General features: G+C 41.8%; 4 protein-coding genes across 4 annotated transcripts; 1 reads left to right on the forward strand and 3 right to left on the reverse strand.

The window, feature by feature from the left end:
* Nucleotides 1-17,244: 17,244 nt before the first annotated feature.
* On the reverse strand, nucleotides 17,245-18,177 carry LOC135999903 (olfactory receptor 14J1-like). The gene has a single exon (XM_065653478.1). It carries the CDS (start codon nucleotides 18,175-18,177, stop codon nucleotides 17,245-17,247), a length of 933 nt encoding a protein of 310 aa, XP_065509550.1.
* Nucleotides 18,178-28,025: 9,848 nt separating this feature from the next.
* On the forward strand, nucleotides 28,026-30,946 carry LOC135999877 (olfactory receptor 14A16-like). The gene is made up of 2 exons (XM_065653450.1): nucleotides 28,026-28,072; nucleotides 29,992-30,946. The coding sequence occupies exons 1-2, from the start codon at nucleotides 28,026-28,028 to the stop codon at nucleotides 30,944-30,946; spliced, it is 1,002 nt and encodes a 333-aa protein (XP_065509522.1).
* Nucleotides 30,947-41,698: 10,752 nt separating this feature from the next.
* On the reverse strand, nucleotides 41,699-42,682 carry LOC135999895 (olfactory receptor 6E1-like). Its single transcript, XM_065653469.1, has one exon. It carries the CDS (start codon nucleotides 42,680-42,682, stop codon nucleotides 41,699-41,701), a length of 984 nt encoding a protein of 327 aa, XP_065509541.1.
* A 10,179-nt stretch (nucleotides 42,683-52,861) lies between these two features.
* Nucleotides 52,862-95,733, reverse strand: LOC135999803 (maltase-glucoamylase-like). Its single transcript, XM_065653379.1, has 47 exons — nucleotides 95,610-95,733; nucleotides 94,534-94,607; nucleotides 92,887-93,007; nucleotides 92,646-92,755; nucleotides 91,860-92,011; nucleotides 90,443-90,614; nucleotides 89,248-89,347; nucleotides 88,821-88,933; nucleotides 88,495-88,620; nucleotides 87,783-87,914; nucleotides 86,908-87,027; nucleotides 86,222-86,335; nucleotides 85,355-85,439; nucleotides 84,773-84,890; nucleotides 83,721-83,892; nucleotides 82,411-82,527; nucleotides 81,550-81,704; nucleotides 80,908-80,992; nucleotides 79,398-79,454; nucleotides 78,055-78,179; nucleotides 76,787-76,875; nucleotides 74,810-74,859; nucleotides 74,046-74,216; nucleotides 73,235-73,384; nucleotides 72,011-72,223; nucleotides 70,286-70,440; nucleotides 69,435-69,603; nucleotides 68,431-68,527; nucleotides 68,214-68,326; nucleotides 67,895-68,020; nucleotides 67,080-67,208; nucleotides 66,734-66,841; nucleotides 66,426-66,488; nucleotides 65,929-66,063; nucleotides 64,840-64,924; nucleotides 63,886-64,024; nucleotides 61,807-61,940; nucleotides 61,320-61,354; nucleotides 61,114-61,230; nucleotides 60,166-60,314; nucleotides 58,483-58,567; nucleotides 58,290-58,346; nucleotides 57,668-57,792; nucleotides 57,187-57,275; nucleotides 56,476-56,525; nucleotides 53,440-53,610; nucleotides 52,862-52,924 (listed from the first exon to the last, which is right to left on the reverse strand). The coding sequence occupies exons 1-47, from the start codon at nucleotides 95,731-95,733 to the stop codon at nucleotides 52,862-52,864; spliced, it is 5,439 nt and encodes a 1,812-aa protein (XP_065509451.1).
* Between the last annotated feature and the right edge of the window lie 48,446 nt (nucleotides 95,734-144,179).

Below are 144,179 nucleotides of genomic sequence, written 5' to 3' on the forward strand. Positions count from 1 at the left end.
CACAAAGCCTTTTCCATGTGCCTCCCTCACCTGGCCGTGGTCTCCCTGTTTGTCAGCACTGTCATATTTGCCCACCTGAAGCCCCCCTCCATCTCCTCCCCATCACTGGATCTGGTGGTGTCTGTTCTGTACTCTTTGGTGCCTCCAGCAGTGAACCCCCTCATCTACAGCATGAGGAACCAGGAGCTCAAGGGTGCTGTGTGGAAACTGATGACTGGATTATTTTCTGAAGCAGTAAACTGCCCATCATCTTCTGCATAACAGTTACAGTGTAAATTGTTGCAGGCCCAGCCCGTTTTCTGTATTTTATGTTGCCGCTTGTGTTTTTTCACTTGGTAATATTGTTATCCCCTTTCCAATTCACTGTCTTCTTTGTTTACTGAGGGGCTGTGTAAATGAGCAGCTTTGCTGTATCTGTGTTTAAACAAATTAAAAGGCCTCACAGCCTCTATTTTTTACTGAGATCCTTTCACCAAGTTGTGTTTGGAGCTCCAGGGACAGTTCCCGTGCATGGGTGGAGGGGAAAAGGGTCCAGCATGGCAGCCCTGCCAGGGAGCACCAGCGCTTGGCCTTCCAGAGCTGTTCTCGTTCCACTCCCACACTCTCCTTCTCATCCCTTGTGTTGGTGCAAGGCCTGAGTGCTCTGGCAGCCTGGTCACCGTCCTGCTGTGTGTGAGTCCTGTGAACGCAGGCAGGGACAGGCAATGGGCACTGCTGTGACCGAGCTGGCCTCAGAACACCCTTTCCACGAGAAAGGTGAAAGGCCTAGGTCTTCATTCAAACTTTTTCTCAAGGAAATTCTGAGAAAGTGGCCTGAAGATCAAAACACCAGGGCACAGCTGAACAGTCTGTGTGTGCAGGGCTGGGCACACAGCAGTGTCCTCTCACAGCCAGGCCTCCTGCCAGAGACCTGCAGGACCAGCAGAGCAGGGTCTGGGCTGTGCCCCTGTGCACTGGACCCCCAATGCAATCTGCCCCAATCATCATGGACCAATCCCTCACAACCTCCATCTCCAGCACTGGCCTCTCACCCCAGCTCAGAGAGGTTCTTTCTCCCTCCATGGAAAGACACTGAATGAGTAGGTCTGAAGTCCATGTTTGCATTGTACAAATGAGATGTGAGAATGGATGTCATGTACATGAGGCGAGATGAACCCAAGTAAGCACAAATGCTGTCCGATATTCCGGGGGTACCATTTTGCACCTGGGACACGGCAACCCTGGCTCTAAAGACAGACTGGGGGATGAGATGCTGGAGAGCAGCTCTGCGGAGAGGGATCTGGGGGTTCTGGTCAATGGCAAGTTGAACATGAGCCACCAGTGTCCCTGGAGCCAAGAGGGACCCGTGTCCTGGTGCATCCAGCACAGCACGGCCAGCCGGGCAGGGAGGGGATTGTCCCGCTCTGCTCTGCGCTGGGGCGGCCTCACCTGGAGCATTCACTGTGTGCAGGGCTGGGGACACAGGATCAAAAGGAGATAAAGCTACTGGAGAGTGTCCAGAAGAGGCTACGAAGTCAGGGAAGGGTTTGGAGGGGACGGCATATGAGGAGCAGCTGAAGTCCCTGGGTTTGTTCAGCCTGGAGGAGACTGAGATCTCTTGGCAGTCTACGTCTTCCTCACAAGAGGAGCTGGAGGGGCAGGAACTGAACTCTTCTCCTTAGTGACCAGTGACAGAACCCGAGGGAATGTCAGGAGGATGTGCCAGGGGAGGGTCAGTTGGACATGAGGAAAAGGTTCTTCACCCAGAGGTGCTGGACACTGGAACAGGCTCCCCAGGGAGGTGTCACGGCCCCAACCTGACAGTGTTCAAGAAGAGACTGGACAACGTCCTCAGACACACAGTGTGAACTGTGGGGTGTCCTGGGCAGGGACAGGAGTTGGAACCGGTGATCCTTGTGTGTCTCTCCCAACTCAGGACATTCTATGATTCTATGATGCCTTCTCTTTGGTATTTTCTTTTTCATTATCATAGGTATAATTTTTATTACTGCATATTTTAATTTCAATTTTTTAAATGTCATTTTTAAATCTTTGGTCTATTCTTTTTAATTCCAATTATTAAACTGTTTTTAACTCAACCCACAAGTGTTCTCACTGTTACCCTTCCGGTTCTCTCCCCCGTCCCGCTGCGGGGAGGGAGCGAGCGGCTGCGTGGGCTCAGTTACCGGCTGGGGTTCAACACGACGGTCCTTTCTCCAGCCCTTGTTCCACCCCATGGGCGTCAGGCTCAGGTCCCACACGATCCAATACGTCCTCACCAACCACCGCTCCCCTGCCCACCCTTTGATGTCACACACACACAGTTGCCCTCAGCCCACGGGCCGCCCTGTGAAACGTCCATAAAATGTCACAACTCCCCGTTGAGCTCATGGAGTCCGTGGCTTTGGGCTCCGTCTGTTCCGTGGCCACTCCGGACAGCACAGGTGTCTGTTCCGTGGGGTCACGGGCACCAAACCCAGCTCGGGTGGGAACCAAGAGGGTCCCCTCGTGTTCAGGGCCCAAAGCGCCACCTGCAGCATCTGCCCGTCCTTTTGAGTGCCCAGAGCCTCCTTCTTGGGGCCCAAATCCTCATGTTCGGGGTCCCAACGTGTCTTTTATCACCCACGGCCTCTGATCAGGGCCCAGTTTCATGTTTGGGTGGAGCTCGTTGCCTGGCAACAACCAGCCGGAAGTCTCTGGGGAGTCAGGGGACCCAGGACAGCCAATGGCATTTGAGGAGGCGGGGCAAGTCATGTGATTGATATGTAACCAGCCAATCAGGCTTTGAGGCCTGCAGGAAAGGTGGCAGGCGTTGACCAATCTGGGCAGCGTTCAGGGGCGGGCCGTGCTGGCTGCACCAATCACGGCTGGTGGGAGTGCAGCACATAGATGATTGACAAGTGGTCTGACCCATCACTTGGTAAGGGGGGAAACGAGAAATCCCAGCCGACCAATCACAGGAAACATTAGCTCAGGGCAGGGCGGGCACTGTGTGGGGAGTGACCCCTAAGGCAGCCAATCAGATCCAGGATCACCTCAGGGGAGGAGACTGACAGCCCTCCCGCCCAATGGCGGCGCAGCCCAGGCTGAGGAGGCGGCGGCTCTGCGGGCGGCCAGGCTGAGCTTTGCCGTGGCGCCCGTGGAGCTGCCCCAAGGCTGAGCAGCCCCCGGCCCAGCCCTGGGGCCCTTTTTCCTGCAACTGGGGCCCTGGGGATGTTGTTGCTGCATCTGGCTCAGGTGTGCGTGGGCTGCTCTGGCCTTGTTCTCCTGGGCGGGGGGAAATGGTACCGAAAAGTCGGCAAAAAGGTTCTTTAACACGGTTTGGAAAGTGGTAAAAGCAGCACTTTTGTTACAGCGCCGGACACTCGCAAGATTGCTCCTCTGATCGAGCGTGTGTGTGATTCGCACTTCTTGGTGTTTCTTACATACACCTCTTGCATATTCATTTGTTTCTCCTGCTTAGTTAGTGCATCAAACATAAATTATTTCCATAACCCCGCCATAACTTTGCTGAAATCCATCCTTGGTACTCGAGAGTCTTCATCAGGGTCTCTGGTGTCCCCGGTTTCTCCCCAGCTGCTGCCCCCCCGGTGTCGGCTTCTTGACCTGATTGCTTGATTGTGCATTTTTTCCCTCTTGCTGTCTTTTTGTCCTTTTTTTTCTTTCCTTTCTGTTCTGTTCCCGGTCCCATCTTTTCTCACCGTATCCCCCTGTCCAGCTGCTGCCCCTTCTTTCCTCTCTCTCTTGCTCTGTTTTTCCTCTCTCCATCTCTCTGTCCCACTGCCCACCACAGTTGTTTATTCCTTCAGTGCTGTCCCGCCCCCTGTTCCTTTGCCCTTTCTCTGTCACTCCATCCCAGTCCCGGTGTATTTTTAATTTGTTTTTTCATCTCAGTCCTGAACCATTACTACATTTTTCTTCTTCCACCCCTTTGTCCTGCTCCCTGCCCCTGTCTTTGTCTCTCCTTCCCTTTGTTCTGCTGCCCATCTCATTTTCCCTTCCTGCTCCAGCTCTCTGTCCTGCTCCCTGCCCCTCTCATTCCCTCTCTGTTTCTCTGCCCTTCTCCCTGTCTGTCCCCCGCTCTGTTTTGCTGTCCTGCTCCCTCTGTAGTTTTTCCACTCTCTCTGTCACTCTCTCCTGCTCCCTGTCACTTTCATTTCTCACTCCATCTCTGTCCTGCAGCCCAAAGCTGCTTTTTGGTCTCCATCTCTGCCCTGCTGCCCAGCCCAGGCCTTTTTACCTCTATCTGTGCCCTGCTGCCTGTCTCTGCTCTTTGTCTTTCCCTTTGTGCTGCGTCCCTGACCCTTTTTCCTCTGTCTGTGTTGCCCTGTCCTGCTCCCTGTCCTTGTGTTTCTCTGACAATCCTTGTCCTTCTCCCTTTCCTTCTCTGTTTGTCTCCCTGTCCCATGTCCCTCTTCATCTCTTTTTTTCTCTTCTATCTTTCTCTCTGTTCCTGCTGATTGTTTCTCCATGTATATCCTGTTCCCTGCCCCTTTTATCCTCTCACTGTCCCTCTGTCCTGCTGCCTGTCCCCATCTTTTCTGTCTTTATTCTTGCCCCGCTGCCTGTCCCATTGCTTCTGGCAATCGACCCCTGTCCAGCTGGCTCTGCCTTTTATTTTTTGTCTCTTCCTCTTTGCTGCTTCTCAGCCCTCCTTTCCTCTTCCTCCAGCTCACTGTGGGTTTTCTCCCTTTGTCAGTCTCTTCATCCCCATCTGACCTTTGCTTTCTTTCTCAGTCCCTATGTTCTGCTCTCTCTCCTTCCTTTTCTCCATCTGTACATCCCCCTCCCTGTCCCTGTCTTTCTCTACCCAACTTTCCTTCTTCTCCTTCCCATCCCCTTGTCCCTCTGTCCTGCTCCTCCACCCTCCTCTTTCTTCCTCCCTGTCTCATTGTGGCTCCTCGTCCCTATTTCTCTTGATCTCTCCATCTCTCCAGCCTTTTCCCTGTGTGTTTCTTTCTCTCTGGGCTCCTCTATCTTCTCTCTTGTCTGATTTGTCTCTTTCTAGTCCCCTGTCCTTCTCCCCGGCAGCTTCAACTGAATGACCAGGTGTCGCTGTGCTCTGGTATTTGCTGAGCACTGCCCTGGGGAAGATCTGTGTCTGTAGGGCTGGGGATCATTTAGGAGCTGGTCTCCTCCTGCAGACGGCAGAGCCGGGTGTAGTTGTGGCAGAGGTTGTTCTCAGCTGCTGCTCTGTGCAGCTTGGGGAAAGAGCCGGCTGGGGACCTTCTTTTGAAGGAAGGTTTCTTGTTCTGCGCTCACTGCTCCTCGGGACCCTGCACAGGAGCCGTGTCGGGGTCTGCAGGGACTGGTGGGACCTGCTGTGATTCCTTGTGAATGTGAACTGAACTTGTCCTGATGTCCTCCAATGAAACCAGACTGACTGTGGATGTTTTTCTTACCAGCTCCAGTGTCAACCTGTGTGCTCGGCGCTAAACAACAAGAGACCTTGTGCTGTTTTCCAGATGTCAGTGGCTGCAAATCAGCTGAGAACATCATTGCCTTAGGTAACGGGGCAGGTGGTCTGTGATCAGGGCTGTGGACTTGCATGGCGCTGCTTTCATGAATGTTTTCTGGTCTTGCCACTTCAAAGCCCTTCCATTTCCTGGAAATTTTAAGATGACATTTCTTATTCTGAGGTTCAGACTGGAGTTGGACTTAATGTTGAGTGGCTGATATAATGGGCTCCATCAAATAAGAACAAGAATCTTGCTTTTTTGTGTTTTGTTTTTTTTTTTCTCACACCATCTGAACTTCAGTAAGCAAGAGGAAGAGTGGTTGACAGAGTCTGTTTTCTGAGAGTAACATGTTCCTGTACCTTTCCAATCTTTCTATGGTGCAGGATTTCTGCCCTTGCAGAGAGGACTGCAAAACCCGCTCCTGTCAGGTTGGACTTTGCCTCCCAACGCGGCGCAGCCTCTTCCATTGTGACATCACCCACTGCCGTTGATGTCACAAAGCAGCATCAGCGCTGAGGTCGGCACAGCAGGGTATAAAAGCAGGGGTCTCCCTGCGCCTTTGTCACTCTCGATCTTGAAGGAACAGAGATCGCAGAGTTTTTGGCTCACTCGTGAGCGAGGAAGATGTTTATTACCTGCACCTCAGCAGGTACCACGAGACAGACCGAAAAGGTTGAAGGTCTGAACGGGTATGTTTGAAAAATCCTCCTCCCCTTTGCCCAGGTGTGTTTTCCACCTCATCAGCTGGGGTGGGTGGAGGGTGGACAGGAGAGGAACATGAGGGCAGCCTGAGAGCTCGCTCTGGAGCTGGTGGAAAGCAGCAGCCGCCTTTCAGTCTCTTCATGACCACAGGGGCAAGGACCAGAAATCCTTTGATCTCTGCAGAATGAGGGACAGGTCTATTTTGGATTGCATGGAGGGAGTCCCAAGCAGTGGCCCCGATACAGCCTGCCGTAGGGGCACAGGCTGAACCTTCTCTTGAGAGGGTGGAGAACAGGATCAGCACAAGTGCCGATTGGATGGTGGGCAGCAGAAACAGCGTTCATCATGTGCCTTCCATTTCCAAAGAATACCTGTCCAGCCCCACAGACGGGAAGTGTGGCCACAGCTCTTGTTGAAACTCCTGCTCTTAGTCCAGAGTCAATCTTGAGCCCTTTGTCCCTAACGAAACAATCGCTGCCATGACAAATCCCTCACTGGTTCAGCTGGTGACAACCCCAGCAGTGACTCGAGCTGGTGCAGGACCAAGCCAACGCACACGCCAGGAATGCCAGGCTCAAGGGCTGCAGTCCCTGCTGCTGCTCTCCAGTCTGCTGCTGATCTGCACGGGAACCGCCAGCTTCACCAGCCTTTTCCTCCTTGTTGCTCTGCAGGAAGATGAAGGCAGCGAAGGCAACAATCCTGGTGCTGCTTCTTGGCCTGTTCTCTCTCGGTGAGTCTCTGCAGAGATCCAACCTCAGGACGGTGCTTTAGGATGAACTCAGGGCTCCATCCTGCCCTGGTCCGCTTCGCCCGCTGTGACCAGAGGAGCTCAGCTGAGAGCAGAAAGTCCCCGACAGAGCTGTGCCAGTCCCTGCTCCAGCGGGACGAGTGTGGGGGTGAGGAAGGGGTGACTTGCCTTCCCCAGGAGGGCTAAGCCAGTTCTCTTCAGCCGAGGGAGAGGCCGTGGCTGAGCTCTCCTGCCCCAGGGGGATGAAAATCTTCTGCAGGACAAGGAGCACAGTCTAGGGCAGGGAACATCCATCTCTTGCGGAGCCCGTACGCCATGATGGCCACTGTCAAAGACAATAAGAGGAGAGACAACAATGGCACTTGGGAGAGACACAGAAAGGGGAGAGGGCAGCCCGAGGCACAACCCAGCCTTAGACCAAGTTCTAAGCTCTGGTGTGCGTCTGACAGGTGTTTTCTATGTGGGACGACTCGGCGCCTTATCGCTCTGGAGCACTGCAGCGGAATTAGGAGACCTGATCGAAACCCAACCCCTGCCAGACCAGCTCCGTAAGCTCCAGGAACAGCTTTATAGTCTGCGCTGGAGCGCAAAGGATGTGGCTGAGCGGGCTCTCCATGAAGGCGTGAAGCAGGGAAGGCTCCCAGGCTTTACCGGACGGGTAAGGGCACAAGGCAGAAGGATCTACTCAGGGGTTTTATCCTCCCTCCGGCACGTATCCTACTCCATTCCCTGTCACAGCCAACAGGCTGGTGCGGCTGGAACAAGTGCTGTCATGGCCACGCTTCCTTGTCTGTCCATGCTGCCTGGCCTGGGGCCTCTCCACGGGAAAAGCCCCTTCCCGCAGCTCCAGCATTCAGAGCACTGGAGTGAGCAGCCCCCCCTTTCTGATCCCGTCAAGCACAGCAGAGCAAACCTGGGAGGCTTCCAGGCAATTTGGCTGTTCCTTCCATCTGATATGGGCCTTGTCTCCATGCACCTTGGCTGGCCTTGCAGGGGAGCTGCTTGCCCCCTTCCTTTTCCTTCCAACAGGCGCTCTCCTTTGTGTTCCTTCCCAGGCGGTTCAGGAGATCATCAATGAAGCCCTGGAGAAGCTGGAGGAAATGCAGGTCCCGATGCCTGATTACGCCCTAAAATCAGCAGGTACCATGACACTGTACAAACAAACCAGTTCCAAAGCGCTTCCTGTCCAGATTGACAAGATGGGCATTGGAACATGTCCAGGGGTAGGAGAGAAGGGGCGAGAAGTCAAGGGTCACCTTGTGCCCTAACACGTGCCCCCACTGACAGAGCCTGTAATGGGCCAGACCCCATGGGAAGCACAGAAAGCCTGGTTCACATTCTTGTCTTTTTGCACAGCCCCAGGACTCTCTGCTGTGTGTTCTAGAGGGGTCATTCCAGTTAGAAAGAGAGGAACCCACTGTAGGACATGGATGACAACTGAGAAGCTTTTTCAAGTCAACAGTGCAATATTCCTCCCAACACTGCCTGATGATTCTGCTCATGTTTTAATTTCCAGGGGCCGCTGTCATTCATTCAAGGACTTCTCCATCCCTCCGGAATGACAAAGCCAAAGTCTTCCTGTACTCCATGCCGGTGATGGATTACATGAGGTCCCCTGAGCTTGTTCTTGAGGTAGGAGCACCAAGAAGCAGTAAAACAGAGGTCAGGAGGATGAACCACACATGCTGCTCTAGAGTTGCCTTTCCCCCCGTCTTTGCTCCTCGAAGCTTCTTCTCCTGCCTCCTTCTCGCATGGACCTGCTCTCCTCCTGTGTCTCCCTGCTGAGTATTTCCTGTCCCAGAGTGCCCCAGGTTCTCGGTGCGAGCTTCTCCCAGGCCAGGCTGCTCCTGCAATCTGTGTCTGCCCAGTCGCTGTGCAAACTGTCAGCACGGCACAGAAGGAGAAGGCAGAGGTGCCTGCAGAGCTCTGGGAGAGGGCCAGGGCAACCTTCTCCATGTCAATGTAGTTTCTTCTTCTTTGTTCAGCCAGAAAATCATCCTGGAAGCTGCTGGCCCTTCCCAGGAAGTCAAGGACAGGTCTTCATCAAGCTGTCTGAGCCAGTGATTCCCAGAGCAGTCAGCATGGACCATGTGTCGGGGACAGCGTTCCATGGAGAAAGTGTCTCTGGAGCTCCAAAGGACTTTGCTGTCTACGTAAGTGATTTCTCTGGAGTGGGGGGCAGGGGGTTGCACAGCATTTCTACGCAGGGGGTGAAGATGGGTCTAAGAGTGGAGTGGCCTGAAGGTTCCTCCTGGCTCTCATAAGAAACAGGCTCGTTGGAGTCGCTCCCTTCCCATCGTTGTCCTCTTTTATTCAATGGACCACTCGAAAGGAAGCTTCTGGGGCAAGATGCTACTCCAGGAGCCATAGGGAAAAGGAGCTGGACAGTGCATGGTCCTAGACCTTCTTGGCTTCCAATGCCAGTGGCATTTGTGATCCTCAGGTTACCTCCCTCTCACTGGGAGCGTCTGCTCCTTTTCTGACCGGCAGCTTGGACTCGTTGAGTAGGCAAGTGTGCCGTGCTGCCCACCTGCAGCTTCTCATCTTTTCCTTGTGCTCATGGTCCTTGGACTACGTAGCTGAAATAAGCCTGTGCCTCATTGACTGAAGTTCACTTTTGTCATGGTGCACCAGACGCTCTTGTTTTCTCCACCCCTGTCTTTCTGTAGGGCTTCAAGGATGAAAATGAGGAGCATGGAATGTTCCTGGGACAGTTCACCTTCCTGGCAGCGCTGAATCCCAGTCAGACCTTCCAGCTGAAGGTATGGGGACAAAGAAGGGAGAGAACTTTAGGAGAGGAGGCGAAATGCGGCTGGATGGGGAGAGGCTTCCCTGCCAAAGGGCTACAGGCAGCCCTGTCCTTGAACGTGTGCCACGCTGGCCTTTCTTCTGATTTAACTTCCTGGTGGCACATGGCTGGACTGCCGCTCTTCTTCTCTTTCATTTTGGGTTTAAACTTCAGCACTTAGAAGCGCCACAGTTGAAACTAGAATCAGCTTGACTGTCTGGACCCCAAGTGCACACAAGAGGCCACATCCCGTAGGATGCACGACTGCTGGCCTGCCAGTTAAAGACCAGAAATACTGGGCTTCCTGAGGATTCTGTTGGTGCTGGCAGTGAGCAGTGACAGGGAGGCCATTCTGTTTCCTTGGCTTCCTAGAGAAGGCAATGAGCTGTTTTCCTGACACCACCACTGGGTCTTCTGACTGTGGAAGCCTGCGCCCCAAAGCAGGCGAGAACTTTCCAGCGTATTTGCTGAGGCATCTGGGTGCTGCTTCTTCCTTTGCTAGTTCTCATGGCCCAATGAGGTAGAGCAGGACAAGAACATCTTGCCCACAACAGGTCCAAAGCCCTCGCGGGGCAGCTGGAAGGAAGCTGTTGAACGAGGCCGTCGCTGCGGCACTTCTGTCAGTGGTCACGTACCAGAGAGGAAAAGGCGACTCATTTCTTCTTGTCGTTTCAGAACGAGCTCCCTGGGGTCGTGAATTACATCCAGCTGCAAGTGCTGAGCAACTGGGGCCACCCGGACCACACCTGCCTGTATCGGTTCAGGGTGCATGGTGATCCGCCCAAAGACGGGGGAGAGGTGCCAGTTTCATCTACCAATAAATTCCATTAATGTTCACCAAGTCGAGTTTGAGTCTGCTTTGCCTGTGATGCTGACTGGTCCTCCCTGAGCTAACTGCAGCTCCCCGTCCTTCTCTGAACCCATCAGCTTATGGGAGACTTCAGGAGTCCACAGCAAGATTTTCCTTATTAGGGAAAACAGGAAAACTCAGTCACAAATCTGCAGAAAGGCTGACATCCACGTGCTTGCTGACTCCACAGGAACATCAGCAAGGCCCTGCCTGTACACCAAAGATTAATGGACAGTTTTCCCGTGCACGAAGCAACTAAGGATCGCATGATTGGAACCATCTGTTGTTACCTGTTTTCACAAGAGGCCGATGCTGCTTTGGCGTCCATCTTTCAGTGTGTTGCCAATGTGAAAATGGGAGTGTGTTTTTTTCTAAGAAGGAAACCTTAACTGGAAAGTTGGATCATGGCTCATTTGCCTCTCTGTGCCTATAATCGAATTAATAGCTCAGGAAACGTTACAGAGTGATTAGCAAAGCAAACTCAGGACAGTTCAGAGATCCCATAACCACTCAAGTCTGTCTTTCCTTTTGACCCCGAGTTCCCCAAGCCCCAAGGCAGGAACCGGCAGGGCAGTCGTGCGCTTGGGTGGCACCAGGGAGGAGAGAGCAGCAACAGCGCTTGGCACCCAGGGCCGGCAACAGCAATTTGTGCTCTGAGCTGGGGCTTAGTCCATGTGCAAGCCCAGCACTGATCCAGATATCAAAGTGAGGGTGTCACTTCATCCCCAGTGCCACACACACGCTGCACCTTCTTCCATCTTCTCCTCCTAATGAGCTGTTTTCCAGCCCCTTCCACCTCTAACTCAGCTCTAGCACTAACCCATGTCCCTAATGACCTCCAGTCTAAACCTCCCCTGGCACAACTTGAGGCCATTTCCTCTTGTCCTCTCACTTGCTCCTTGGGAGAAGAGACCAACACCCTCCATGCTCCAACCTCCTTTCAGGCAGTTGTAGACAGCGATCAGGTCTCCCCTCAGCCTCCTGTTCTCCAGGCTGAACCCACCACTTCCCTCAGCTGCTCCTCATCACACTTGTGCTCCGGCCCCTCAGCAGCTTTGTCGCCTCCTCTGCACTCTCTCTAGTGCCTCAATGTCCTTCTTCTGATGAGGGGCCCAAAACTGAACACAGGATTCAAGCTGCGGCCTCACCAGCGCCGAGCACAGTGGCAACAATAAAGTGTGGCTGATGTTCTCTCTTGACCACACTCCCTTCCCCACTAAGGAAAGGGAAAAGGAGGAAAAGGGAGAAAGACTTACAATTTGGATAGATTTATAAAACAAAACAAGACAAAAATTAAAACTTTCCTCGTAATACTAATAATGAGACAAATAAGGCAAAATATACAAAACCTATATTGTATTGCCCAGAGTAGCCAAAATGCTGCCACAGGGGCTGGTGTCACAGCAGAGGCTGCAGCGAAGACGTCAGGAAGTCCTGGACTGGACTCGGCAGTGCACAGGAACTGGATTCAGGGATGCAAGGACTGGAACCAGGATCAGGGTTGCAGACAGGACAACGGGCAGGCTCCTCTTGAGATGCTGGCCATGGACCAAGAGCCTGAGACCCTTGTGATCTCTCAGCTTTAAGCTGTGCATGACGTGGATGGCATGGAACAACTCAGTTTTCAATTGGCGTCACTTGTTCTGTCCACCCCTCCCTGCAAGTACAACCCCCTCACTTAAGGGACATAAGAGATTCACCAATGATGTTGGCTGCTATAGCAATAAGATCTAGTCCTAGGCCTCTTCTGCATACCAGCCCTACTGTTAGCTCAGTAAAACTGTCAATATTGGCCGTTGTCAGCTCTGGAGCAGGCTGTGTTTGAAAAACATGCATCCAACTGCAGAAATATGCAGTTACTTAGAAGAGCTTAAGCTGAAAGGAAAATTCACTAAAAGACAATTAGTCTTGATTTAACCAAAATCAAGACAGCCCTCATCACAGTCTGCACCTTCCTCAGAGAGGCAGCAGAGGTGAGGGGCCAATGTCCTGTCTCGGGTGACCAGTGAGAACAGGACAGGTGGAAATGGAATGAGGCTGCGTCAGGGGGTGTTCAGACTGGACATTAGGAGGAAGTTCTTCACTGGAGGGTGGTCGGTCACTGGAACAGGCTCCCCAGGGAAGTGGTCACGGCTCCCAGCCCGTCAGAGGTCAAGGAGTGACTGGACGATGCTCTTTGTCTCGTGGTTTAGTGTTATGTGGTCATGCGAGCAGCGGGGAGCTGGACTCATTGATCCTAATGGGGATCTTCTAAGTCGAGATATTCTATGACTCTGTGATGTTCGAGCTCAAGAATAGTCCATCCCAGACCCATTTGTGTGTGTGTGTGTTTGTCTCTTTCTGGGCTAACTGGGGAGATGAGGAGATCTCTGGGAGGGATCTAAACCTTATGTGTGTCATATGGATGAATGATTTCCACTAACACAGTCAAGTGTACAGAGAGACATGGCGGGGTTGGGGAGGTGAGGAGCAGGTTCTCCATACAGTGATGGACCTCAGGCAGACTGCTGCTCCTTCCTGTCCACACCTCCTCAGGGGACACTCTGCATCAGTATCAATGGGAGAATTCTCCTGTCACTTCTTCTAAGTGCTCCTTCTGTACCTTCCTCCTTCACTCCACGCTTGAAACTTATCTAATTAAGCGTACAAGTGTTGAAGACCAGATGTACGTGATGGAAGCGACAGGGCTCTATCAGCCCTGTCTGCTAACTGCCAGTCCCAGGCAGATACCTCAGGTACACTGGGGCCTCTGGAGGTTTGCACTGGGGGCTTATGGTCAGACCATGGAGCTCTGCCTGAAAACATGACAACTGCTCTCAGTTCTTCAAAAAACAAACAAAAAATATAAAACCACAACTTACTCATCAGCTGACATGATTCAATGTTCAAAATAAAATGTCCATGATTTTCTATCCTGCCAAAATATGGATTTTTACAATATGCATGAATTGCAGGAGAAGAAATATTGTAGTTACCCTGTGCTTGTATTTCCAGAACTCTGCCTATGATACTGTGTATTTAATCCCCCTGAACATCCAGGTGTTTCTACCTGTCCTTATTCAACCCACGTCTGCAGTCAAGTCTTCAGAAGCCTGTCTGGACATTTGCACTTTACACTGTTCTCCAGAGTTTCTTCTCCTCTCACTCTTCGCTCTTTCAGATCCCTCTCACCTCTCTCCCTGCTTTGAGCTTCAGGCAGGTAAAGCTGAATTGTCTTTCAGCCATTGCTCTCATACTCCCTGTAGGCAACTCTTCAGTTGTGGTGATGGACCTCACTGGAAGTTGCTTAAACTAACGACAGAGTATATTTTATTCTTCGTTATGTTGTGTTGTGTTTTCTTTCTCATTATCTTTTTTGCTTTTGCCAATTAAAAAAGCTTCTTTGTGCCTATTTAAATCCAGATCTCTAAGGAAAGCATGAAGTAATTCATGGAGAGAAGCTGTAACAATCAGGTGCAAACTTGAGTGGAGAATCTGATGTAAAGAAAAGTGATGTAACTCCCAGGGGGCCAATGAGCCAAACACGGAAGTTGGAGAGGTGAGGAGCAAGGGTGTCCATCCCGTGTCTGGCCTCAAGGGACTGCTTTTCCCACCTGTCCAACCTCCTCAGGAGACACTCTGCACCAGTATCCATGGGATCCCATTCTTCTCTCACTTCTCCCTAGTGCTCATTCAAAATGTCCTCTTTACCTACCCCCCTGAAACCTCTCTAATGAGCTCTATAATTCTTCAATACTTGAAGAAAATGATGGAAGAGACACGGCTTGTGAGGGCTTGGAGAATTTTAGTGAGCCCATGGAGTACATGAGGCTCATGAACATCAGTTAATCAGAAGAGACTCAACAAAGCTCTCAAGGAGCCAAAGGCAAAAGCAAACCCCAAAGTTCCTTGAAGCATTAATGGGCCCCACTGAGGGCTGTTCCTGACAAAGCCTCCCCAGAGACTCGTTAGAGCAGATAATTGGAGGCTGTGATGACAGGGAGGCCAAGGCCCTGTGCAGGTGGCTCTGATGCTGAGAAACCCCTTGGTTTGCTTTCTGAAGCAGAAAGGAGAAGCCCTGACCTCCAGGCAATGGGGTGCGGGATCCTGTCGTTCACACATGGCTCAGGGCTCTTGCTGGGACCGTGGGATGTGGGTGTGCAAGGCCGAGGGAAGGACAACACTGGTACAACAACCTCCAGCTTCCCCATGCGCCTGCAAGGAGACAACGAGGCCCCAGCACCATTGGGACAACATGTCTTCTCCTAGGCCTCAGTGGCAGAGACAACTGCCATGGCCAAGGGGACAGAGACCTCCGTTGTGTTGGTGCCTTCCAGCCTTGCCAGCACCCTTTGCCATCTCAACCACAGGCTGTTCTACATGGTCCTACACCTGCCCCTCTTTCCCTGCAGGCTGTAGACACCCATCTCTCTTCCCCACCTGCTCTCACCCCAGCATTTCTGTACCTTCACTGATGTGTCTGCACCTTCACTGGCTGTTCTTTGGAACACAAACCATGGGCTGATCCAGCTCCCTCTGGGTGACCTCTTGCACCACGGCACTGCCCTTCTAGGGACATTTCTTCCTCCTGCTGTCCAGTCTCTACCTTCCAAGTTGCACTTTGTGACTTTTTTCTCTCTCCTGCTCTTTCCCATTACCAAGGAAACCTCAATCATTCCAGAACTTACCCTTCAAGCAGGGAGTCCTGCCTGTTAGTCTTCTTGTGGTCTTTCAGCTGCCCAGGAGAAGGAACCTCACCATGAGCTCCTAAATCCCAAGACTGATGCTGGCGTTTCAGCTTCTCTGATAGACACAACCATGTTCCTGCTGCTGTCCCATCATGTACTTGGGTGGGATGGACATGACAACCCTTCTCCAAGGCCTCTTCCTGGGTAGAGCCTGTGGGCACTTTGGAAGAGATACCTTCCCAGGTGACACTAGTAACTGGCTGCACAGAGGACTTTGTACCACTGATGATATTTGGGCTTCATGGTTCACCCAGCTTCCCACTCAGCATCCACTTCTTCAGCCCAGTCAGCACCACTCTGGCCAGAAGGAGACCATGTCTGACGTCTTGCAAACTCCCTGTACACAACATGCCTTTCTTTCCCTTGCACATTTTGGTTCAGCAATCCCTTCCTTGTCCTTCACATTCCTAGAAATGGCTGCAGGAGGACGTGTCCCATCCCCTTCCCAGGGATAGAGGTAGGCTGGCCAGCCTGTAATTCTCCCAGTTCTTGTTACTGCTCTTCACGAAGATGGGTTTGAGGTTTGCCTCTTCCAAGGATCCCAGAACTTCTGATTTTACTGTTCTCATGAGAGCACAATCCCGCATCATGGTCAAAGGTGACGTAGCAGACAGCAGCACTTGCAATTTGCCTGTCCAAGGCAGCTGAGATGAGTCACACTGGGCCAGTGGGGTTTGTTCCTGGAGTCACACGCACAAATGTCAGGGTTCTGTCAGGTGCCCATCTCTCAGCTGGCCTCATGGACTCCTTATGCACCCAGGGATGCTCATAGACAGAGTCTGTCCCTTTCACACACAGAGGCAGGAGTCACAGTGTCTCTCTGGCCTCCTGTTGCCACTCCCAAGGGACAGGAGACACCTCAGCCCTGTGGTGTGTCCCCCTGCTCTGCACTCATCTGAGATGTCCCACGTCATGAGGAATGGACATGGGGACCTCAGTTCAAGGAAGCACATCCCAGTGCTGCATTCAGGTGGTTTCCCATGGGCTGTTATTCCCAACATGATGTGACCTTGAGAGACTGTCTGTCTCAGAGGCCTTCAAGGCACTCCAAAGAATAGCTGATGGCATTTCTGCTCACGTACATGATGTGCATGCTCTCTTCTCCTCTGTACAATGCAAACATGGACTGCTGACCTGCTCATTCAGGAACAAATTCTCCAAGCTGGTGTGACAGCCCAGGGCTGGAAATGGTGGCTGTGAGGGCCAGTCCATGACAATTGCCCTGGGGCAGCTTCCACGGGGTGTCCAGTGCACAGGGGCAGAGCCCAGACCCTGCTCTGCTGGTCCTGCAGGTCTCTGGCAGGAGGCCTGGCTGTGAGAGGACACTGCTGAATGCCCCAAACCTGCAGGCCTACAGTTTTTCACTTTTTCAATCTGTCAGTCACTGTAATGGGAATGTTCTTGAGAGAAACTTTGTAGGAAGAGATAAACCTTCAGGCCCTGTCCATAGGAGATCACCTTGCCAGCTGGAAAGGCTGTTCTGAGGCCAGCTCTGTCACTCAAGTGCCCATTGCCTGTCCCTGCCTGCGCTCACAGGACTCACACAGAGCAGGACGGTGACCAGGCTGCCAGAGCACTCGGGCCTTGCACCAACACAAGGGATGAGAAGGAGAGTGTGGGAGTGGAACGAGAACAGCTCTGGAAGGCCAAGCGCTGGTGCTCCCTGGCAGTGCTGCCAGGCTGGACTCTTTTCCCCTCCTCCCATGCACACAGGAATTTTCCCTGAACCTCCAAAAAGGCCTTAGAGGAAGGATATAGTGAAAAACAAGTTACTACAGGAATGTTTATTTTGTTTAGGAGACAAGACGAGCACGGCTCCTCATTTACACAGGCAGTGGCTATAAAAGAAAAGCAGAGAGAGAATTAGAATGGGCATGACAACATTATCACAATAAAAAACCAAAAAACCAACCAATAACAGAAAATGCAGATGACAGGCTGGGCCTGCAATTAGCTACATTAAAAGTCTTATGTAGAAGCAGATGGGCAGTTTATTGCTTCAGAAAACAATAAGATATGAGTTTCCACAGGGCATCCTTGAGCTCCTGGTTCCTCATGCTGTAGATGAGGGGGTTCACTGCTGGAGGCACCACTGTGTACAGGACAGACACCACCAGATCCAGGGATGGGGAAGAGATGGAGGGGGGCTTCAGGTAGACAAACATGGTGGTGATGACAAACAGGGAGACCACGGCCAGGTGAGGGAGGCACGTGGAAAAGGCTTTGTGCCGTCCCTGCTCAGAGGGGATCCTCAGCACGGCCCTGAAGATCTGCACATAGGACACCACAATGAAAACAAAACAGCCAAAAGTTAAACAGACACTAACTACAAGAAGCCAAACTTCCCTGATGTAGGCATCTGAGCAGGAGAGCTTGAGGATCTGGGGGATTTCACAGAAGAACTGGTCCAGGGCATTGCCCTTGCAGAGCGGCAATGAAAATGTACTGACCGCATGCAGCAGAGCAGTGAGAAACCCAGTGGCCCAGGCAGCTGCTGCCATGTGGACACAAGCTCTGCTGCCCAGGAGGGTCCCATAGTGCAGGGGTTTGCAGATGGCAACGTAGCGGTCGTAGGACATGATGGTAAGCATAGAATACTCTGCTGTGAACAAGAAGATAGAGAAAAAGATCTGTGCAGCACATCCTGCGTAGGAGATGGCCCTGGTGTCCCAGAGGGAGTTTGCCGTAGATTTGGGGAGAATGGTGGAGATGGAGCCCAGGTCGAGGAGGGCGAGGTTGAGCAGGAAGAAGTACATGGGGGTGTGCAGGTGCTGGTCACAGGCTGCGGTGGTGATGATGAGGCCGTTGCCCAGGAGGGCAGCCAGGTAGATGCCCAGGAAGAGCCAGAAGTGCAAGAGCTGCAGCTCCCGTGTGTCTGTGAATGCCAGGAGGAGGAACTGGGTGATGGAGCTGCTGTTGGACATTTGCTGCCTCTGGGCATGGACACTGTCAGAGGAGGTAATGAAAATAACACGTTAGGGGAGACTTCTCTGAGCAAAATCAAAGCCATTTCTCACACACCCTCCCCTGCTCCACACCCCTTGTCCTTTCCCAGACCTTCCTTCAGCTCCGTGGCTGAGCCCTGGGTGGTGCTGGCTGGAGGTGCCGTGAGGAGCAGGGCCTGTGCCCGCTGGCTGCCCAGGAGTCAGCCCTGCTCTGCAGCAGGGGTCATGGAATGGGGGGCAGGGGCCAGTCCTGGGGTTCAAAGTTGTCACCTGAAACTGCTGATGCTGAAGAAGAGCCTGTCAGCATCTGCACTATCACCAAGAATGAAACAGGACGGTAAAATGAAATTTGAAATGTTTGGGTTTTTTAAAGCTTCACAGAATCACAGAATGTTAGGCAGTGGAACGGACCTTGAAAGATCATCTAGTCCAATCCTGAAATTCCCCTGGAGAGTGTTCTTGGGTGTCATAAACCCTCAGCATTTCTCCTGCATTCAGGGAGAACAGAGCAAGTCCTGCAAGGCAAGAGAATGCCTGTGGGTCAGTGCAGAGTGAGGGCAGCTGCTCTGTACCTCTGTCTTGCTCCAGCTGCCCTGGGCTGGCACCTTGCTGAGATGGAGGCTGATCACACTGCCATGTTTCCATGAAAAGCCACCAGGCACTGCTGAGACCAGAGGTTTGCAGGTTGGAAAAAAGGACAGGTCAGACTAAAGCTGATGGGTTCAGCAGATGTGGTGCTGCTGCTGTCCATGGGCAGAGGAGTGGGTGAAGGGATGTTCTGAGGCTTCTGGCAGATATGCTGATTAATCAGAGTTGCAGTTCAGGAGTCTCAGTGACTTGTTAAAACTTGAGAGCTCATTTTGCATTTTTTATCCTTTCCTACACCTGCCTTTCCACTAGCCTTGGAATAGGAAACTGAAAGGACAGACATGGGAAAGCTTCTTATCTTAAGAGTAATATCTGTAACCAAGCAGCAGAAGGACCCTCCCCTGCCAGGGGTCGCTCCTTCCCCCCACAGCTTCTCCCCTCAGTGTTGCTGGGATCTCCCCGGGCAGGCTGAGCGCTGACCCTGGCAGGCGGCAGAGTCCCTGCCCCGGCACAGCCCTGGGGTGCAGGGACTCTGCTCTGCAGGACAGCCCTGGGCACCCCTGCCTGCACATTTGCATTTACACCCCACAGCCATCCTTGGGAGAATGCAGCATTCATGTCTTGTCACTCTGACAGTGCAGAAGGCAATCACTGCTCTGCAGCACATCCTCCTCCTCTGATCAGAGAATCTCTGAGAGTTGTACTTACATCTCTTGCAGGCTCTGCAATGTGACAGCTTTCTGAGATCCTACCAAGATTTGCAGATGCATGCCCTGCAGCCACAGGCTTAATATCTGTGAAGATTTTTCTCCAATGAGCTCTCATCTGTCCTCCCACTCCAGACTGTGTTTCCCCTCTCTGTGCCTGGCTCCTGTCCCCTCGGTGCTGCAGGCAGAGCCCTCAGCCCTGCTGCGCTTTGCAGAGGAGCTGCTCCTGGGCAGAGCTGTCTCTCTGCAGCACTGCCGCTTGCCATGAGCTCCCTCTGTCCCAGGAGCCCAGCCCAGCTCAGCAGCACAGGAGCAGCCCATGATGTCCCTTCCTCTGGCCCCTCTGGGCTCCCTCCAGTAGTCCCTGGGGCTCCAGGGGCACGTTCTTTGAGACAACCTCAAGTAATCACTGATCTTGATCCTCTCTCGTCTGCAGAGACACTTCTTTCCAGCATTGTGTTCTTTGTATTAAAAAATAAATTGGTATGAGAATCATCTTTTCTTGTCCCAGGCAGAGCTGACTCAAGCGGGGACGCAGGCCCTGTTAAGTTCAGCCCTGCTGGAAGATCACTGGGCCTGCTGAGCTTCCCTGTATTTCAAGGCTTCAGGCAGGCGCAGCCTCCTGCTCTTTCTCACAACAAAGCAGGAATCTCAGACATAGTGATAAGGTTCCTAGAGTTTCTCACAGGCCTATGTTATCTAACACAGACGTTCTACTCATCAAGCACACGAGGTCAGTAAAACAATTAGCGTGATGTATGTGCTTTTCCTACAGACAGGTGCAAGTCACTTGAGCGTATTTACATTTAACTAACCTCCTCGCCAAATCTTCCGCTACATTCCCATACACATGGGCTCTTGGACACTTGGTACCAGGTTTCCTTGGGGCAGGTCAGAGCTGGGCTGGTGCCACAGCTGGCGTGGTTCAGCCCAGATGGGAGGCAATGTCCTCAGCCAGGAGCTGAGACAGCAGGACCATGTCACAGTGAGGCCACTCTCCCCCATCTTGGAAAGCTCATGGAGACTGGGGGGACTCCCTGACCACTGGCAGTTCTCACACATTGTGTGCACTTTTAAAAAATGGCCAATGGGTGAGCAGGGGAACTAAGGGCTGTGCCCCAGAACATGGCCACTGGGACCCCATTTCTGGGTGTCTGGAAGAGAAGGTGACGGGGTTTACCCAGGGTAGGTTGTGTCTGTCCATCCTCTTTGCTTTCTGTGAGGAAAGGACAGGGTTGCACGATGTGGGGAGAGCAGTGGTGGTCTGTTACCTGGCAGTCAGCAAGGCATTCAGCACCATCCCCCACAATATTCTTGTGTCCAAGGAAGGATAATAGGATCTGCATTGGTGTGTAAGTAGATGGGTAAAAACAATCTGGATAGTTGGGCTTGGAAAGGTGCTATAGAAAGGGAGAAACTTCCCAGTCATGAGGACAGTCAAGCACTGGAAGCTGTTTCCCAGGAGTGCGCATTCACTCTACCCAAGTGTCCAAGATGTTTTTGGATAAAGCCCTGAGTAATCTGGTCTGACCCTGCTTTGAGCAGGAGGTTGGTCAAGACACCTCCCGAGGTCTCATACAGCCTGAATAATGCTGTCCTTCCTTCCCTTTCATGTTTTCAATTGAGGTAGAGCTCTCAGGATCTCTCTGACCACAGAAGTAATTCACATGAGGTCCAGGGCTGTTTTACAAGTGCCCCCAAACAGTCCTGACCACATCTTGTGCATCCCTTTTCATTTGCCCCAACCCAGCGTCATCTTTTTTTGCTGTCGTCATGCCCACCTTGTTGATCCTTTCAGAGCAGGTTGCTCAACAGGTGTCAGCATCCGTGTACAGAGTCTGCACATCAGCCAGGCAGCAAAGCCATTGTTACAGAAATGGAGACGAGGCTCTTGACCAGCTCCTTGTCTGGCTTGTCTCCTGACCCATGTGGTGCTTCGGGCTGTGAAGAGAATCAAAACCAACTATTTGACTGGGGTAGTTTCATCTGACGTGTCACGCAGGGCAGATGAAGGGAGCTCAGAACTCCAGTCTCCGCTGCACAGTTGGGACTTCAGAGACTGGAAATGCAGGTGTAAGTGTGTGTCAGTGGACACCACATAAAGATTCTGGATTCCTTTGTGCCTTTGCAGTGAGCTGGCATCTGCTCCTTGGCCTTCTTTGGCTAAAAATGAAACTATTCTCCTATGCCACCTCCACCTCACAACAGGAAAAAAAAAAAAAAAAAAGGAGAAAAGTTATGAAAGAAGGATGATTTTGGGGTAATTCTGTCCAAGATGTGTACTCATTAAATGATTAAAAACAAAAAAAAAAGTGAGAGAAAAAGCATTGTTCTAAGAACATCTTTCAAGACACAACTACTAAGGTGTAGCAACTGTTTTGAAAAGCAAGAATGACTGCTAGGAATGAAATTAAAGATCTTTAGTTCATCATCATCACCAGTGAGAATAAGGAGTTCCCTGTTACTGCTATTAGTTGGTAGTACCACTCTTCTAAAACATCCTTGAGAGCATCTCTGTTGTCCCTCGGCTACAAAGCTCGGACTGCTCAGAATTTGAAAGGATTGTTTCAAACCTCTGTGACCCAAATCTCTACAGCCATCTCTCCTCAACAGTCTTTTACCCCAGGAAGAGGAAAAATTCCAATGCAGGCACCAAACCCGTGTCCAATCTGCCGGGAGAGCCAGGACAGTTGTGCCACACAACAGCAGCCTCTGAGGGAAGCTGGAGGTGATGGGAATTGAAATGGTTTCCACCCAAATCACAGAATAATGGCATCATAGAATCATTTAGGCTGGAAAAGACCCTTAAGAACATGGAGTCCAACCGTAAATCAAACAGTGCCAAGTCCACCACTGAACCATATCCCTAAGCGCCACATCTCCACATCTTTTAAATGCCTCCAGGAATGGAAGCTCCAATCCTGAGCTGGCAGGACACCATTGGCTGCAGTTAGACATAAGATACTTGTCATGACTGTGAATTCAGACCTCACTGGCAGGATGTCTCACAGCCCTCACTGAGGAGGGCAGGGTGTTGGGGAGATGGGAGCACGTTCCAGTTTCCCAGATCCCAGGACAGAGCCCAAACCATCCTTCCCTTGAACTCTGGCATCCAGTTTCCTGAGACGCAAAGCTGGTGGGCCTTCTGTGGATAATCATGTTAAAAGGCATGAAAAGTCCTTCAAATGTTTTTGTAATTTATCAAGGAATGCCAGTTTTTAAAGAAAAAAAAAAAAGTTTAACATGCTTATATTTACATATCTGTAAAATAGTACTCTGCATCTGTGGTAGCCCCTAAGTGGTTCAGATGACGGGTGGCCTGGCAAAAGTCACCCTGTTCCTCCCCAGGTGCCATGGACACTGCTCATTTGCCTCTCCAGAGAGTGGCAGAGGCTGCATTGCATTCTCGGGACAGATTCCTTCCAGGAGAGACACAGACACAGGGGTAACTCATCAGGTCTTCATGGCATTTCACTCGGCATCTGTTTTTGTGTAATTGGTGATTTCCTGTGACTGCCCTTTCTGCACAAATGATCATAAAAACACAATCATTTCGTAACACATGGTCATAAAGGGGCTGTTATGGACAAGAAAGCTCAGCATGGGCTCTGGAGAGAGCGAGGAAGTTTATAATAAGCACCAGGAAGAACCAAGAAGCTCAAGGCCTCTTCTGAGGAGCAGGAGACCCTGAGCGGCCGTGACTGGCCATGTGTAGGTGTGGGAGAGGGTCAGGGCATGTCAGGGAGAAACAATGAGATGGCCGATGGCTTTAGTGAACCCTTACAGCCATGTCTGAGCCCCGAAATGGAAAGCAGTTGACGTGTGCAGGTGGAGGAGGAATAGGAGGAAGATTTTCCTGGGAATATGGAAGGAAGAAAGGCCTCTCTTGGGCTAATCGTGTATGGTAGTGACATTTCCATCTTGTGGGCATGGCTGTGCCTGGGAGATGGGGAGTGGCCGCTGCTGGGGGTGGCTGTGCTCAGTCATGGCCCATGAGCTGACCTTGCTCTGCTCCTCTCTTACACTGCCCACACTTGGATGGTCCTCAGGAACCATCCATGAACCTGGTAGATGCTTGAACATCCTGGAGTGATGGGGTACAGCTACAAATAGAGGGTTCAAGCAAGTTTGGGACTGGGACATTGAGGTGACTGGTGACCATTGCCAGGTCTATGAAAGAAGCTGGATGAGTTGTGAGGAACTCACAGGCATTTCCAACTCCACAGAAAACCAGAGCCTTGCAGTTAAAGCAACAGCACCTGACATAAAACCCACCCCCAAAACACAAAACACTGTCCACAGGCAAAGCCTTGAAAAACATTTGAGAAAAATTTGCAAGGTCCCAGGGGTCAGGTCTCAGCCATTCTGGGTATAAACAAGCATCAAGGGCTGACATGGCACCAGAGCCACCTCCACATTGCCCTCACCACCTGTAACCAGTGTCTCCTAGTCTTTCCTTCACCAGCCTCCAGGGACAGGGACCTCGACTGGTTGTTTCCTTCACAGCTGTGTCAGTGATGGCCCTTCGTGGGGTCCCAAACACCCTCAGAACCTTGGGGTTTGCTTCTGCCTTTCACTTCCTTAGAGCTTTGTTCATTCTTTCAGTAGCTGCAGTTCAGGATCACGGCACCAGAGGGCTCACTAATATCTAAAATGCCCTTTCATGGCAATCCTCTCTGCATCATTTTCCAAAAGGCTTCAAGTCTGGTGTGGGTGATTAGGGAGATTTCAGGAACAGCCAAACAGAGAGCATTTCCATAATAAACAGCAATAAACCAGTATTTCTTCTGTTTCCTTCCCTGCTCACCCTTCCCTCCCTTTCCAGAACAGGTGGTCTCAGCAGTCTCCTGTTCATATTGATCTGGAGCGTCTCCTGATGAAGATTGAAGATGTCAGAAAAGTGGGTGCCTGAATCACCTCGTGAGTGAGGAGACAGGCCAAGACAGCTCAAGAGGAGTCACACTCCTCTGGACCAAGAGGTGGGTGTTCCTGGGAATCTCAGGTGCCACAGCACAGCGATACTTGTGTTCAGGGAGCTGGTGAAATGACCCATTTCCTTTTCTGTAATGGTGTCTGAGTTTGCTCAAGTAACCCCTGACTTGAGCCCCATCCACTCCTGGGTGTTCTCCAGACTCCTGCCTTCAGGAACAAAGCCCCAGGAGACCTTGCTGGTGAAGATGGAGGCAAAGAAGCTGTGAAGTACCTCAGTCCTGTCTGCTTCTACTCTTACAAAGTTCAGCAGCAGGTCCATGTTACCCTGGTCGGTTATTTTACTGTAGGGAAGCAGTGTCAGCTCATCTGGCTGCCCTCAGCCTCCCCTGCAGGTTTCAAGTCCAGGGCAGCTGTGGCATCATCGCCACATCAATGGAAAACGTTTCTAAATTCCTCCTTTACAGCTCGACACACTCTCACATTCTGTGTGTTGCCTTTTTCCCCTGGAGCTCCATCAGTTCAGACAAGCAGCCTCACAAGATAAATGCTACTTCTCGTAGGTACTCAGAGAGATCATTCCCATTCTTAGAGCAGGCTGTCCTGTAAGGCCTGTCAGATTTCCTGAGCTCCTTCAGCCTTCAGAGCTGCTTCCCTGGCACCACCTCTATCAGCGCCCCCAGTCATGTCAAAGTCTTCTCCTCTGGAGGCCACCAGCCTGTGCTCTGCTGCTGGCCTTCCTCCCTCCCCTCTGGTGCCTGGGACCCCACTGTTTCCTGCTCACACCAGCCAAGGTGGACACTGATGTTCACATCCTCGACCAGCTCTGCCTTGTTTGCCAGTTCCAGATCCAGGTGAGCATCACCCTTGTTGGCCCACCAGGCAGACATGTTAAGAACTTGGCCCAAGATCCTCTGGACTGTTGGCACCTGCCGCTTTGCCTGGCCAGTGAATGCCAGGGCAATTACAGTTCCCCATAGGAACCTGCTCATTGACTGGAGACTTCCTCTGGTTGCTGATAGAACATCTTTCCCATTTCTTCTTCATGGTCAAGGAGTTTGTAAAATCCAACACGTTGTCACCCTGTATTGGATTTGCATGGTCAAGTCTTGGAACCAGGCTGAGTGTGGCTGTGCTACACTTGTCACCTCTCGGAGAAAACAACAGGAGTTTGACCGATGTCAGACAGAGCTGATTTCAGCTGGCACCAAGATGGACCCACTCCTTGACAAATCTGAGACACTCAGTGATGCTGACAGCACCTCTGTGATATTGTATTTGAGAATGGGTAAAAAACACTGCACAACAGCTGGTGGGAGAGAGGAGGGAAAAAATGTGAGAGACAAAACACTATAGACACCAAGGTCATATCCCATGGGACCCAAGTAGGCTCCTCTCCTGAAATCGTGCTCTTTGTCTTGCTATCTTCTTCCAGGAGCCTCAGCTCTACTTTCTCATCCCTGACCAACTCTTTCTGGTTTGTAGGTGGGAAGTCCCACAGGGCACCTCACCTCACTGAGTCTTCAGTCACCCGTATCAAGAAGATGTTTTCAATGAGGTCCAAACACCTTCTGCATGGCTGGTACCTTGCAGATATTGAGATATCGTAAGTCTGCTGTGAGGAAACGGCCCTCCAAACATGAGGCTTCTTTCACTTGTCTGAAGGAGGCCTCATCTAATTCCTCTTCCTCATCAATGAGTCTGTAGCTGATGTCCACCCACCACAACATTGCCCATGTTGTTCTGCCCTCTCATGCTGACTCCTCAGCTCTGAGCTGATATTCTCTGTCCCCAGGCAGAACTCCACACATTCCTGCTGCTCCCTCACATAAAGGGCAACTTCCCCTCGGAGTCCAGATCTCTGGCATGATGAGAACCAGACCCCCAAGACCCCCCAGTTTCTCCAGGAGGGGCTGTTTGTAGTGCCCTGAAACTCCTCATGCTGTTATCTTTGGAGAGACACTCTCATCAGGATAAGCCATCTGCATGCAAACATCAAGAGCTGACCACAAATGGAGCTTCACTCCAAGGAGGGTCCAGACCTTGAGAAAATCTGGGATTCCGCCATCACAAAGCTCTGAAAAAGCTTTATCGGGGCAGGAGAAGAACCCCATCCATCAGGACAGAGCAGGACCTGACACGCTGAGCAGTGACCCTGAGGAGAAGGGCCTGGGCACTACAAGGGCCACCACACAAGCCCGTGCTGCACGCTCACCGTGAACAAGGCAGCTACACACGGGGCTGCATGAGGAGGAGCGTGGGGACCCAGACACCTGGAGTTCTCATCCCATTCAGTTCAGCACTGGTGTGACCCCACACACGGGTGTGTGCCAGTGTGCGGCTTCCCAGTTTGGAGAGCTAGGGAGGAACTGGAGAGTGTAGGGCTCTGCCAAGGCAGGGTTCAGGACCTTGTGCACATGGTGTGGGATGCTGAGGGACCTGGGCTGCTTTGGTCCAGCAGCACTGGGGAGGCTGCAGCAGTGTAGGAGGAGCCTGAGAGTGCTTGAAGGGTGGTTTCAGAGATGGTGGAGGTTTTCTTCATAGTGGGAAAGAGCTTGAGAAAGAAATAGCACCACAAAGTGCAACTGGGGAGGTTCTGGCTGGACATGTGGAGGAAGGAATGTGACTGGAAGGGCAGTGCTGTGGTGGAGCAGGTCACCCAGAGGGAGTCTGCATCAGCCCAAGGCTTTGTGCTTCAAGGAACAGCTGGGGAGGACAGAGAGAGATCAGCAAAGGAAGGAAGATGTTCAGACAAGAGCAAGGTGGGGGAGCAGGGGGGATGTCTCCAGCCTGCAGGGAAAGAGGTGCAGGTGATGCCACAGCATAGCACAGGCTGTTGTGGAGATGATCAAGGGATGTAAAGAGGCTGAAAGCCCCCAACAGACATGAGCTCCTTCTCCCCTCAGCTATGGCTGTTGTCTCCACCTCTGATGCCTGTGAGGAGACACCTTGTCCTTACAGTACAGGGGCCTCATGGCCTCCTTGTCCCCAGCCAGGAACCTGGGAGGTGTTGGACCATAGTCCTGCCCTTGGCCTTGCACAGCCCCACATCACACTGTCTCAGGAAGAGCCCTTTGCAACATGGGAGGGACAGGATCTGCCTTCCCAGGGTTGGGGGTCAGGGCTTGGCCCTTTGGTTAATGAAACACAACCAGGTTTCCTGATCATCAGAGAGACCTTCACCTTGTTTTTCCTGACCTGTCATCTTTGCCTCCAGTTTTCTTCTCTAACCAGACACTGGGGTCAGTTCCTCAGTAGTGTTCCTCAGTGGGACCCATTAACATTATAAGAAACTTTGGAGTTTGAATCTGACTTTGACTTCTTGAGAGGTTTCTTCAACTTCCTCTCTGTGTCTGAGGTTCATGGACTCAACGCCAAAGCCACCAGAGGGGTCGTTAAAGCGCCTTGGGCTGTTCCTGTGCTGCTGAGCTGGGCTGGGCTCCTGGGACAGAGGGAGCTCATGGCAAGCGGCAGCGCTGCAGAGAGACAGCTCTGCCCAGGAGCAGCTCCTCTGCAAAGCGCAGCAGGGCTGAGGGCTCTGCCTGGGGATCTCAGGGAGATGAGCGAGGCAGAGAGACCTTGAAGGTGGTCAGGACTGGGAGGATGACTGAGAGCTCACTGGAGGAGAAATCTTTGCAGCCCTTGCCATGGTAAGTCTCTGGGTGCAGGGCAATGCAGCTGTACGTCCTGGAGGCATCTCCTAAAGTTAGCACAGGCACAGTTTGTGGGATCTGTAAGGAGGGGCCTCTTGTTCAAGAAATATTGAACAGCTGTGAAGCCGGGTGAGCATGCAGGTGTTTCCAGGGCTGTCCTGCAGATCAGAGTCCCTTCACCCCATGGCTGTGCCGGGACAGGGACTCTGCCGCCTGCCAGGGTCAGTGCTCAGCCTGCCCAGGGAGATCCCCATGGCACTGAGGGGAGAAGCTGTGGGAGGAAGGAGCGACCCCTATGAGGGCAGGAAGGGATCTTGTGCTGTGGAGAGGGAGCTGTGTGGGTCAGGGCTGCTCACAGCTCCAGATCACCCCCAGGACTTTTTCCAAGTAGATGCCTCAAGAAGATCAATGCAAGGATTACCAGACAGGTAAGATGCTTTCCTGAGCCTTTCTTTTCATTTTCCTGTCCCAAAGGTTGGGAGGTGCACAAAATGATAAAAAGAAAATGAGCCCTCATGCTTAAAGAAGTCAATGAGACTCCTGAACTGCAACTTTGAGCGATGAGTACATCTGCCAGAAGGCACCCAACATCCCTTCACCACTCCTCTGGCTGTGGCCAGCACCTGCATCACCTTTGCTGGACCCCTGAGCTTTAGTCTGATTTGTCTTGTTTTCCAAGCTGCAAACAGGAAGATGCCCCCAGGCAGTGCCCTGCAACAGGCAGGGGATCTGTAGAGCCAGGGTGAGGGCACAGAGGGTGGGATGGAGTATGTGAGCACTGACAGGGAAAAGACATGACACATGGCAAGACCTCCCAGGGGGAGAATCTCCAGGCAGCAGGGAAATGATCAGAAATTAGAGGAAACTAAACCCGGAATTGTTATAGGAGGCAAAACACAGAAAACTCCCTGTGATCCCCCACAGTGCCGATCCCTCCTCTGAGCAGCCCTCTCACCTCCTCTCCCACCCAGAAAAGCCTCTGCCCTCAGGGCCGGGGGCTCCAAGGCATGAAGCAGCTCCTGTGCAGCCAGAGCTCCAGTTCCCTCTGCAGAGCACAGGGGCTGAGAGCAGCTGCCCGGCAATGCTGGTATGTGGGAGGTGGCTGCACAGCTGGGGAAGGGTGACGCTGTCTGAGTGCCCGGCTGCCTCTGCCCTGGCCTCTCTCACACCCACCCTCACCGCATTTTCCTTCTTGCTCCACTGCTCTGGGTCACTGTTGTTGTGATCTGGTTCTTGCTGTCAGGCTCTCTGGGGATGGGAGTTTCAGCTGCAGTCACAGCCTGATCTTGTGGGTCCTTTGCTGCAGGTGTGTCCATGGGAACACATGTCCCAGCTTTCCTCTGCCCTGTGGGGCTGTGGGCAATGCAGTCTGTGGGGCTGCAGAATGAGCTGAATCTCCCTGAATCAAATGCCGTCATTACAACACTTGGACATATCCTTCAGGTGTCCTTCCAAGCTGGGAGCTTTGCTCCAGGATGCAAACCTGTCCTACAGCATCTTTGTGTTTTCTGAAAGGTACACAGAGAAACGCAGAGTTGCTACAGCAGAGAAAATGCTGTCGGGTTTGTGCAATGTGCCATGTGTGTCTTGGGCTAAACGTGAGATGCTGAGACCTTAGGTAAGGGTGAGACATCTTGTGGTTCCATCTGACAAAGCTGAACCCCAGGACTGGCCCCTGCCCCCATTGCCATGACCCCCTGCTGCAGAGCAGGGCTGACTCCTGGGCAGCCAGCGGGCACAGGCCCTGCTCCTCACGGCACCTCCAGCCAGCACCACCCAGGGCTCAGCCACGGAGCTGAAGGAAGGTCTGGAAAAGGACAAGGGGTGTGGAGCAGGGGAGGGTGTGTGAGAAATGGCTTTGATTTTGCTCAGAGAAGTTTCCGCTAATGTGTCGCTTTCATTCCCTCCTCTGACAGTGTCCATGCCCATCGGCAGCAAGTGTCCAACAGCAGCTCCATCACCCAGTTCCTCCTCCTGGCATTCACAGACACACGGGAGCTGCAGCTCTTGCACTTCTGGCTCTTCCTGGGCATCTACCTGGCTGCCCTCCTGGGCAACGGCCTCATCATCACCACCATAGCCTGTGACCAGCACCTGCACACCCCCATGTACTTCTTTCTTTTCAACCTCTTCTTCCTCGACTTGGGCTGCATCTCCACCACTGTCCCCAAATCCATGGCCAATTCCCTCTGGGACACCAGGGACATCTCTTACACAGGATGTGTTTCTCAGGTCTTTTTCCTTTTATTTGCAATATCAGCAGAGTGTGCCCTTCTCACTGTCATGTCCTATGACCGTTACGTTGCCGTCTGCAAACCCCTGCACTACGGGACCCTCCTGGGCAGCAGAGCTTGTGTCCACATGGCAGCAGCTGCCTGGGCCAGTGGGTTTGTCTATGCTGGGATGCACAAAACTAATACATTTTCACTGCCACTGTGCAAGGGCAATGCCCTGGACCAGTTCTTCTGTGAAATCCCCCAGATCCTCAAGCTCTCCTGCTCACACTCCTACCTCAGGGAATTTGGGCTTCTTGCTTTCAGTGGTTTTCTGGTTTTGGGAAGTTTTATTTTCATCCTGCTGTCCTATGTGCAGATCTTCAGGGCTGTGCTGAGAAACCCCTCTGAGCAGGGACAGCACAAAGCCCTTTCCACGTGCCTCCCTCACCTGGCTGTGATCTCCCTGTTTATCAGCACTGGTGCATTTGCCTACCTAAAACACCACTCCATCTCCTCCCCATCCCTGGATCTGGTGGTGTCTATTCTGTACTCAGTGGTACCTCCGACACTGAACCCCCTCATCTACAGCTTGAGGAACCAGGAGCTCAAGGATGCTCTTAGGAAGCTGATGACTGGATGTTTTCAGCAGCCATAGGCTGCTTAATTCTCTCTGAAAATTGCTCCCAGTGTATGTCATGACAGGCTGAGTTTGTCTTTCCTTTGCTATATTTTTTTTCCTTTTCCTCATATGATGATGTCTTCAAAGTAATGTCACTAGACATCCCATTAAGTATCCTCACATCTTGTGTGACTGAGACAGTTTGTGTAAATGAGGAGTTTCTCATTGTATTTGAGTGAAATAAATGAACCTACAACAGCTTTTTTTTTTTTTTTTCAGTCTGAGGTCCATCCTCAGCATAGCTAGAATGAACAGGAAATGAAAACACCTTCCTGGATGCACCAGCGTGTGCCTGGAGCAGTAAGAGGTCTTGAGGACCTTAAGGGCCAGGGCTTTTCTGCTGGCCTGGAGAGAGGGGATGGCCTGGAGGGGCTGCAGACCTCTCAGGATCTGCTGGAGAGGAGAGCAAAGGACACAGGTGCCTCCTTTTCCTTTTGTCGTGCATGTTCACCCACCTCTGGGGTGGCTCCTCTCGGAGCCCCAGGAGCTGCTGTGCCCTTCAGAGGGGCAGAGGCTGTGGGGTGACTGCCCAGAGCACCTGCAATGGGCACTGGTGAGGGACCAGCCCCGACTGGGCTTTGCTGGGGAGAGGGTGTTAATGGTGGAGAGAGGGCAGGGGAGGTGGGAGAGACTCGAGGGAGTTGGGATGGGCTGGAAAGGACCTGGGAGAGAAAAACATCAGCATGTATCTCATGCTGCATGACCACGCAGGGTGAAGACTCACACCAGGGGTTGTGGTGCAGAGCCAAGGATTGTGAGAGGGATCAAGACATGCAGGTGCAGGAGAGAGGAGCCTGTTCTGTGCCCTTGGTGACACGGACAGACCAGGAAGGTGGCCCAGGGCCTTTGTCACCCCCCAGCCACTGGGCATCTCTCCTGGGCCATTTCCAGCACTGGCTGCTCACCCCAGGTTTATGGGTGAGGTTCCCTGTGAGGCCATTTAATAACAGCAGAGAGTGATGCTGGGGCTGAGGGACTCAATGCCTTCTGTGCCTGGGTCTTTACTGGAACACCCTCCCAGGCCTCTGTGCTCAGTGAAGGGGTTCAAGGAGGAGAGCACGTCTTGGCAGGAACCTCAGGAAACCCCAGCAGGACAAACACCAGCGTCTGCCCCTGCAGGGGACTCACCCTGGCAATGGCACAGGCTGGGGCTGCCTGGCTGCGAGCAGCTCTGTGGGAAAGGTCTGGGTGGGCAGCGAGCTGGGCAGGAGGCAGCGTGTGCCCTGGTGCGCGGGAGGCCAGGAGCACCCTGGGCTGTGCCACCAGGAGCACGGCCAGGAGATGGAGGGAAGGGATTCTCTGGAATACTCCATCCAGATCTCAGATCCCAATTCAGGAAAGATATTGGCCAGATGGAGTGGGTTGAGCAGAGGGCCCTGGGGACAGCCAAGGACTGGAGCACTTTGCCTGTGGGGAGAGGCTGAGGGAGCTGGGCTTGTGCAGCCCAGAGAAGGGAAGGCTGGCAGGGACCTCATCACAGCCCGTCAGTACCAACGAGGAGGTGATGGAGAACACACAGCCAGGCTCTTCACCATGGTGTGTGGTAGAAGAACAAAAGAGAATGGGTGGAAGGTGAAAGAGGACAGGTTCAGCCAGGACATAAGGAAATTTTTTTTTTCCCCAGGAGCTCAGCCAAGTGCCATCTCAGGTCACCCAGAGAGTCTCTGCAGCCTCTGTCCTTGTGGGTTTTCAATCTCTGATTGAAGGCTTGAACACCTTGGTCTGACCCAGTTTCTGACAGGTTGGACTGCAGACTCCTGAGGTCCCTTCAGCCTCAGTTCTCTTATGATCCCATTGTGATGTTGGGCTCTGTTTCTAACTGGAGCAGAGCAGACGATTATGGGCCATGAATCCACCTGTGCTGTAGGTGACCATCTAAACTAACATCTCAACCAGTGAACCAGTCAGCACCTCAGTGTGACTCGCTCTGGGCAAAGCGTGAGGAGTCCTGGGCAGGGAAGGTTTAGAGGGCATGGGGTGCTATGAAGACAAAAAATGATCTTGCCTTAATTCCTGCAGGCCCATCAGATGTCAGTTAATGTCAATGAAAATTAATAAGAACTGAAGACAAAGTTTCAAAGCAAAGAAAGGTGTCAACATACTTTTTTTTTTTTAAGTCTTTGGGGGTTTTCTTTTCTTCAAAAGTAAAGTGTTTTCCAGAACTAAAAATGGATAGAGGTCACACATGTCTTCAGCTACACAGATAAGCTTTAAAAAGCTTTTAGCTTAAAAGCTTTTTCCATATTACTTTTTTACATGTTACACATTAGTTTTGTACATATTAAAATTTTTTCTTTTCCTTTTTTTTTTTTTTTTTCCCCCTAAGTCTTTGCGGGGGGTTCTTTTCTTTGAAAAGGAAAGAGTTTTCCAGAACTGGGAATGGATTTAGGACACAAATGTCTTCAGCTACAGGGACACAAACACCTGATGCCAGTGTAGATGCCCCAGGCCCAGGAACCCCTGCCCAGGCTCCACCTGCATTGCAAGGTGCTCTGGTCTCCCCCAGGTCCTCTGTGACAGATGCCAATCCCAGGCCAGCACCTCAGGTACACTGGGTCTTCCAAAATGGCACTGGCTCTTTATGGTGAGACAACTGATGACTGATGTCTGCCTGGAAAGGCGTACTTTTTATTTTTGTTTTTTGATTTTTGGGGGTTTGTTTGTTTGTTTATGTGGTTTTGGTTGTGGTTTGGGTTTTTTTAACATATTAACTAAAAAAAATAAAAGGCAAAAAAGTGAATTACTGGGAAGTATACTAAGGGTAGGAAAAGAAATATTGGTCTTCTCCTGTACTTCTATTACCAACACTCTATTATTTCATCTCCCTCGTCACTCAGGAAGTTTCCACCTCTCCTGATTAAATGTCCATGTCAAAGGACAACTTTGCAGCAGACTGTCTGGACATTCCCCGTTCCCAGTGCTGTCAGGTTTCGTCCTCCACTTGCTGTTTGGTCATTCAGTTGCCTCTCAACTCTCTGGTTTCTGCTTTGAGCTTCAGGGAGTTACAAACTTGCCCCATTCTTCAGAGATCCAATTAACCTGTTAGTCAGCATGTTAATTGTGTTTCTATCTATCCTTTCCTATCTTTCTGTCTAAACCAGTTCTTGTGTGGATGTCAGTTGTGGATGGTGGATCTCGTTAGATCCAGCTTACACACACAGTTGAGGGAAGTGTTTTAGCGTTTATTGCGTAGTGTTTACACAGGAGAGCGGGTGGATGCTGGTGTACAGGAGCTGCAGCATCCACCTGCAGAGCTCAGTGGAGAAGTCTGATGTGAGGAAAAGTGATGCAAGTGTCTGGTGGCCAATGAGGGAACTGGCAGATGGGGGTGGGGGGTGAGCAGCAAGGGTGTCCATACAGTGTCCAGCCTCAAGGGAGTGTTCTCCTGCCTGTCCAGATGTCTTCAGGAGACCCTCTGGATCAATGTCCATTGTAGAATGCTGTTGTAACTTCTTCTATATGCTGAAAAATGATAGAAAATACCCTTGAAAGAAAAAACCCTCCTTTATGAAATCTTCTTTGAAATCTTCATCAGTAAGTGTCCCATTGAAACTTCTCCAATTAGTTCTACAAGTCTTGAATATTTGCAGAAAATTACAGAAAGAAACATTGCTCGTTAGGGCTTTCTGTGTTTTAATGAGCCCCATGGCGTATTTGGTGCTGAGTCCACGAACCTCAGATACCAAGGACAGACTGAAGAATCTCCTCAAGAAGTCCAAGTCAGAAGCAAACTCCAAAGTACCTTGAAGCATTAATGGGCCCCACTGAGGGCTGTTACTGACAAAGCTTCCCCAGGGGCTCGTTAGAGCAGATAATTGGAGGCTGTGGTTCCATCAGGCAAAGGCAAAGTGCATCAGCACAAACCCTTGGTTTGTTTGATGAAGGAGAATGGCCAAGCCTTGAGCCCCTGCCTCTAGGAAGGGAGATCCTGTCCCTCACGTGTGTCTCAGGGCTCTTCCTGGGGATGTGGAGAGTGCAATGCCCAGTGAAGGACAATGGTGTGACACTTCCTGGCCTCCCTGGGGGGTGCAAGGAGGCGATGGGGTGCCATGGGCATGACAACGATGTGTCTCCTCTTAGGCCTCGGTGGCAGGGACATCAGCCATAGCCGAGGGGACAAAGACCTTGGGTCTTTCAGGGACATCCAGCATCATCCTGGGCCATCTCCACCACAGTCCATCCTACACTGTCCCAGGCCTGTGGCTGTTTCCCCACAGGCTGCAGACACCCCATGCACTTCTCCACCTTGTTCTCATCCCAGTGTGTCCCCATCTGTGCTGCTGTCTCTCCATCCCCCCCAAGCTGTTCCTTGAAACACAAAGCCATGGCTGATCCAGGGTTCCTCTGAATGAGCACAGCCCAGTGCTCAGAATGACATTTCTTTACCCTGAGGTCCACTCTGGACCTCCAGAGCTGCAGTTCCTGATGGTTTTCCTTTCTCATGCTCTTTCCCACTCAAAAAAAAAAAAAAGATAAAAAAATAGTGCCATCATCTTGGGAAGTGATTTTCAAGAGTTCTTGAGCTACTACTCTTCTTCCCTGTCATAGTTTTACCCCAGTCAGCAACTAAGACCACAACAGCTGCTCATGTACTCCCCCAACTGACCAAGTGGGATAAAGAAGATAACCAAAGGGAAGGGCGAAACCCGTGGGTTCAGAAAAAGCATTTTAGTAAGACAATAAAAATCGTATAATATAATATACTACTACTACTACTAATATACTACTACTACGTATATAATGAAATAAAAAAATAAAATAAAATAAAATAAAATTAAATTAAATTAAAAAATTGAGAGGAAATATAAAAAAATCAAATTAAATTAAATTAAGAAAATATACTCAGTGCAATCCCTCATGTAAGTCCAGTCACAGAGAACAGCCAGTCCTGGAGAAGGGAGGACCTTAGTCCCAAACAGCCCATCCCAGCAAGACAGAGCAAAAAGGCCCAAGGGCCAACTGCAAAATGGCAGAACAACAAAAGGCTGAACTCACTCAAAACTCCCAACAGAACGAAACTTCCAAACAAAACTAACCAAAGTAGCTGCAAATCCTGAACTAACGGAAGTAACTAGCCAGAAAAGTCAGCTCCAGCTTTATACTGAGCACAACACTAATTGTAGGTGTGGGAATATAACGGAAGATTGGCAAAGAGGAGATTTGTAAATACACTTAAGTGACTGTACCTGGGGTATAGAAAAACACAAATGACACTAAACTTTGTTTAGCCTTGTGTGCTTTGCAAGTTGAACCTCTGCCTTTATATAACAAAGAACCGTGAAAGTCTTAAAGGCACATCCTCAAACAACCTTGAAATTCCTGCTCTATTGCAGGTCAATATCAAAGCAGTGTGGTAAACCGCGCCTGCATGAATCCCTGATATACAGGTGAAACAAGCAGGTCCAGGGATCCAGCCAGGACTGAGCTCTGCAGCACCTGCACTCTTGCGAGTGTCACCTCTGTCCAGGTGCTTTTTTGGGGATCCCCCAGTTAGTGAGGTAAAGAAAACAAAATACACTTTGCATTTCATCTGCGGTTTTTGGTTGTTCCTGTGACCTGCCTGTGTTGGCTCACACATTTGGCACTGTCAGCACCACCAGAAACAGCCATGCCATGGTTTGCAAAAAGGTCGAGGACTGGGGCAGCTGTGCTGGTGACTCCCTGTGTTCAGGGATGGCCCAGCACCGAGCGCTGGGCCCCCGTGGCCACTTTCCTGGATCAATTGGCTCTGCCACAGGCACGGCCTGAGATTGATGACAGGGCAGTGGTTACCCCGCAGGCAACTGAAACGGCTCTGCATGTGTTGCCATGGAAAGCAGCATTGGATTCTTCTCACGAGTTAGCCAGCAGATGGGTATGGTAATTATTTACCCATCCTAGAGCTCCTGACCCTGAAGTTCTCGCATTACAAGGTATCAATGGTTGTGTGCAGGAGTTTTACCACCGTATGCTGAACCTGTCAAATCAGTGTCATCCCTCAGAACCTGGTGTGCAATGCAAAAATGTATTAATTGGACGTGGCAGATGGGGATGGCTCATGCATTGCTTTTACGATCCAATCTGGACAGTGTAGCAGTAATAAGCGTCAAAATGCAGTTTTTGAGAGGAGCGCCTGCCTCACTAAAACCCTTGACTACAGCAGCAGTGACAAATGCTACGGGTAATGTAGGAGCTCTAGTAAATTCCTTGGGGGACATTTGGGCTCTAATTTTGGGACCCTCTGTTTGGGTGGTAAATAAAGGCAAGGCAGCAAAACCAAAAGGAATTACAGCATGGGTTATGAGGACACAAATGTAGAATGATCTTGTACAAGCTGGTATCCCATGGTCAGAAATAGATGGGATCAGAACATCAGAAATGTTTTGCCGGCAGCAAAATTAATGCTTACGCAAAAAAGCCGAGCGCCCCTCGCCCCATCACCAGCACTGTGCCCACTCCCACCTGCCAGATCAATACAAGACCAGTTTGCCTTTACCTGGCAACAAAAGCAATATACTTTCCAAGTATTGCCTCAGGGATACACAGAATCATAGAATGTCCTGATTTGGAAAGGACCCACAGGATCATCGAGACCAACTCCTGTCCCTGCCCAGGACACCCCACAGTTCACACCATGTGTCTGAGGACGTTGTCCAGTCTCTTCTTGAACACTGTCAGGTTGGGGCCGTGACACCTCCCTGGGGAGCCTGTTCCAGTGTCCAGCACCTCTGGGTGAAGAACCTTTTCCTCATGTCCAACTGACCCTCCCCTGGCACATCCTCCTGACATTCCCTTGGGTTCTGTCATGACATCTCCAGCTCTTCAAGCAATCTTGGATGAATCCCATCAGGCCTCATTGACCTGTAGGGATCCAGCTGGAGTAGCAGATCCAGTACAATTTCCGGATCGTTTGGGAGTTTATCATTCTCGCAGGCATGGTTTTCCAGCCCAGGTTTATGGGGGCCCACAAGTCCATCATCAGTGTTGAAGACCAAGGTGAAGAAAGCATTAAACATCTCAGCTTTGTCTATGTCCCTGTTAATAAGGTGACCATGCTCATCAAGTAATGGGCCCAAGTTATTTGTAGTTTGATTTTTGCCATTAATATATTTTAAAAAGCTTTTTTAATTGCCCTTCTCACTATTGAACAGCTTCAATTCTAATTGAGCTTTGGCAGCATGAATTTCCTCCCTACAATAGCGAGCAGCATCTCTGTAGTCCCCCCACATTGCCTGACAAACACAGCCCCTCCATTTGCCACCAAATGATAGTAGCTAGTGTCACACTCTGGTCAGGTACCATTTCTGTTTGCCGTTATATTGCTGATCATGGCAGTGTCACAATAAGAAACTGAAGCAGCTGTCAAATCACTGAAATTTCATTTACAGGACCAAGGCTGGGCAACTAAGCCAATGAAAACACAGGGCCCTAGTGCTACTGTACTATTTTTAGGAATAGTTTGGCATGGACAGCTCAGAGAAATACCAAACAGTCCAGCAGTTTTCTGTACCAGCCACAGTAAAACAATCGCATGCCTTTGGGGGATTTTTAGGGCGTTGCAAAACTTTTATCCCCACATCTTCTGTGGAGGTGGATTCCACTTGTGAAGGGTTAATAGAAAAGCACAACAAAGTTGATACATTTAAGTCACAAAACACTAGGGAAGTAAATAATATGTCCTCTGCCGAGCTGCATGCTGAAGATGTAAATGTGCATATAGCTTGTGGACATCAATCAGCTTATACTGCACGTGCAGGGAACATGGCTCACAATCAAACCCCTTTGCTATTATAGACTTGTAAAACATGCGTACATCTTTGTGCTACTTGTACTCAGGTACATTTAAGGGCATTATGTAGGCCATGGGGAAGGATAAAACGGGGTCAGTGGGCCTTGTATACCTGTCAGGTTGATTATATTGGCCTCCTACCCCCATCTAGGGGATGGCAATATGTACACACTGCTGTGGGTACAGTGTCAGGACTAACTACAGGGGAAATGGAATTATTCACACCAATGGAACCAGTGGGACTGCAGCCTATTGATGCAGATGTAAAAAATCATATAACTCCAGAGAATGCTGTGCAGTTCTGTACCCTGATTTCTCCTCTTATGTTACATCCTTTGCTAATATCACATTCTCAAGTTCTCGTATTTCAGTTATCTTCAGTGAACACCTGTGTTTTATCTAGAGGTGACAGCATTGGAACAATGTTATTGGTGTCACAGACCCAATGTCTAACCGAAGTCCAATGTGAAACAGTGCAGGCCATGAGTTTCCAATCTGTGTGGGCAACTACCCCACACCAGGTTGTTAAACCCAGAGTGATACCAGCTGAAGGAGCAGGAGCAACAGCGTATGTATTACTGGAAGGTGACAACACTCCTGTTGATTAACTGAGATTTGTCCTGGTAAACTTAGATTTGTTCAGCCTCTACAGTATCACTTGCCTTTAATGTTTAGGAGAAATCATTTGCCTTTAATGTTTAGGAGAAATTAACAGCCGCAGATCTCTTAACAATGTGTTTCATTGGCATGACAACCCTGGTAGCTGTATTACAGAATTCTGCTCTGCTAAGGGATTTTGACATTAATTTTCTTATTGTTGCTTTCTCTGAGTAGGTAGTGGCTGCAAATGCTGCTTTGATTTTGAAGGCATATGTTGCTTCAACATAGATGATGAACTAGCCAGCGTGGAAGGCGACATTTCACATCTTCGGGACTAATGCATTAAGTAGCGAGATCTGAACAGGCTGGAGAGTTGGGCAGGGAAAAATTTAATGAAATGTAACAAGGGCAAGTGTAGAGTCTGGGCAGGAACAACCCCAGGTTCCAGTATAAGTTGGGGAATGACCTGTTGGAGAGCAGTGTAGGGGAAAGGGACCTGGGGGTCCTGGTGGAAAGCAGGATGACCACGAGCCAGCACTGTGCCCTTGCGGATGGGAAGGCCAATGGTACCTGGGGTGGATTAGAAGGGGGGTGGTCAGTAGGTCCAGAGAGGTTCTCCTGCCCCTCTACTCTGCCCTGATGAGGCCGCATCTGGAATATTGTGTCCAGTTCTGGGCCCCTCAGTTCCAGAAGGACAGAGAACTGCTAGAGAGAGTCCAGCGCAGAGCCACGAAGATGATTAAGGGAGTGGAGCATCTCCTGTGTGAGGAAAGGCTGAGGGAGCTGGGTCTTTTTAGCTTGGAGAAGAGGAGACTCAGGGGTGACCTCATAAATGATTATCAATATGTAGAGGGTGAGTGTCAGGAGGATGGAGCCAGGCTCTTCTCGGTGACAATCAATGATAGGACAAGAGGCAATGGGTACAAACTGGAACACAGGAGGTTCCACTTAAATATGAGAAGAAACTTCTCAGTGAGAGCCTGGAACAGGCTGCCCAGGGAGGTTGTGGAGTCTCCTCCTCTGCAGACATTCAAACCCGCCTGGTTCCTGTGTAACCTCATCTGGGTGTTCCTGCTCCGACAAGGGGGATTGGACTGGATGAGCTTTTGAGGTCCCTTCCAATCCATGACTTTCTGTGATTCTGTGAAGTGAAGCTATCTACTGATAATGCCTGGCTGAATTACTCATTTAATTCCTTGGCAAGATGAATGGGACACCTGAATCAAAGCAGTATCGTAGAGATATGTTTTTCGCTTTTTCTGTATGTGTTTATTGTGTCTCCCTGTAAATTGCTCTGTGCTGCACCTCACAAGCCCAAATGAACAACTCTGGCTTTGCTGTCCCCAGCAGGAGCTGTCTCTTGAGTGAGGGCGTGGAATGTGCGGCAATAACGCAAGAATGGGAAGGACGAGAATTGTATAATACGCTCAAGCGACTGCAGCTGTGTTGTGGAAAAACACATAAATCACAAGTAGAACCTCTGTGTTTAGACAACAGGCCTGTGAAAAGAGTCATAAAGGCACCTTATCGTACATGCTTGAGATTCCTGCAGGCAAAGATCAAAGCAGTGTGGTAAACTGCGCCTGCGTGAATCCCTATATGAAATTAGCAAGCTGGTTGATCTTCTACCAGGGCTGAATCCTGCAATGCCCGCATCTCCGGTTGTGTGACCTTTGCCCAGGAGCTTAAGTCCTGTTTCAGGGATCTCCTGGTAGCGAGGTAACAAAAATAAATTTGCTCTTTGCAATTGCATGTGTGGCCTCTGGTTGTTCTTGTGACCCGCCTGCGTTGGCTCACACAGACAGGACAGACGGCAATGGTTGGGGTCCTTCCCCAAACTTCTCATGATAAGTCCTGTGCAATCCAAAAACGTTCTTCCCCTGCATCGAATAATGTGTCCTACACCCCTGGGCAACAATTCTCCTAGTCCAAGTGATGATCCAGAGAGCTGCTCTCAGTGACTCTTCTTGATGGGTTTCACACCTGGACGACGAGGCTGATGGCTCTCCCAGGGTGGCCCTGGGACAAGATGTTCATTCCTCAGAGCCTGTAATCTGGGTTCCCACTTCCCACTGAGCCTCTGTGCTCTTCTTGGTTTTGGAGATGGGCTCTTGATGAGCTGGTGGCTCTCCAGTGATGGGGCTGAGAGCAGCTGGGGCAGGGTATTAACTGAGTTACTTCTCCTGCCATTGTTAGTGCCTTCTTTGTGTGTGCAGATGAGCTTCTAACCATTTAACACAATCCAACAAGAACACGTATTTCCTGAGGCATCTGTGTCTGGAGGTTACCTACATATGCATTGGTATTATCTAACATACGATAGCAGATCACTGGTATTGCTGTCCAGAAATGCCGCGTGATTAGGGGAAAAGCTGTGTTGTTATACGGGCAATGGCTTCATTCAGGGCCAGTATCACAGTCTTGTTTCTGAGACTGTAGATGAATGGATTTAAGAATGGGTACAGGACGGTGTTCAGCAACGCTACAATGCTGTTAGTCTCCAAGGAAACATATTCTGAAGGACATGCATAGAGAACAACACAGCTCCCATATACAATGGCCAAAGTGGTGAGATGGGAAGAACATGTGGTAAAAGCTTTTTTCCTCCCAGAGGCTGCTGGAAGATGTAGAATACAGAAAAGGATGCACATGTAAAATGCCAGAGTTAAACATAAGGAACCCAGAATGACAAATGATATGAAAACAGAGTCTATTTTCCAGAGCAGGCTGGTGTGAGAGCAGGACAGTTTGAATAAGGGGGAGTTGTCACAGAAAAAGTGGTGGATCTTATTTGAGCCACAGAAAGTCAGCTGGGAGAGGATGACCAGGCGGTAACTGAAGAGTGTGAAGCTTGTGACCCAAGCAGCAACAACCAGGTGGATGCAGAGCTGAGGCTTCATGATGGCAGCATAACGCAAAGGTTGGCAGATGGCAACATAGCGGTCAAAGGACATGACAACAAGTAGAACAAACTCTGTACAGCCCAGGGCAAAATAGAAATAGGATTGGGCAAAGCAGCTGCTTAGTGAGATTGTTCTCCTACCAGAACCCAGGATCACAACCAATTTGATGCTTGTGGAGGATGTAAACCAGATTTCCAGGAAAGCCAGATTGCCAATGAAAAAGTACATAGGGGTTTGTAGGTGGCGATCCGTGTACACAAGGAAAATGATGGTGATGTTCCCCATCACTGTTGTCAGGTATATGAGCAGAAAGAACAGAGAGAGTAAGAGCTGTAGTCTTTGATCAAGCCCTGAGAAACCCTCTAGGATGAACTCAGTAACTGCAGTTCCATTTTCTGGTCCCATGTTGAATTTCGGTTCGTCATGCCGAGACAGGAACATGTCAAAAACCAAGTGTGATAATTCCAGTCTGGGTGAAAGGCTCTCCAAAACCTTCTCTGCTTCCTTCCTTTCTTCCAGTCTTCCTACAGCAGACAGAGTACTTCAAGCATTTCTCATACTCTGATTTTTCTATATCAAATGTCAGTCGGAGTTCTCAGAGAATTTGTTGTCTTCTTTCAACCTTTTTCAAACACTCATAAAGAATTCTTTCTTCATAACAGGGGATTTTAAAGTCTCTTAGCTATTTATCCCATTCCTGGCAAATTCCAAATTCACGCAGACCTGTTCCAAACATCTGTCACACCTATGTGGCAAAGTCATCTCTTCTATTGCACAAACGCTAAACTATCAAATCAAATCAAATCAAATCAAGTCAAATCAAATGCAGGTTGAAATTTTTTCTTTCTACTTTTCAGTACTTGCCTTTTTTGACTAGGAATCCCTAAGTAACTACTGATTTCAGAATAAGCAGTATCAAGCGTCTCTTTCGTAGTCCCCTGCTTTCTTCCACAGCTTCGTGCTCTCTGTTTCTTCAGGAAAGGGGAGGGGAGGCTGGAATAGGGACCAAGTATAACGCATCTTCTTTAGTACTCTAAATAATTACTGAAATTTGTTATGGTTCCACACAGTCTCGTCTGACATCCATCTGCACTGAAATGTAGTTGCTTCCAAACAGTTGCTCATTTCTATTACTATCAAATGTCCTGAACCTTTTTATTTCTCTTTTTTTTTTGTTTCCTCTAATTAAAAAAGTCCCCCTGTGCCTGTTTACATCCAGATCTCTAAGGAAAGCACAAAGTAATTCCTGCAAAGAAGCTGTAACAATCAGGTGCAAACCCCAGTGTAGAATCAGATGTAAAGAAATGTGATGTAACTCCCTGGGGGCCAATGAGCAGAACAGGGCATTTGGGGAGCTGATTATAGATTTCCTGCTAACAATTTGAGTAGAGAAACATTATTCACTGGAACTGCTCTGTTTATGTTGGCACCTTTCATGTTTCCTCATCTGCCTTTTTTATTTTCTTCTTCTTTTCTTCCCTCCCTCCACCAATTCTGTCTTCCAAAACCTCTCCAAGGAAAAGAATGATAGAGTAAGTCAGGTTTGAAGTGAGCCCTGAGCACCACCTTCTCTCATTCTCCTGCTCAGGGCAGGGTGAACCAGATGAGGTTGTTCAAGGCCTCTGCCCAGCTTTGCACCATCCACAAAGGAGCTGAAGTTTCACTCCATCACATCATACAGGAGGAGAATAAAGACATTCAACGGTGTTGGCCCAAGTGCTGGTCACTGAGGGATTCCGCTGGTAACTGGTTCTATGGGGCACTTTGTACCACTGGGGACATTTGGGCTTCATCATCCAGCCACCTTCCCACCCAGCATCCACTTCTTTAGCCCAGAGAGCACCAATCGCATTATAAGGACATCACGGGACACCATGTCTGAGGCTTTGCAAAATTCCATGTCCACAACATGCCTTTCTTTCCCTGCCCATTTGGGTTCAGCAATCCCTTCCTTGTTTTCCAAGTGCCTGGACAAGGCTGCAGGAGGATTTGTCCCATCCCCTTCCCAGGGACGGAGGTAAGCTGCCCTTCTTGAAGACAGATTTGACAACTGCCTTTTCCAAGGACCTCAGAACCTCCCTGATTACTCTGGCACGTTTGAGACCACAATCCAGAATCACAGGTAAGTATGACATAGCAGGCAGACATGAAATTAATCTGTGTGGGACAGTGGTTTTTTTCTGGAGTCACACAGAAATGTCAGGGTTTTGTCAGGCGTCCACATCTGAGCTGGACTTGTGGACTCCTTATGCACCCAGAGATGTTCGGAAACAGAGTCTGTCCCTTTTACACACAGAGGCAGGAGTCACAGTGTCTCTCTGGCCTCCTGTTGCCACTCCCAAGGGACGGGAGACACCTCAGCCCTGTGGTGTGTCCCCCTGCTCTGCACTCATCTGAGATGTCCCACGTCATGAGGAATGGACACGGGGACATTGGTTAAAGGAAGCACATCCCAGTAATGCATTTAGACAGTTTCCATGGGATGTGACTCCCAATGTGAAGTGACCTCAAGACCCTGCCTGTCCCACAGAATCATTGAATGTCCTGAGTTGGAATGACCCACAGGATCAATCAGTCCAACTCCTGTCCCTGCACAGGACACCCCACAGTTCACACCGTGTGTCTGAGGACGTTGTCCAGTCTCTTCTTGAACACTGTCAGGTTGGGGCCGTGACACCTCCCTGGGGAGCCTGTTCCAGTGTCCAGCACCCTCTGGGTGCAGAACCTTTTCCTCATGTCCAACTGACCCTCCCCTGGCACATCTTCCTGCCATTCCCTTGGGTTCTGTCACTGGTCACAGAGAGAAGAGCTCAGCCCTGCCCCTCCTGCTTCCCTGCTGAAGCTGCAGCTGCCATGAGCTCTGCCCTCAGTCTCCTCTTCTCCAGGCTGAACAAACCCAGGGACTACACCCGCTCCTCATATGGCTTCTCCTCCAAACCCTTCCCCAACTTCGTAGCCTCTTCTGGACAGTCTCCAGTAGCTTTATCTCCTTTTGATCCTGTGTCCCCAGCCCTGCACACAGTGAATGCTCCAGGTGAGGCCGCCCCAGCGCAGAGCAGAGCGGGACAATCCCCTCCCTGCCCGGCTGGCTGTGCTGTGCTGGATGCACCAGGACACGGGTCCCTCTTGGCTGCCAGGGACACTGGTGGCTCATGTTCAACTTGCCGTTGACCAGAACCCCCAGATCCCTCTCCAAAGAGCTGCTCTCCAGCATCTCATCCCCCAGTCTGTCTTTAGAGCCAGGGTTGCTGTGTCCTGGGTGCAGAATCCGGCACTTACTCTTATTGAACTTCATGTAGTTGGTGATTGCCCAGTTCTCCAATTTGTCCAGATTCCTCTGCAGGGCCTCTCTGCCCTCAACTGCCAACAGCTCCTCCCTATTTCATGTCATCAGCAAACTTGCTAAGCAATCCCTCAAGTTCTGTGTCCAAGTCATTTATAAAGACATTGAAGAGTGCTGGCCCTAAGATGGGCCTCTCTGGAACCTGCTAGTGACTGGTCGCCAGCCTGACATGACCCCATTTACTAGAACCCCTTGAGCCCAGCCCGTCAGCCAATTGCTCACCCACTGCACTGTGTGTTTACCCAGCTGCGTGCTGGACATCTTGTCCAGGAGGATCCTGGGAGAGACACTATCAAAGGCTTTACTGACATCCAAAAAGATCATATCGACAGGCATCCCTTGGTCAGCTACGTGGGCAACTTTAACCCAGAATGAAATTAAGTCTGTCAGGCAAGACTTTCCCCTCATGAACCCACGCTGGCTGGGACCAATGACTCCGTTGTTGTTCAGATGTTTTTCATCTGAATGAGTTACCCGGAGTTACCCCCGTGTCTGTGTCTTTCTGGCCAGGAGTCTGTCCTGAGAAGGGGACCCAGCCTCTGCCACTCTCTGGAGAGACAAACCCTGTGTCCATGGCACCGAGAACACAAAGGGTGACTTGTGCAAGACCACCCTTCATCTGAACCACTTAGGTATGTACTTGTGGATGGGGTATCAAGCCTTATAGCGTAAACGCCCATGTAATTGGCACTGCCCAGAATGGCTACTGCAGACGCAGACTGCTGTGCTGCAGAGCTTTATATTGAGGCAAATTAGGTGAGGAGCACTGAGGCCAATTCTGTTTCATGTCTTTATCAATGATCTGGACAAAGGGATCGAGTGCATCCTCAGTAAGTTTGCAGAGAACACCAAGTTGGCTGGGAGTGTTGATCTGCTGAAGCGTGGGAAGGCCATACAGAGGGATCTGAACTGGCTGGATCGTTGGGCTGAGGCCAGTTGTATGAGGTTTTACCAGGCCGAGTGCCAGGTCCTGCACTTGGGTCACAACAACCCCACGAACGCTCCAGGCTCTGGGAAGAGCGGCTGGAAAGCTGCCCCATGGAAAAGGACCTGGATCTGTTGGTCAACAGTAGCTGAAAATGAGCCAGCGCATGCCCAGGTGGCCAAAAAGGCCAATGGTATCCTGGCTTGTATCAGGAATGCTTGGCAGCTGGACTGTGAGAAAGCTGCCAGAACACTCAGGCCTTACACCAACACAAAGCATCAGAGACAGTGGAAGTCGAAAGAGGGCACGGCTGGAAGACTAAGCACTGCTTATCCCTGAATGTTCTGCTGTCTCTCTGTTCCCTTCCACCCACCCACACATACAGGAACTGTCCATGCAGCTCCAAAATGGCATTGGAGGAAGGACCCAAGGAAAAAAATATAATTGCTCCAGGTACATTTCCTTTGTTGAAACACACAGGAAGCACAGCTCCTCATTTACACAGTCATAAAAGAAGACAGTGAAATCGAAAGGGGATGGCAATATTATTAATAAATAAAAAGCAACCACCAATAAGAGAAAAAAAAAAAAAAAAAAAGAAAGTCTGAGCCTGCAATGATATAACTGTTAAGCAGAAGATGATGGGCAGTTCATTGCTTCAGGAAACATCCAATCATCAATGTCCACAGGGCATTCTTGAGCTCCTGGTTCCTCATGCTTTAGATGAGAGGATTCACAACTTGAGGAACTACTGAGTACAGAACAGACACTATCACACCCAGGGATGGGGAGGAGATGGAGGGGGGCTTCAGGTAGGCAAACATGGCGGTGATGATAACAGGGAGACCAGGGCCAGGTGAGGGAGACAGGTGGAAAAGGCTTTGTGGTGTCCCTGCTCAAAGGGGATCCTCAGCACGGCCCTGAAGATCTGCACATAGGACAACACAATGAACACAAAACACACAAAGAATAAAAAGGCACTAAAAAAAATAATTCCATCTTCCCTGAGGTAGGAGTGTGAGCAGGAGAGCTTGAGGATCTGGGGGACTTCACAGAAGAACTGGTCCACGACATTGCCCTTGCACAGTGGCAGTGAAAATGTATTGGCCGTGTGCAGCAGAGCAGTGAGAAACCCAGTGGCCCAGGCAGCTGCTGCCATGTGGACACAAGCTCTGCTGCCCAGGAGGGTCCCGTAGTGCAGGGGTTTGCAGATGGCAACGTAGCGGTCAAAGGACATGACGGTGAGAAGAGAATATTCTGCTGTACCACAGAAAAAGAAAAAAAAGACCTGTGCAGCACATCCTGTGTAGGAGATGTTCCTGGTGTCCCAAAGAGAACTGGCCATGGATTTAGGCAGAGTTGTGGAGATGAAGCCCAGGTCAAGGAGGGCGAGGTTGAGGAGGAAAAAGTACATGGGGGTGTGGAGGTGCTGGTCACAGGCTATGGTGGTGATGATGAGGCCGTTGCCCAGGAGGGCAGCCAGGTAGATGCCCAGGAAGAGCCAGAAGTGCAAGAGTTGCAGCTCCCGTGTGTCTGAGAATGCCAGGAGGAGGAACTGCATGATGGAGCTGCTGTTGGACATCTCCTGTTTCTTGGCATGGAGGCACTGTTCAAAAAAATGAAATGACAATTTAAAATGAGGGAAGAATCCTCTGAGAAGGCCAATGCATCTTTTCATAGAAATCACCCCAATTGAAATGCATTTCCTTTCTCTGGTCTGTGATGGCTGAGTGTGCTGTGAGCAGCAGGACCTCTGTACGTGTGCTGCCAAGCAGCCAGCTTTGCTCTGCTGCAGTGGGGACAGGGGAGCTGGTTTGTGACAGATCCAGCATTCATAGTGAATGTCAGATGTCATCCACCGTTAATGGAAACGTTCAGTATCTGTGCTCATGACTCTCAAGAGCATGGGCTGCAGAGGGGAGCCTTAGCATGTCTTTATAATAATACTGTCCATGGTTTTTATTTACCACCATCACATATGGTGAAGGGAACAAGTCTTCATTTTCATGACTGAAAATGCGAAGAGTCATGTGGCAGGACAGGCAATAGGGCTCAGCTTCCTATGGCTTAGAGCAGAGTCAGGAGGTAGCAGTGTCTTTCAGTTTTTTTACCCATCTCTTGAGAGATTTTTCTTGTGCTGCTTTGAAGATGATTTCACACACAAATAACTCTGAAAAAACCCAAACAACTGGAGTCATATAGAAGTGGGGGAGCAGTGTTTGAAAGGGCAGATCTGCAAACTCTTCTCAGTCCCAGCCCAGAGGTGGAGATCTGATGGAGAGAGCAGGACACGACCCCTCACTGAGAGAAGAAAGGACTCTGGCAGGACAGTGCGGACCCCAAGGAAAGGCTCAGCACTCCTGGGATCCTACAGCAGAGCTGGGCCTTTCTGGGGGCAGCTGGTGAGCCCAGCAGGACAGGCAGAGCAGAGTCAGGGCTCCTGAAGATGGGATGTGCTAAAGAGACAGTCAGATCATTGCCCAGCAGACAACACCCAGCAGCCACCTGCAGAGAAGGAGCAGAAGAGCTCCTGAACACCCCCTGCTCTGCTGCCTGGAGCTGTCCCTGCCTGCAGCTGTGTCTCTGTGCCCAGGTCTCCTCCTGTCAGTGTCACAGACCCCATCCCAGCCGCTGTGTGCTCAGCTCTGCCCCGCAGACCCCTCCCAGCAGCCGGGCACTGCCCAGGGGCAGCTCTGTGTGGGCCGGTTCTGATGGGAACATCAGAGCAGCCCTGATGAGGCTGGAAAAGTCATCCTGATGCTGTCTGTAAGCCACAGTGTATTGATTTCTGATACTCCAAGGTTTATTTACCTCTAAGAGAAGCAGATTTGGGATTTCAGTGCGTCCTCCTGAACTGAGACATGAGTTTCTATGTTGCATTGCCTCTATGTCTATTTTGTTCCAAAGTAGGACATTGAAAGAACAGGATCCTCCCCTTTCAAGTAGCATTTGCCATGCCATGCTTCTTAAAAAGTCTCCTGAGTAATTTCCTGGGGTCATCTTCTGCTGTGAGCAGCCCTGACCCACACAGCACCTTCTTGGCAACAGGACTCTGCCCTGCCAGATGTTGTTCCTTCCCCCCACAGCTTCTCCCCTCAGTGTTGTTGGGATCTCCGTGGGCAGGCTGAGTGCTGACCCTGGCAGGCGGCAGAGTCCCTGCCCCGGCACAGCCCTGGGGTGCAGGGACCCTGCTCTGCAGGACAGCCCTGGGCAGTGCAGCTGCAAAATTGGCTGCTTTGATTTTCAAAACTGCTGAACAAGAGTCCCCTCCATAGAGATGCCACCAGCTGTGACTGTGTCAGTTTTAGGAGATGCCTCCAGGAGATACAACTACATTGCCCTGCACCCAGAGACTTACTATGTCAAGGACTGTGAAGATTTCTCCTCCAGTGAGCTCTCAGTCATCCTCCCAGTCCTGACCACCTTCAAGGTCTCTCTGCCTCGCTCATCCCCCTGAGTTCCCCAGGCAGAGCCCTCAGCCCTGCTGCACTTTGCAGAGGAGCTGCTCCTGGGCAGAGCTGTCTCTCTGCAGTGCTGCCGCTTGCCATGAGCTCCCTCTGTCCCAGGAGCCCAGCCCAGCTCAACAGCACAGGAGCAGCACAAGATATTTTAATGACCCCTCTGGTGGATTTGATGCTGAGTCCATGAACCTCAGACCCTGGAGGAAGTTGAAGAAACCTCTCAAGAAGTCAAAGTCAGATTCAAACTCCAAAGTTTCTTGTAATGTTAATGGGTCCCACTGAGGAACACTACTGAGGAATCATCCCCAGGGTCTGGTTAGAGAAGAAAACTGGAGGCAGAGATGACAGGTCAGGAAAAGCAAGGTGAAGGTCTCTCTGATGATTAGTAAAACTAGTTGTGTTTCATCAATCAAGGGGCCAAGCCCTGACCCCCAACCCTGGGAAGGCAGATCCTGTCCCTCCCATGTTGCAAAGGGCTCTTCCTGAGACAGTGTGATGTGGGGCTGTGCAAGGCCAAGGGCAGGACTATGGTCCAACACCTCCCAGGTTCCTGGCTGGGGACAAGGAGGCCATGAGGCCCCTGTACTGTAAGGACAAGGTGTCTCCTCACAGGCATCAGAGGTGGAGACAACAGCCATAGCTGAGGGGAGAAGGAGCTCATGTCTGTTGGGGGCTTTCAGCCTCTTTACATCCCTTGATCATCTCCACGACAGCCTGTGCTATGCTGTGGCATCACCTGCACCTCTTTCCCTGCAGGCTGGAGACATCCCCCCTGCTCCCCCACCTTGCTCTTGTCTGAGCATCTTCCTTCCTTTGCTGATCTCTCTCCATCCTCTCCAGCTGCTCCTTGAAGCACAAAGCCTTGGGCTGATGCAGACTCCCTCTGGGTGACCTGCTCCACCACAGCACTGCCCTTCCAGTCACATTCTTTCCTCCACATGTCCAGCCGGAACCTACCCAGTTGCACTTTGTGGCATTATTTCTTTCTCAAGCTCTTTCCCACTATGACGAAAATCTCCACCATCTCTGAAACCACCCTTCAAGCACTCTCAGGCTCCTCCTACACTGCTGCAGCCCCCCCAGCGCTGCTGGGCCAAAGCAGCCCAGGTCCCTCAGCATCCCACACCATGAGCACAAGATCCTGAACCCTGCCTTGGCAGAGCCCTACACTCTCCAGTTCCTCCCTAGCTCTCCAAACTGGGAAGCCGCACACTGGCACACACCCGTGTGTGTGGGGTCACACCAGTGCCGAACCGAATGGGATGAGAACTCCAGGTGTCTGGGTCCCCACGCTCCTCCTCATGCAGCCCCGCGTGAGGCTGCCTTGTTCATGGTGAGCGTGCAGCACGGGCTTGTGTGGCGGCCCTTGTAGTGCCCAGGCCCTTCTCCTCAGGGTCACTGCTCAGCGTGTCAGGTCCTGCTCTGTCCTGATGGCTGGGGTTATTCTCCTACTCTGATACAGAATTGGCCACTTGTCCTTGTAAATCCTCTGAGGTTTCCGGTGGCTGAAAGTGAACTGAACTGAAGCTGAACTCCTCCCTGAACTGAAGCTCCATTTGCTCAGCTGTTAGTGTTTACACGTAGCCAGCTTATCCTGATAAAGGTGTTTCTCCCAACATAACAGTATGAGGAGTTACAGGACACTACAAATACCACATCCTGGAGAAACTGTGGGGTCTTGGGGGTCTAATACTCATAATTCCAGAGGTCTGGAGTCAGAGGGGAAGTTTCCCTTCATGTGGGACAGCAGCAGGGATGCGTGGAGCTCTGTCTGGGGACAGACGATGTCACCTGAAGGTTGAGGAATCAGCATGAGAGGGCAGAACAACATGGGCAATGTTGTGGTGGGTGGACATCAGCAACAGACTCATTGATGAGGAAGAGGAATTAGATGAGGCCTCCTTCAGACAGATGAAAGAAGCCTCATGTTTGCAGGGCCATTTCCTCACAGCAGACCTAAGATATATCAATATCTGCAAGGTACCAGCCATGCAGGAGGGTTTTGCAGCTCATTGAGAACATCTTCCTGACACAGGTGACTGAGGAGTCAGTGAGGTGAGCTGCCCTGTGGGACTTCCCACCTACAAACCAGAAAGAGTTGGCCAGGAATGTAACAGTCAGGGATGAGAAAGGAGACTTGAGGCTCCTGGAAGATGATAACAAGGCAAAGAGCAGGATTTCAGGAGAGCAGGCTTTGGCCTACTTGGGTCCTATGGGATATGACCGTGGTGTCTGTAGCATTTTTTCTCTCACATTTTCTGCCTCCTCTCTCTCACCTGCTGTTGTGTGAAACACTAATCCCAATAAATTTACAACAGCATTCCCTTCTATGAAACAAAAATCCCAATAAAACTTCAAAATTTTTTTGTTTTTAGTTAACATTCAAACATCATGTTTAATTTTACACAACTTCGGATCAAAATGTTGGAGTACTCAAGTGCCTGGCTAAGGCCGGGCAAAATCTTCCAAGGATTTCTTGCAAGTGCCTTAATATTTCATAGATCAACAACTGCAGAATCTTTTAAATTTAAATCAATTCACGTGATTGCCGTTAAACAATTCTCTGTAATCTCAACTCATAAACAAGTGGGGAAGCAAAATGTAGGCAGATTTATTGCCCCACATGACTTCAGTTCGTGCCAATATTTTTATAAAATAAACTTTGACTTAGGGGAATCACCTCATTTCACATTCATGTCTTCATTTTGAAAGACTGAGTTTGTCAAATTCCTTTAAAAATTCCACATTACGAGGCCAGCACGAAACCATGACTTTGTTCTGCACAAAATAACTTAAAACAACTCCCCTGTACATGTTTATACCACAAAATATCTGAAGAACTCAAAAAGAATTTGTGAACACGAGGAAGTTCCGCGGGATTTGCAGGCGTTTTAACTCCACTGCAACGTGTAGCCTTGGCCTAATTGAAGTTCCAGGCCAGTAATTTCCAGGACCTTGTAAAAACAAATTTTTAAAAAGCCATATTATAAAAAATTGATAGTTCTTATTTCAGATTGCTTCTCATCACCTTCTTAATTCATCTTTTTTGATATTATATTATATCCTATCCTATTATATCATGTTATCTTACAACCTATTATATTCTATCCTATTATACTATATTGTATTAATTATATTAATTATATAATATATTATATTACATTATAGCATATTATATAGTACTATATTATATTATGTTACGCTGCTGTTGATTTTACATATTATATTTCTATTATCAATATCCCTTTCCTATAAAAATTCTAAATTTTAATATATTAACACATTGTCTTTTAGCTGAAAGGCAGATGGAAACACGACTCAACAGAACACTGAGTCATAAATTCATAACTAAATAACAATCAATTAAATTAAACATCAATGGATTTTAGCTCCAGGGGTCTCACTGAACAGCACGACCATGATTTGTGACCAGAATCATTAATTCTGGAGGAAAACTAAATGGATTTACCTGTTTTTCACTGTTGTAGGACACGACGTGAGGAGATGGTATTTCTTGCCCATCCTGTGACACCATCACTCTCCGGACAGTTGAGCTCAGCCCCAAAATTTTAATTTGAGTGAACTTCAGATTATTTGGATCAGTGTAACCTTGGTGCAAAACCTTTATCTCTAAAACATCCTGAAAGAAAAGTAAAAAAAAAAAAAAAAAAATTTTTTTTCCTTGGGCAGTTATTTGTCAGAAAACACTTTTTCACTTGAGGCTCACAATTTTTTTCTTCTTCAATTAGAAAAAGTGCTGTTATTTATTTTCTGAATGTTGGCAGTTTTGATTTTCCCCATTCACAGAATCACAGAATCACAGAATGTTAGGGATTGGAAGGGACCTCGAAAGATCATCTAGTCCAATCCCCCTGCCAGAGCAGGAACCCCTAGGTGAGGTTACACAGGAAGGCGTCCAGGCGGGTTTTGAATGTCTCCAGAGAAGGAGAATCCACAACCCCCCTGGGCAGCCTGTTCCAGTGTTCTGTCACCCTCACTGAGAAGAAGTTTCTTCTCACATTTAAGTGGAACCTCTTGTGTTCCAGCTTGAACCCATTACCCCTTGTCTTACTGTTGGTTGTCACCGAGAAGAGCCTGGCTCCAGCCTCGTGACACCCACCCTTTATATATTTATAAACATTAATGAGGTCACCCCTCAGTCTCCTCTTCTCCAAGCTAAAGAGACCCAGCTCCCTCAGCCTTTCCTCATAAGGGAGACGCTCCACTCCCTTAATCATCTTTGTGGCCCTGCGCTGGACTCTCTCCAGCAGTTCCCTGTCCTTCTTGAACTGAGGGGCCCAGAACTGGACACAATATTCCAGATGAGGTCTCACCAGGGCGGAGTAGAGGGGAAGGAGAACCTCTCTGGACCTACTAACCACCCCCCTTCTAATACACCCCAGGATGCCATTGGCCTTCTTGGCCACAAGGGCACAGTGCTGGCTCATGGTCATCCTGCTGTCCACCAGGACCCCCAGGTCCCTTTCCCCTACACTGCTCTCTAATAGGTCATTCCCCAACCTGTACTGTCCTTCACCTCTCCTGCTCCTGAATATTAAACAGATTTGTCCTGATGTGAATTTCAAAGCACAGGAAAGGATGAAAACAATTCGTTTTCATAATTCAAACCTTTTTTTTTTTTTTCCCTGATTTTCCAGTATTTCTCTGGAGTTTCCCAAACTACTGAATTCAGTGGAAAGATTTTTGTGCAACCATCGATTATTGCTGAAGTCCTGCGGGCATTTTGCTGATTTATTTTTAATTTGCCTTTTACAAATGCAAAAAAAATGCTTAAAATAGATTGTGAAGCTCTTAATTGCCGAACTTAATTAATAATAATACAGTTATTTTATTGCATTCTTCATTACTGGTCGATTTACAAGTGTTTTAATTAAGCTTTTCTTTACCAGCTTTCTGTAAAAGCAGGAAAAGGTGCATTTATTATGTTATTTTACAACTGAAAACAGCAAAAAAACCCACCCTTTCTCCCTTAGCAGTTAATGTCCAATCACTTGACAAAGTCAAAATGAATGAGAAATATGAGCATGATAGATAAAATACTAAAATTAAAATGCAGATTAGAATTAAAATTACTGTTAAGAATAACAAATTTCGGCCAACTGGAAAGTGAAACAACACAATTCTTACAAATTCTTACAATATACAAAGCATTTATTTTAAATCAATAGTCTGTATAATTCCCGTCTAATTTAATTCCAGCTATCCAACCACTTAAAACAGAAATTTAAAGCTGATACGCAGGAAATTGCAATAATTGTAATAAGCAGCACCAATCACTGACTTTCTTACACAGTATTTGCTCTGTGGTCTATTTTCCATGCTGAAGAATAATGATAAAAATTGTGAATAGCAATAAAAATTAAGAATAGTGATATAAATTTAGAATAATAAAAATTAAGAATAAAACCTCGTTACAAATGGAGTCAGTGACTCCACACCAGCCTCTGTTCAAAGGTCCTGCTGGGAACCCAACTGGCTCTTTTCCATCAGGACATTGGATGGTGGGAGCAGAAAATCTTGTCCTTTATTGCAGCAGTGAAAAAAAAAACAAAAAACAAAAAACCCAAAACACAACAAACCTGGGGTGTGAGAAGCAAATATTTCTGTACTATTAATAAATAAAATTTAAAATATTTTGCTAATATCATCTATTGTATCTTTATCTTACTTTTTTAATTTCTGGGTTTGTGTATGGTTTCTAATTTGCATAATAATACAATATCCAGAATTTATAAATAAATATGTGTTTGTTGATGGAAGTTCTAGTCTGTCCAAGTAAATTTGTGTCTATATAGATTTATGCTAAATTGAGGCTATAAAATATGCACAAGCTGATTGGCTGAAATGTCTTAATTTACATAAGTGGTTGAAAACTGACGTGCAGGTGACGCAGCCGAAACATACTCTGGCTTGGAGGTCTCAGGCTGGGCCAGCTACTTCATAAATATAAATACAAATATGTGGAATAGCCTCACTGACATAAATTAAGTTTCCCCAATTTTTTGCAAAATTAGTTTATCAATGTAAAATATGCTATTGCATATATTGTCTCTTTGAAAAAATAAATAAAATATAAAATAAAACAAAAATAAAATTACAAAAAGAAAATAAAATTTAAAAACCAAAATAAAATGGAAAATAAAGCATATCAAAGTAAAATAAAACAAAAAATAAAGCTAAAGAAAGTAAAATAAAATTTAAAAGAGAAAACAACCCCAAACCAAACAAAAGAAAATAAACCAAAAGGAAATAAAGTAAAATAAAATAAAACAAATTAAACAAAACAAACCAAACTAAACAAAACAATAAAACTGAAATATCTGCAACAGTTTCCAGGACACTGGTAACAGCTTGTCCATCACACAGGATCAGCAGCACATTGGGATATTGACACATTTTTTAAATGTCAAATTAAAATACTTCAATTAAACACACCAGGGTAATCACCCTGGTTATTCCAAAGCCGTTCGTTACCATGACATACCTGATGAGCAGTAAATGAGGTCAGCAGGTACTGCCCCGCTTCATACGCCTCTGGTAAAAACACACAGCAAAACAAAATGGATTTGCTGGTCACCTTTATATTTTCAGTTAAATAGAATTTTTAATTAAAGAAAATATATATATATGCACATATGTGTTGTGCAGAGCCTGCAACATTTTTTATGTTAAAAAAATCACAATTCTGTGTATTACTTGTGTTAATCTCAGGGAATAATTTATAGTTATTACGAGACTACTAGATAGGTGTTATCTGAAGATAATTTGAATTTATTAATAGAAAGGAAATTAGTTAAATTCATCTATAGATACATTCCCCACAGGTTTGAAAATAAATTCTTATTATAAACATTTTTGTCCAGGGCGCAATTCAATTTATGCAAAATATATGTTCTATAAATAACAACACTGCTATTATTTTACCATCACTGCATTCATTTTACATTTTATCTTTTTTATTTTACATTTTACTGTAAATTTAGAATAATTACAATTATTACAACTGAATTTAATTTTTTTTAGTTTCATTAACTAAGGTAAATCATTGTACTATAATATTTTTTTCTGATTTGTGCTCATGCTTCCTACGCCCAAAACAAAAGTTAACTGCTCGTGTTGGCAAAAAGGCAAAATTTATATATTGTTGATGCTGAATTAGTTAATTTATCGTGTGAAAACTAAATGTTGTACTTACCGATGCTCACCCCGTCATCCCAATAAAGCTGCCCTTCTGCAACTGAACTGTCATTCAACGCAACGGTAAGTGACAACGGGTTTTTTCGGCTACGAAATAAAATTTAAAAAAATAATAACCTTTTTCTTGAGAAAGCATGTTTTATGGTTTTCAGGTGCTATAATTTCTATTCTAGATATTTTACACAATTTATCTCTGGTACCAACCTTCCCCAATTCAGAGTGTTTAAACATGACCACGGGGAGGAAATGAAAAAGAGAGAAAAAAAACCCTATCATATAATTAAGATTGATTTTCTCAAGACTGCAAACGTTCACACAACATGGGAGATATGAAAGCAGAAAATTTCACTTTTCCTAGGTTGAAATTAAGGAGTGCAAAAAAAATGCTCTCGCTATGTAATTAAGACACAATTTATTTGCCAGGCTACTAATTAAATATCTCCTTTTAAAAAGGAATCATCATCATAATCAATTAATACCTGTAAAATGTGGTATTAGCAGGACTTTGCTGAGTGAGGATGTAGCCGCCTCGGATGTGCAGGTTGATATGTCCCAAAGGAGCCGATAAATTTCTGAACTGTCCCCTAAAGTCAACATACTCATCCTATTTATGATTAATAAATTAAAAATAATTTTTAAAAATATAGTCTCTTTGTTGAATTACCCATTTAAAATTTTTTTGAATGAAAGTTTGTAAATACAGACTAAATATATTTTATATCTATTATATATTATTTATATTATACATATTATATAAATATATAATATAGCAATAAATATATGATAAATACATAATGTAGAAAATAAATACATAATAAATATATATTAAATACAAAATAAATATAAATGCATCCTAAAGGAGTTGTTACTGCAAATCCTTTTTTAACACAGAACTATGTATTTTCAAGATAAAAATCTGAAATGCTACATATATAAACCAATTTCACAACACCTGATAATCATAGTGATGTTTGAAGCCTGAGGCCATAGAAACTGTTTCAATGTTTTGTCTTCTTCCCCTCCATTCTTGGAAAATAAGGTATAATTTTCATTGAAGGGTTTAAGAAAAATAAATATAATATATTTTTAAAAATTACTTACGGTATGATAATCATACCATCGGGCATTGGGCAGGTAAGCGTTCACCACTACAGCACCCTGGAATTAAACATTTTTGGTTTAAATCTATTAAAGCCCAAAAGTAACTTTTAGCTCAAGTCAATTCTAATATTTTCATCAATTTCTAATATTGCCTAAATCTTACCCCCCTTTTTTTTTTTTCTAAATAATTCACCTGTTCCAGGACAGGGCTGATGAGCAGTGCTGGTCCCCACAGAAATTGTTTATAGATCTCCCATGTCAGTTTGTCATCCACAAACCTGTAAAACAAGTAAAAGTGATGGAACCCTCAGTGTCAGCATTTCCCCATATATTTCCTCCTTGAAACCTTTATTCCCCAAAAAACTACAATTTCCTCAACTGTAAGCATGCTCCCAGTAATAATAATAATATCTATTTATAATTATTAATATATAATTATATATAAATAATAATATATAAATAGTATATAAACACGTTTATTACTGTTATTGCTTATATATTATATAAATGTATCATATAATATGTATTATATGTACAGTGTATAATATATAATATGTTATCTAATGTATTATTTTTATGATAATATAATGATGTAATAATTATAATATAATAGGTGATACCTATAAATAAATATTACGTATTAGGATACATAATATAAATAATATAAAATATAGCAAACAATAAGTAATAAATATGCAATAAATATTATGTATTATAAATATATATTATATGCCTGTATATTCTCTCTATATTATATACTCTTATATAGTATACATTTTATATAGTGTAAAATTTTATTGTTATACAGGTTATTTCAAAAAGATGGACCCAATGTGAAATCACACAGCTTTGAAATTGGGTTCATCCTAATGTGAAAATATGTATTGAGATCCTAATGTGAAAATCATTAGGGAAATACCACTTATTAATTTTCATTTCTGCTGTTTCTTTAGGCTTGCTGGCCTATGTCTACATATATTGAATTTTTTACTTAGGATATTTAGAGCACAAAACTTAAAAAAAAAAATCTTACTTGCTATTAGCAAGAGCTAAATTAAGTAGTGGCCCAGTTGCTTTCTGATTTGAACCATTTTTTTTTCTTTTTTTTGACAGGTACTTTGTCAGCATCAGATCTTAAATGAGGGAAAATTAGGTTGGGATTTCACACTGACAATTCAGTATTTTTTAGGGGAACATAAGAATTTGTAAATATTAGACTTGAACGTTAAGGCATTAAACAGTTTTGGCACATATTGCCCCTTCTGAACAGGTACAAATAAAGTCTTCTGACTCTAAATATATGCTTAAAACAAGCAAAAAAACCCCAACCAACCAACAAAACACCCGTATCAGTAATATCACTCTGGATGATGACAATGAGCTTTACGATTTATATATCAAGTTTATTTGTAGTGAAGAAAAAAATGGTGGCCTCCGTTTTGAGCCCTGAGGCAATCTGCCACCTGGGGTGCCGCCATTCTGAGCCCTGAGGTGATTCTGGTGCCGCTATTTTGAGCCCTGAGCTGAGGGGCCCAAGAATGACCCCAGGATTTGCAGTTTGGCCTCCCCAGTGCCCAGCATGGGGGACGGTCACTGCCCTTGTATCACCACCAGTGTGGCCAGTGGTACAAGCCAGGATGCTGGTGGCCTTTTTGGCCACCTGGGCACACGCTGGCTCATGTTCAGCTGCTGTCACCAACACCCCCATGTCCAGATCCCTCTGTAGATCCTTCCCACCCCCCAGCAGATCAACACTCCCATGCAACGTGGCGTCATCCACAACTCCCTGGGGGTTCACTTGATCCCCGGCCTTGATCCTGCAGATTTCCCTGGGAACTGCTGGTTAACGCAGCGGGACAGACAACACGACACGTACTCATGCAGCAGGGGACGGACGACGGTGCTGCCATGGGCGTTGGCTTCGTACATCAACGTGTACAGATACGGCAGGAGAGAATATCGGATATTCAGCACGTTCCTGGAAATGTCTTCGAATGTGGAATTCCAGGCAACAGGATCTTGCCTCTAAACAAAAGAATATCTTGTTATTCAAAGAGGATTATTTTGTTAGGAAGAGATGGGGAAAAAATAACTTTAGCATCTTTTTTTCATCTTATTACGCATCAACTCATATAATTCAGCAGCAGTAATTGTCAAACATGCCTTAAAATCAACATAGCAACGCACAGCTGAGGAGATCTGGTTGGAGCTTTGCAAATTCCTTCAGTTCCGAGTACTTTTATTTATTTCTCTGTCCTTTAATGAAAACCAAACAGATCTGCTCAACCTAAAGCTCTAACGTGAATAAAAACACTATTTCCCTTACTGCCATTTTCCCAGTTTTACAACTTTCTATCATACATTCCTCAGCACAGTCTGGCATTTAGGCAGTTATTTTCATTTATTCTTAAAAGAAATACAATATTTTAAAGCATGAAGTGGGTGAAGTACAGGAATTTTAGATACTCGGGTATCTCATTGTGCTGGTCCCTTTTCTAATTTGCTGAAAATTATGAATAATTAGAGATGACAAAAATAAGGTCAGTGTTGCCCCTTTAAATCTGTAGTGTCAAAGTAATTATTTTAGTCTTGTAAGTGCGGCATATTGAAATAATTAACTACATTTTTAAAATAACTCTTGTAGTCTTGTAGAGTTGGTATGTTTAAGTAGAATTGGAACATGTGAAAAATAACCATTTTATTCGTATAGTTGTGGTGTGTTTACATGAAAATGGCATAAATGAGGAATAAAAAAAATAAAGGAAATGGGGAAAATATGAGAAAAAAAAAAAACTTGGTGAAAGAAAATGCAGAAGTTGTCCACCTTTGATCCTTCACCATTGTGATTCCTTGAATACGGGTAAAAGGCACCGAGCTCCATCCACCGAGCGCACAGCTCATACTCTGAGTTTCCGAAGAAGCCACAGATATCAGCTCCTGTCTGAAAATTAAAAAAAAAAAAAATCCAATGGCAATACTATTTTGTTAATAAAGATAACTGAAATATAAAGTAATAAATCAGGAGCTTACATAAGATATTCCGAAGAGACTAAACTCCATCATGCCTGCAATGAAATAAAAAAATAATTCAATAATTAAAAAAAAAAATCCAATAATAACAACTACACTTTTCTATTTGGTATAGTGAGGGTTTCTCAGGATGAGAAAAGGAAAATAATTTCCAGAATTCCCCCATTTCTTCAGAAGCAAAGCAGCAGATTTTGAGTAACAAGGAGAGGATGGGTTTGAGGACAATGTGTTGCTCAAATGCACAAATCAAACCCAATGCCTATAGAAACCATGAACTTTCTTAAGAGGTGATAAGGATGAGGTCAAGAAGAGATTGGCTGTAAATTCCAATTTTCAACCTGTTTTGGCTGAAAAAAAAATGAAAGGAGATCAAGACGAAGCATGGAATAAATTTGCTATTAAATTAATTTTTTATTTCTTAATTAATAAATTCATTTTATTTTATTAAAATTATTAATTTTTATAAATCGCATTATCAGCAACGTACCAATGATGGATTTATCCAGCTGGTTCCAGGCAGCCGTGTTGTCCCCCAGCCAATGTCCTGACCACTTCCCGCTGCTGGGGAAGGTCGAGCGGGTGACGACGATTCCTCGCTCCCCCGTGATGCTCCGCAATGCACTGGGAGGAGAAACCAATGGGATGAGAACTAAAAATAACCATAAAAAGTCTTACTCATGACTCCGAAAATAAAACTGGTGCCTCATCTTCCTGTAGGGAAGCTCTGCCTGTGACCAGGAGCAGCCGTAAGCCAAATGTATGGGGTTTTAATTGCAATTATGATCCACACATCTCCAGAAACTAAGAATTAAGTGTCGATCAACTTGTCGTTAGAAAATGAATTTTCAAAACCAGGTGTCACTAAATTAAGGATTTCCAGTTAAGACTTCATGGGAAAACACAAGTGTGGCCCAACTTACGCATTTTTTTAAGGGTTACGTGATCTAGTCCAGGGCACGTTAGTCTGTTATTACAATAATAATTATAGTTTGCAGCAACAGTTAAAAATTATCTGAACAAAATTCAAACCAGGGGACAAAACAGAAGCACAGGGAATATTAGACCTGTCAGCATGAGTTGCTGAAAGGGCATTGGAACAAAAAAATAAGCTTCTGATCCATGATTGTTGCAAAAGAAATAAGATTATTTGAAACAGCCAGCACAGATTTGTCTAAAAATGGTCATATTAAAGTTGAAGTTTTTGTCTCAGAGTGGGAATGGGCCTCACAGCAAAGAAGAACCAGTTGATGGGACACAGCTTGGAATGAAATTTGATTTTATTTAGCTTTTCTGTAAGCAAAAAAAGTTGCATGGTTTAGGTCAGGAGTAAATAACTATTCAAGGATGATGTTGAAGGGAATTTAATTTTCTTTATTTTCTTTTCTCCCTCATTCCTCAAATAATAAATAACATATTTGATGTCCTTAAAGAATTCTTGGACTACTACAGCAAGATCCCTGTACGGGTAATCAAGTAAAAGAAAAAAAAAAAAAAAACACAACAAAAACCAACAAACCAACCCCATTTAAATCAAAAAGAAAAGTTTTTTTTAAAAAAATTAACAGAGTTGTTAGGCCGAATTCAATTCACTTAAATTCCCTTAGTAATGAAATTGGACTAATGTGGTGTAGTTATATACAATACATATTATTATATAAATTATAGTGCCTCTAAACCAGAGGAAAATATTTCTTGACAGAACCAATGATCATATTCCTCTTCATGTTTAATTGCTCTCTGCTTAAAATAACCAACTTCCTTTAGATTTGGATTATTATTATCATCATTATGATCATTATTATTATCTTCATCATTATTATTATCACCATCATTATTTTGTCCTTCCCATCTCGTCGGCTATTAAATGTGCCATCTGCTCAGTCAAAAATTCAAGTAGATTTTTCTTTATTTATGCTAATATTAAATAAATAAATAAATAATTGAATTAAATTAATAAAAATATTACCAGGAGAGGGATTAGGGTTGTGGAGATCTTTAAAAACCTCATTAAACTAGAAATGAAGCATTATTATTATATTATCATTCAATCAGAAGCTATTGAAAATAGGCTACAATATGATTTGCTATGGAATATATAATCAAATTAGCCTTGGGATTGAGAAAACAATTTCTAAAAAAGGAAAACTTAAGCACACAATTTACATTTCAGAAGTGAATTTTCCCTTTTCAGCACCATTTCATTTATTTTAATGAAATTTATTTAATGAAATATATAAATTTTCATTTATTTAATGAAATTCACTTAAGTATGGTTGGATTGTAGACTACATTTTAAAATTTATGTTCATTTTCCTTCCTGTGATGCAAGGGCAAAAGAAGCTCAGCGCTATAATAAACCAATTTTTTGCAGATATAAAAAATGTTGTGTATTTGAACCACTCAAATTATCCGCAAGTAACCGAATTGAAGATATTCAGATGAATAGAAAAATTATGAGAAAAAAAAGATTTCTAGTAAATAACTCTGAAACTTTTTGTCATGAGAACAGAGACATCAAATATTAATTTGCAACAGTTTTTGGAAAGAATGAAAAAAAGTTACTTACTCGAGGGTGGGTTTTGTTTGTGACCACCCATAAAGGTTGTGGACATCATAGTGACGGACGGGGGAACCATCAGGGAGGAATTGCTGCCCCTCCATGCAGAGCGTCTTGAAAGCCAAGCCCTCTGACCGTGACCCCAGCTCTAGCAGAAACGGAATGAAAACATGCTTTTTTTAATAATTGGCATCCAGTAAGAATTTTAACAAGTTGTTTGTTTTGGTTTTGTTTGTTTGTTTGTTTTTAATAGTATTTACTTCCCTTTGAAATATTTACATGGTCATTTATTTTATTTTCATGAAAATGACATTGGATTTCAGACGTTTAGGAAATGCTGACATTTTATTTCAGAAATATAGGAAATTCTGGAATTCCATTGCAAAACTTTAGGAAATTCTGAAATTCCCGATGCTCAGTAAGTACCTGGGCCCGCAAGAGAAATATTAATAGCAACTCAGTTCTAGATGCTCTTACTGAAGAGGATAAAGGCTAAACAGAATTTATCCTAACTCAGAAAATATTGCACATTTTTGTAAAGAACACCATATACACAAAGAACTTTGGAGGGAAGTCCATTCTGAATATTTTGCTTCCTGAGAAATGGTATTCAACACATCAGGAGGCAACAGGAGGATTCTAACCAAGCAGCAGTGAGTTATTGCTAATTAATAGTGATTTACATCAGTAGCAAAGCCCTCCTGAGAAGAACAAGGATTTCAAGATCATTCCTCAAATTAGACTTTAAAATTTTACATATTATAACAACTTATCAGAGAAGGCACAAGGATATTTTTGAAAGTGTTAGTCATTAAGTGCATTTTTTCATCTTACAAAATCCCGACAGTCGCAGTCTTGACTGTGTCCAAAGCAAAGTCCGAAGATAGAAAATAGATACAAAAATCTAGCAAAAAATATTTATTTTAAAATGTTTAAATTTTTTACAGCAGTGATCAGACTCACGGGGCACATATGGTGGAAAATTGAGCTCTTGGTTTCTGCAGCCGCCAACGGCACCGTTAACGAAGCTCGAAGGTTCGTTCATGTCCTGAAAAAAGAAAGCAAAATGCTAGATTAACATACTCCTCTTCGATTTAATACATTAGTTCCTTTCAGTTATTTTAGTTGTGCCCTGAATATTTAATTGTCTTTGCCAGCAGGCTGACCAAGTACATTAAATGAACAGGGAAATTCAGATTTTCAGGACTATTCCACTGGTTCAATGGATACTTTTTTCTGATGAGAAATTCCCTTCATAGGCAGATTCTGAATTTCTCATTTCCCAGAGAGTAAAGTTTCCATTTCCTATTTCTCAACTACATTTCCAGAAAAGGGCAAGTTTTCCTCTCTGAAAAGTGAAAGCAATACAGAAAATATTGCTACAGATACATGAACATCTGAAATCTCTGAATTTGGTAATGATGGTGCTTGTCCTCGGTGCCCGTGATTCTCAGGTTGCAGCCAGGATATGTGAAAATTCCAAATATTTTCCTGGGTTTCTAGATGTTTTGTGGTTTTCTATAGAAATACTATTAATATTGAGTAGTTTCCAGCGCTGTTGCAAGTCCATGTCATTTAAGAAGGAAGCTAAACCTGTTTATCTAATTTTACCTTGCAGAAGTAATAATGGAATAAAAAATAGTCTCTCACTGCCAATAAAACAAATTAAAGGAAAATAAAACAATAGAATAAGATAGTAAAAAATAAACCAAAAACAAAATTAAAAAAAACAGGCACGCACACAAAAAGCTTAACTACAAAAACAACTTTAGGAATTCACGGAACAACAACAACACTGCAAAAGAGCCTTTAGGTGGGTCACAAGTAAATAATGATGATTTGAGAAAGTAACATTTTTTAACACGGAAAAAAACGGCAGAAATAATGATGCTGTTCAGAAGAAGGATTTTTAAACTTCTGAAATTATATTTAGCATTAAACGTCTATTTCCTCCCTTGGAGGCACCAGAAGAGGGTTTTGAGGTGTTGAGAGCCAATCCTGGGATAAAAATATGAAGAAAATCTCAGAAATAGAATAATTTTCAACACTTACTATCCAGATGCCATCGAATTTCAAGCTTTGCGATGCATTGTGGGGGTTGGTGTAGACTTCAGCGATTTCTCTCGTCCACCATTCGGCTGTGGAATTGCGGAAGAAATCTGGAAAAGCAGTGTATGCACGGTAGATCTGGAAAAGAAAAAAAATCGTTGAAGCATAGACACAGGAGTGTCCTACTACTAAAGTGTTGGGATTAGTTTAGTTATGTAAAAAATACAAATTTAATTTTTTCTTAAATAATTCATGGGTTTGCTACAGTTTTTAGATGTTCTGACAAAAAGGTGTTCTGACTCTGACTTCAGAGTGAGGATAATAATGGAAATAAAATCAGATTTTATTTAGGTTTTTTGGATGTTCTGGTAGAAAAACTGGACACTTTCTGCATCTGACTTCGTAGACGAAATTTTTCAGACATTTAACTTCTGTAAACCTTAATGAATTTGCTGCTCCCTCTCTATTTGTGTCAGTCCCCAAAGATAATCAGCATTTACCTCCACTTGGGTGTCCCAATCCAGTGAGTTGTTAACGATGACGTTGGGAAGATCTGGCCAGACCTGGGAGGAAGAAAGAGATGGTAAAATAATCAAATTAAACTGGATGAAAAAAATGAGGATCAACAGCAATAAAACTTCACTGCCACATCGTCCAATGGCGACGCAAACCAAATATATTTCCATTTGTAGCATTTGATGTGTCATCTAAATTTGGGAATGTATGTGAAATTAGATATCTCCTCTCCAACACCCGACCTTGTTTGATGCTTATTTAGTAAAATAATCCTCTTTTTTAAGAACCCCACCTTTCCGTACATGATGTCACCAGTATCGGGCCATTTGATGAAGACGTCTTTCTCCAAAGCTCTTGTGAAGGCGAGGTAATTGGTTTCGTTACCAGATATGGCTGGGTCCTAAAATTAAAGGATTCATTAATTAATAAAAATACTACTAATAATAATTTTAAATAATTAATAAATCATTAATTAATTAATAAACTAATTTAAAAATAAATAGAATTTTTATGCTCGAAAGACAAGTCCTGAAATGCCATTGAACACGTTCTGTATTCTGCAACGCTGTACTGTATCTTAAAACCAGAATTCAACTGGAATTTAAAGCCGTAATTTAAAACAAGAGTTAGACACCCACCAGGATCAGGATAAACCTCATTCCTTCTTCTCGGATTTTGTTGATTAGAGCTGGTAATCCCGCAAAGCGTGAGTCCAGAGTGAAGTCCAGCTGCCGTTCCATATAATCAATATCTGCATACTGAATATCCTGTAGTTTACACCAAAAAAAATAAAGGGCTTTTTTTTGTCATTTCCTGAATGACATGATCCACCAGCAAGTTCATCATCCATTTGCAAAAATGGGCAAGCTACTGATTTTTTGTTTGTTTGTTTGTTTTAACGTAAAATTGGAATCTGCTGCAGCTTAAAGTTCAGGTTATCGGATGAACAGACTCACACAACCCATCCAGTCAGAAATTCAACTTTCACCATAGTATTTAGGATGAAAAAACCCAGAAATTCATACATGTGAACAAAAACATATTTGTGCAGGTGTATAAATATATATTGATATAGATGTTGCCTGCGTCCGTGTTACTACACACTGTCCAGAAACAAGGGAATCGCTCCATGCCAAAATAATTGGATGTTTGTAAAACATTAAAAGTTAATGTTTGTAAAATGAAAGCCATGCTTTTCATAGCTTTTAGGTAGCTTTTGGTAGCATTTAGGTAGCTTTTGTAGTTTTCCCCTAAATACACCAAAATGTAGCTTTTTCAGCACAGGACGATGTATAATACAAACAAAACTGCTTTGCTTTGTTTCCCTGCAAAGCGCATGGAAAAGTTGAACTGTGGCATTAATTGTAATATTTCTTTTACTGTTTTAAATTAGATAATACTCCGAAACCAGAAATTCAAGCAGCATCACAATATGTAATGACTCTCAACGTACGTAGGGTATCCTGGCTGCTTTCATGTCTTCCACCAACTTAGCAATTTCAGCATCATTTTCATATCCGTAGCGGCACAACTGGAATCCAAGTGCCCAGTAGGGTGGCATGACAGGTCGCCCAACCAGCTGAAAATGGAAAAAAGATCATCATAATGATGATAAATCATAAACATAATAAATCATAAACAATGATTACAATTAAAAAAGTAAATATAAAAATACAAACAAAATGAAAATGGGGGAAGAGGGGCAAGAGGGGGAACCATAGCAAACCAAAACAACCCCAAAACGCTTTGAATTTGTAAAAGGAGAACAGTACTGCAGTGTATTCCTGAACAACGAGCTCTGGTGTCGGCCCCAAAACCACGTAAAAGTCCAGAATTCCCCCAGTTGTGCGATAAGTCAGAGCAGGTGTGGGCTGGAAGGTCACATCTGGAATAGTGCGAGAAGGCAACAAATGCTTGTGTAAGGCAAAAACTGAACACTGGAGTGAAACACATGGAGAAAAGAAAGCAAAATGTTGAGGTTTTTTTTACCCATTGCGTTGCTGTTAAGCAAGAGAACTCCGTGGGCGTTGCCGTCCTCTTCAAGACCCATGTAGAATGGCTGGAAACCATATGAATTCAACTTGTACTGCAAAAAAAATAAAGTATTTTCAGTTGGAATGACATCATAAGCGTTCGGTTACACCTAACAACAAATTATCCGTTATCAATAACAAAGTTAATAAACAATCTGATGCACAATGGTAGAGCATGCAGCAAAAACTGTTGAACGTTGAACATGCAGTGGAAAGCATTGACCAGGAGAAAACATTTTCAGCTTCAAATTTTGAGGTCGATCTGTTTCAGATCACTCAAGGTGGGGAGGGAAGAAAATGTATTTCTAGATTGAGAAATTGCTAATTTGAAAGAGCTTCCCTAGGAGAAAACGTTATTCTTTTCCAGTATTTCTAGTTAGCTGTTATCATCAAGACAAGATGGTGACTTTCTCTTAGTTTTGATTTACTCAAAATGTTTCAATTTTCAAATTTTAGCTGTAATAATGCATGGCTGTTCCATGATTCATTCCTTGCAAACTGTCAATATTTGTATTATGTGCTAGTGCTAGAGTCAGGTTATGGTTGAACTCAGTGACCCTGAGGGTCTCTTCCAACCTAAATTCTACGATATTATGATTCTATTCAAAACCAATACATGGGTATGCTGAGACTATTTATTTATTTATTTGTTTAAATTCATAAGTATGAATTCAATCCCAGAGTTGCAGGATCTCATGGCTCAAAATGGCAGCACCAGAGGTGGCAGGATCACCTCAGAACACAAAATGGTGGCACCAGGGGCACTAAAATCACCTCAAAACACAAAATGGTGTCACCAGAATCACCTCAAAACATGAAATGGTGGCATCGGGGCATCAAAATCACCTCAGCACACAAAATGTCAGCACCAGGGACACCAAAATCACCTCAAAACACACACAAAAAAGCAGAAATTCCAGGTAAGAAAGCAAAATGGACTTTTTTTTAAATTCCACGTACTCCGGGAGGTTGGTCCCTAGCGAACATCCCCCAGGTGTGCCAGTTCATGTTGCGGCGAAATGCAGTGTGTTCGGTTTCGCCAAATCCGTACAGATATTGGGAGGCCAAACGGGTTGAAATCTGGATGAACATGTCGCTGAAGGTGAAGGTTGGAAGCTGCGAATCCCAGCTGAAATGGGGGAAATAGAACAAGATGGCAGGAAGTGTCTAAAAATCTCATTATTCTCCAATTTGGAGTAAAGCTTTTATGGTTATCAAGAAAACTTCAACAACATTAGGACTTTAATAATTTAATGTATTTTTTGCACAGATTATGTTGAAATCTTGGGTGTAAATCAAATTTTTTTCTGTTAGAAACTAAGTCACACTCTGATAGTTCTTCCAGCAACTACCATAGACATGGGAGGCCAAATCATGGAATAAATACTTTTTGCCAACCAGAGTAAATTAAGACAATTTGCAATTAAATTTTTATTATTTTAAAGAAGAGTTTAGTATTTGGCAGGTGGGGTTGTTTTATGGGACGGACACAAAAACTTGTCTTGTGGCATTTAGAACAGATGGGACAATAAAATGTTTTGGCTGGAAAATTAAAAAAAGAAAAAGGAAAAAGGTGAAGAAAAAAAAGGGATGGGGAAGAAATAATGAAATATTGAGGTGAAATTAAATTAAATTTATAAATAAAAGAAAAATGAAATTAACAAAATTAAATGAAAAACTTAAATTGGCAAAATGAAATGAAAAAATAAACAAAAAATGAAAAATACAAATTAAAAAATAAATTTTAAAAAAAGGAAAAATAAAATCAGTATAATTAAATTAAAAAATTAAATTAAATGAGTGTGGCTTACATCACCATCCCTGTGCTTCGGCGTCGGACCTGGATGCCAAATGGTTTGTCCTGAACCACCACATCATAAAGTCGATTCTCAACTGTGCTCTCGGGGGCCGTGGGGAGATTTAGCGGAACTGGCACCTTGTACCGTTCATTTGCATAATCATAAATCTATACATGGAAAATGCACATGGAATATGCATAAATTAGCAAGTTACATTTTCAAGAATTCAAGATAAAAATAGTGAAAACATTTTCTTGTAATCACAGAAGTCAGGGATTGGAAGTGACCTCGAAATACCATCCAGTCCAATCCCCCCGCCGGAGCAGGAACACTCAAATGAGATTACACAGGAAGGTGTCCAGGCGGGTTTTGAATGTCGCCAGAGAAAGAGACTCCACAACCTTGCTGGGCAGCCTGTTCTTCTCATATTTAAGTGGAACCTCCTGTGTTCCTGTTTGTACCCATTGCCCCTTGTCCTATCCTTGATTGTCACTGGGAAGAGCCTGGCTCCATCCTCCTGACACTCACCCTTTCCACGTTTATAACCATTAATGAGGTCACCCCTCAGTCTCCTCTTCTCCAAGATAAAGAGACTCAGCTCCTTCAGCCTTTCCTCATAAGGGAAGGGAACTTTCCTTGTTGCTTCCCCACATCCTCTGACAACAGCCTTATATTCTTCCCAGCTCCACTCCATCATCTTCGTGGCTCTGCAGTGAGCTCTCTCTAGCAGTTCCCTGTCCTTCTTCTACTAGAGGGGCCCAGAACTGGACACAATATTCCAGATGTGGTCTCACCAGGGCAGAGTAGAGGGGCAGGAGAACCTCCCTCAACCTACTAACCACCCCCCTTCTAATCCACCCCAGAATGCCATTGGCCTTCCTGGCCACAAGGGCACAGTCCTGGCTCATGGTCATCCTGCTGTCCCCCACGGCTCCCAGGTCCCTTTCTCCTACACTGCTCTCCAACAGGTTGTTCCCCAACTTATGCTGGAACTAGATGCAAGACTCTATACTTGCCCTTGCTCTATTATTTCCTTAAGTTTCTCCCTGCCCAGCTCTCCAGCCTGTCCAGGTCTCTAGATGGCAGCACAGTCTTCTGGTGTGTCAGCCACTCCTCCCAGTCTGGTGTCATCAGCGAACTTGATGGCAGTGCACTCTATTCCCTCATCCAAGTCGTTGATGAATATTTTGAATAGTACTGGTCCCAGTACTGACCCTTGAGGGACCCCACTAGATACTCCTATTGGCCAATACAAATTAATCTACAGACTGAAAGACTTGGACTCGGACATAGAAAATGGTTCCATTTTTTCTCACCAATAACAGTAAAAAAATCTGAATTACTGAATTATGGTTGAGTCCATTTCCTGAAATAAGCATTCCATTTCAATATATGTTCTTTCACAAATTCCTTTAAAATATTTGGGTTGGGAAATTAAGAACCTTTATTTTGGGCCAGAAATGGCTTATTTAATTTTGGGGGTATATTGATTTAAATATATTTTTATGTGCGGTAAACAAATTTCAATATTTGGGTTGAATTTCTAGCCAGATTTAAGAGAATTTTCTTCGGGTATCATAGAAGTTGGCATGAGTCAATTCAAGCCTAAGAGCAATAAAAGCAATTTGGTTAAAACGAGAAATTTATTTGGATAACAAAAAAAAATGAGCACACACATTATTCCTGGAAATCACGTTATTCTGACCAGTGGAAGAACATAAATTTGAAGAAATTCACCTTAAATTGCAGCATGTGGTTGGTGTGATATATCACCTCCAGGCGCAGGGTGCTGATCGGTGACGTGGATTTCTGGGACGCTTCGAGGTCCTTCCCTGTGAAGGTGACATTGGCTGTCACACCAGATGACACATATGTGACATCAGCAATGGAATAATCGTTGTCAGGGCCGTTGTAGTAGCAGTAGGGGATGCTAAAATCAGAGGTGACTTCCTGCGGGTGGAAATGTGATGAGTTGATTTCCTTTCAATTTATATTTGCTTTCTCAAATTCCTTCAAAATATTTGGGTTGGGAAATCAAGAATCTTTATTTGGGGCCAGGAATGACTCAATTATTTAAATTAACAGAAACAAATAAAATAAATTAATAAAAATATAAATGAAATCATATTTAAATTAATATTAACTAATAACTACTTAAATTAATTTAAACTTTCTGGTTCACCGACTTTTTAAAATTACCTTTTGTTTTATTTTTATTTAGCAACAAGATTTCCAAACCTCTTGTTTTCAACCAGCTAACTAATTAATTTTGAATTTGGCCCCAAAATCTTCATGCTGGTGTTAAACAATAAAGAAGTGGCACTGAACCCACCGATCTCTAGACTATGTTAATTATAATTAATTAGCTCAAGTCTGTTCAGTCCCATCTGTATCATCACAAAGTGACCATGATTTGATATTCCCTCTATCTGTGAATTTCACCTCAAAAAACCAAAAATTAAAAAACAACTTTAAATCTTCATTGTCTGGCCATTTTGGACACCTTCAAGAGAATGTGCCCAAAATTAATTCATATAAATATCTGGATTTATAAAAAATAGAGATTTAAATTAGATTTAGCAGGGTTTGGCGGGTTTTTTTAATACAATGAGGGTGGATGAAAATTCTAGGATTTCTTCTGAGAATCTTCTCAATTCCAGAGGAATCTGGGTCATTTAAATATCGTCCATTATTTGTTCATTATTTACTGAGATTTATTTATTTTTTTAGTGAGTATAAGCCTTGGTGATTTCAAGTCTATTTGACTTTTTACAAATTGGTTACCAACTTACAAAAAATGCCAAGGTTTTCCTCTATTTTTCTCATACTTCAGAAGACCAGAAGTTGTTGAAAATTGTGGTATTTTCAACAAAAGTCCTTGAAAGGACAAATGAGACAGTTTCTTTTGTTGTAAAAAAAAAAAAAAAAAATCCCCAATTCGTTTTCAGAAAATTTTCCTACCGCCCAGATGCAGCCGAGCTGTTCGCAGTTTTCCTTGGATGCATTTGGGTTGGGATCACAATCAAATTTCTCATTATTGCTGATTCCCAGTGTCCATCTTAACGAGTATGATTTTCCAAGTTCCAGCTGGAGCCCTTGTATGAGAGTAACCTATAAATATTAAACAATTAAGCATTATTAAATTCTATTTTTTTTTTCAGATCCTTAAAAGCAAGAAATTTCCCTGAACAAAACTCAGCACCTCTGCAGAGAAACCTTCATTTTTACAAACTTACATATTTGAAATTCCTGCCTGGAACATCTGAAAAAGATCTGATCCTGCAGATAAGTCCACTTTTTGAAAAAATGAATTTTTATTCTAAAATTTTAACTTCTGTGGGGTTTAGTTTTAAATTTAATTTTTAAAATTTTAACTTAAATGTTTAATTTTTACAATTTAAAAAGTGTTGAAAAGTGTCAATATTATTTACCCTCCTACAATATCGACTAAAATCCTAGAGCTGTTCCTCCCCTTATAAATTAATCTACCTGTGTAAATAAATGCAAATATAAAAGTTGTGTTGCATGCAATGTTTGAGGAGATCCTTTTTAATGTTATTATGTATATTATTAAAACAAATGCCTATATTATTAATATAAAATATGTGTATTATTAATAACATAATTAACATTATTATTAAGGTAAACATCATAATTTTACTTTTTAGTAAAATACATCACCTATACTGTGGCATTTGCCGTAGTACTAACTAATCTGCTTTTCAATATATAAAATGCAGGAAAATTGGACTGAAAGGTTTCTATTTTTTACCTTATTTACAGGATCATAGGTGAAATTATGTGATGAAATTTGCATGTTGTTGTTCTGCAACACGGTGACGGACACTGGTTCCTGGAGCAATCCCAAAATTTTTATTTCTTCGAACATCAGGTTGTTGGGATCCACGTAGCTGTTGTGTGTGACATTCATTTCTAGAACGTTCTGAGGAATAATGAAATAATTTTGTTGAATTGCCAAAATTTCTCCCGATTTAAATTGGCGAGCAATGTTATTTTCCTGGGTTATATATATATAAAATTCTTATGTAATTATAGATGTTTCTGTATTAAATGCATAATATACGTATGCATATAATAAGTTCATGTTCTTCATCTCACTCATTATAGACATTCAGCTAGATTTTTTAAAAATATACCAGATCTTCAGTCAAATTTTATAATTTTTGAGATAAAAAAATCCATTCATTTCCTTCCTTATCCCAACTGCCACGGATGCTTTACAATTTCTGTGCTCTATAAACTGTTATAAACTCCAGAAAGTTGTTTTGGGGGTTTTGAGTTTTTTTCAGTTCTGCAGAAAAATTGGAATCTGCAGATATTAAAAATAATTAGAGGAAGAAAAGACAAATTTTATATTTCCTTCTTGGTCAAGTGACAATATTTTGAAATGGCAATTTTTCAGATACTTCGCTTTTAATTAAAAAATCTAGGAAAATAGGGAGAGAAAAAAAAGAGAATATTAGTGATTAAAATTTTAAATTAAAACTAGATCCTTTAAGAAATATTTATACTTACATTGGAAACTTTGAAGTCATAGGAAATGTAGTTTTTTCCGGTAACCGTGCCTAAGATGTGGAATGAGATGGCACGAAAAAAATAAAGCGAGAAGAGCAAAAAAATTCATTATTATTATTAATAATTAATTCTTAATATAATTATAATTAATATATCGTTAATATTTTTATCATTCCTGTTAACTCCAAAGCTGCCCTACTGTGGGACAAACTGCAACAACTTACAATATGTTTTGAAGAGGAAAAAACATTCTGCCAATACAAATCTTTTGACAAATTGACCTGGGGTGTCAAAATGTCTACATTTGCCTGAAATTTTGATTTTTTCATTGTCTTTTTCCAGTTCAGAAGTTGAGCTCTGATGTTATTAATATGTGCTACTGGGGTGCCAAAAAACACCTAACCTGCCCATTTTTGCCCGTACGTTATGTATTTTTTTTATTTTAATTATTCCTACCCTTAGAAACCTATTTTTTATTACTTTTGACAGCCTTTTCTTGATGTCTGTCATAACCCACTTTTTTTTTTCTCCCAAATTATTAATAATTTTCTCTTGCATGAAGGAACAAACTCCAATTAAATCCAATCGAGTTATACATACTATAAACTTATTAAATGAATAAAATTATATATAAATTTCATTGGATTCTACAATATAGAGAATTTATTTTCTTTATGATAATTCCAATAAAAATAAAAATTAAATGAAAAATGAAAAAACACATTAAAATAAAAAATAAAATAACCCCGCAAATTAAAAATTAAAAAAAAAGAATTAAAATAAAATAAAAATAAAACCAGAAATGTAGTGAAGGACCACAAACTCCGATGAAATTCAATTGAGTTATACATATTATAAACTTATTATATGAATTAAATTATGGATAAATTTAATTGGATTTTGTAATATAGAGAATTTATTTTATTTAATATAATAATTAAATTACTGAAATTGAATAAATTATCTATATTATAAAATCGAATTAAATTTTAAACAATTAAAATTATGAATATAATAATGCCGAATATAATATAGAGATATAGTAATAACATAGTAATAATGCAGCAATAGTTATAAAAACACAAATATAAAAATATAAGAATAAAACCTTTAATACAAGCTTGAGTATTTCATAAAATATCTTCTAAAAATAATTTTGGAATAAAGGTTTAAACTGTTTTCTGTCTTTTCTAGAAAATGTATCTTGAAGGATAAAACTTCAAAAGGCACCTGAAGGATTTAAATATCTAAAGTGATTTAAATCTCATGAAAAATGGATGCAAAACCAAATCCTCAAAAATTCAATGTTGTTCATTTTCCAAAAATTCCTTTGCCTCAAAATTAAAATAGTATTTTGCTTGGCGTCATTGCTCCAGAATCACCTGGACTCTGAAGTTGTCCATTGGCACAATTAAAAAAAAAAAGAATTTATCCTAAAATAAAAGTTTTTTTACTTCAGTTGAATTAAGTTCTGAATTTAGTGTCACACTAAAGTTTTTTTCTTAATGGTTGGCTAAATCTTTGCATAAATTAGACTGTTGTGAAATCTGAAGAAGAAAAAATTCCAAAAAACTAAGAAGATTGCATTTTTCTACATGTAGTAATAATAACTTGTTGCAACTTTATTAAAGAAAAATTTAATTTAAATTTTAGGTAATTTAATTTTAAATGAAATTTAAGATTTAATTTTATTATTAAAATTTAATTTTATGTCACAATTTAATTTAATTTCAATTATAGTTATTTTACTTAAATTAATTACATCTACTTTAATTTAAAATGTAATTAATTTAAAAAATAATTAAATTTAAAAATTAAAATTAATTTATTTAAAAATATTTTTAAATGAAACAAATTACTTTTAAAGCTTAAACATAATTTAAATTTGTTAAATTATGCTCCTCAAATCCACGATTCGAACCTGCAAGTATTAGTATTCGGATTTTCATAATTCCTTCATCATGACAGTCGACTCACCTATCGATTCTCCATCATCCCAGAATAATTCCCCAATGGCTTCATTAGCGTCATCCAGCGCGATGATGAGTCCCAGGGGATTCTTACGGCTGTAAGGAAAAAAAAGCAATTGAATATAATAAATTATAATTAATTTAAATTAAAGTATATAATAAATAGCTAGATAGTCTGTAATTTTCTTATTAAGAGTTGAATGTTCAGCAGGGTTTTGAAACTTTGTGAATTATAAAATTATTTTAAAAATTTTAAAATCCCCCCTCTGGTTCATCACTGACCATGTTTTGTCTCCAGCTGCAGCAGCAAGAAGTGACTGGGAGTTATTGCCAAATTTCAAATAGCAAATGCGGAAGATTACTAAATAATGATATACCAAAACCCACAGATATTGCTACTGATAAGAACGTAATGTTGTGATGTAGGGTGATATTAACAGTAATAATAATAATAATAATAATAATAATAATAATAATAATAATATTAACACTGATAATGCCGATAATACTGCTAGTGGTAATATTAATGTCGATATTTACGATAATTCTAATTTTAAAAAAATAAATAAAAAATAAAAAACACATTAAAATGAAAAATAAAAATTAAATTAAATTTAAAATAAAATTAAAAATTAAAATTAAAAAATAAAAATAAAAAATTAAATATAAATTAAATATAAATTTAAAAAATAAAAAAATTTAAATTAAATATAAATTAAAAATAAAAATGAAATCAAGAATAAATACAAAACCAAAACCCAAAAACCAAACCCCAAAATTAAAATAAAATTTAAAAATAGAAATAGAAACCAAACAAAAAAACCCAACAAACAATATTCAAAATACTAAGTATAAAAAGAAAAAATAATTAAAAAATTAAATAAAATAAAAATCAAACAAAAAAATTAAAACAAAATCAAAAATAAAAACAAACCCAAACAAAAAACAATAAAAAATAAATACAAAAATTAAAATTAAAAAATTACAATTAACCTAGCTAATTAAAAATAAAAGCAACAAATAACAAAAAATAAAAACAAAAAATAAAATAAAAAGTCAAAACTTTCAAATAAAAATAAAAACAAACCTGGAAATGATGATAATGATAGTAATGCCATTTTTTCCTGCAACCAGGTGGCCATGAGTCCCCTCCTGCTCCTCATTCCCCAGCAGTTCAGGCTGGGTTTACTCAGTTCAGGCCAGGTTTACCCTGTTTAGGCCAGGTTTACCCAGCAGCTCAGGCCGGGTTTACCCATTAGCTCAGGCCGGGTTTACCTGGCTGCCGTCGTGCTGGCCGGGCGCTGGGTGGGGAAGATGTGTCCGCCGCGCAGGTGCAGCCCCAGCTGCTCCGCGGGTAGATACAAGTCCCAGTGCTGCCGCCGCACCCACAGCCGTCCACCCTAATTAACAGGGGAAATAATTAATTATTCCTGCACAGGTGTCGCTTCTTTCTTCATTTGCTGTTTTGCAACATCTGTATCACTGGCAGCCGTGAATGTCCAACCAGCAGAGACCACAACACTGCAAAATTCTATCTATAGATAAGTCTACTTATAGAATTTCATCTTACTAATTCATCTTATTCTAGCAGATTATTTAATTAATGAGCAACCCCGCAACAGCCTCTAATGAACCACGGCCCTTTCCCACTCACTGAAACCACTACCAGGGGGTGGGAAATGGATTTTCAACAGCAACCTTCTGTGTGTTAGTAAGAGTATGAATATGTACTATATATTGTTTAATATCATAATTAGATATTCGTTACACATTCAATATAATATATTATATATTAATTACATCTTTAATATATTAAACATATTATAACATATATAATATTGCATATATTATACTCATTATATAGTCAATAGATTTTAAAAATATATGTCATATATTTTAAATAATTGATATATAATCTAGATATCTAATATCTATTTAATATTTATTTCTCTAAATGTATGTAATATACAGTGCACATATTATATGTAAAACTATGTACAAATATCGTGTAATGATATAGTAACAATACAGTAATAATACAATATGGTAAAAATACATATATGTATTGGATGTTATATATATAATTTATTTCTAGAAAGGAGATCAGCAACGTTTTGTGCATTATTAATGATATAATTAATCTATTAATATCTTAATGTATTTCTTAATATATTTCAATATGTTTAATTTATTTAATATATTTAATATAGTCTATCTTTATTGGTATAGTTCATATGTATAGATATTAGATATATCTTAAATACATATTTAATATCTATAAAATGTATATTTATTAAAAGACATAATCTATACTATTTTGCGCATATTATATATTCTATGTAATAATCTATGCAATTTATTTCCAGAAAGGAGATCAGCAACATTTTGTGCATTATTAATAGTATGAACATATTCTTATGTTCATATAGATTTTGAAATATTGAATATATTTAATGCTATTTACTTAATGAATATATTTTTATATCTTTTAATATTGTAATTAATATATTGGTAAATTAATAATTTTAATGTTTCATTCAACCCGTTGCTCCTCAGTCCCCAACTCAACCCCCAGCCCCGTCGCCCTTGGTACCCCCTAATTAATCCCAATTACTCACCGAATGGTAATCGTACCAGACTGCATCAGGGATGTACGCCTGGATCACCTCCACTCCCTGGCAGTGCAAAACAAAATTTATTTCAATTTCAAGCCTTAATTTCAGCAATGTCACCCTTTGAACCCCTTCTTCTTCTTCTTCTTCTTCCTGTTGTTGATGTTATTCATACTACTAATATTATTAACTATATTGTGATATAATACATTAATCATATCCCTTATTAATATTATTACTATAACTATTAATATTATTATTTCTATTATTGTTGATTTTATTATTACTCTTTAGGAACATTGTCAAATCTTAATTTTCTTTATTCGATGTTAGCTTTTTCAGATATGAAAAAAACACAACACATTTTGTTTTGCAAAACAAAAATTCCTGTGGATTTTGGACAAGATTTTGCAATGGGAAAAGCATCAATTTGTTATTTATTTTTTCTCTTGTTGAATCACAGGGAAAAAGTGAAATCAGGTGAGAAATGAAATGCAGAATTTTGCAAAGGGAGAGGAAGATTTGCTTAAGGACAGGAAAGCAGAACTAATCGGATATAAAATTTAATGGTACAAAATGGCAAAATTTTCTAATTCAACAGTGATAAAATTATATTGTGGGCTCTCTCACAGTGAGTAGAAAATAAAGGAAAAAAACACTTATGAGGAGTCCAAAGACAAGCATCTGATTAATATGCTTAACTATATAAAAAGGTAAACATATAAAAATAAAATATAAAATACACACATATAACGTTAAAATTTAAATAAAAATATTAATATATGAAAATAAAACAAAAATTTAAATTATGAATATATAAATATCTAAATTTAAAATTAAAACTTATATTAAAAATATTTCTAAATATCTAAACTTAAACTTCACATTTAAATTAAATATATATATAAATCATAAAAATATATAACATATAAATTTAAAGAGAAAATGGAGTTTAAGGAGAAAATTAAATTTAGAAAAAAATGAATTTAAAGAGATAATGAACTTGGAGAAAATGGTATTTAATATGCATGAAAGAAGGATATAATCAAAGTTTATATTAAGACACGTGTTTCCACTGGAGATGTATTAAAGCTCATAAAAAAAATAGAAATACAAATACATTTAAAAACTCATGAAAATAAAAAGCTCTTTGGGAATTCTCTTTCCCATTGTCACTAAGATAATTCAGGCTAAAATTCGACCAGGGCAATTTGTCCAGTTCATCAGGGAAAACGTATTAACATTTTTAAAGTAAAATTTTATTTTATTTCCCAGTTTAAAAAATAGAGCAGGAGTGTGAGTTCAGGGAAATACATCTGCCAAAAATAGGAGAATTCAGACTTTTAAACCAATTAAAAATATCACCTCTGGTCTGAATAAGAGAGAAAATCCACGGGTAGTTTCAAACAGAGGGAATATTTTTTTTTTTTTTCTTTTTTTTTTTTACCAGCACTTCCCTGAGGTGCTGGTGACTCGAGGTGAATTAATTAATTACAAATAATTAATTGAGAATTACTGGCTCAAGCACAGGGGTGATGAGGAGCCCAGGACCCCAGAGGAATTGTTTATCCACATTCCATGTCACTTCATCGGAATAAAACCTGTTAAAAAAATAGGAAAACAGAGGCATTAATTGCACTTATAGAATAACAGATTAATTAATATTGTCAGAGGCAATCCTAATGTTTCAAGGTCACGGTTTTCTAAAATCACTATTGAAAAGTGTCATATGGTGATGCCACAAGACTATTAAAAATTAAAAGAAATTATAATGTTTAAAATACTTAAAAAACTTAAAATAAAATAAAAATTTAAAATTTCAATTAAAATTTAAAAACTTATTAAAATTTTGTAATATATATCCAAATGGAGAAGAATTTAATCAACTGCCAATGGCATTTTGTAACTGCAAAATGATTTGAAATGAACATTTTTAATGCTATTTTTATTTTTTTAATCAATTTAATTAAGTTGAATTAACTTTTTAAATGCTAGATTTAGGTTGTGGTTGGACTCGATAAGACCCCAAGAATATCTTAAACCAAAATGATTCGATAATTCTATGAATATAGACATCTGCACAGATGCCAACGGGGAAATTGTAAATTTGTAAATTCCAGGGAAATTCTGGGAGTTGTGGGAAATTTGTGGTTCGCACTCGTGGAGCAGTGGCCGTGCCACTGTGTCGCCGCGGGTGTGGGCGCGGTAGAAGAGCGTGTACAGGTACGGCAGCAGCGTGTAGCGGATGCTCAGGTAGAGCTTGGAGGAGTTCACCAGAATGGAATTGGCACCAAAAATGGCAGGATCCTGTGGCTGGAAAGAGACAAACACAAATAAAATAAAAATAAAAAGAAGAAATAAGAATAAGGAATTAAAAAATAAACAAAACCATAAAATATAAATAAAATAAAGATCAAAACAAAGTAAAAATAAAGTAAAAATAATAAAGTAAAAATAAAGTAAAAATAACAATAAAAATAAAAAAATAATGAGAAATTTAAAAATAAACAAAAACATAAATAAAAATAAAATATAAATATAAATAAAGTAAAAAATATATACAATGAAAAACTAAACCCAAGTAAAAATAAAGAATAAAAATAAAGCAAAAGTAATTTTAAAATAAAAAATAAAAGTAAAAATAAAAATAGAAGTAAAAATAAAAATAAACGTAAAAATAAATGATCATTGCTCTTGCGCATTCAGGATACAACAGCAGCGGATGGCTCTCACAGCAGGAAGCACTTGCTGCTCGTTGGAGCCACCATCAGGTCCAAATCTGGTGTCACATGAGGATTTCAGAATTTCAGAAAATGAAATTACACTGAACGCGTTTCCTGGTACCATAAATTAACCCGACAAAGCTGAACCTTCTTGAGCAAGGATTTCCCAAAGCATAATTTTGAACCAGCATAAGCATCAGTGAGAGAAATTTAACTATCAGAATTTAATTTAATTTTCAGAATAGAAAGTTGTACCAGAATAGAAAGAATAGAAAGTTGTGGGATTTACCACTTACGATACATTTCTCAGTGTTGTGGTTCCTGGAAAAGGGGTAAAATGCTCCCACTTGCATCCACCGTCTGCAAAGTTCTTCTGACACATCTTCAAAGAAACCGCAAATATCTGCTCCCACCTAACAATAAAAAGAAAAAAAATGTTGTCTGGCATATTGCACCTCAAATCTCTACCAAAAAAAAAAAATTTTTTCAATTCATCCCTACTTGCTGACCAGGGTAACACAGTCATTCAAAACATCTTTGCAAAATTTCATTTTTACCAAATTTTATTTCTGCAAAATTTTGTTTCTGCAAAATTCATTTCTACCAAATCTTATGTCTACAATATTTCATTTCTACCCTTCTTCCAAACCAATCGTCTGTACCTAAATTTTCCCATTGTATTTTTCTCTAGTTGAAGCACAGAATTTCTGAAGTTTCTAAGATTTTTGGGGTTTTTTTTTTCAAGAGAACTAGTCAGGTAAATACAGATTTTTCTGTATTTTTTTCCACCTCCAAGGTCTGAAATTAATTTTATAGCCACACTATCTCCACACTGGGAGTTGGAATAATTTGTACTTAAGAATTGAAATTGAAATTAAAATTAAACTAAATATTAATTCAGAAAGTAGTTCAAAAGTCACATAAATTCAAACTCTGAAAAGTAAAATGGGTATTTAATGAGCCTCGCTTCAGTTATTAATAAATGACAAAGAGCAGAGATACCAGTGGCTGGAAATGAAGAAAATATTTGATAATGAAAACTAAACTAGATAAATAATGAATAACAACAATGATAATAAAATAAATACTAAGAATGAAATAAATAATAAAATCAACAATTAGGTAAATAATTAAATAAGTAATGAAGATGGAGTAAGATCAATTAAAAAAATCAATACTGTGGTAAATAATGAAATATTAAAAGAAAAATAAATTACTTTATATGATTGATTGTATTTTAATTTATATATTTTATATAAATATATTCTATATATATTTTATATATATTCTTTTAATTTACTTATATGTTTATGTATTTTAATGTTTTATATAATTATTTATCTGTATGATTTGATTTATTTTATTCTATATTCTATTTTAATTTCCATTAGTTAATGTAATTTATTAATAAATTTATTTATAATACATAATTATCTGTGCATTTTTCTTTAATTGTATTTTTATATCCTATTTTAATTTCTATTAATTCATGGTTTATTCATACAATTATTTAAATGTTTAATTTTTAAAATTTTTGAATTACTTATAGATTTTAAATTTTTTTAAAAAATTATTTCTTAGAATTTTATATTTGCGGTTCCCGCACATAGGGGATGCCGAAGAGGCCGAACTCCAGCATGCCGGGAATGGCCCAGTGCAGGTGCTCCCAGGTGGCCGCGTTATCCCCCAGCCAGTGCCCGGCAAATTTCCCCGACCCTGCAAACGTCGACCGTGAGAGCAGGAAGCTGCGCTTGCCTGGAAAGAGACGTTCAATGGCACTGGAAGAGAAGGAGGTTGGGATTAGGGAAATTAATCAAAATAATAAGATAAAGGAAAAATATAAAAATTAAAATGAATAAAATGAAATAAAATTTAAAACATTAATATGAAAATAAGGATAACGATAAAAACAAATACAAAACCAAAAGAAAATAAAGTGAAAATAAAAAAGTGAAAATAAAAAAGTGAAAATAAAAATAAGTACAAAAGCAAAAAATAAAAAAATTAACACCCTTCGAAAATAAAAATAAAAAATAGTTGTGGAGATGAGTGGATTTGTATCAGGCAATTTCCTATTTCTTTTTATTTCTTCATTTACATTGTTAAATAATCTAAGGACACAAATTCCCTTAAGTTTAACCAGGTGGTTTTTAACTACCTTAGTAATATTAAAATTTCTTTATTATTAAATATTTTTTATTAAATATAGTCTTTCTGTAAATTTTTGTCTGCCAACTTTCACCATATTTGAACTCCAAATAATTTAAGGTCAGGTTTCCTTTTGTCTTCCTCTCCCCAGCATGTCATCACTGATATCCAACACTAGGACTTTGAATTTTGATTCACAATTTAATTATAATTTTTAAAGAAAGCACTGAGACTTCAGATTTTGAATCATAATTCAATTCCAATTTAAAAAACACTACAATTTAAAATTTTGATTCAGAATTCTATTCCAATTTTTTAAAATTTCCAATTTTGAATGCCCAGGTTCAAGCCATTGCAGGGAAATGTTTCTTGATCCCCAGATTCCACAGGGGATGAAATTGCTCCTTTTCTCAAAATAAAATTGCTCATTTTCTTGAAATACCATTGCTTATTTTCTCTAAATATTGAAAATTTCCCTTTTTCACCCAAATTTTCAGGCGGATTCCTCACCGTTGTGTCGAGATGGTCATGGAGTAGCCAAACAGACTGTGAACGTCATATTGTCTCCCCCAGTGCTGCACAGCGTCCATGCAGAGTGTCTGGGCGTACAGGAGTCTGTCAACAATATCTGCAGTGCATTGAAATTGATAAAATTCCCTCATTTTTTAAAAAAATAAATCAATTTAATTACAGGAAAAATCAGTATTTCTGTTCTTGGTGTTTTTTTTTTTTTTTTCCTTCATGCACATTAATGACATTTTGTCCCTTTTCTCAGTTTTTAACCCCAAGAAAAAAGCGACAATTTCTCCCTGGTGTCGTACAATGTTACTGCAGGTTTCCAATTTTATGAATTTAATTTTTTTTTTCCAATTTAATAAACTTAAATCCACCTTCCAGATCGATTTTGCCTGCAAATAATGATTTATCCAAAACAACAACACGCCAAATTTTTTAATAATTTGATCTGACCATGTACTGGCAAATTTCAATTTCTTGAGAAAGAATTCAAACTTTTTAGCTGATTGGACAATAATTCACAAATATTTTGATTTATATTATTTTTCACTCCACAGCTAAAGACGAGGGACTTACGGGGCGTGAAAGGAGGATAATTCAGGTCATTCTGCTCACAGCCCCTAGTTGAGCCTGGAATAAAGCTGGCTACTTCATTCATATCCTGAAAAAATTGCAAATTGCAAATTTAAAATATCACGTTTATGCATAACAATAATTTCTGGGTTTTCAGCCAAATATACAGTTACAAACCCAGCAGCAACTTGAAGGACGTCATCCAGCAAGGAAGAAATGAATTTACAAAGTAATTTTAAATATTTAAAATAATAAAAATAAAAATTACAATAAAATTTATAACAAAATAGATTAAAATGAAAATAAAAAGAAAAATAAGCATAAAAATTAAAATTACTACTAATTAAAAATCTTTCTGAATGTCAAAAAGCTGATTTTAAGTGGTGATGGTCACTCCACTCAAACTGGAGAAATTAAGCAAAATAATTCTTCCCAAATCCCGCGTTAAGAACAAATGTTATTTGTTCTGGCCTGGAAATTATTAGAAACAATATATTATAATCATATATTATAATTAATATACATAATATACATTATACTATAATTATTTTCTGGAGGGAAAGAATTTCTCCCAAAAGGTGTCATTTATTAAAACTAAAAGCTAAACCAGTAATTACCATCCTGGACTCAGTTCTTGGATAAATTGAATTACATTCAATTATTTTAAATTACTGAAAGAAGCATCACATTAAATTTCTAACAAAATCCATCTGACGCCAGAAAAACAAGTATTTTACCCAAACACATTGAACAGAAAATACACAAATTCCACATGGATTTCAGGTTATTTGCAGGAAATGTTCCTTTGAATCAATCCAGACCAATCTGCCTTCTTTTTGCAAAATGTGAAAGTTTGGGGGAATTACTCACAATCCAGATCCCGTCGTAGGGCACCTGGTTGTAAAATATTTGACATTCCTCCACCCACCAGTTGGTGCACTCGGGGTTGGTGAAGTCGGGGAAGACGGTTCTTCCTGGCCACACCTGCCAATAAAAATGCAGAAATAATTGATTTTTTTAAATGAATTTGCAGAAAGATTGAAATTCTCAGGTTTCCTTCAAAATCCTGGGCATTGTTCTATTGGAGAAACATTTGGGAATAAAATTAATAATTTTGTAGGACAGCTTTGATACCATGATTGGAAGAAGGTTTTTGAGCTGTAAATCACAAACATTATCCTTATTAATTAATATGAATTATCATTATTAATATTATATATATTTTAATATATTAATTGCAATTCTAATTAATATGAGTTATCATTATTAATTATATTATTCTTAATTTTACACACAGAAACAAGGCAGAAAGCAGCTTCAGTAACTGATGAGTTCTGAACTCATCAAATCAAATATTATTTTGAAGTTATGAAAATTTTCCAAATTTGTCATCTTTTTCTAAAGAGTAAAGTGGGAAATAGAAAATAAAAAGATATCTTCCAAACCTTCACAATCTCTTTCCTTTTGAAAAAACCAAAATATTAAGAAAATTTGAGAATGTTGCAAAGTTTTGAAAATAGCAAAAAAATTGCTCAAATTGACTGGATTTTTTTTACCTCTCCAATTAACGGTGTGACTCCATCTGACTCATTAACCCAAATTTTCCGGTTTTGGCCCCTCTCATAGGCCAGGTAGGGGGAACCATCAGCCAGAGCCTCAGTACTGATGGCAGGATCCTAAAAAAGGGAAAAATCAGCCCAAAAGAAGAGTTTTCTCTTGGTTATTAGTTCTCTAGAGCAAGTCTGTAGAGCCCAGTGGCTACACAGAATGATGTCTACTGTCACAACATTAATAACAAAGGAGAAGGAGAAGAAGGAGGAGGGGAAGGAGGAGGAGAAGGAGGAGAAAAAAATAAAAAGAAAAAAGAAAAAATCAAAATAAAAATTAAAATTGAAAATGAAAATGAGCATGAAAATGAACATGAAAATAATAAATAATGTACACTAATTATGCAGAGCACAGCAACAATGCAGAAAGATGTGTCATGTTAAAACATATATAGCATTATGTTAATAGTAGTAATAAAAATATATATAAATAAAAAGCTAGAAAAAATTTTAGATAATAATAAATCAATAAACAATAATAAAAATGAATACAATTAATAATATGTTATTATCTATAATTATTAAAATAATATTAAAGTAAATTATTGTAATATATAATATATACAATGATTATGTTACGTTATGTTACATAGGATAGGATGTGATATGATATTAATAATTTTTTATATGTAACTGTTGTCTACACCAATTTTTTGTTTGCTACACTGTTTCTGTAGGACCCAGCACCCACATGGAAAGATGTCTCAAGTCACAACATACATATTAAAATATAGATATATATGAAATATATATATTGATAATACTGCTATTTAAAATGAAATAATATGATTTAAAATGGAAAAATATTTTTTTTTAATTCTTACCAGGATGAGGATATATTTTTGCCCATAATTATGCAGAAAGCTTTGAAAACTGGGGAGATCTTTATAATTCACTTGGTCATAAGTAAAATCTTTTCTGGCCTCCATGTAGTCAATGTCCGTGTACTGGACGTCCTGCGAGAAGACAGTTTGAAATTTTGGTTAAAAATTGGTGAAAATTTGGGTTAAAAATTCCCATAAGCAGAAGGATGTGGACACCTACAGGATTTTTTTCGACTGCTATCGGTTCCTAAATTGGGGAAAAGAAAACAGCAAGAAATATCCATGTACTGGACTTCCTGGGCGGAGATGGTTCAAAATTGTGGTTACAAATTTTGTTTAAAATTCTGATTAAGAATTGGTGAAAAATTGGGATAAAAATTCCCAGAAAAGCAGCTGGATGTTGGCACCTACATAATTTTTTTTAACTGCTATCCATTCCTGAATTGGGGAAAATTTAGCTAGAAATATCTGTGTACTGGATGTCCTGTGAGGAGATGGTTCAAAATTTTTGTGAAAATTGTGGTGAAAAACTGGTGAAAATTTAGGTTAAAAATTGAGAGAAAAAATAGTGAGAAATGAGGAAACGTGGAAAGAAACATATTGAGCTGGAAAACTGAACTGAAAATTTACTCCCACAAAAAAAGTAATGAATGACGTTTAAAATTTGTACAGAAAACTGAAAAAAGAGGAAAAAAATCTGATTTTTACTCACATAAGGGAGGCCGATGGCTCGATTCCGCTCCACGACAGCCTTCACCTCCTCAAGCGACTCATAGCCATAGCGGCTCAGCTGGAAACCCAGCGCCCAATAGGACGGGAGTGCCGGCAGCCCGATAAACTGGGAATTCAACCCCAAAATAGTGAGTGGCGGCGGTTTGATAACACAAAATTCTCTGATTCTCTCTCAAATTATTCTATAATTCTATAACGATCCTATAATTCTATAATTCTAAATTCTAAAATGATTCTATAATTCTGTAATTCTAAGTTCTAAAATTATTCTATATTTCTAAATTCTACAATGATTCTCTAACGTACCGTCACGTACTCCTGCACCACCTGCTCGGGGGTGTCACCCAAAAAGACGTAAAAATCGAGAATTCCCCCGATTGTGCGGTAGGTGACAGCCGGTGTTGGCTGCAGGGCAAACTCTGCGAGCAAAAAAATGCAACGAGATCAATTTGGGATGTTACCTAAATCTCAAACAAATGTGATGCTGAGATGAAAGACTGAAAAATTATAGAAAATATCAAACAAAAGTATTGAAGGAAACCCAAACCCGTTACAGGAACTTTAAACACAGGTGGAAATTTTCAAGGTTTGGTTTGGTTTTTTTTTCCTTAAACATGATCATTTAAATAACATATTTACATTTTTTTTGTAATATTTATCGAGCAAACATCCTTACGCATGGTGCTGCAGATCATTTTTTTTTTTTCCATATTTATGGAGAAAATATCCTTACCCATGGCATTGCTGTTCATCAAGAAAACGCCAAGCGAGGCGCCGGTGGTGTCTTCCAAACACAAGAAGAAAGTCTGAACGCCATATAAATTATCCATGTTCTAAAGGTAAACAGAAACATGATTTTTTTTTTTTCAGTCAAACTTCATGCACACTGTGGTATCTCAAAAATATCCCACATGTGAAGTTAAATGTGTCAAAAGGAAATAAAAATAAAATTGCCAACATGAATTTAATTATTTTTATTTTTCTGTTTTTTGGGAATGTCTTTGAGTTGCTTAAAATCAAAAGCCTGAATTTGAGGAAAACAAATTATTTCAAAGTTAAAATTTATAAATTTCATCTCGAGTAAGGATGGAAAGAAAACAAAAGAGAACTTTTCTACAAGTTTTCTCGAGGCAAATTCTAATTTTCTGTTCAAAATACAAAATAGACATTGCAGCCTATAGATGATGCCTCAAAATTTTGAAAGATAATTCTAAAATATTAATTAACGGAGCTGCTGACATTAATTAACATCAAGCTGCTCCCTGAATCGCTTTCGTGTCACTCCAAATTCAGTGTATCCTCCTAAAAAATGTTGCGAATCTAAGTCAGAAAAAGGAATAAGCAAAGAAAAATAATATAAAAGCTGATTTGAAATCAAAAATTGAATGAAATCTCAAATGCAAAATCAAATACTGATTTTAAACCATGAATCCAATACTGATTTTAAATCACAAAGGTTTGCACATTGACACAGTGATAGAGCGATATTTTGCCAAAACCACGCAGATTTGGGGTAAAACGCCTCATTGCAGATGGAAGAATACGCATTTACATTTTTTGAAAAGTGTGTACCCTAGAAATCACCTGGGGAAAAAAGTAGAAAATGGAGAAAAAAGTAATTGCTGGCAGACCTGCTGCTAAGGGCATGTTTGCATTATTTCTTAAGATATGAGACAACAAAAGGAAAAATTCTAAATCTACTGAATTTTGCACATGGCAGTGCACGGACAGGAAAAAACCCAACAAATTCAATCCAAATATTTCCAAAAATCTATTTCAACAGGATTTTTTTTTGCTGTATCTCACATTTTTGTGACATTTGATGAGCGTTTAAGGGAGAGAACTTGGTGGATATTGATGTGCCAACTATGGCTGAATTCAAAAATTTACCCCAAAAGGAGAAAAATCTAAAAAAGTTAAGATCTTACAGCTGAAGGGGCGGTGTCTCGGCTAAACATGGGCCATGTTTTCCAGTTGACATCATGTCGGAATTGCTTGTGCACGTGCTCGCCCACCCCATAGATGTTGTCGCTGGGGAGTTTGATGGAAATTTGTAAAAATTGTTCAGAGTAGATAAGTGGCCCAATGGTAGTGTCAAACCTGGAAAAAAAAAGTTAAAATATTGTGTAAATTCTTTTATTTTATCCATTCATATTCATAAACTTCTCCCCAGAACCCCAAATTTTTATTTAAGAATTTTCATCTTGTGCCACTACTAATTTTTGTAGTCTGCATCTCATAATTTGGCCAAAATCATGTAAAAATACAGGATGTTTTTAATAATAATGTATTAATTATGAATTATTTTCATTTAAACCATAAAACGCAACATTCTTTTTTTTTTCCAAAATAAATTAAAATCTAAGGAAAATTTAAGCAATCTCCAAACAGCCCAATATTTTTTCTTCAAAATTAAAAGAATTTAAGGAAAATTGAAGCAATCCTCCATAGTACTGTTTCAAATAGGTCCCAAATTATTTTGCCAAATTCAATGAAAACCCGTGGAAAATTTGAGAAATGTTTTAGAGTGCTGTTTCTAATAGATCCCACTAAATTAAAAAATTCATGTGCCAAATTAGTCCTGAGCACTCACTGCTTCTTTCACATGCTTGCTAATGAGGCTATTAAGAAAGCAAATAACGAGAAAAACAAAATAAATCCTAATTACTAAAATTTGAAGAATTCATAGCAGTCAGCTAAGTAATCACTTTAAAAATGTATTTAATAAATATATCCTCTCAACGCTTCCACCTTTTGGTGGGTTTTCACGCTGTCAGTCCAACTTTGATTTCTTGAGGTTTGCAGTTGTGGTTTTTTTAGAAAACAAAGACATTAAAAATTTCAAGTGGAAAACAAGATGGTAACATCTAAAACCCATGAGAAAGAGCTCCTAAAACCCCAAATTTTATGTAGAAAGAGTCTTTCCATCCTGTTCATCCATCAAAAGAAGATGACAAAACCCAAACCCCATGAGATAGACCACCTAAAATCTCATTTTTTTGTGGTCTTTCAATCATGTTCATCCATCAAAAGAAGATGGTAAAGCCCAAACACAGTGAGACAGAGCTCCTAAAATTCCCAATTTTATGTGGAAAGAGTCTTTCCACCCCAATTTTTTTTGTGGAAAGCCTTTTTCCATCTTGTTTATCCATCAAAAGAAGATGGTGAAACCCAAACCTGATGAGATAGAGCTCCTAAAATTCCCAATTGTTTGTCTTTCCATCATGTCCATCTATCAAAGAGAAGCAGCTCTTTGCAAACCAAAAGGGCACTGGAGGTAACTGAGCTCCAGTGCGAACAACTGGTGTCACGGTTTTCTGGAGAAAACGCCCCAGAATGACTCACACAACTTTCCCGCTGCTGGCCCGTGTCACCCGGAGGCCGAAGGGGTTTTCCTGGACAGCCACGGCGTAGGTCAGGGTGGAGGCGGCTGGAGCCGTGAATGGGCCCACGTGCTCATGGGGAACTTCAAACCGTTGGTTCTTTGGGTCTGTGAGCTGTGCAGGGTTAAAGGACAACAGAGGTTTAGTGAACAAAATTAGAAATTTGGAAATTAGAGAAAGGAAAAAAAATAAAAAGAAGAAATGAAGAAGAAAAAAGTAAAAAGAAAGATGAGAAAGAAAGATGAGAAAGAAAGATGAGAAAGAAAGATGAGAAAGAAAGATGAGAAAGAAAGATGAGAAAGAAAGACACAAAAAACCCCCACAAAAATAAATACAAAATTAAATACAAAAATAATAAGTACAAAAATAATAAGTACAAAAATAAAAAAATAAGTACAAAAATAATTACAAAAATAAATAAATAAGTACAAAAATTAAAAAATAGGAGGAAAACGGAAAAAGGAAAAAGGAAAAAAGGAAAATATTTTAAAAGAGTTTTTAAAAGAGAAAAATATAAGGAAAAACAGTAAAGAAGGAAAAAACAGTAAATAAAGAAAAAATGAAGAAATGGGAAGACAAGAAATGAAAAAGAAAGGACAGTTTGAAAAAATGGAAGACAAAATTGGATCTTTTTAAAATGAATTTGCAATTTTTCTCACAGAGAAGAGGAATTATTGGCCTTTATACATCCCTCCAGAACCCCATCCTGCCCCAGTCCCAAATCTGCCCCAACTGGTGCCCAAGTCACCATGAAGCGCAGGCGAGTCCGTGTCTGGAACTGCATGGTCAGCAGAACGGAGCCGATGTCCTGGCCAAAGAGTGATGGCGATGGGAGACGAGTCAGCGTCGCTTCCAGCCCTGGCGGGGGAATAATGAAATTAAAATAAGGTCAAATAAAATATAAAATATAACATATAAATTATATAACATATAATAAAATTAATTAAACTAAAGCGAAGCAGAGCAGAGCAGTTTTGGTGTGGACTCACCCTGGGGCGTGTCCCGTGGCCCCGTGTCCACCCTGTAGCCGTGGGCAGAGGAGAAGAAGCACCAGGGGGCACTGCTGGTGCTGAGGGGGCTCCAGCAGCAGCCACGTCGCGCGCACAGTGCCTGGGGCGAAAAACCCATATTTTGGGACAAAATAATCCCAGAATAACACCCACCCACCCACAAAATATACAATATTTATAATATCTCTATATATTTGCACACACAGATTTGGGGATGAAAACTCATATATTGTACAGAGAAATGGCACAATAACACCCACTCATTCCAAATATATCCAATATTTATAATATTTCCATATTTTGACTCTGGCTCCAAGTGGGTTTTCAGGTGGCAAAGAGCATGGAGAAGTTTTGGGGATTGAAAGTGGAAAATTGTTAATTAATTCTGAAAATAAAATTAAAATTTTGAACATTTGGTCTTTATTAAGACCATGAGTGACACGAATCAGGTGAAGAAATTATTGAAACGGGGGAATTATTGTGGTAACAGGCAAAAACGTGAAAAAAGTCATGTGCTGAAGGCTGGATAAATGCTGGAGATTTTATCTTATTTTATTTCTTTTTATCTTTATTTTATTTTATTTTATTGTATTGTATTGTATTTTATTTATTTTATTTTATTATTTATTACCCTGCCTTTGATAACCTGGGCTTTGATAGTATTTATCACTTTGTATAAATAATCATTAACTCTCTCCGGGCCATAAAAACCATAAAACCCATATAACCCACCCAACAGCTACTGACCCTCTCCACCCCCAAAAGTAATTTAAAATGTAATTTTTAAATGTAATTTAAACATAATTTTAAAATGTAATTTAAATGTCTTTTTAAGTGTTATTTAAATGTAATATTTAAGTGTAATTTAATGTATTTTTTCCAGTGCTATTTAAATGTATTTTTTCAATGTAATTTATATGTATTTTTAAATGATTATTTAAATAAATTGCATGAAATGAGCTTACATGGCATTTAAACAAATTGTCATTTTCCCAGAGAGCATTTAACCTGAAATCCACTTAGCAGTAAAACAAGCAGCAGCAAATCACCATTATTATTATTATTATTATTATTATTATTATTATTATTATTATTATTATTATTATTATTATCATCATCATCATCATCATTATCATTATCATTATCATTATACATTTATTTATTAGTTAATATTTGATGTGGGTCACTTGGTACAGTTCAAAAATATCAATGATTTTAGCAGCCAAATTGTATTAAATGTTATTTTATAATATTTTGAGAGTGGTTTTTACTGGAAAACCAAAATAATGCAAGATTTTCTAAATTCTGATCTCCATTACCAATGGACATACAATTTGCTTCAGAAAATATTGCAATATTTCTGCCTAAAATTTAAATTTAAATCAACACGTGGATTTTGTCACTGCTCCAACTGCAGAAAATTTCTCCGAGGAAAAAAAATCCAGCTTGGGTTGAAATTGGTTAAATGGGTGACTGTTGGTGGCTGCACCTCACCAAAAATTGTTTAAAAAATCCTTTTTCTAGTACAAAAAATTTTATTTTCTTTTGTTAATCTTGGAACAATTTATCCCGTATTTTATAGTCTACAGTGGGGGTTTCTTTACAGATTTTTCTCATTTTTCAGACCTTGGTGGCAACTTCATCCGGGATGCAGTCTATGCGTTCTGCTATTTCCACACTGGGGCAATTTGGGGAAAATTCTGTGAAGGAGAGAAATGAAGAGATTAAATTCAAGAATTTAAATGAAATTTTTTATTATTCTTACTATTACTGTTACTACTACTATTTTTAATTTTCATTTTAATGTTACTACAACTAATTTGGATTGTAATGCTATTTTTAATTTTAATTTTAGTATTACTACAATTTTTACTTTTAATTTTAATATTATTTTTTATTGTTACTCTATTATTTTTATTATTATACAATGTTCTTTTAATGATTTTCCCAAGTTGTTTCTCATCCTCCTCTTTTGCCAATTAGAAGCAAAAGGAAATTGAGGTTTAGGGGGAATATTATTTTATCACACAATAAAATTTGCCTTTAATTATGCTATATCTCATTTATTTCCACAGTTCAACATCCTCGTTATCAGCACGTGACTCCAGTTCACCTTTGGTTAATGATAAAACATCAAGAGCCATAAAAATTTCTGCAAACGGCAGAAGAAAAATGTTTATCGTCTTTTTTTTTTTTTAAGGGATTGGTGATTTTTCCACATTTCTGAAGACCTCGATCACAACATGCATTAAAATAATCAGATCCTGGGGGCAGCATCCAATTTCCACAGATTATAAAATACTTCTAAAATTTTAAATATTTTTTAAATTTTAAATTGTATTTATATCTATTATAATTGTATTTATATCTATATTAGTTATATTTATATAACGGACATATAAATAATCCACATCAGATCCTGGGGACAGTGCCAAATTTCTGCAGTTTCTAAAATAATCTTAAAATTTTAAATAATTTTTAATTTTTAAATATTATTTCTATCTATTATAATCGTATTTCTATCAATATAATTTTATTTATATATAATTTTAGAGAGATATAAAAAAGTAAATTTTAAAATATATATGCATTTATATAGTTTATTATCTATTATATGTAACTATATCTTAATGTATTATTTTTATATGTAATTTTATTTTATCGAAGAGATAATTTGATTTCTTTTTTAATTTGGCACTTACGGGTGCTCTGGGACGCAGGTTCCCTCGTTGCTAAAATCCCGATGAGGACACAGGCCACAGCCACCACCAGGCAGAAGAGGACAATAAATATAATTTCCAATTTGCTGAATTTCCTCTTTTCCATCTCTGCCCAGAAGAAGGAAACAAAAAAATTACAATTTTGGGAAAATCTAGAAATTATTTCAATATTAAATCACATCCCTATTACCAGAAGGGCCAAGTGCAAAAATTACCTTTCCTTTTCTGCATTTAAATATTCACAAAACAAAATTTTCATTCCACTCTAATTATGAAGAATTTTTTTCATTTTCCTGAAGCACCCAAACTAAAAATGAATTGATCTGCACATTTTAGTTCTATAAGTTTGATTTTTTCCAACCAACAAAAAAATCCTCTTGTATAAATGAGGATATTAATTGGCCCTAATATATCTATCTATCCATCTATCTACAGGGTGAGATAGTTATTTGTAGAATCTTTATTTTTATTGTTATATCTTTATTTTTCTTTCTTTTTTTTTATTATTACATTTTTTCTTGCCCACAGCACACATCCAAAACCACCACAAAATACAATTTTCCATTCTTTCCTTCCCAAATATTTAAATACTAAAAATAATAGATGTTTGACTTACAAATGTCTCTTCGACCACCAGGTAAATAGCCAGGAAAAATAACAAAAATTTGTAGAAAAACAGAAAAATAACCTGTGTACCTGACGTCCCTTTTGCCCTTTTCTGGCATTTGTGCTCGGCTGTAAATCCACTTTTTATTCCCTCTTGTTATCAGCCAGGCACATCGTTTGCTAACGACATCGGCCAATGGCAGCCACGTGTTGTTTTTTTTTTTAAAAGGATTTATAACTTCATTTTACTGATTCAGCAGAGTCAGCAGAAACAGGTTTTTTGCTTAATTCTATTTTCTGCTGTTGCAAAATCAATGCAAATCCTGCAAAATCAAAATCCTGTAAATTCAAAATTCACGAACGAAGAAGTCAGGGATTGTGAAAACAAGTAAAAATGCTATAAAATCCAAGATATTTTCTTGTATCCTGATTAGATTTGCAGGAATTAATTGTTAATTATTAATTATTTATTCTTAATTATTATTAATTATGTCCTGAAAAATGGTAAATAGAAGGCAAGAGTATTCTGGCAAATCCATGAAAATTTTATTTCAACTCAGCAAAGTTTCCTGGGACCTCCCTGGGTCAAACTCCACCCTCCAAGAAAAAATCAGCCACTAGGAACAACATACCTCCCCGCTAAATCTGCCTTTTTCACACCAAAATGACACAATGGCTTCCCCAGGCATTCAGGGAGAAAAAGAGAAAAAATGAAACTAAAATTAAAATTTAAAAAAATGTATTACAGAAGTCAATTCATGTTGAAAAAACTCATTCAGAAACTCTACTGAAAAAAAGAAAATTAATTACAAATGTCAATTGGTATTGAAAAGAATCATTCAGAAAGTAAAAAAGAATAAAATTAGAAAGAAAAAGGAAAATATAAACTATTCCTGCACTTCCCCCTTTATGGAATAATTTGGTTTAATTTTCCTTTTTTTTTTTTTTTTAGGGAGGGTGCTTTCAGGGTTAATTTTCTGCTTTTCTGTTAAAAGTGGGGAACAAAGTCCCGATTCAAAGTCCCAACCTTGTGCAAAGCTCCACCTTGTGCAAAGAGCGAGGAGGAAAAATCATGACATGTTCCCATGTGTTTAGTTACAGAACTACTCAATTATCCTGCTGACACAGACAAAAACTTCAGAAAATCTCTTTTTCCCCTTATTTTTACTTTGCTTTTTTAATTTTCCACACGAGGAAATGGAAGCCCGCTAAGCCTGGCTTAACCCCAGCCCACAGGTCACCCTGAAAAATGTTTATCCCACGGTGAAGCTGGGCTCAAAAATCAGGATTTTTCATTCTAGAACAATCTTACACCAAGAAATTTCAACTTGTTTTCCTAGTTGGGTCTTGAAATTTCAACCAAAATTGTCTGTGTGTTTAAAAATGGGCCAAAATTGCACTTTTTGGGCCAAGTTTGAGGAACCATGAAGAGAAGGATCACAGTCTGAAAAGGAATCTTGGTGGGTTTTAAAATGGCCAAAATAGCATTTTTGGGGCCAAATAGGAGGGATCATAGATAGGACGATCACGGTCTGCAACGGAATATTGGTAGCTCTTAAAATGGGCCAAAATAGCATTTTTGAGGCCAAGAATGAAGAATTGTAGCTGGAAGGACCATGGTCTGAAACTGAATCTTGGCGGTTTTGAAAATGGGCAAAATAGCATTTTCTGGGCCAAATATGAAGAACCATAGATAGGATGACCACGGCCTGAAACTGAATCTTGGTGGTTTTTGAAATGGGCCAAAATAGCATTTTTGGGGCCAAGAATGAAGAACTGTAGATAGGAGAGCCAATATCTGAACCGGAATCTCAGTGTTTTTTTACACTTCCTTGTTAATTTGATTTATTGCACCAATTGGCCGCATTCCCAACCAAATCAGAGGAGGAACTGAGGGAAACACTCATCATGAAGCTGTAAAGATAACGGTGACCGCTGGAGACCTCGCTGCAGACACGACAAGAAAACGTGAATTTTATATTACTGCACGTGGAAAAAAAATAATAATATTTTTTATTGCTAGTGAAAGTACAAACAGAAACTGAGGCGGCATCAGATGCTGTAGGAGGAAGTTTCATGATGGTTTGAACTGCGGAATGTTGAGCAGTTGCTTGTGTTTGCAAATTAAGGACTGCTGTTCTTTTGCTCAGGGTTTCCATCGAGCGCTTGGGCTACTGATGAGCTTCCTGTGTGAGAGGATTGAGTTGAGTCTACCTGCTGGAAAGCAGCTCTGCGGAGAAGGACCTGGGAGTTCTGGTAGACAACAGGTTGGCCATGAGTCAACAATGTGCCTTTGTGGTCAAGAGGCCAATGGTACCTGGGGGGCATTAAGAAGAGTGCAAGCAGCAGGTCAAGGGAGGTGAATCCTCCCCCTCTGCTCTGCCCTAGTGAGGCCATGTCTGGAGTTACTGGGTGCAGTTCTGGGCTCCCCAGTTTGAGAAAGACCAGGAATTACTGGAGAGAGTCCAGCGGAGGGACACAAAGATGCTGGGGGGTCTGGAGCGTCTTTCTGATGAGGAAAGAATGAGAAAGCTGGGGCTGTTCAGCTGGAGAAGCTGAGAGGGATATGATCAATGTGATAAATATCTCCAGGATGGGTGTCAAGAGGATGGACCAGACTCTTCAGTGGTGCCCAACAATAGGAAAAGGGCAATGGGCACAGACTGAAGTACAGGAGGTTCCATCTGAACATGAGTAGAAACTTCTTTAGTCTGAGGTGCCAGAGCCCTGGAACAGGCTGCCCAGAGTGTGTGTGGAGTTTCCTTCTCCAGAGACATTCAAACAAGACGTGATCCTGTGTGATCTGCTCTGGTGACCCTGCTTTTAGCAGGTGGGTTGGACTGGATGATCTCCAGAGGCCCTCTCAACTCCAACCAGGCTGGAGAGGTTGGACGGACACGGAGGTGAGGTTCTCAGGCACGTGGGTTAGTGACGGGGTTGGGTTAACGGTTGGAATTGATGATCTTGAGTGTCTTTTCCAACCAAAATGATTCTGTGATTCTGTGGGTCTTGTGATGAGAACTGGCTCCCAGTTTAGGGTGGAGCAAAGAGGATGAGGGACACAGGAAGGGATGGCGGTTTCAGGCTTGTCTCATTATTTCAGGGTTGGGAATTGGGTAAGGATCGGGGTAGGAGCTTTGGTAGAGCTTTGGGATAGTAGTTGGTGGAAAAGTATATGGGAAGTGTCACCATCTGCTGCACTAACGTTACCTCATCAAGGACCTTTTCAGCCTACCAAGAGCAATAACAAATAAAACCGGCAGTGATAAATGAAACCGCTGAGGGACACAGACTAGATAGCCCAGTTATAACGGACTCAACAACGGGGACCAAAGGTCTTCGGTGATTAACAGGTGGGTCAGAGGGACATTTCCATGTGGAGCACTGGAGAAGCCAAGCTGAACCTTGCACTTGATGAGGAGGAATTGAGAGAACCATGAGGATTTGGGATATTTGGGGGGTGCCTGTGGGACTCTGCGAAACTCAGGAATTGGGAATTTAATGCGATTTAATTTGTGCCCACTGCCTCCCATCCTAGGGGTCCGCTGAGAAGAGCCTGGGTCCATCTTCTTCATCCCTTCCCACCAGATGTTTCTGCACATCCATGGGCTCCCCCGAGCTCTCTCTTCACATCTCCCTCAGCCTCTCCTCCCAGGACAGATGCTCCTGGCCCTTCAACATCCTAATGGCCCTTTGTTGGATGCTCTCCAGTATCCCTGCGTCCCTCTTGTACTGGGAGCCCAGAACTGGACACAACCCCATGGCCTCTCCAGCGCTGAGCAGAGGAGAAGCATCACGTCCCTCAACCTTCTGATAGGATGAGAGGGAACGGCCTCAAGTTGTGCCAGGGGAGGTTGAGGTTGGAAATTTGGGATAATTTCTTCACAAAATGGTTGTCAGGTGTTGGAACAGGCCACCCAGGGCAGTGGTGGAGTCACCATCCCTGGAGGAGTTAAACAGACGCGGAGATGAGGTTCTCAGGGACACGGGTTAGTGACGGGGTTGGGTTAACGGTTGGACTCGATGGGCTTTAGGGTCTTTCCCAACCAAAATGATTCTGTGATTCTGGCAAGACTCTGCCCAGCGCAGCCCTGGACACCATTGGCTGCCTTCGTCACATGACTGGCTCACGTTCAACCTCGTGTCCATCACAACCAAGGTCCTTCCCAGTGAAACTCTTCTCTAGCTGGGTGCAAACTGGTGGTTAAGCATGACGCGCCCCTCTCCAAGCTACACTGACCACTCCCCACCACCTTCTCGTCCTCCATGCCTCATGAAATGTTTTCCGGGTGGGTTTCTCCATCATCTTCCTGAAGTGGAGGTCAGGCTGACCTGCCTATGCTTCCCTGGATCTTCCTTCTTGAGGACAGGAGTGACATTTGCTACCTCCCTGTCTTCAGGAACCTCTCCCACTTGCCAGGACCTTTCAAAGGTAGACACCAGACACCAGTGTGTAGTCTCCTTCTCTGGAGACATTCAAACCTGCCTGGACACAATCCTGTGTGATCCACTCTAGGTGAACCTCCTTTAGCAGGTGGGTTGGACTGGATGATTTCCAGAGGTCCCTTCCAACCCCAACCAGCCCGGGATTCCGTGTCCTTCACCTGGTGTTGTGGATGAGCAATTCGGGGTCCTGTTCGTGTTTAGATCGCAAAGAAAAGTGCAGATGAACAGAGTGTGCTGGCAAGGTCCATTTCATGGACAGAATATGCCAAGGAGAATTGGATAAGAATTGGTTTTGAATTATTTTTACAGGGACAGGAGATGGAAAAGGGCAGGAGGAGGCCCTCCTGTTGAGTCTCAAGGTTCAGAATGGATCCTCTTGCTTTCTAAACTCCTTCTCAGGAAAGTCTAGGTGTGGCCGGATCTAAACTTAACCCCAGGCTTGGTCAATGGTTTAAGTCTAGGAGGCATAGAGGGTTATATGTGCAGACACAATTCTTTATATCGCTTGGCCAGGATCTCAAAATTTCATCATTCTGCATCTCGACCCACTTAAGATCCCAGGTCTCTCGACAGAAATCCAAAGGCATCAAAGTTCACAGAAATAAATAATTTGATGGAGCGGTACAGCAGCAGGGTTGGCTGGAACTGGTGCCTTCACAGAGGCCCCAGCCCTGCATAGAAATCCTGGGGATTTTATACCTTTATGGACTATTCACCGGTCCCTCACACCATGATTCAGTCCAATTGCAATATCTGAGTCTGGCCAGTGGTACAAGGACAGGGACCTCAAATCCTGGGGTCAGTTTTGGGCCACTCACCTGAGGGCTCAAAAAGGTGGCACCAAAATCACCTCAGAGCTCAAAATGGCAGTACCAGGGCCACCAAGATCACATCAAAACACAAAATGGTGGCCCCAGCGGCACCAAGATCACCTCAGGTCTCAAGTCTGGGCTCTTCTCATGATCATCGAATCCTTTCACTGACTTTGGTTTTTGCCCAAATTAACCCTGTTTTTCCTCAGCAAAGCACAAAAACGGCCTCATCTCAATGGTGTCCATGATGGTCTGTAGCTTCATGCTGGTCTTGAAGGCCTCATCTTGCCCAAATAAATTCTATTTTTCCCAATAAAGTGCAAAACAGGTCTTGTCTCTCACGTGTCCATCACAGCCGCTTTTGTTTCCATGAAGTAGCACTTTACAACACACGGCTTAGGATTTCAGCAAATTTAACTTAGTAATAATGTGAGGCAGAGAGGACACTAAAAATCACACAATCTTATAGTTCTAAGTTATTAATTCTATTTATTATGCATTTTCTTAAGCTAAATTATTAATATGAAACTTAAATTTGGCTTATTTAGCAGACAGAGCTCACAACAGCTCCCCCTGGTTGTCGTATTTATGGAATAAAGTGGGTTTTTTTGTCATCAAATCGCCCACGGTGGGGAATTTCTGCATGAGGCTCCTTGCACCCACAATTTTTTGGGGTTCACTGTGCAGTTCTGCCCTTTTTGGGGGGTTTATTAACAGGAGTTTTGGCCTCTGACCGCCCCCCACCCCAATGCCAGAAGAAAACAGGCAACACCAGGATGAAGCACAATCTGTATTTGAATTTTTTATATTTTTTTTCCCTCAGAAATGCAAGAAATAAAGGGGGGAAGGGGATACAAATTGAGCACAGGAAAGGAAAAAAAAAAGGTTATAATAAAAAAGAAGATATTTCCCCCCCCCATTTTCCCAGCCCCTTTTACCCCCAAAATTTGGGATCTGGGGCTGCCAAAGCTCCACCTGCACTGGGAAGAAGGTGTTAACAGACCCAAAACTACCCCCTTTCACCCCAAAACCAGCCCCAGGAACCTCTAGCCCCCCAATATGACGCCACCCAGAGCCATTCCCACTGCTCCCAGTTTCTGGCCAGGACTCAGATTCCACCCCCCCCGTCCTGAGTCTCCAGGACCTGGGGCTGTGTTTTGGGACAGAAACCCTCAATTTGAGGGCAAAATCTGGGAAAACTGGGTTAATGCCAGGCCTGGGGCAGCTCCCTCCTCCTTCCAATATACCAGTGAAAACCCCACCTTCCTCCAAGTATACCAGTAAATCTCCCCATCTGCTCAGTACACCAGTTAAAAACTGCCATTCTCCCAGTATACTAAGGAAAAGTCCCCTTCTTCCCAGTATACCAGTTAAAAACACCTGATCTTCCAGTGTACCAGTTAAAACTCTCATATCCACCCAGTATACCAGTAATAAAGCTCAGTCCTCCCAGTATACCAGTGAAAAAATTCTTGTTTTCCCAGCACACCAGTGAAAACGGGCCTTCCTCCCACCATACCAGTTAAAAAGAAAACTTCACCCAGTATACCAGCAAAAAGCCAGTTTTCCTCCCAGGATACCAGTTAAGAGCCCCTGTCTTCTCAGTACACCAGTTAAAAAAAATATATTCCTAGTATACAAGTCATTAATCGCTGTCCTCCCAGTATACCAGTTAAAACCCGCTTTCCTCCCAGCACACCAGTTTACTCTTGTCCTCCCAGTACCTAAAGGGCCTTCCTCCCAGTATACCAGTTCCCCCCAAGCCCCACTCCCCAATCCTCCCAGTGAGCACCTGGGGGGCACGCAGCCGCTCCTACCCCCCCGCCCGCCTCACCCCCCGGGTGCCCTGTGGCTCAGGGCCAAGGTCTCCAGACATGGCAGGGTGGTCCTGGCAGCCCCCACCCTCCACGAGCGCCTCCTCCTTGGCGCAGTGTGACCATGAGTCCTCATGGCTGCTGGTGCCATGGCCAGGGCTTGCCCCAGATGGAGGGGAAAGGAGAGGATGAAAGTGCAGCTAGGGAGGCATGAAGGACACTGATGTGCCGGGCAGTGGAGGCCACCTGAGCTTTCAGCCAGGGCCATGAGGGACCAGGGAAGGAAAGACCGCAAGCCTGGACTTTCTCTTCCACTTGAGGGAGAGCCAGGGTTCTTTACTGTCCTATTTATCTCTCAGATTAACCAATTTCTATCCCATTTCTATCTCTGCTTATGAAATCCTCCAAGTTGGTCTCTGCCTTTTGGCCACCTGCGCTGACAGAAGGTCCATCTCCAGTCCCAGCACTATGGCACTTGTGTCCCCTGCTGTTACTCAGCATTTTCCTCCTTGCCCAAATTGATGCTATTCCACCCAGGAAACAAACTGGCCTTGATGAGAAGCTTCTGCTTAGGACCCCCTTCAGCATCTGGGCAGAGGGATCATGCTGATGCTGCTCTAAAAATTCCAACCCTGACCTTGAGCAAAGGTTGTTCCTGAGGACGCTGCTGCGAGCGAGTGTCGGGGGTTTACAAAGCTGAATTTCACATTGCAGGGGTGAATCTTCCTGCAACGATTGCAGGAGATCCAAGACTGCCAGACTGGGAACTTCACATCTTGTTGAAGGGCTGGGAGTTGTAGTCCTGGGGCTGCCAGGCTGACATGTTTCAGGCCCAGTTTCTGCTTCAGCAGATCCTTCCCCCTCCTCAGAGACATTTTGCATCTTCAGACCATACCCAGAAATACTGAAATTTGTCCCCAGCTGGTGAGGGGTTTGCCCCTTTGAAGCCCCGTCAAGATGTTTCACTCGAGTTTTGAGCTCAGCCTTTTCCTTGTGATGGACAGAGATGCCACAGGAAGGTGAAGAAGGGAAGAAATGAGAGAAAATGGCAGGGACAGGGGAAATCCCTTCATGGATGAATCCTGCCAAAGTTTCATCCTTCTGAATGGCTTCTGAACAGACATTTAAGGGCACACTGAGCCAAAATGGGGCCTTTGCAGGAAACCTGCCTTCTTTTTCCTTTCCTTTCCTTTCCTTTCCTTTCCTTTCCTTTCCTTTCCTTTCCTTTCCTTTCCTTTCCTTTCCTTTCCTTTCCTTTCCTTTCCTTTCCTTTCCTTTCCTTTCCTTTCCTTTCCTTTCCTTTCCTTTCCTTTCCTTTCCTTTTTCCTTCCCTCTTTCCTCTTTCCTTCTCATCCCATTCCCTGTCACATCCTTTCTCACTAACCCTCTGTCTGACTGGATGTCTCATCTTTCCTCTCGTGTTTCCGTTTCTCTCTAACTCTGTCCTGCTCCCTGTCTCTTTTCTTCAAATTCCTCCATCTCAGTCCTGCAGCCCAGCACTAGTTTTCCCTCTTCCCTCCCTTTGTCCTTCTCCCTTCTCTTTCTCCCTCTGTCCCATGTCCTTCTTCCCATCTTTTCTCTTTGAGTCTTTGGGCCAGTTTTGCCCCAAATCTGGGGATGTTTTGAGAGGCCCGGAGGGTGACAGGAGGGACAGGAGGCAGTGACAGGCCAGGGGACAGCAGGCATACCAGCAGCCCGGAGAAGTGACAGGCCCAGGGCTGACAGGCTCCCCCTCCCCTAGGGGGCATTCGTCTGCCACACCCAGGTGACATAGATCCTTTGTCACAATGCCAGGTACCCTGGTGGGGATGCGGTGACACTGCAGGTGACAGGGACACTGCAGGAGTTTGTTGCAGCTCAGCAATTTGTCAGTTCCCCAAAGAAGCCAACTTCTGCAAATTGCTGGTTTTGCTGTTGAAATGATGTCATCAGGTGGGTGTTTTGGTGTAATACACTGAAAAACCGAGCGGAAATGGTGAAATATTCCTGTGTTACGCATGATACCTGTGCCAAACAACCATGACAGAGCCTGACTAGATCTGCAGCATCTTTTTTTTGTTGTTTTTGTGAAAGTACAGTATAAAAACCATCCTCATGAAGAGATCTTGGCATTTTAGGCTCAGTCTAAGTGTCTCAGGTAGTTAGTTATTTTGTTTGGGCCTAATCTAAAAGGTCTGATGGCTTTCCTCCTCGTCTAAAGATGAATGTGGTGTAAATAGAAAAGCCATTGTCGTGGAGGGATCTTGGTGTTTCAGTCTCCGTCCAAGTGTCTCAAGTAGTTGGGGCTTTTTTGCCTTTCTGTGAAAAATATTTTGCTGCTTGTGCTTCATTATCAAACCTGAAGATTTCTCAAAATGTCCCGTTGGTGTGTGGAGATGCTAAAAGTGTGATGTTACGTATAAAATTTTGCTTTTGTAACTGTAAAGGGATTCTCATATTAATATACACTCATGAATTGACTAATTTATTTTTATTTTCTATATTTATGTTGTTTTCAGAATATACAGATGATAGCGCCCCGATCCCTAAGAACTCATCGGAAATTGTTGGAAGAATCCCAGCTGGAGCAGTTAAAGCTCCCAGCAAAACACACATTTTGTAAGTATTCTGAGAGCTTTGTATTCTTTGTGAGGCATTTCAGTGTGTTTTAAACATGTTTATGGATATTAGTTTACAGAGGCATTCAGATTGTATCTTGCTTATTAAAGTGGCTGTTAATTTTTGTTGTGATGGGGTAGATTTGAATGGATCTGACCCAAAGCAGACTTTTCGGCCTACATTTTTAGGCCTACATTTTTATGCCTGCATTTTTAGGCCCCCATTTTTCAGCCTAAAACTTCAGGCCTACATTTTCAGGCTTACATTTTTAAGCTTACATTTTTAGGCCTACGTTTTCATATCTACATTTTTAGAACGTGGGGTTCGAACTCTGACAGTGGTGACTTTTCAGATGATTCTGCTGGGTTTGTTCTTGGTGTTGGTTGTTCCGAGAGCCAGGGTTTAGATCCCATTTCCTGTACATGGAGAGATTCCTTGGTTTATGTGTTTGCTTTTATAGTAAAGACATGGTAGCATCAACTTTGAATTTGTTCTTCTCTGGGAAGAGTCTCATTCCCAGTGTTTGACTACTTCTTCTGTTTGGGTGAGGGGGGTGGATATAGCAGATATTCTTAGGCCCCAAATCTGAGGTTTTTGCACACTAAAGATAAAGATCAAATAAATACGAAGGAATGAAGCAACAGATCAATGAGTATGTGGAATCTCAGCAAGTTTTCAAGTGTCATAAATATTTCCAAAAATATTGCAGTGTTTCCAAGCAGTTTCTGGCAATTAAGACCTTTTTTTTTTTTTAATCTGTCGTGGGGCTCCGAAATTACATGAAACCCTTGGAACTGCTTTCAAATGACATTTCTACTGCTATTTTTAGTCAATATAGCATATATTTTATGACATATTTAGTATTTTGGCACTTTTGTGGCTAAACATGGCAGATACCTGATCACAGTGCTTGGGCTTCCACAAAGAAACACCGTTCTAAAGACATTTTTGTTATTTCTTTGTCAGATCGTAGAATCATAGAATGGTTTAGGTTGGAAGGAACCTTCAAAGGTCATCTAGTCCAACCCCCCTGCAATGAGCAAGGACATCTTCAACTAGATCAGGTTGCTGAGAGCCCCGTCCAGCCTGGCCTTGAATGTTTCCAGGGATGAGGCATCTGCCACCTCTCTGGGCAACCTGTGCCAGTAACACTCTCATGAAACTCTCACAAGCGCAAAATCAATTCTCATATAGCTTTAAGTACACCCAAAGATTCCAACCTAGTTTAGCATCACAGAAAGATACATGTAATATGTCAAACAGCAGGCACAGTGCTTTCTCTGTTTGCCAGAATCTTTTCATCATGGGAACTGATTTTCTAACAGGTTGATCTTGAGCAGACAGACAGAGTGAGAGATATGGAGAACTGTCAAAAGAAACAAGACTAACCAAGCTGTTCTTTCAGACAGGTGATTGATTTGGAACGATGCTATGTGATGGCTTGTTGACGACTTCTCCAAAGGCTTGCTGCCTTCTCTGCCTCTACTTCTCTTCTTCTTTTTCAAACAATACAATAATTTATAAGGATTATATCATACCAATTTTCGGAACAAGATCCTCATCAGTGTCTTTGAAGAAGCATATGTAGATAACCAGCCCTCTCTGGATCTATGAAAGATTACAGAAAACTATGTCAATGTTTCTCATTGTCCACCATGTACACTCATCATTAAAACTTGTATCCAAAATTACAAAACTATACAACAAAAAAAGCTTCCGAGAGTACTTTTAGTTATTTAGTATAGCTTCAGAGATGGAGTATAGAGACCACACTGTAGAAGTTTATGAGATATATACTGATTATCTGCACAGGGCTTCTACGTACAAGCCAATTTATTAGCTCCATGTGAAAACAAAGTTGGTTGGAATGTACAGCGTACAACATTAACATAGACAGGTAGGAATGTGATATTGGTTTGTTTTTTTTTCATGTGCACTGAATGCACCAAGAGAGAAGAGTTTATGTATAAGAATAAATTTCCACATTCCCTAGGTGATCAGAACATAAAGTTTTGCTGTTCAGGTTTTAGAATCTGGTTTCACTGCTTTTTGTTGGGTCTGGGTGCTTTATTTAAGTTCTGATCACCTTTATTTCTCCTTCTAGAAGTCAAAAGGAGCCAGTGAGTGGAACGCCAAAAGCAGTATGTAAAAACCTCATCCTTTTTCTACACACTGCACTGAATTTTAATCAACACAGCCTTGTATGAGTTTTCCAAGCATTAACGTAACGTATTTTCCAATAAATGTTGTTAAATATTGGACTCAGCAAGGTAAAAAGTGAATCATGCCGTTGTTGTGAGGACAGTTCTGTGCAGCTACATGATTCCTTGTTGTGTCCTTAAATACTTGGGGATTTGTTCCTAAAGCTGTGTAATTGAAGTGATTTTGTTGGGGCCCTTCTGAGTACAAAAATATCTTCAATAGCTTGCCATGATTTTAAATATCATTGCTACACAACTATGAATTTACATTTGGGAAAGGGCCGGCGTTTTTCTTCAGGTTTGCAAACACTGTCATTCTGCTGCTAAAATACTGTATAAATGAGAAACATAAGGAAATACTTGACTGGTAAATGGTCTGGATCTGGATTTGCCACTTAGGTCAAACACTATGTGTCTCTACACGTTTCAAAATAGTCCTTATACTATAAAAAATATGTGGTGGTATTTATATTTTGTCTTTATTTTAATGTAAATTGCATTTATTGTATTCCAACTAATTCAGATGGGGTTTTATTTCTTGAAAACTGTTATTTTAAATAGAAGCCATGATGATCCAGTCCTGCTGGGAATACGGTCCAGCCAAGTGAGTGTTGGTCATGTCAGATCTCCTCTCTGAAAATGATGGAAAACTTGTTGAGATGTTTGCTTTAACAAGAGTGACACATTTTTCTTTTTTTTTCCCCAAAAAACTTCTAGTTATGTGAAGAAACCTCCACCATTGTACACTTGTTTTCGTTGTGGAAAACCCAGCCACTATATAAAGAACTGCCTGACAAAAGGGATAAGACCGGCGGGGGGGCTTCTGGTGATGATTTTTTCTAATCTTTGAGTTTTCAATTTTAATATTATTGTATTCCATTTTAATACTATCATATGAATAATCGTTTCTCTTGGGGTGAAATACAGAGGTTGTCCAGCAATGTTGCAAAGCCCTTCAAAATACAAGGCAACCTGGAGTTCTAAATGTAAAGTTTTCTTTTTTTCTAGGTCATAAAAAATAAATATGGCTGTAGATCATCCTCTATGATCCTCCATGCCTGTTTTTATCTATTTCACTATTACTGGAAATTTTTCTGGTTTGAACTGTTTTTAATGACATTTCACAGTTTTTAGGATTTTGTACAAAACTGAGATGTTTCTATTGACCCCGTCTGTTGGATATTTATGTGTTTTAGTTACACAAGTCTTTTGTTGAATATTCATGCAACCCTTATGCTCAGCAAAATGAAAGGATTAAAAGCTTTTGCTAATTAAAATCATAACTGAAATGTCATTTGAAGTGTAGGTCTTCATATGAGATATGTCTGCATTTCAGTTCGGAACAGGACAAAACTTTTGAGCCTGTTCCCAGCATTAAAAAGAGCACAGGAATTCCCAGGAGTTTCCTGATGAAGGTGTCTGTACAAGGGGTGCGATGCTGACAAACACCAGAAAATAGGCAATACTGATTATTAATGTGTAAGTATGGAATTATTTGGCCTGACCCAAAAGGCAATGAGAGAAACCACTGTCGCAAAGGGAGTAATTCAGGGGTCTGCTTGCTGCAGAACAATATTTAGATTTCTTAAAGAGAAGTGCAAATTAAAAGAGTTTGGTGTCAGGTTCACTCTATTATTTGCTGCATGAGGGAAATATGCTGTCGAGGCTTGATTGCGGGTGACAATAAACCGCGGCAGATGTATCCTTAACCTCCTCTTCCCCCCTCTCCCCCTTTAGCCCCTCCCTCTCCCCCCTTCCCACTAAGGACAGGCGATTGGGAGGGAAAGAAGGACAGAGAGAAGAGAGTTGGAAAAATTTAAAATGTTTTACTAATGCTACTAATAAAAAAATAGAGAAAATAATACAAAACCAATCTCAAAAGTCCCAGCAACTGCTCCGGCAGATGTAGGACCAACACCTGAAGTCCTGGGCTGGACTCTGCAGTCAACCGGAACTGGATTCAGTCTGTCACTAGGCCTCAGTTCGCAGGAACAACTTGCAAGGTCCTCTCCTAATGTCGGCCATAACGAAAAGAGACGAGATCCTTGTGATCTCCCACTTTTACACGAAGTATCACGGGAATGGGATGGAATACTTAGTTGGTCAGTTTCAGTTCACTGCTTCTCGTTGCCCCTCTCGTGGGATGTATATCCATCCTTACCAGTCCAGTGACCTTGCATACCACTGCTATGTCTACCAAAACACGTATCTAGCTTTCAGGAAAGCACAGTATGTAAGAAGACTTCGGCTGACAGAAAAAATTCGCTAAAAGAGAAACTTGTTTTTAACAAAACCAGGATATTCCACCTCTTATAACATGCCATTCATGGCATACTTAGGCCTTATCAATACATTCTAATTAATCACTACTACTATATATATATACACATATACATATGTATACGCATACATAGCTGTAATTCATCATTCTTTTAGTCCATGGACCATCCTTCGAAAAGTTCATTAAGTTCGTTTATCACAACAGTCTCCCAGGGCAGGAAAAAATGGTACATCTAGTGCCACAAATGACCACTGTTTGTGGGTTAAAGACATCAGCTTCAAAGAAGTTTTTTTGCGCCGCTTGAAGGAGCTAGCTCTGGTTTCATCACCGTTGTCTTGACCTGAAAGACACTTATTAAACACTGTTAGTAGGGCAATTAACATAATGCAGTTCAGTATTGAATATTCTCACGTAAAATCAAATCCCCTTGAGCTACACACCAAACTTCTCCATCTTTAAGCATCACCCACCAGGTGCTGCCAGGTCCTTGGGCAAAAACAATCCCACAAATGGCCTTGCCTTTGCCTGAGGCAGGAGTAACCCAGACTGCCTTTCCTAACATACTTTTCCTGTGTACTACAGGGACTTTATCTCCTTCTACAGTACGTAGAATTTCTGATTGGGCAGGCCCGGCTTGATCAGTTGATCTCCTAGTGTCGACCAACCAAGTGGCTTTTGCTAAACGCGAATCCCAGTTTTTAAAGGTTCCACCACCCGGTGCCTTTTAACAAACCATTGTAGCTTCCAATTTTCCCAGAGGCTGGTGCATGACATGGAATATGATATACCCACTCAATACCATGTTCTTTGGCCCAATTGTCTATAAGACTGTTTTTGAAATGAGTACCATTGTCTGATTCAATTCTTTCTGGCGTGCTGTGTTGCCAAAGGACTTGCTTCTCAAGGCCCGAGATAGTATTCCAGGCTGTAGCATGAGGTACAGCACATGTTTCCAACCATTCGGTGGTTGCTTCTACCATTGTAAGTACATAACGCTTACCTTGACGAGTTTGTGGAAGTATAATATAATCAATCTGCCAAGCCTCTCCATACTTATACTTCAACCATCGCTCTCCGTACCATACTGGCTTTAACTGTTTAGCTTGTTTGATTTCGGCGCAAGTTTCACATTCATGAATAACCTGTGAAATAGTGTCCATAGTTAAGTCCACCCCTTGATCACAAGCCCATTTATATGTTGCATCTCTACCTTAATGCCCTGAAGCATCGTGGGCCCACCGAGCTAGGAAACGTTCACCTTTATGTTGCCAGTCCAAGTCCACTTCACCTACTTGAATCTTAGCAGCTTGATCCACTTGCTGGTTGTTTTGATGTTCCTCGGTGGCTCAACTTTTAGGCACATGAGCATCTATCTGCATGACGAACTTTTACAGGCAGACTCTCTAGCCAAGCAACAATGTCTTGCCACAGTGTGGCAGCCCAAATGGGTTTACCTCTGCGTTGCCAGTTGCTTTTCATCCATTGCTGTAGCCACCTCCACAAGGCATTTGCCACCATCTCAGTATAATGTACTGGCCACTTTTCTCATTCAGCAATGTCCAAAGCCAGCTGGATGACTTTTACTTCTTCAAATTGACTAGATTCACCTTGTCCTTCAGTGCCTTCTGTAACTTGTCGTGTGGGACTCCACACAGCAGCTTTCCACCTTCCATGTTTGTGGCAGTGTACTTGACTGAACAAGGACATTGCAACAATCTCATGGACTATTCACCGAGCCTTGCTGATTAGGTCCTGGTCCAAGGACACGATGTAAACAGCAAAAGCTGCTTGAGCAAGCATAAAAGCAGGAACTGGCAAGAAGCAGTTAACTGCAAGAATGCAAGCAGTTACCATATTTGGGGACACGTGATGTAGTAATAAGAGCCAATTAGCAATGTAGCTATGCACGTGAACAGCTCGTGGACAAACTTTATATCCAATTAAATAATAGCGTGTTGCGTGTACAGAAATAAGATAGGTATAAATATAACTTTGTGAGAGCGATAAAGTGGCTTCAACTATGATCATATTGGTATGTCGTTGAGTCCGTTATTCTGCTCCCGCAATTGGTGCCTGAACAGGGACCCTCAGATCTTTTGCACCGTTTGGAAACGAATGAAAAGAGAAGAGGGATGGGAGGATCCCGACCAATAGTTCAGTGCCCTGGCTGAAATGTCCAAAGAGACGGAAAAGTGTCCAAAGAGACAGAAAAGCGTCCAAAGAGATGGAAAAGCTAGCCTTTGAATACTCCCAATGAGGAGAGGAGCATCCGTAAAGAGATGCAGATCTTACCCCAAAAAAGAGATAAGCAGTCAGGGGAGGAGATGGGGCAGCCTTTAAAGAGGAAGAGGTGATTCTAAAGCTCCTCCAACATATACTCTCTACGAGAGGTATAAAATATGACGAAACCTGTCTTAAACGGCTTCTATTATGGAGCAGAGATCAAGGGTTATTAATTGATGTAGGAACTGCCTTTGAGTTATGCACTTGGGAAGCTATCAGAGAGGCCCTATGGGATAGCATTAGCGATGGCTCGAAAGAAGTTAAACGTTTTGCTACATTATGGAAGTTAATTAAGACCACGCTTCAAGAAATGAAAGCTAATTGTAAGGCCACGGTTTCTGCTTTTGCTGCACTCTCTCCATGCCCTGGTGACAATGAGAGAAAGAGGAGAGAGGGGCATGACTCTGCCCAGAGTACTTTTGGCCTCACTTTACCCGCTGTTGTCCAATTTGCACCCCCTGTTTCTATGCCCCCAAACAACCGTGCCGAACTCTGGGAGGCGGGGAAGTCGTTCCACTGGAAGTACACCCGAAGCAGATTTCTAGAGAGATGCCGCCATCTAGTCACCATTCGGAAGATAACCCTTCTATGGTCATTCACAATAGCGCATGAGGTAGCGAATTGTCTGTACGAAAAACTGCAGGAATCAAGGTCATCTACTGTGGCAGTATACTTGACTGAACAAGAAAGTTGCAACAATCTCATGGACTATCCGCCGAGCCTTGCTGATTAAGTCCTGGTCCAAGGACACGATGTAAACAGCAAAAGCTGCTTGAGCAAGCATAAAAGCAGGAACTGGCAAGAAGCAGTTAACTGCAAGAATGCAAGCAGTTACCATATTTGGGGACACGTGATGTAGTAATAAGAGCCAATGAGCAATGTAGCTATGCACGTGAACAGCTCGTGGACAAACTTTATATCCAATTAAATAATAGCGTGTTGCGTGTACAGAAATAAGATAGGTATAAATATAACTTTGTGAGAGCGATAAAGTGGCTTCAACTATGATCATATTGGTATGTCGTTGAGTCCGTTATTCTGCTCCTGCAATTGGCGCCCGAACAGGGACCTTCAGATCTTTTGCACCATTTGGAAACGAACTAAAAGAGAAGAGCGATGGGAGGATCCCGACCGATAATTCAGCTGCCCTGGCTGAAATGTCCAAAGAGATGAAAAACTCGTCCACAGAGACGGAAAACACGTCCACAGAGACGGGAAAAAATGTCCACAGAGATGGAAAGGCTAGCCTTTGAATACTCCCAAAGAGGAGAGAAGCACCTGTAAAAGAGGTGAAGATCTTACCCCAAAAAAGAGATAAGCAGTCGGGGTAGGAGATGGGGCACACAGCCTTTAAAGATGAAGAGGCAGTTCTAAAGCTCCTCCAACATATACTCTCTATGAGAGGTATAAAATATGACGAAACCTGTCTTAAACGGCTTCTATTATGGAGCAGAGATCAAGGGTTATTAATTGACGTAGGAACTGCTTTTGAGTTATGCACTTGGGAAGCTATCGGACTTCTGGCCTCATTCTACGTGGTGTTGTCCAATTTGCACCACCCTGTTTCTATGCCCTCAAACAACCGTGCCAAACCTAGGGGAGTGGGTGGCTTTCCTGGGCTAGATTTGGAAAAACAAACAAACAAACAAACAAACAAAAAAACCCCACAAAACACCAACAAACCAAAAATGTGCACTGTTCTAAACCCCCTGTTGCTAATGATTCTGCAGCACCGTTAAAGTCCATGTTATCTGATGACTCGGATGAGGATGAGGGTCTGCAGCATTCTCTTGAAAAGTTAAAAAGAAAAGAAAAGGACTATGTGTATGTGTTGCCCCGAGATCAGATAAAAATCATGAAAGACTCAAGCAACATTAGACCTATGCAATGTAACAGATATAGATCCATTAGGACGGAATGATGGGGATTCGTTGGAAGGGGCAGGTATGCCCCAACTCTCGGAAGAGACACTAATTGGCACACTACAATTACAGGCGTGATTAGTTTCTGAAATCCTGAGGCAGTCAGCAGACCTTGCATATCAAGCTATGATAAAGGTGCCTGAAACCGACAAAGCAGCCAAATTATTTACAACTATTAATCAGGGTCCCAATGAGAATTACATGCAATTTATTGACCATCTTCAAGAGGCCATCAATAAGCAGGTTGAAAACGTAGACGCTAAGGAAGCACTAATGTTGAAATTAGCAGTAGAGAATGTTAATGTTTGCTATCAACGTGTTATTTCCGTGTTTTACAGTACATACTACGTGCTTCTGTGTATTGCCTCTCTGAAAATCAAGCAGCTTGTCAGGAATGTGAGTTAATTGTTTTACTGGTTGTTTTTACAGTTGTTTTTTTTGTGGCACTGATTGTATAAGTGTGCCGTAAAACCTTCTCCCCACTTTTCCCACTCGTGCTGCAAGCAGCCCTTTGCTTCCCGCCTCCTCCTCCACTTCTCATGTTTTTTTACTTACGAGATGGGGTCGGAAATGACTGTTTTCAGTCGTGTTCCTAAGAAATAAGTATTGGGAGGTATTTTAGAATATAGGAAAGCACTTGGAAATATGAGGAAAGAGGATCTTGCTAAATATTGAAATCAGTGGTGGCTGCTGTTTAAGTTAAATGATTGGGAAAACTGGCCGGAGAATAGAACCTTTAAGTATCTTTAAGTATAACACAGCAATCATAGATGTCTTCCTTGTTAGCCTGTTTTCTTTGTGGCTATTTGTTTAAGCATGTTGCAGTTTTAGTAGGTCTTTGTCTGTTGTATGGTACAGTGAGTTTGCAGACTGTTAAATAATGAGAATCCATGGACTCAAAATGTGCGTTTCGTGATAATACAGAAGACCATGAGTAGTTTAGGTTTTTTTATTGCGTGAATGTGATGATAAAATTTTGTGTGTAATAGCTGTTACTTTTGTTTCTAGCATGCTAGCTTTATTCCAGCACAACTCTATGATAGACTGTGTCTCATCTTGGTGGCTTCAACTATGATCATATTGGTATGTCGTTGAGCCTGTTATTCTGCTCCTGCAGATGTTTACCTACAAGACAGCAAGATCCATCTGTGAACAGTGCATACTGCTTTTCAGTCTCTGAAAGGGTATTATACAGTGGTGCTTCTTCAGCACGTGTTACTTCCTCCTCATCTGGAGACATCCCAAAGTCTTTACTTTCTGGCCAGTCTGTAATCACTTCTAAGATCCCTGGGCGACTGGGACTCCCAATTTGAGCTTGTTGCATGATCGCTGCAATCCATTTACTCCACATAGCATCGGTTGCATGATGCATGGAGGGAACTTTCCCTTTGAATATCCAGCTCAGCACCGGCAGTTGAGGTGCCAGGAGAAGCTGTGCTTCAGCACCAATCACTTATGAAGCAGCTCAGACTCCTTCATATGCTATTAGTGTCTCCTTTTCAGTTGGAGTATAGTTGGCCTCAGATCCTTTGTATCCTCGACTCCAAAAACCCAAGGGTCGACCTCGGGTTTCTCCTGGTGCCTTCTGCCAGAGGCTCCAGGTAGGACCATTAGCTTCGACTGCAGTGTAGAGCACATTTTTAACATCTAGTTCAGTCCGAACTGGTCCAAGGGCCACTGCATGAGTTATCTCATGCTCAATTTGTTCGAAGGCTTGTTGTTGTTCAGGGCCCCACTCAAATTGGTCCTTTTTACGAGTCACTCGATAGAGAGGGCTCACAATCTGGCTGTAGTCAGGAATACGCATTCTCCAAAAACCTACAATGCCCAAGAAAGTCTGTGTCTCCTTTTTATTAGTAGGTGGAGACATAGATGAAATTTTGTTGATCACGTCCATTGGGATCTGACAACGACCATTTTATTCCTAAAAACTGAATCTCTCGTGCAGGTCTCTTGACCTTGCTTCGTTTTATGGCAAAACCAGCATCCAAAAGAATCTGAATTATTCTCTCACCTTTCTCAAAGACTTCTTTCGCTGTGTCGCCCCATACGATGATGTCATCAATATATTGCAAGTGTTCTGGTGCTTTACCTTCTTCCAGCGTGGTTTGAATCAGTCCATGGCAGATGGTAGGACTGTGTTTCCACCCCTGGGGCAAGCAATACCACGTGTAAGGGAAGCCCCTCCAGGTAAAAGCCAACTGCGGCCTGCATTCTGCTGCTAAAGGGATAGAGAAAAATGCATTAGCAATGTCAATGGTGGCATATCACTTGGCTGCCTTTAACTCCAGTTCAAGGCAAGGGTGCACGGAGCACTTGGGCCAGTCACAATTGGATGCTTTTGCCAGTTTTTTTCCAGTTAGGCTCATTTCAGCCTCTACAACAGTCAGTTCCTGGAATCCCCCAGTCACTCCAACAATATTGACGGGTAGTATTCCTTTATACTTGGAAGGAAATATCGTGCACTGAGAACCAGTGTCCACCAAAGCTTTGTACTCCTGGGGGTGTGTTGTACCAGGCCATCATATCTGTACAGTCCAATAAGCTCTGTTATCCCTTTCCTCCACCTGGCTGGAGGCAGGGCACCTCTAATTTCTGTTTTGCACAGTCTCTGAGTGTGAATTAGAGGTTCCTTCAAGAGCATCAGAATCTCTTCTGCCCCTTCTGTAAACTGGAGCAGCCATTTTCCTAGAAGTTTTTCCTTTTAACTCACATACTCATTCTTGAATTTCTGAAGTAGGTCTTCCATGACACCTACTCATGTTTTCTCCCTGCTCACATAGGAAGAACCACAGTGAATCTCTTTTCGTGGAATGCCTACATCCTCTCTCTTGAGACTGGAAACACCGTCTCCTAAATAGCTGAAACATAGGTTTGTACAGGTCATGAATGGTACGTGTCTTCTCTGAGTGCTTTGATTTCTTGCAACAGCTTTTCAAACCGGTCATCAGATTTTTCACACAGTCTCTCCACAGCAGAGACAGAAGCCTATAGAGAACCAGCAAGGCTGTCCTCAAAGTCCTGGAGCTGCTCAGTCACTTCAGAAATCCTTTGTCTGCCTCCAGCTGTCCAGATCATTGATGCCAATGACCTAGCATATGCAGGTGGTGCACTTTGTACAAATCTGTGCCACATAGGTCATGTACAATTGATTCTATCTGGGTCTGTCCCTTCTTGGTTGTTTGGCCCAAAATAGATGATCTCTCGCACAGCTAATTCTCTCAGGAACTGGACACCTCTCTCCATAGTATTCCATTTCCTTGATGTGCATATACAATCTTCCTTGTAGGGAAATCTTACTTTCATAGTTGTCAGGAGTCGGGTCCAGAGGGTAGTGGAGTTGTGCTCTCTTGAAATTGCCCTATCAAGGGTGGAATCCTTTGACAGAGATCCCAGCTTCCTAGCTTCCCTTCCTTCCAATTCTATGGTTTCAGCTCCATTATCCCAGCATCGGAGCAACCAGGTTACAATATTCTCGCCTTCACGACGACTAAAGTCTTTTCGCAGATCTCTCAGTTCACCTGGAGAAAAGGACCGAGTGGTAGTCACTTCCTCTCCTCCCTGCACTGATGATGCCCCTTGGGTTGATGTTGGCCCTTTGCCATCATCTGCAGCACGAGTAGTCTTTCTTGTGACTTTCTTACAATCAGCAACTGATGCTGATATGGGCTCACCATCTTTTGATTTATTTCCAGAGTCTAAATGACTGGCACTGGCACTGGCATAATCACAGTGGTTGTTATGGTTACAACAGCAACAGTGCCCAGTGTGTGAGTGTCCTGGTTTTGTTAAAAACAAGTTTCTCTTTTAGTGAATTTTTCACTGTCAGCTAAAGTCCTCTTACTAACTGCAGTTTTCCTGAAAGTTAGGTACATGTTTTGGTAGACATAGCAATGGAATGCAAGGTCATTGATAATGATGCATCCCGCGAGATGTGCAAGCAGGAGGTGAACTGAAAAATTGACCAACGAAAGTATTCCATCCCATTCACGTCATACTCCATATAAAAGTGGGAGATCACGAGGATCTCGTCCATTTTTCCTTATGGCCGACATTGGGAGAGGACCTTGTGAGTTGTCCCTGCGAACTGGGGCTTAGTGACAGACTGAATCCAGTTCCGGTTGGCTGCAGAGTCCCGTCCAGGACTTCGGGTGCCGGCCCTACACCTGCCGGAGCAGTTGCTGGGACTTTCAAGATTGGTTTTGTATATTTTGTATTATTTTCTCTATTTCTATTAGTAGCATTAGTAAAACATTTTTAATTTTTTCCGACTCTTTTCTCTCTGTCCTTCTTTCTCTCCCAATCACCTGTCCTTGGTGGGAGGGGGGGAGAGGGAGGGGCTAAAGGGGGAAGAGGAGGGAGAGGAGGTTAACAATACATCTGCCACGGTTTTATCGTCACCCTGCAATCAAACCACGACAGTGAGGAAGGAGGGGCTGCCTTGTTAGCCTTTGAGGCTGGAGGAGTAACAGTATCTACAGTCGAGGAGGCAGTGACCTTGGCAGATGGGCTTTGCAGAGGAGCTGGAGCTTGATCCTGTGAAGCTGTGGTGTCTGCGACTGGGGACGCAGCGGCTGCAGCTGCCGCTTTCACTGCTTTGCTTTGTTTTGAGTGGCATGTGCCTTTTGCCTCAGAAGACACAATGCAAGTCTCAGGACCCAAAAGAGATGCAAGCCTCCTATTTAACCTAATTTCTCTTAACACTAGCACAAGCACATTCAGCAAGCCAGACAGCACCATCATAGTCCTATCAAAGCTCCAAGGATATTCAAAGCTCTCAAAAACATTTGTAATCTGTCCTAGCGAGAAAGTGAAAGTATTGTTAGTCAGCCTTTCTAAAGATTTGCTTGACCAATTAGCAAACACATAGCTGTATTGCTCTTTTACCCCTCCCAGAGGTGTTTCAATGTAAAGCAGAAACAAGTAGAAATTCATTATCGGCTGCAGCATAATGAAGTAAACCAGTGCTAAACCACACAGCATAATCATAACCATCGTCCAATTTCCTGTTGTTATAAAATGTACAGATCGATTCATAAAATAAGCCCAACACAGGTAGGGGACCACAGAACACAATGTAGAAAGTAGCTGATACAACTTACGCACAGCATCTTTAAACCAACGTAATTCACTCTGCCTTAATACCACAAGATAACATCCGAAGCACAAAGACCCATGAGTATCATGACTATATGAGTTGGCACTGTGCCAAGAAAATGGAACGGTACCTCAGAGCAGTAGCAAAGCCAAAAATCTCCAAATTTACCCCTTTTTGGTGCCAAATTTTAACCCTTTCTCCACCCCACACTGGGCACCAATTGTGTATCAAGGCTTGATTGCTGGGTGACAATAAACCGTGGCAGATGTATTGTTAACCCCCTCTTCCCCCCTCTTCCCCCTTTAGCCCCTCCCTCTCCCCCCTTCCCTGTATGCACAGGTGATTGGGAGGGAAAGAAGGACAGAGAGAAGAGAGCTGGCAAAATTAAAAATGTTTTACTAATGCTACTAATAAAAAAATAGAGAAAATAATACAAAACCAATCTTGAAAGTCCCAGCAACTGCTCCAGCAGGTGTAATGCCGGCACCTGAAGTCCTGGACTGGACTCCGCAGCCAACTGGAACTGGATTCAGTCTGTCACTAGGCCCCAGTTCGCAGGAACAACTCGCAAGGACCTCTCCTAATGTTGGTCGTAAGGAAAAGGGACGAGATCCTTGTGATCTCCCACTTTCACATGAAGTATGACGTGAATGGGATGGAATACTTTGTTGGTCAGTTTCAGTTCACTACTTCTCGTTGCCCTCTTGTGGGATGTACATCCATCCTTATCAGTCCAGCGACTTTGCATACCATTGCTATATGTACCAAAACATGTATCTAGCTTTCAGGAAAGCACAGTGTGTAAGAAGACTTTAGCTGACAGTGAAAAATTCACTAAAAGAGAAACTTGTTTTTAACAAAACCAGGACATACGCCAAGCCGAATGCCGCTGACCTTCTCTCCAGATGCCTGTAGCTGTTCATGAAGCAAACCTTCAGGTGTCTTCCCTCCCTGATAACCGTTTGCTTTGGGGGCTGTGTCTTGGAACTCTGAAGACAAACTCTCAGGCGAGGCCATATCTGTCATGGTGCAAACAGTCAGGATTCTTCTCTCCCTGATAACCATTCACTTTGGAGTCTGTGTTTTAGAACTCCAGTAGCAAACTTTCAGACGAGGCCCAATAACCATATGCAGAGCAGACTTTCAGGAGACAAAATTCTTAGAAAAATAAAAATTTAATGGAGTAGAAGAGCAGGAGGGCTGGCTCAAGGTGGGTACCTGTGCAGAGGTCCATCCAAGCATAGAAAACTACAAACTTTTATATCTTTACAGACCATTCACACCAAGATCCAGTCCAATAGCAATATTTCACCACCAGGTCCTTTGCTCCCCTTTGGACCCTTTTTTCCTGACTCCACGTGGGCCTATGTTTGGTTCAGTTGTAGAGACTGGTTTTGGTCCATATCCTTGAAAGTGCCATTTTGTCTGGATGAATCCTTTCTTCTCAGTGAAGTGCAAAATAGGCCCCACTTCGCAGATGTTTGTAATGTCTCTATGTTAGCCTTCGATCATTGTTTTCCCAGCAAAATGCAAGCTAGACTTTATCTTGCAGGCATTTAGTGTACTCTGCAGTTGCTTTTGGTAAATGAGCTTAAAATTTTAGCAAATCTAGTCTACCAAGTAACATGAATCAAGGAGTATATTAAAAATCATACAACCTTATATCTCTAAATAATCCATTACATTTGGTGTGCATCTACTTACGCTAAATTATTAATATTGAACTTCAATTGGGCTCATCCACTGACCTGTGAGTAGTAAAACCATTGACATACAGCTCACTTATTTAGCAGGGAGAGCTCCAAGTGGCTCATCCAGGCTGTCATATTTATAGAATGAAGTGATTGACTCATAGACAAATCACATACAGTAGGAAAAGTCTGCATGAGACTCCCTGCATCCACAAGCCACCGGTGCTTAGTTGCTGTTCCGCTTCCCTGTGGGTCTCCTGGAAGGAGTTCTTGGCCTGGCTATGGCTCAGGCCTTTACCTTCTCTGGAGCCTGGACCAAACTGCTGCTGGTTTGGCTGGGGGGAGGTTGAGTGTATCCGCCACAACCACATGTGGGTGTGTGAGTGGCAACATCAGCAAGTTGCGCAGCACCTGTAGTTATGGGGGAGGAAGCATTGTCACAGTGTCCTGGTTTTGTTAAAAACAAGACCAGTTTCCCTTTTGGTGAATTTTCCTTTCAGCTAAGTTCTTCTAAGTAACCGCACTTTCCTGAAGTTAACAGAATATTTTTTTTCTCGGACACTGTGCTCTGTGCTGATAAGATGACCAATGGAATGCTGAAGAAGCTCATGTTTAGATTTATTACTATGGTAACCAAGGTTAACTGATAACGGGACATATTTGCAAGGAGAGGCAGAGGGAACAGGTGACTAAAACTGACCAACTGAGTATTCCGTCCCATATACGTCTTCTATCCTATATAAGAGGGAGATCATGAGTGTCTTGCTCTCTTCGACCATGGCCGGCATCTAGAGAGGACCCTGCCTGTCATCCCTGCCAACCTAGACCTGCAATCCCTGCATCCAGTTTCTGGTTTGCTGTGAAGTCCTGCCCAGGACTTCTGGGTACCTGCCCTGCTGCTGCTGGAGCCACGTCAGCTCCTAGCTCCACCATGACTGGAGTGATGCCAACTCCGTATTGGACGTTCAAGACTGGGTTTTGCATATTTTGTATATATATTCTCTATTTATTAGAAGCATTAGTAAAGCCTTTAAAACCTTTCTAACTTGCAATTCGAAGTCTGTCTTCCTTTCTCCTTATCTTCCTTATCATTTTACCAATCTCAGGAAAGGGTGGGGAGAGGGTGAGGGGGTAACAGAGAGCATCTGCCTTGGTTTATTGTCGCCTTGCATTAAACCTTGGCACACTGTCTCGCAACCTGAAAATTACATCTATTATCTCCCTTTGACGAAATCCAATGCTTGGAAAAGTTTTCCTTTACCCATCTTTAACTTTTTTATTTTCCATGTCCCCCTCCATGGAAGCTTATGCAAGAGGGAAGAAGAAAAACCTCCTTTTTTACCAGCGGAACCACCCTCCTCCTCCTCAAACCACAACCATGTTTCAGAGGAGTTGTGTCTCATTTGTAAGAACATAATGACAGATGCTGTTGTTATTCCCTGCTGTGGAAACAGCTATTGCGACAAATTTAAGTGTTTGTTAATTCCAAACATCACATCTGCTCTTCTGAAAGAAGAAAGATAAGAAAGAAATATCATTTAAAATATCAGATAAGAAATATAACAAAGAAATATAATTTAATCTGCATTCTTCTCCATGGGAGAGTTGGTTCAAACCTCCAGCACTCAAACCTACTCATGTTTTTTGAGATGTGTTTTATTTGTTAATCTTGAGGTTGGTGACTTCTCACTGGATGAGATGGTAGAAAAAAGACCAGTCGAAACCTCCAGATACAGCCTGGTCTAATTAGACTAATTAGAACACCAGGACACATCCCAGTCTACATCTTCAAATGCAAAATATCAAAACTCAACAGTTGTTTGCTGCATACAAGAAACTTTTTACGCTATTGAACATTTATAGCTTCATGCTCTCAATTCCAGACCCCAGCATCACACCAGGGTGGTCTTGGCATGACCCCAGTGGGGGTCCTAGTGTTGATCGCAGCATCTCACCTGAGGAGTCAAACCATGACAGGCTGGCAGCGTCCCAGGGGCATCCCAGAGTTCACCTCAGCATCATGCAGGGGGGTCCCAGAATGATCCCAGGGTTTTACCGGAGGGGCTCTGGGGACATCCCGGGGTTAACCCAGGCATCCTGCTGAGGGGGTGAGGCAAGACGGGGTCATGTCGCCGGGGTCCCAAGGGACTCCCAGGATTGACGCACCATCACGCCAAGGGCGTGCTGTAACGACCCCAGGGTCATGCCTGCAAGGTCCTGATGGGGTCCCAACATTGACCCGGCATCACACTGTGGGGGTCCCGACATGACCCTGAGCTTGTGCTGGTGGAGTTCAAGGGAGGGTTAGGGTTGACCCCAGCATCACATCAGGGCCATCAAGACATGACCTGGAGACATGCCAGTGGGGTCCTAGGCCAGTCACTGTATTGACCACGGCATCACGCGGGGAGGGTCGAGGCATGACCCTGGGGTCATGCTGGTGGGGTCCTGGGGGTGTCCTGGGGATGATCTAGACATCACGTCAGGGGTGCCCGAGTCATGCTGGCGGGGTCCCGGGATTGACCCAGGCTTCATGCAGGAGTGGTCAAAGCATGACTTGCGGTCGTGCTGCCGGGGTCCTGGGCGGGTTGCGGGTTTGATCCTGGCATCGTGTTGCGGGGGTTGATGCATGACCTCAGGGTCACGATGGGGATGTCATGGGTGGCTCCCAAAGTTGACCACAATATCACGACTGTGAGTTTTCCTACAGAATCCATTACTCTCGGCATACCTAGTTGTACCAAGAGAACCGCTTAGCCTGCGATCTGAAAGAGAAATACAACAAAGCATGCTGCACAGAGAAAGAACAGCACAGCATCTCTTCACAAGCTTGTCTGTGATATATGGTTGAACGCAAACACGTTTGTGCTTCTGTGAGAGTAAACACCTCGGTCTAAGTTTGTTATTGCACACATTGGTGCAAGCAGTTGTACATACATACAGTCCTTGGGTGCGGGGCTTTCAGAAGTGTGTCTGTAGGCACGTGTGAATATATGCCGCTGTCTGAACACGCATACTCCATTGTTCACCCACAGATATGCAGACGCATTTTCACACGTAGTTTTGCATGCACACAGGTACCTCTGTAGATAGGCGACCGTGTAAATGCAAGTGCACACACAAACAAAATCGGACCCCTTTGCTTCTGTGTGAACATGCAAATTTATACCGCAGACATTTGTATGCTCACAGACACAGGAACTTGCATACATGCAGCCACATAACCACTAGCTTTTTGACACAGGCTCTGCTGGTTTTGGAAATTTTTCACATACAATACATCTATACTAAGAAATAGTTGCAGAAGTGTAAGGTTAGGGTGGCGTTAGTTATTTCACATTCTTTGCTGTCATCTAGCGTCCTTTTACCGGTACTGCAGTCTCTTTCCGTCGTGCTTCTGAGTCTTTTCATGTGTCGCTGACCGACCTCTCCACGTTGGCAGCTCTTGGCAGAAACACAAGAAGTACATACAGAAGTAGTTGGTGAGTTTCTTTCTCAGAATACACCTATGAATTACTAGTAAAATATAAGCTAAGCACTCTTCTTCTAAACAATGTATCAATTTATCTTCTGTCTCTCTCTTGTCATGCAGAAGCATCTAAAACGTGAAAAATATCCCCTCGTTTTGCAGGTCATGTCGGCAAGATCCCAATGGCATCCCAGATATTAGCCTGCCATCACACCAGGTGGGTCCCAGCATGACTTTGGGGTCATGCAAGCAGGGTCCCAGGGCTGACCTCAGCATCATGCCATGGGTGTTGAGGCATGACCATGAGGTCATGCCAGCAGGTCCAGGTGGGCTTCCAGAGTTGAACCCTTTTCATGCCGGGGAGGGTAGAGGCATGACATCAGGATCATGCCGGCAGGGTTCTAGAGGGGTCCTGGGGTTTAATCTGGCATCGTGCAGGGAGAGTCGAGGCATTGTGCAGGATTTTTGGGTGCAAGGTTTGGAAGTGCATTGTTTGGGGTGCAGGATCTGGGGGTACAGGATTTATGGGTGCAGGACTTAAGGGGCAGGATTTAGGGGTGCAAGATTTGGTGGCCCAGGGTTCTGGGCTGCAGCATTATGGAGTGCAGGATCTTGGGGTGAAGGGCTTTGGGGTGAGAATTTGGGAGTGCAGGGTTTGCATGTTCAGGAACTGGGGGTGCAGGATTTGGAGGTGCAGGGTTTGGGTGTTCAGAACCTAGAGGCACAGGGTTTGGGCATGCAGGGATTGAGGGGAAGGACTTGAGATTGCAGGATTTGGGGGTGCAGGGTTTGAGGGGGCAAGATTAGGGAGTGCAGAGTTTGGAATTCAGGATCTTGGGGTGCTGGGCTTCAGGGTGAGGTTTGGGGGGCCAGGGTTCATGTGTTCAGGAACTGGGCATGCAGGAATTGGGGGTGCAGGGCTTGGAGGTGCACAGTTTGGGAGTTCAGTGTTTAGGGGGTGCAGAATTTCGGGGTGTAGGGTTTGGGGTGCAGAGTTTTTGGCAGGAGGATCTGAGAGTGCAGGATCTGGGGATACTGGATTTGGGGTGTAGGGTTTTCAGTGCAAGTTTTGGGGGGGTTTAGTAGGGCAGGAATCAGGGTGCAGGGTTTGGGGGTAGGATTTTTTGGTGCAGGTTTTAGGGTAAAGGGTTTTGGGGTGCAGTGTTTCAGGGTGAAGGATTTGGGGTACAGGGTTTGGGGTGCAGGGTGTTGGGGGAAGGATCTGTGGGTTCAAGATCTGGGGTTGCAGGATTTTGGAGTGCAGAGGTTTGGGGTGCAGGAGTCTGGGGTGTAGGATATGGGGAGTAGGATCTAGGGGTCTGGAATTTAGGAGTGTAGGGTTGAAGACTGAGGGGTTTAGGGGACAGAATTTCGAGGTGAAGGGTTTGGGGGTGCAGGGTTTGTGGTGAAGGATTTGGGGTAAAGGATCTGGGGGTGCACGGTTTGAGGGTTCAGGCTTTAGGGTTGCAGGATATTGGGGTGCAGGGTTTGGGGGTGCAGGGTTTTTGTGGTACAGAGTTTGGAAATACAGGGATTGTGGGGCACAATTTGAGAGTGCAGAGTTTGGGAAGGCAGGGTTTCTGAGTGATGGATATTAAGTTGCAGGTTTGGGGGTGCACGGTTTTGGGATGCAGGTTTTGAGAGTTTGGGGGAACGACTTAGGGTTCAGGGTTATGGCAGAGCAGGATTTGGGGGTGCAGGGTTTAGGGTAGCAGGGTCTTGGGGTGCAGGGGTTTGGGGTGCAGGGTTTGGGGGTGCTGGGTTTTAGGGTGAGGGACTTGGGGGTCAGGATCAGGGGGTGCAGGATTTAGGGATGCAACGTTTGGAAGGGCAGGCTTGGGGGTGGCAGAATTTGGGGATGCAGGGTTTGGGAGAATTATTTGAAGTGCAGGGTTATAAGAGTGCAGGATTTGGGGGTTCAGTGTTTAGGGGTGCAGGGTATGTGGCAGCAGGATCTATGGGTTCAGGGTTTAGGGGTGCATTGATTTTGGAGTAATGATCTGGGGGTGTGGAATTTGGGGCTGCAGGGTTTGGGGAACAGTATTTTGGGTGCAGTGTTTGGGGGTGCAGGATATTGGGGTGAAGGATTTGGGGGTGCAGCAGTTCGGGTTGGAGGGTTTGAGTAGCAGGATCTTGGGTTACAGCGTTTTGGGGTGCAGGGTTTGGGGGGGCAAGGATAGGCAGGATTTGGGGCTGCAGGGATTTAATGTGCAGGATTTAGGGATGCAGCATTTTGGAGGAAGGATTTGGGGTACAGGACTATGGGGCTGCAAGTTTGGGGAGTGCAGGATTTGGGGTGCAGGGTTGAGGGGTTAGTATTTGGGTTTTCAGTGTTTGGAGGTGTACAATTTCAGGGTGCAGGATTTGGGGTGCAGGGTTTAGGGGTACAGGGGTTTGGAGGTGCACGGTTTGGGGGTAGAGTTTAGGATACAGGTTTTGGGATTGCAGGATTTGGGGATGCTGGATTTGGGGGAGAATGTTTTGGGGGGCTGTGCTTTTGGGGGTTCAAGATCTGAGGGTGCAGGCCTTGGGGATTTGGGACGTGGTGCTGGTGGATTTGGGGGTGCAAGGTTTGGGGTGCAGAGTGTGGGGCTGCATGGTTTGGGGGTGCATTGTTTTTTGGGGAAGAATTTGGGGGTCCAGGGTTTGGAGTGCAGGGTATAGGGTAGCAGGATCTTGGAGTGAAGGGGTTTGGGGTGAACGGTTTGGTAGAGCAGGATTTGAGGGTGCAGGTTTTGAAGTGCAGGGTTTGGAGGTGCAAGATCTTAGGGTGTACAATTTTGGGGTTTGACCTCCGATTTTATTTATATTATTAACATCACTCTGATTTTATTTAGGTTTTTTGGATGTTCTGGTGGAAAACTGGGCACTTTCTGCATCCGACTTCGTAGATGAAATTTTGTCAGACATTTAACTTCTATAAACCTTAACAAATTTGCTGCTCCCTCTCTATTTGTGTCAGTCCCCAAAGATGATCAGCATTTACCTCCACTTGGATGTCCTAATCCAGTGAGTCGTTAACGATGGCGTTGGGAAGATCTGGCCAGACCTGGGAGAAGGAAAGAGATGGTAAAATAATCAAATTTAACTGGATGAAAAAATGAGGATGAATAGCAATAAAGCTTCACTGCCACATCGCCCAATGGCGACGCAAACCAAATATATTTCCATTTGTAGCATTTGATGTGTCATCTAAATTTGGGAATGTATGTGAAATTAGATATCTTCTCTCCAACATCCGACCTTGTTTGATGCTTATTTAGTAAAATAATCCTCTTTTTTAAGAACCCCACCTTTGTGTACATGATGTCACCAGTATTGGGCCATTTGATGAAGACGTCTTTCTCCAAAGCTCTTGTGAAGGCGAGGTAATTGGTTTTGTTACCAGATATGGCTGGGTCCTAAAATTAAAGGTTCATTAATTAATAGAAATAGTAATTTAAAATTATTTTTAAAATAATTTCTTTAATTAATAAAATAATTTAAAAATACATACAATTTTTATTCTCGGAACACAAGTACTGAAATGCCATTGAACACGTTCTGTATTCTGCAACGCTGTACTGTATCTTAAAACCAGAATTCAACTGGAATTTAAAGCCGTAATTTAAAACAAGAATTAGACACTCACAAGGATCAGGATAAACCTCATTCCTTCTTCTCGGATTTTGTTGATTAGAGCTGGTAATCGCGCAAAGCACAGGTTCAGGGTGCTGTTCCATATAATCAATATCTGCATACTGAATATCCTGTAGTTTACACAAAAAAAAAAAAAGGACTTTTTTTGGTCCTTTCCTGAATGACATGATCCACCAGCAAGTTCATCATCCATTTGCAAAAATAGGCAAGCTACTGGTTTTTTATTTGGTTGATTTTTTAATGTAAAATTGGAATCTGCTGCAGCTTAAGGCTCAGGTTATTGGATGAACAGACTCACACAAGCCATCCAGTCAGAAATTCAACTTTCACCACCGTATTTATGGTGAAAAAACCAGAAATTCATACATGTGAACCAAAAAATGTTTGTGCAGATGTTTACATATATATTGATATAGATGTTGCCTGCATCCGTGTTACTACACACTGTCCAGAAACAAGGGAATCGCTCCATGCCAAAATAATTAGATGTTTGTAAAACATTAAAATTTGGTGTTTGTAAAACGAAAGCCATGCTTAATTTAGGTAGCTTTTGTAATTTTCCCCCAAACACACCAAAATGTAGCTTTTTCAGCACAGGACGATGTATAACACAAACAAAACTGCTTTGTTTTGTTTCCCTGCAAAGCGCATGGAAAAGTTGAACTGTGGCATTAATTGTAATATTTCTTTTACTGTTTTAAATTGGATAATACCCCGAAACCAGAAATTCAAGCAGCATTGAGTATGTACATAGAGTATCCCAGCTGCTTTCATGTCTTCCACCAACTTGGCAATTTCAGCATCATTTTCATACCCATAGCAGCATAATTGGAATCCCAGTGCCCAGTAGGGTGGTATGACAGGTCGCCCAACCAGCTGAAAATGGAAAAGAAATCGGCATAATTATTGCAAATAGGTGAAAACAGAATGGAAGAAAACAATAATGATGACAATTTAAAAAGTAAATATAAAAATAAAAACAAAATAAAAAGAAAAAACAGAAAAAAATTAAAATAAATTTAAAATACATCAAAAATTAAAAATAATAAAAAGAGAATAAAGAGAATAAAAAAGAGAATAAAAATAGGAATAAAAGAAAAACAAGAAAAAGAAGAAGAAAAAGAAAAAAAAGAAAAAGAAAAAAGGTGAACCAAACCAAACCAAAAGAACCCCAAAACCCTTCAAATTTGCAAAAGGAGAATGGTACCACGGTGTACTCCTGTACGACAAGCTCTGGTGTTGGCCCCAAAACCACGTAAAAGTCCAGAATTCTCCCAGTTGTGCGATAGGTCAGAGCAGGCATGGGCTGGAAGGCAACAAATGCCTCTGTAAGGCAAAAACTGAACACTGGAGTGAAACACATGGAGAAAAGAAAGCAATTATTTTTTTTTTTTTTTTACCCATTGTGTGGCTGTTAAGCAAGAGAACTCCATGGGCGTTGACGTCCTCTTCAAGACCCATGTAGAATGGCTGGAAACCATATGAATTCAACTTGTACTGCAAAAAAAATAAAGTATTTTCAGTTGGAATGACATCATAAGCGTTCGGTTATTTACACCCAACAACAAATTATCCATTATCAATAACAAAGTTAATAAACGATCTGATGCACAATGGTAGAGCATGCAGCAAAAGCTGTTGAACGTTGAACATGCAGTGGAAAGCATTGACCAGGAGAAAACATTTTCAGCTTCAAATTTTGAGGTCGATCTGTTTCAGATCACTCAAGGTGGGGAGGCAAGAAAATGTATTTCTAGATTGAGAAATTGCTAATTTGAAAGAGCTTCCCTAGGAGAAAACGTTATTCTTTTCCAGTATTTCTAGTTAGCTGTTATCATCAAGACAAGATGGTGACTTTCTCTTAGTTTTGATTTACTCAAAATGTTTCAATTTTCAAATTTTAGCTGTAATAATGCATGGCTGTTCCATGATTCATTCCTTGCAAACTGTCAATATTTGTATTATGTGCTAGTGCTAGAGTCAGGTTATGGTTGAACTCAGTGACCCTGAGGGTCTCTTCCAACCTAAATTCTACGATATTACGATTCTATTCAAAACCAATACATGGGTATGCTGAGACTATTTATTTATTTATTTGTTTAAATTCATAAGTATGAATTCAATCCCAGAGTTGCAGGATCTCATGGCTCAAAATGGCAGCACCAGAGGTGGCAGGATCACCTCAGCACACAAAATGGTGGCACCAGGAGCACCAAAATCACATCGAAAAAAAAATAGCAGCACCAGAATCACCTCAAAACACAAAATGGCAGCACCATGGGCACATTTCTATATGTAGTAATACTAGCTTATCGTATCTTTATTAAAGAAAAATTTAATTTAAATTTTAGTTAATTGAATTTAAATTTAAATTTAAGATTTAATTTGATTACTAAAATTTAATTTCATTATCACAAATTATAGTTATTTTACTTAAATTAAATTAATTACATTTACTTTAAAAAATAAATTTTAAAAAAGAAAAATTAAATTACTAAAATTAAATTTAAAAAATGAAATTAATGAAATGAGTGTGGCTTACATCACCATCCCTGTGCTTTGGCGTCAGACCTGGATGCCAAATAGTTCGTCCTGAACCACCACATCATGAAGTCCATTCTCGACTGTGCTCTTGGGGGCTGTGGAGAGATTTAGCGGAACCCGCACCTTGTACCATTCATTTGCATAGTCATAAACCTATACATGGAAAATGCACATGGAATATGCATAAATTAGCAAGTTACATTTTCAAGAATTCAAGATAAATATAGCGAATAGCTAAAGAGACCCAGCTCCCTCAGCCTTTCCTCATAAGGGAAGGGAACTTTCCTAGTGTCCTCCCTACATCCTCTGACAACAGCCTTATATTCTTCCCAGCTCCACTCCATCATCTTCGTGGCTCTGTACTGGACTCTCTCCAGCAGTTCCCTGTCCTTCTTCTACTAGAGGGGCCCAGAACTGGACACAATATTCCAGATGTGGTCTCACCAGGGCAGAGTAGAGGGGCAGGAGAACCTCCCTCAACCTGCTAACCACCCTCCTTCTAATCCACTCCAGGTACCATTGGCCTTCCTGGCCGCAAGGGCACAGTGCTGGCTCATGGTCATCCTGCTGTCCCCCAGGGCCCCGAGGTCCCTTTCCCCTACACTGCTCTCCAACAGGTCATTCCCCCACTTATACTGGAACCTGGGGTTGTTCCTGCCCAGATGCGAGACTCTATACTTGCCCTTGTTCTATTTCCTTAAGTTTCTCCCTGCCCAACTCTCCAGCCTGTCCAGGTCTCTAGATGGCAGCACAGTCTTCTGGTGTGTCAGCCACTCCTCCCAGTTTGGTGTCATCAGCAGACTTGATGGCAGTGCACTCTATTCCCTCATCCAAGTCGTTGATGAATATTTTGAATAGTATTGGTCCCAGTACTGACCCTTGAGGGACTCCACTAGATACTCGTATTGGAGTCTACAGACTGAAAGACTTGGACTCGGACACAGAAATTTGTTCCATTTTTTCTCACCAATAACAGTAAAAAATCTTGAATTACTGAATTTTCTCACCAATAACAGTAAAAAAATTGAATTACTGAATTATGGTTCAGGCCATTTGATGAAATAAGCATTTTCTTTCAGTATATATTCTTTCTCAAATTCCTTTAAAATATTTGTCGCAAAGCGACAATGATTTGATATTCCCTCTATCTGTGAATTTTGCCTTCAAAAAGAGAAAACCAAAAATTTAAAAATTACTTTAAATCTCTATTGTCTGGCCATTTTGGACACCTTCAAGAGAACATGCCCAAAATTAATTCATATAAATATCTGGATTTATAAAAAATAGAGGTTTAAATTTGATTTAACAGGGGGATTTTTTTACAATGAGGGTGGATGAAAATTCAAGGATTTCTTCTGAGAATCTTCTCAATTCCAGAGGAATCTGGGTCATTTAAATATTGTTATTTATTTATTCATTTATTATTTACTTAGATTGATTTATTTATAATGAGTATAGGCCTTGGTGATCACAAGTCTATTCGACTTTTTACAAATTTCTTACCAGCCTACAAAAAATGCCAAGTTTTTCCTAATACTGCAGAAGACCAGAAGTTGTTGAAAAATTGTGATATTTTCAACAAAAGTCCTTGAAAGGACAAATGAGACAGTTTCTTTTGTTGCAAAAAAAAAAAAAAAATCCCAATTAGTTTTCAGAAAATTTTCTAATCGCCCAGGTGCAGCCAAACCATTCGCAGTTTTCCTGGGATGTGTTTGGGTTGGGATCAGAACTGAATTTCTCATTATTGCTGATTCCCACTGTCCATCTTAACGAGTATGATTTTCCAAGTTCCAGCTGGAGCCCCTGTATGAGAGTAACCTATAAATATTAAACAATTAAGCATTATTAAATTCTATTTTTTCTTCAGATCCTTAAAAGCAAGAAATTATTTACCCTCCTAGAATATCAACTAAAATCCTGGAGCTGTCCCTCCCTTTATAAATGAATGTACCTGTGTAAATAAATGCAAATATAAAAGTTGTATTGCATGCAATGTTTGAGGAGATCCTTTTTAATGTTATTATGTATATTATTAAAACGAATGCTTATATTATTAATAAAAATATGTATATTATTAATAACGTAATTAACATTATTATTAAGGTAAACATCATAATTTTACTTTTTAGTAAAATACATCACCTATACTGTGGCATTTGCCCTAGTACCGAGTAATCTCCTTTTCAGTATACAAAATACAGAAATATTTCAGTCCAATTTTCCTATTTTTTACCTTATTTACAGGATCATAGGTGAAATTATGTGATGAAATTTGCATGTTGTTGTTCTGCAACACGGTGACGGATGCTGGTTCCTGGAGGAATCCCAAAATTTTGATTTCTTCGAACATCAGGTTGTTGGGATCCACGTAGTTGCTGTGCGTGACGTTCATTTCTAGAATGTTCTGAGAAATAATGAAATAATTTTGTCGAATTGCCAAAATTTCTCCTGATTTAAATTGGCGAGAAACATTATTTTCCTGGGTTATATATATAATTTTTATGTAAATTATAGATGTTTCTGTATTATATGCATAATATACATATGCATATAATAAATTCATGTTCTCCATCTTACTCATTGTAGACATTCAGCTAGATTTTTTTAAAATATACCAAAACTTCGGTCAAATTTTATAATTTTTGAGATCAAAAGATCCATTCATTTCCTTCCTTATCGCAACTGCCACTGATGCTTTACAATTTTTCTGCTCTATAAACTGTGATAAACTCAGTAAAGTTGTTTGGGGGGTTTGGGACTTTTTTTTCAGTTCTGCAGAAAATTTGAAATCTGCAGATATTAAAAATAATTAGAGGAAGAAAAGACAAATTTTATATTTCCTTCTTGGTCAAGTGACAATATTTTGAAATAGCAATATTTCAGATACTTCATTTTTAATAAAAAATCTAGGAAAATAGGGAGAGGAAAAAAGAGAATGCTCACAGAAAGTACTAGTGATTAACATTTTAAATTAAAATTAGATCCTTTAAAAAAATATTTATACTTACATTGGAAACTTTGAAGTCATAGGAAATGTAGTTTTTGCTGGTAACCGTGCCTAAAATGTGGAGAAAAAAATTGTCTTTCCAGGGCAGAATGCGATGGCATAAAAAAAGAAAGTGAGAAGAGCAAAAAAAAAGCATATCATTACTATTATTATTAATAATAATTAATTATTAATATAATTATCCTTAATATTATTATCATTCCTGTTAGCTCCAAAGCCGCCCCACTGTGGGACAAACTGCAACAACTTACAAAATTTTTTGAAGAGGAAAAAATGAACATTCTGCCAATACAAATCTTTCGACAAATCGACCTGGGGTGACAAAATGCCTACATTTGCCTGAAATTTTGATTTTTTCATTGTCTTTTTCAAGTTCAGAAGTTGAGCTCTGATGTTACTAATGTGTGCTGCTGGGGTGCCAAAAAACACCTAACCTGCCCATTTTTGCCCGTACGTTATTTATTTTTTAAAATTTTAATTATTTCCTACCCTTAGAAACCTTTTATTACTTTTATTATTTTATTAAACCTTTTATTACTTTTGGCAGCCTTTTCTTGATGTCTGTCATAACCCACTTTTTTTTTTTCTCCCAAATTATTAATAATTTTCTCTTGGGTGAAGGACTATAAACTCCAATTAAATCCAATTGAGTTATACATACCAGAAACTTATTAAATGAATAAAATTATATATAAATTTCATTGGATTTTAAAATATAGATAATTCATTTTATAATTTATTTAATAATGGAGAATATATTTTATAATTCAATTAATTGAATAAATTATCTACATTATAAAATCCAATTAAATTTTAAACAATTAAAATTATTAATATAATAATGATAAATATCATGTAGTGATATAGTAATGAGAGTAATAATACAGCAATAGTTATAAATGAAATGTAAATATAAAAATATAAAAATAAAACCATTAATACAAGCTTGAGTGTTTCATAAAATGTCTTCTAAAAATCGTTTTAGAATAAAGGTTTATACTGTTTTCTGTCTTTTCTAGAAAATGTATCTTGAAGGATAAAACTTCAAAAGGCACCTGAAGGATTTAAATATCTAAAGTGATTTAAATCTCATGTAAAATGGATGCAAAACCAAATCCTCAAAAATTCAATGTTGTTCATTTTCCAAAAATTCCTTTGCCTCAAAATTAAAATAGTATTTTGCTTGGCGTCATTGCTCCAGAATCACCTGGACTCTGAAGATGTCCATTGGCACAACTGAAAAAAAAAAAGAATTTATCCTAAAATAAAAGTTTTTTTACTTCAGTTGAATTAAGTTCTAAATTTAGTGTCACACTAAGGTTTTTTCTTAATGGTTGGCAAAATCTTTACATAAGTCAGACTGTTGTGAAATCTGAAGAAGAAAAAATTCCAAAAAACTAAGAAGATTGCATTTTTCTACATACAGTAATAATAGCTTGTTGCAACTTTATTAAAGAAAAATTTAATTTAAATTTTAGGTAATTTAATTTTAAATGAATTAATTAATTTAAAATATAATTAAATTTAAAAATTTAAAATTAATTTATTTAAAAATATTTTTAAATGAAACAAATTACTTTTAAAGCTTAAACATAATTTAAATTTGTTAAATTATGCTCCTCCCATGAAATCAAATCCACGATTCAAACCTGCAAGTATTAGTATTCGGATTTTCGTAATTCCTTCATCATGACAGTCGACTCACCTGTCGATTCTCCATCATGCCAGAATAATTCCCCAATGGCTTCATTAGCGTCATCCAGCGCGATGATGAGTCCCAGGGGATTCTTACAGCTCTGAGGAAAAGAAAAAAAGCAATTGAATATAATAAATTATAATTAATTTAAATTAAAGTATATAATAAATAGCTAGATAGTCTGTAATTTTCTTATCAAGACTTGAATGTTCAGCAGGGTTTTGAAACTTTGTGAATTACAAAATTATTTAAAAAATTTAAAAAGCCCCCCTCTGGTTCATTATTAAACGTTTTATCTCCAGTTGCAGCAGTGAGTAGTGACTGGGAGTTATTGCCAAATTTCAAATTGCAAATTCAGAAGATTACTAAATAATGATATACCAAACCCCACAGATATTGCTACTGATAATAACGTAACCTTGTGATGTAGGATAATATTAACAGTAATGCTAATAATAATACTGATAATACCGATAATACTGCTAGTGCTAATATTAATGCTGATATTTATAGTAATTCTAACTTTAAAAAATAAATAAAAAATAAAAACCACATTAAAATGAAAAATAAAATCAAGAATAAATATAAAATTAAAACAAAAATAAAAAAAATAAAAATAACATATAATTTAAAAATAGAAATAGAAACCAAACCAAAAAATAAAACGAAAAACTATTTAAAACACTAAAACTAAAAATAAAAGTAAAAATTATTCCAAAATTTAAATAAATTTTAAATCAAACAAAAATAAAAATAAAAACAAACCCAAAAGCAAACAAAAATTAATAAAAAATAAATACAAACATTAAAATATAAAATAAATATTAAAATTAGCCTAAAAATTAAAAATTAACAACAAAACAAAAAATAACAAAAAATAAAAACGAAAATAAAATAAAAATTAAAAAATCAAATTCAAACCAAAAATAAAAATAGAAGAAAAGGATCTCTTAAACCAAAATGATTCGATAGTTCTGTGAATAGAGACATCTGCAGAGATGCCAATGGGGAAATTGTAGATTTGTAAATTCCGGGGAAATTCCGAGAGTTGTGGGAAATTTGTTGTTTGCACTCTCGGAGCAGTGGCCATGCCACCGTGTCGCTGCAGGTGTGGGCGTGGTAGAAGAGTGTGTACAGGTACGGCAGCAGCAGGTAGAACTTGGAGGAGTTCACCAGAATGGAATTGGCACCGAAAATAGCAGGATCCTGTGGCTGGAAAGAGACAGCGAGAAACACAAATAAAATAAAGTAAAAATAATGAGAAGAAATAGGAATAAGGAATTTTAAAATAAACAAAAACATAAATATAAATAGCATAAAAAATTTAAACAGAATAAAATTAAAGTAAAAAAAATGAAAATAATTTAAAAATAAAATAAAAATAACAATAACAATAAAAATGATCATTTCTCTTGCGCATTCAGGATACAACAGCGGTGGGTGACTCCAACAGCAGGAATCACCATTGGGTCCAAATCTGGTGTTACATGAGAATTTCAGAATTTCAGAAAATGAAATTATGCCAAACACGTTTCCTGATACCATAAATTAACCCAACAAAGCTGAACCTCCCAGAGCAAGAATTTCCCAAAGCATAATTTTGAACCAGTGTAAGCATCAGTGACAGGAATTTAACTATCAGAATTTAATTTAATTTTCAGAATAGAAAGCTGTACCAGAAAACAAATTTTGGCAGCGGGATTTACTGCTTGTATTTCTCAGCATTGTGGTTCCTGGAAAAGGGGTAAAATGCTCCCACTTGTATCCACTGTCTGCAAAGTTCTTCTGACACATCTTCAAAGAAACCCCAAATATCTGCTCCCACCTGACAATTAAAAAACAAAAACAACAAACCAAAAAGTTGTCTGGCACATTGCACCTCAAATAATTTTTTCAATTCATCCCTACTTGCTGACCAGGGTAACACAGTCATTCAACACATTTTTGCAAAATTTTATTTCTACCAAATTTTATTTCTACAAAATTTTGTTTCTACAAAATTCATTTCTACCAAATCTTATGTCTACAATTTTTCATCTTTACCCTTCTTCCAAATCATTCGTCTGTACCTAAATTTTGCCATTGTATTTTCCTCTAGTTGAAGGACAGAATTTCTGAAGTTTCTAAGAATTTTTTTTTTTTTTCCAACAGAAGTAGTCAGGTAAATACAGATATTTCTGTATTTTTTTTCACCTCCAAGGTCTGAAATGATTTAGTTTATATTTAAATTAACTCTTCTAGTTTATTCATAAGATTGTTTATAATTTTAATTTTATATATATTTTTTTATATATATAATTATTTAACTATAAATTTTTCTTTGTATTTTTATCCTATTTTAATTGATATTAATTCATATAATTTATTCATACATTTATTTATACTTTTAAATTTTATATGTAGTTTTGATCTATACTTCTTTCTTTGTCTTCTCAATCCCAAGGCTAATTTGATTATATATTTCATAGCAAATCATGTTGTAGCCTATTTTCAATAACTTCTGATGGAATGATAATATAACAATAATGTTTCATTTCTAGTTTAACGAGGTTTTTAAAGATCTCCAGAACCTTAACCCCTCTCCTGGTAATATTTGTATTACTTTAATTTAATGAATTGTTTATATAATATTAGCACAAATAAAGAAAAATCTACTTGAATTTTTGACTGAGCAGATGGCACATTTAGCAGCTGACAAGATGGGAAGGGCAAAATAATAATAATAACAATAATGACAACAACAACAGCAACATATTCTATTTGTTATCAGCCAAATCTAAAGGAAGTTGGTTATTTAAGCAGGGAGCAATTAAACATGAAGAGGAATATGATCATTGGTTCTGTCAAGAAATATTTTCCTCTGGTTTAGAGGCTCTATAATTTATATAATAATATGTATTATATATAATTACACCACATTAGTTTAATTTCATTACTAAGGGAATTTAAGTGAATTGAATAGTATTCTTTCATAGGAATTCTAGTGTCACAAAAGCTTCAAAACTTGTAGAAAAATTGATAATAAGTTATTTGAAACAGGAGTTTTTTTGCCGTCACAGTGGAGGTATCAAGTCAGTAAAAACGTTTCATCAGTGAAGGGCTTTAACTGGCATTTTTGGGTGAAATTCTACAGATTGCAGAGGAATTCTAAGAAATCAGACAGCATGATCAACAACATATTAATACGTTTTAGCAAAAAGTGAAATTAAGATAAATTAAGAAGCAAAAATTCGGCCTTACTCTGTCATTTGAAAAAAAAACCCTACACTTTTCTTTCTGATTTAATTACGGGGGGTTTTTGTTTGTTTGTTTTTGTTGGTTTTTGTTGTTGTTTTTTTTTTTTTTTTTTAATTTTACTTGATTACCCCTACAGGGATCTTGCTGTAGTAGTCCAAGAATTCTTTAAGGACATCAAATATGTTATTTATTATTTGAGGAATGAGGGAGAAAAGAAAATAAAGAAAATTAAATTCCCTTCAACATCATCCCTGAATAGTTATTTACTCCTGACCTAAACCATGCAACTTTTTTTGCTTACAGAAAAGCTAAATAAAAATTTCATTCCAAGCCATGTCCCACCAACTGGTTCTTCTTTCCTCTGAGGCCCATTCCCATCCTGAGACAAAAACTTCAACTTTAATACGATCATTTTTAGACAAATCTGTGCTGGCTGTTTCAAATAATCTTATTTCTTTTGCAACAATCATGGATCAGAAGCTCAGTTTTTGTTCCAATGCCTTTTCAGCAACTCATGCTGACAGGTCTTATATGCCCTGTGCTTCTGTTTTGTCCCTTGGTTTGAATTTTGTTCAGATAATTTTTAACTGTTGCTGCAAATTGTAATTATTATTGTAATAACAGACTAACGTGCCCTGGACCAGATCACGTAACCCTTAAAAAAAATGTGTAAGTTGGGCCACACTTGTGTTTTCCCATGAAGTCTTAACTGGAAATCTTTAATTTAGTGACACCTGGTTTGGAAAATTCATTTTCTAATGACAACTTGGTTAATACTTAATTCTTAGTTTCTGGAGATGTGTGGATCATAATTGCAATTAAAACCCCATACATTTGGTTTATGGCTGCTCCTGGTCACAGGCAGAGCTTCCCTACAGAAAGATGAGGCACCAGTTTTATTTTCGGAGTCACCAGTAAGACTTTTTACTGTCATTTTTAGTTCTCATCCCATTGGTTTCTCCTCCCAGCACCTTGCAGAGCATCACGAGGGAGCAACGAATCGTCATCCACTTGACCTTCCCCAGCAGCGGGAAGTGGTTGGGACATTGGCTGGGGGACAACACGGCCGCCTGGAACCAGCTGGAGAAATCCATCATTGGTACGTTGCTGATAACGCAATTTATAAAAATTAATATATTTAATACAATAAAATTAATTTATTAATTAAAAAATAAAAAATAATTTAATTCCATTTGTTGTCTTGATCTCCTTCCATTTTTTTCAGCCAAAATGGGCTACTCACTTGGGCAATTGGAATTTACAGCCAATTTCTTCTTGACCTCTTTCTTATCGCCTCTTAAGAAAGTTCACGGTTTCTATAGGCGTTGGATTTGATTTGTGGGTTTGAGCAACACATTGTCCTCAAACTCGTGTTACTTTTGGGCTTTAACAGACTTAAAGCAAAAATGTTTAATTCCAGGGTGCTGTAGTGGTGAATGCTTACCTGCCCAACACCCACTGGTACAATTATCACACAGTGAGTAGTTTTAAAAAATATATTATATTTATTTTTCTTAAACCCTTCAATGAAAATTACAATTTATTTTCCAAGAATGGAGGGGAAGAAGGCAAAACATTTAAACAGTTTCTATGGCCTCAGGCTTCAAACATCACTGTGATTATCAGGTGTGGTGAAATTGGTTTGTATGTGTAGAATTTCAGATTTTATCTTGAAAATACGTAGTTCTGCATTACAAAAGGATTTGCAGTAACAACTTCTTTAGGATGCATTTATATTTATTTTGTATTTAAAATATATTTATTATGTATTTATTTTCTACATTACTATGTATTTATTATATATTTATTTATTGCTATATTATATCATTCTATAAAATGTATATATAAATGATATATAATATATATAAAATATATTTAGTCTGTATTTACAAACTTTCATTCAAAAAAATTTTTTAAATTACTTTTCATTTATTAATCATAAATAGGATGAGTATGTTTGCTTTAGGGGACAATTCAGAAATTTATCAGCTGCTTTGGGACATATCAACCTGCACATCCGAGTGTAAGAGTCGGTCCAAAGAACAGTATTTGCCTCAACATTGCCATCAGGGACTTGGAGAACAGATGCCCTGATAGAAAGAACCGTACAAGGACTTGGAGAGAGGCCTGAGAGAAAGGCATTGTACAGGACTCTCCGACCTGGGACTACAGGTAACAATAGCTGCTGTCCAGAAGATGGATTTCACCTGCTGCTCCAGCCAAACTTGCCCCCACCTCCTCCCTGTTACTAAGGCCAATGAAGAGGAGCATGCATAGAGGCTCGCAGAGGGTCTTGAGGTCACCCAGTGGACAAGTAAAAGACCCCTGAAAATGAGGCAGCGCAAGCGCAGACAAGTTCTGGCAAGCAAAGCGTGGACTTTTTGGGCCTGCACAGTGAAGTCTGGATTGCAAAACAAAAGCATAGATTGGCCTCAGTCCATGGGAGAGAGAGGAGGTGAAGAAGCATAAAAGATGATTCCTGACTGAACATCGTTGAGATCTCCCTACCAAAGGATCATGGATCATGACAGAAGACCGACAGGACGCTGTTTTGGGACCTGAGACCATAGGGATGGCTTTCGACTCGTGGTGGCAGCTAACCTTCTTTCCCCCTCTCTTTTCCTTTCCTTTTTCATCCACTTTTTCTATTGCGTGCCACTTCACAGGCAAAATAATGAAGTTACACTGTTTGAATTATAACCCCTTGGCATTTTGGTTGCCTTAATTTTGTGCTTTGAGATCAAGGTAAACGAACCATTATGAGTCCATCATCGAATGGACTGTGACACGGAGGCGGCTACATCCTCACTCAGCAAAGTCCTGCTAATACCACGTTTTACAGGTATTAATTATCAATTAAAATTTATTATTATTTTTTTTTCCATTTTAAAATGAGATATTTAATTAGTGGCCTGGCAAATAAATTTTGTCTTAATTATATAGCGAGAGCATTTTTTTGCACTCGATTTCAACCTCGGAAAAATGAAATTTTCTGGTTTAATATCTCCCATTTTGTGTGAACATTTGCAGTCCTGAGAAAATCAATCTTAATTATATGATAGTTTTGTTTTGTTTTGTTTTCTCTTTTTCGTTTTCTCCCTGTAGTCATGTTTAAATGCTCTGGATTGAGGAAGGCCGGTACCAGAGATAAATTGTATAAAATGTCTAGAACAGAAATTACAGCACCTGAAAACCAGAAAATGTGATTTCCCAAGAAAAGGATTATTATTTTTTTAAATTTAATTTTATTTCATAGCCAAAAAAACCCATTGGCACTTACTGTTGCATTGAATGACAGTTCAGTTGCAGAAGGGCAGCTTTATTGGGATGTCAGAGTGAGCATCAGTAAGTACAACATTTAGGTTTTTTCATATTAATTAATTATGATAATGTTTGTGATTTAAAGCTCAAAAACCTTCTTCCAATCATGGTATCAAAGCTGTCCTACAAAATTATTAATTTTATTCCCAAATGTTTCTCCAACAGAACAATGCCCAGAATTTTGAAGGAAACCTGAGAATTTCAATCTTTCTGCAAATTCGTAAAAAAAATTAATTTAATTATTTCTGCTTTTTTATTGGCAGGTGTGGCCAGGAAGAACCGTCTTCCCCGACTTCACCAACCCCGAGTGCATCAACTGGTGGGTGGAGGAATGTCAAATATTTTACAACCAGGTGCCCTACGACGGGATCTGGATTGTGAGTAATTCCCCCAAACTTTCACATTTTGCAAAAAGAAGGCAGATTGGTCTGGATTGATTCAAAGGAACATTTCCTGCAAATAACCTGAAATCCATGTGGAATTTGTGTATTTTCTGTTCAATGTGTTTGGGTAAAATACTTGTTTTTCTGGCGTCAGATGGATTTTGTTAGAAATTTAATCTGATGCTTCTTTCAGTAATTTAAAATAATTGAATGTAATTCAATTTATCCAAGAACTGAGTCCAGGATGGTAATTACTGGTTTAGCTTTTAGTTTTAATAAATGACACCTTTTGGGAGAAATTCTTTCCCTCCAGAAAATAATTATAATATAATGTATATTATGTATATTAATTATAATATATGATTATAATATATTGTTTCTAATAATTTCCAGGCCAGAACAAATAACATTTGTTCTTAACGCGGGATTTGGGAAGAATTATTTTGCTTAATTTCTCCAGTTTGGGTGGAGTGACCATCACCACTTAAAATCAGCTTTTTGACATTCAGAAAGATTTTTAATTAGTAGTAATTTTTATTTTTATTCTTACTTTTTTCATTTTCATCTATTTTATTCTTAATTTTATTGTAATTTTTAATTTATATTTTTATTATTTTAAATCTTTACATTACTTTGTAAATTCATGTCCTCCTTGCTGGATGAGGAGTTCAGCAGCTTAAAAATATTCCTTATATTCTTGCATCCTCAAATAGCTGCTGGGTTTGTAACTGTATATTTGGCTGAAAACCCAGGAATTATTGTTACGCATAAATGTGATATTTGAAATTTGCAATTTTTTCAGGATATGAATGAAGTAGCCAGCTTTATTCCAGGCTCAATTAGGGGCTGTGAGCAGAACAATCTGAATTATCCACCATAAGTCCCTCGTCTTTAGCTGTGTAGTGAAAAAAAATATAAATCCTAATATTTGTGAATTATCATCCAATCAGCTAAAAAGTTTAAATTCTTTCTCAAGAAATTGAAATTTGCCAGTACATGGTCAGATCAAATTATTCAGAAATTTAGGGTGTCGTTTTGTGTAAATCATTCTTCACAGGCAAAATCCATCTGGAAGCTGGATTTAAGTTCATTAAATTAAAAAATAAATCAAATAATTATTCAGGAATTTTTAATAATTAATTATTATTTGTTAATTATATTTTTATTAATTTATTTTATTTGTTTCTATTAATTTAAATAATTAAATGAGTCATTCCTGGCCCAAAATAAAGATTATTTATTTCCCGACTGTCGCGGTTGAAACGGACAAATGACATAGACAAAAAGTTCTTCTTATGTTCAAACAGCAGTCTCCATTTATTGCCACAAATGCTTTTTTTAATATAGTCTTTACCAGCTCATGTGTCTGTTTGCTATTGTTACAGGCTGCAATAGTAACATATCATTGGCTAATTTTGCTGTCGTCAATGTTGCTCTTTTACTCCCTTCTTTCTCACGGGTACACCTTAATATCTTCAAGATCAATCTCGGTTCCTATACCCTC

Source organism: Caloenas nicobarica, chromosome 30 (assembly GCF_036013445.1).
Source record: "Caloenas nicobarica isolate bCalNic1 chromosome 30, bCalNic1.hap1, whole genome shotgun sequence".
Taxonomy (NCBI): Eukaryota; Metazoa; Chordata; class Aves; order Columbiformes; family Columbidae; genus Caloenas; species Caloenas nicobarica.

What these genes read in the sequence shown, in the direction of transcription:
- LOC135999903 (XM_065653478.1), bottom strand. Translation starts at nt 18,177, where the DNA reads ATGTCCAACAGCAGCTCCATCACCCAGTTCCTCCTCCTGGCATTCACA.
- LOC135999877 (XM_065653450.1), top strand. Translation starts at nt 28,026, where the DNA reads ATGACTGAGAGCTCACTGGAGGAGAAATCTTTGCAGCCCTTGCCATG. An exon ending in TCTTTGCAGCCCTTGCCATG is followed by an intron (nt 28,073 to 29,991) that starts GTAAGTCTCTGG and finishes CTCCTCTGACAG; the next exon opens with TGTCCATGCCCATCGGCAGC.
- LOC135999895 (XM_065653469.1), bottom strand. Translation starts at nt 42,682, where the DNA reads ATGTTCCTGTCTCGGCATGACGAACCGAAATTCAACATGGGACCAGAA.
- LOC135999803 (XM_065653379.1), bottom strand. Translation starts at nt 95,733, where the DNA reads ATGGAAAAGAGGAAATTCAGCAAATTGGAAATTATATTTATTGTCCTC. An exon ending in CGAAGCACAGGGATGGTGAT is followed by an intron (nt 69,604 to 70,285) that starts GTAAGCCACACT and finishes CCCCCATTTCAG; the next exon opens with CTGGGATTCGCAGCTTCCAA. An exon ending in AATTCGATGGCATCTGGATA is followed by an intron (nt 64,925 to 65,928) that starts GTAAGTGTTGAA and finishes TTCTTTTTTCAG; the next exon opens with GACATGAACGAACCTTCGAG.